This window comes from Alosa sapidissima, chromosome 1 (genome assembly GCF_018492685.1).
Source record: "Alosa sapidissima isolate fAloSap1 chromosome 1, fAloSap1.pri, whole genome shotgun sequence".
Lineage (NCBI taxonomy): Eukaryota > Metazoa > Chordata > Actinopteri > Clupeiformes > Clupeidae > Alosa > Alosa sapidissima.
This window is the reverse complement of record NC_055957.1, coordinates 9,989,163-10,129,936: the sequence shown is the minus strand read 5'-3', so window position 1 is coordinate 10,129,936 and position 140,774 is coordinate 9,989,163. Positions and strand designations below refer to the sequence as shown.

Below are 140,774 nucleotides of genomic sequence, written 5' to 3'. Positions count from 1 at the left end.
AAGCTGGCTCTGTAGTGGGAGCTGAACTGGAGTGCATCACTTCAATATCTGACAAAAGGACCCTGAACAAACTGATCAACATTTTGGACAATGAGTGTCATCCACTCCACAGCACTATTGTAAAGCAGAAGAGCCTGATCAGCTGGAGACTTCGCTCACTGCCTTGCACAACAGACAGACTGAGGAAGTCATTTGACCACAGGGCCATTGAACTGTTCAATGCTTCACTTAAGGGAAGAGGAGAGATAGACTTCTCTGCATAATCTGTCTGCCTCTCCACCCTCTCCATGTTTGGGTACTGTCTGTCCACTAGCCACTTTTTATCACTGTTTTACTGCCTCGCTGTTTGCGTGCTATATTAGCACATATGCATAACCCCTCCCTCCATCCCACAGCCGGATTGTGGCCACACTTATACCTTTTCTTAATATATATATATATATATATATATATTAAGAAAAGGTATAAGTGAAAATAGAACTATAGAAAAACTTTTCTATAGTTGTTTTTTTATATTTTTTATATTACCTTGCCTCTCTTATATGTCAATATTTATTTATTCTCTTATATGTCCATATTTATTTTATGCTGGTCTCTAGACTTTATTCTTGCACTATTGCACTGTTGGACTTTATACTCATTTGCACCATCACCATGACACTCACTCACACAGAGCACCTTACTTTATGCACACAGAATCACAATCATTTTGTGTTATTTAGTATAATTTGTATTTTAGCATATTCTTTATCTTCTACTGTCCTTATTGCTTAGCTGTGTTTATATACTTTTAATTACTTTTTTCTGCTGTTAGTGAATGTGTGTGTGATGTCTGTATGCTACTGAGACCTTGAATTTCCCCTTGGGGATCAATAAAGTATCTATCTATCTATCTATCTATCTCTATCTATCTAACCGCCCACTGCGGTCTTCTGATGAGCGTCTGTTGTGCCAACCAGTCAAAAACACTAGGTCTAATTCAAGACTCTATTCTTCAGTGGTTCAATGTTGGTGGAATGAGTTGCTCTCCGTTGCTGTGGTAGTTTTGGGTCGTTTAAGAGGGGTCTAAAAACATTCCTGTTCAACATGCACTTAGTTGTTTAAGCGCTTCTTATGCGTTATGGTTTGTATAATATTGTTTTATTTCCATTAGGCTGTTGATTAATTTCACATTATTGTTTTTTTATTGATATTCTCCTTAATGTAGTCTTACCATGTCATTGTTTTTATATTATTGATTGAATGGACATTATTGTTTATTATTGCTTTTTCCCTCATTTCCATTGCTTATTTTATTAGGCTATGAGTTGACATTGTTGTTAATTATTGCTATTCTCTTTATTATAGTTGGACCAACATTCTAATATGTTCCCTGTTCAATTTTAAATATTATGTTTTTGTATTTGTGTGTCGCTTTGGACTAAGGCGTCTGCCAAATCCCATAACCATAACCATACAAGGATATACAGGCACATTCCATCCAACTTTCTATCTATCTTCTTCAAACCATTCACTCATCCAGCCATTAAACTATCTATCAACATCCATTGAACTTTCTGTCTATCAACATCCATTACACTATCTACTCTGTCTCTGGCTTTAATCTGGCTCTCTTAAGATTACAGATCCTGTTCAACTGTTTCCTCTGCCCACAACTGTTTCAAAATAAAAGTTTTCATTACAATAATTCACTATTAAATAATTTAACTATTTAACAATTTAACTGTTCAGTCATTCCAACTGTCAGTTGTCATCAACTATGACTCCCACCAACTGTTTCCTCTGCTGAAAACTGTTTCCAAATAAAGTTTGTTTCGCATTTTATGTTAATATGTTTTGCATTTTCATGCACTGGTAATTCATCAGAATTAAATTTTCTAGTTATTATTATTATTATTATCATTGCACATATTATTGTAACAAGAGAACAAATGAAGCCTAAATTAAATGAAAATGTGATTTAGGGGCGATCAAACCATCCTTCCCGCTTAGGATTGATTCTAGCATTTGAGTCTATTTCACCCTTTCACACTTTGTGACTTCTGACTTATTCTGTCTTTCAACAGTTGGCTTCCAGGAGGCTCACATTTCAACATGAAAGAGCTGCATCCAAATAAGCACTCTGTCAAACCTGGCCATTCCCATAAGTCAGAGAAGTCAGGAAGGTTTAGTGGAAAAATTAGGTATGAATGAAATGGAGAAAATGTGTTTGTTTGTTTTATTGTAACACCACGGTAGGGAGAAATGCATCATGATTGTACATGATAAAAAATAAAACTTACCAGTTTACAGCAACAGAGTTAAACTGCTGTGGCCATGCTAATAATACAGGTTAGATAGCTGTATTAATGTGAGGTTTACATTCTTGTACACTGAGAAAAAACAGGCAATCTCCTCTTGGTCTTTATCCGGGGATCTAAACATGTTACTTATCATGACTATATTATCCAAAGAGGATATTCAATTTTGCATGTGGACTGCACATTTTGGAGAGGATTATACTATATATTGAACAGAAGTTAGCAATGCCTAACATTACTTACAGAATATTTAAATAGGCTATTTAAATGGCACAGAATGAAAACAGAAAAGGTGAAAATCAAAATAAGTGTTTTGCACTTAAGGCTTTAACCATTCCTGCAACTTTGACCACATTAACAAGCATACTGGCTACCTCTCTTACAATCACAGATTTCCAGTGTATCATCTACATCTATCTTCACCATAGTGTGAGGGCAACATCGTGAAGAGATGGGCATCCCAGTCAGAGAGAGCAGGCTGACTCAGCAGGCTGATGTCATCCTCACCGGGAGGGCTGATTGGCAGGTGCTTGGGGGAGTGAACACACTGGGGTCACTGATGCCCAGTGCCAGATCAAAGAATCTTGTGGACGTGGTCACACTGGTGTTACGTGTGTATGTCTCCTGCACAGGATAGCAATCTTTCACCGTGTACACACCCAGCCAGGCCTCATCTAAATGCCAGCAACCAAGACAAAGGGGAATAGTTAAACACAGAACACTTTACAAGGATACAAGGGGATACAAGGATAGAAGGAGGTTTATTTGTCACATACATAGAAATACTAATACAAAGCATGTAGTGAAATTCCGTTTGGTGTTCAGCTTTTTCTGTGAGAGTGAAGAAAGAAAGTCCATTTTTTTTATAAATAGCAAGAGAGTGTATAAAGTGCAGTGTGTGTACAGTCCATGTGCAAGTGTGTAAAAAGTGTAAGTGCAGTTTATAGTCTTGTGTGTGTTCAGCATACAAATGGCTTGAGGAAAGCCTCTCTGTTCTGGTCTTGTAGCAGCAGAGACGTTTGCCTGACCTCAGTGTTTGGAAAAGTCTATGCATGGTCAGGATGTGACTGCTTTACAATACTTTGGGCCCTGGACGCACTCTTTTCTTGTTTTTATAAAGTACACTAACCTTATGGGCAACTTTTTGGTTGGATTTATATGTTTATTCATTTGGCAAATGCATTTATCAAAAGCAACTTACAGAAAAAGAATCACATTTAAGCTACAGAGCTACAGCAATAGAATGACATTTAAGCTACAGTGCAGAGGAGACTATAGCTAGGAATTACCACTGCATCAGTCAATACTACTAGAGGATAGGAGTGCCTACATTTTAAGTGCTAGTCAAAGTATGGCAGGAGGAGAAGTGGTAAAAGAGGGGGTATAGTGAAGAGAAGGAAGTAAAGGAGGGAAAAGAGGAAAGAGCGTATCAGGTGTGTGAGGTTAGTATAAGTATATATACTCTTTTGATCCCGTGAATGTCTGCATTTATCCCAATCCGTGAATCACACTCAGCACACACTAATCCTGGTGCAGTGAGCTGCCTGCAACAACAGCGGCGCTCGGGGAGCAGTGAGGGGTTAGGTGCCTTGCTCAAAGGCACTTCAACCGTGCCTACTGGTCGGGGTTCGAATCGGCAACCCTCCAGTCACAAGTCCGAAGTGCTAACCAGTAGGCCACGGCTGCCCCCAGGTTGTCAGAAGTGCTAGAAGACGAGGTATTCTTGGAAGAGTAGTGTCTGCAAGAGTTTTTGAGGACCGAGAGGGACATAAAAAGACTAAAAAATGCATACTTTTTTTTTATTCTTGCAAAGATTTGGGCATTGGTGACAGCATGGAATTTCAAAACCCCTCTATCTCAAATCTGCTACTAAATTCCATGTTGGTAGAGTGTGGCACAACATATGGGTGCTCTACAATTGTGCCAATTATTATTGATCTTATCTATTAACCCTTTTCTAATCTGCACCATGTTTTCTGATTTGTTGGACACAGTCTCAAAGTTTTAGGTCTGCCCACTTTTTAAAAAGGACAGTGAAGAGTGACAGGATACGAATGAGAAAGAGAGATTGTGAGGAATCAGGAAATCACTGCGGGTCGAAATCAAACCTGGGTCACTGTGGGCACTTGGACCCAAATGTGGAATTGACGCTGCAGCTGCTTGTGCCACAGCACCCACTTTTTTCAAATTCTTGAGGTCTTAATAAAACATTGGTGTCATAATTTAGTCAAAATACTATGAGTAAGAAGCAACACAAAAGAGAAATGTTCTGAGCGACCCATTTGTGTACCTGTTCCTTTGCAAACATGAGGATACTACACAATGGCTTTGCTTCAACATTTTGGTAACAGGTAATGATTTGGTTAGTTAAACCAATGTTTACGTTAAATTTCAATGCTGGATATGTGCCTGGAAGTTTTGTTCTTCAATTGTGAGTGAATACTTGGTCCAGTCAAAGTCGTTTTAGGTAAGTCCCTCTACTCGGCGGCCATATTGCAAGGCTTTTTGGGCACTTATTGGGCATCTATTTCGGCAGAAATGCACCTGTGCAAGGCTTCACGACACCAACCTTGCTCCAGCTCCAACACATGATTGGCACAATGTATTCACATGTCGACATTTTTGCCGCGGAAGGGGCGGGATATGTGTAGACAACTGCATATTGGCATTACAAACTAACTCCATGCATTTCTATGGAGTTTTTTTGAGTGCTGTGTCTCCTCATTAGAAAGTCTCTGGTCCAGTTGGGACGTCATGATGGGAAGAGCTCTGAACAGCTCATTCTCATCTCACTGAATCCCATGGCTAGACAGCCCTATAGCAGCCCATAAACAAATTACTTGGTTTTGCTAGTGTTTTTAGATTAGATTAGATTCCACTTTATTGTCATTGTGCAGAGTGCAAGTACAAAGACAATGAAATGCAGTTTGCATCTAAGCAGAAGTGCAAAAAAGCAGAAAAGTACAATGTGATATATAAAGTATAGACAGGACAGGACAGAAATATAGTGCAGTAGACAGTAGTATACAGTTGGCTTACAGAAGGTGGTTTAGTAATATTTAAATTAAATATAAATATGTGCAGTGAATTAGCATTGGTAGCCATCCCAGCTATCCAAATGCATGTGTATATTATGTGACCATAAGAAACCCCCTTAACTCAGTTCTGCAACAAGGTTCCTTAATTTCTGTTCCCAATATGTCAAGTTATGTCTACTAAAGACTTCACACCAGTCATTTTCATGGAACCTCATTGCAGATTTGAGCTTTAGATTTAGTTTCATGTCTTGCCTGAATAGGCTAAAAATACATCTGCACTACTGCATATCTGCCTCAATAAATATTTGATCCAAGAGCACCCATGCTCTATCAAATTACACAAACAAACATAAGGTTGGAAACGGCATGATGCCACAAGTGCCTAAAACTTTGGGTGTGGTGTGGTCTATTTGGCAAGTGAGAGGTTATGAAAAAAAAAAAACTCTGATTAATATTCTTATTTCACCAACGGTTCATATCTTGACAAATGGGCTGATTTTGACATTGTGACTTTCCACCAGTGGGCCTCAAAAAAGGTTAGTTAGCCTAGCTTTTTAAGGTTTGTGCTTGTTATCCTATTGTTGATGTAATAAAATTCTGTTGATACGTGACACTACATCAGCACTTACTTTGGCGAGCTGGCTTTCTATCAGACCACTCCTGTACTTCAATCATGTCTCCTGGGCCTCCAATAAAGTACTGGTCCTCATAGGTGGAGTTCAAGGGGATGTCAAAGGGGTCCCAAGCCTGTGTCAGAGCTAACTTGGAGCACTGCTTGGTGACTTCTTCAATCTGGAACATTACTCCACTCTGGAATAAGTAGATGTACTCAAAGTACCTGAGAACGGATTGAAACAATGAGAAGCCTATTCGAACTCGTGAAAATAGCAACAATACGCCCGTTATGTTTACTTCTGCTTATTGCAAAGTGATCAGGCTATTGCAGATCTGAGCTAAATAAAAAAAATCACGATGCCATAGTGACAACCACCCACATTTAGTTTCAGCCTTATCTGCATTATTTCTCAACAAAAACAGGTTGTATTTATGGTGAAATATTCATACTAATTATTGAAGGTGAAATATCCAAAGTAAATAGGCCTATCCGCTGGAAACACGCCCATGGTGAAAGGGCATGCAAAACAATGACGCTGATGTTTTACCGCATGCATGCATAAGCTGTATAGAAACAGGTTATTGCGTATTATGTTGTAATGTATATGCTAACGTGTATGCTGTGAATATCAGGGTTAGCCTGTAAGTAAGACCTACGCACTTTTTACACGGTACATGTCCTCTCTTCTGTTCAAGTATCCGAATACGCTGGTTTTGTCCATCGTACGACATGGAAGCCCGCGTGTTGCGCCCTGTACTATGATCATATTCCACAATTCTTCCCTCCCATTGTAACGGAGCAAGGCAAGGTAGGGCCGGGTCCTGGGGCGCGACAGGGTTAGCTTGAGTAGATATTACCAGCGTCAAGCAAACACCAAGCCAAAGCACAATTGTCTGCATGTTCTCCATCAGAATTATTTTGTCGTGGTAGCCTATAATGAAGGTAGATTTAGGCTATGTAATAGCTCCTGCGTGCTGTCCAGCTGCGACAACAACGGATGATTGTATCGCACCGTCAGCGCGGTATGCGTGCATGCACGACAACCACTTACTGTTTGTACAGACAATCTTATTGGTTAGCATCAGCGGGTCGTTTAATGATGGGTGACGAGACGGGCAACATAGGTCTGCGCCTATAATAAATAAATTGCCTTTAATATCAAAAGGTTGTATGAATATCAGTTATTTGCCTAGTTTAGGCTACTCACTGTTTTGTGAATTTACTTTAAGACTGAAATTCATGGACAATGTCGTTTTGGTTATTCGTTTGGATATCATCTGGAGACTTGAGGGCAACAGCAAATCAACGCTCTTCTGCCGCTCGAAGTTTCTCCATTTCAGAACGCTCCGTTAAAACACCCACACGTCCAGGGGGCGATATTTTCTCCCACAAGTACTTGGGAAAAGGAAGGCTGTGCTGTGGTTGGCTGATCTAAAGTGACGAAACATTATTTTGGTACAGCATTTTTACCAACATGGCTGACACCGGTGAAAGACAACGTGGGTCAGGAAACGCACATAGTGAAAAGATGGCAGGAAACAATGATATTCAGTTTGATTCCAGTGATGATGAAGCTCCAGAAGAAGTAACATTTGATGATTCAAAAAAATCTGCTTTGCAGAGTGTAAAAGACGCGCTGGAGGCCAGCAGAAGGTAGCCCACTTAGCCAACGTTAGCATGCTATTCAACAGTGTCGAGGCGTAGTAGTATCACTCACGGAATTCTCTTTATTTACAGAGAGAAGGCGACATTGAAAGAAAAGCGAAGAAAAAAGCAAGAGCTGTTTTTGGAGCAAAAGGTTATTATAAATGCTAGCAGCTACGCTTTATTTACGTCTGTCAAGGGTTTCATAGGGTTGATACTCATTATTTAGTAGATTAATGTTACATTATTGTCTGTAGAAACGAAGACTTCTTCCTGATGACGTTCTGAATGAAATTGATGCACAACATATAACGTAGGTGATGCTTGCTTCTTGAGTCTTGCATGAAATTGCTCTTGCATTAAATTATTCTGTTAAAGTATTTTTAGCCTGTCGACCAACCCCCTTTACTTTGCATCTCGTTCTAGGAAAGATGCACTGCCCTGTAGTGAACGAAATGAAGGTATGAACTCTATCTGTTATCGATTTGTTGCTTTATTTTACGTTTGTGAACCTGTTTTTGAATTGTAACCGTGGTTGTCATTGGTGGTAAAACATTGGGTTACACTTGACTTGACAGTGTCGACATAAGAGTGACATGACACTATCATGAACGTGTCATAAACAAGTCATAAACGTTTGTGACATAACACTTCTGTTATTAAGTGACATTCTTATTTTTGTCATAAGAAGTTATGGTTAAGGTTAGGGTTGGGGTTAGGGTTAGGTTTCATGTGTCATGACAGTGTCATGTGTTCATGACTGTGTCATGTCACTCTTATGTCGATACTGTCAAGTAAAGTGTTACCAAACATTGTTTGCCTTAATGAAAAGATTGCTTCTGCTTTCAGAGGAAAAGGGAGTAGCAACCTCAAGTGACATTAAACCGATTCAAGGAAAAGCACGGAGGTAAAATTCCAATCATTACTGTTTGCTATTTTCTCAAAGTTATCATTGTTTAAGGATGTTATTGACCTCAACCACCATATAGTTTACAGGCAAACTGTAGTGTAACCAGAGTAAGGGACCAATTTGCAGCCAGTTCTCAACAGAAATTGGCTATGGACTTTGTCCAATCTCGGTTTTATGGACAAGGACATCGACGGACAACAAGTAAGAAACAAAGAAAGTTTGACCTTAACCTAATTACTTGATATTATACTCGACCAGGGGAACAATTTCCAATCTTAGGCCTCAATTAGAATTTGCGTAACTAGAATGTGTCATTGCTAGTTTAGGTTAATTTTGGAACTTTTAAAAACTGAAATCCTGTGCTAGTAATATGCAGTTTAAAGGTCTAAACGTATATTCTCACTACACAAGTTTTCTTTTGTTTTCTTCCTTAGACAGTGAACTTTTGTCACTGGACTGCAAGAAAGGGGCCAACAGAGGTGCTGCATTCCAGTTTGTTAATAAAAAACTGAGTAAGTTATTTTTTTATTGGTATCCTTGTATAATAGTAATTGACTGCAAAAACAATTTGCATGTCAGTGTTGTATCCCTGAATATGTGGTCCCTGCAACCAGTGACATCTGTGCCCCTTAAGATGATGTAAAAATTGAACTTAAATAACTGGTTCTGCAGGTACTGTGGAGAGAGCAAAGGCCAAGAAGGGCAACCAGAGGTGGATGCACAAGAAGAAGCTCACGAGAACAGTATGTTAACGGGAGTGAGAGACCAAACTCTGAGGAACAGAAAGGCAGTGTTCACCAAAGACCATCTCTTTGGTTTTGTGATGTAATCACACATGTCTAGCAAGAGACGGGTCAAAGGTCAGACATGTCTGCATTGACCCTCCAGTTGTTAGACAATTTGAACTTTTGAATCTGTGCAACAACTGCACATTTTTGTCTTCAAGCACAGTTGGTTGTCTACAGAGCCCCTAAGGGGACATGAGCAAAAAAAAATTCTAAAGTTTAGTTTCATGTGAGCACGTGAAAGTTTCATGTGAAAAGGTTTTGCGTGCGCACATGAAACTAAACTTTAGATTTTTTTTTTGCTCATGTCCCCTTAGGGGCTCCGTAGTTGTCCGATGTTGGTTTGTTGTTTGTATTGGTTGGCCCTTGAAGGCTTTATAAATACAGCTTGTTAAACTGATCGAGTTTGTGATTGACATTTCATTTCTGAAACTGTTTATAAATGGAAATGAATTTGATCCAGTGGATACCAAATATTTTTCTGATAAACACATTGTTTGATTTTTGTCAAGAACAAAAATGGGTGGACCAAAGGAATAATTAGAAGCACCTACATGATCATACATTTTAATTTCTTATGAAAGATTCAGGAGGGAAAGAATAGGAACGGTTAGTCCCATTACATTTATCAACTTGATGATATATTAGCATTGTACTTTAATAATCTTGAAAAGCACAACACTTTACTGCAGCACTGTGAAAACAGCCATGCATAAATTGTCTTACGATCAACATCTTTATACAAAAGTACATTTCTATCTCTATGCATTGGACCTGCACATTTTAATATAAATATTGTCAAAAAAAGAAATGCCGGCTCCCCTTATGTGGTAAAGCAATAGGCAAAGATGATAAATTCTTCTAAATGTTTGCAACAATGGAAACTAAAACTACTCCCCATTTGAATAAGAGTCTTACACAACTGTGACGCGGTCCTCCTAGGTGGGGTAATTTTATTGTAAATTTTAAGACAGTGCTGTTGACAATACTGAACCAGTCTCCCGTGTCGTCGTTACTTCTTAAAGCACAGCACTGAGGGCCATAGGGGGATGAGTAGGAAATAAAAATGGCTGAGGCTGGACATGATGTCTTTTTGTCAGATATACAGCCATACTGAGCAGCAACAAAGCGAAAGGTAATTTAAAGAGACTGGCTTGCAGGAGAAAGCAAAGTGAGAAAAATAAAAAGAATGAGGTGAAGGGAAAGGAAGGGGGCAAGTGTGGACATTACACAGTTAAAAATGAATCTGCGCCCCAAACATTGCATCAAACCTGCTGAGCTGTTGGCAAAGGGAGGTGGAGGTTTATGCACATAGGGATTTCCTTACTGGAGGAGCTCCTACAATCTCCTAACATACCTAATCCTGCAGTATTACACTTAATGGGTTGAAACTTATTTTCTTTATGCAAATCACTAAGTATTCCACACTTCTCATTAATACAATCTCACTCAGGATTTGTGAATAGTAACATGTACACAGGCTGACACTTGTAAGTAGCAAGGGTTTACTGTGATGGGACCTTTATTAGTCGGCCGTGCTGATTCTGCCAGCTTTCAACCAAGAACAAATATATATTTATGCAAGTTTAATAATATAATAATAACATTAATTATAATCATAATCATTTGCATCATGCCTTGTAAACTAGGAAACAATCAGAGCTTGCCTCCCCACCCCCCCCCCCCATCCATGTGCAACACATCCTCAACCCAAAAATTAAAATGTTTTAAAATAATAGGGATAATGAGCCAAAGGGGAAAAATGAACATCCAGGTAACGATTCAGGGATTTTTTTTTTTCTGGCTCAGGGACCTTCATCCTGATGTGCCATAAGTCTAACGTGACCTAGGAAGAGTGGATCCAGTCTTCAGGGTGGGCCAGGGCCCTGGGAGGTGCTGGGGGCCCGACTGAGGGGATGCACCCTGGCAGGCCCGGTGTGGACTCATGTGGGTGGTGATAATGAGGAGGGGGGAGCTGGAGGGGAGGGGAGGGGGGAGGGGAGGGGAGGGGGGAGGGGAGGGGGGGGGGGGGGGGGGGTCATCTTGCTGCATGGCGGTTGGGGGATGGGAGGGTCAGGTCTGGCTTCAGGATCAAATATGTGTGTGTGTGTGTGTGTGTGTGTGTGTGTGTGTGTGTGTGTGTGTGTGTGTGTGTGTGTGGGGGGAGGGGAGGGGGGGTTCTCTGAAGGTTAGTGCAGGTAGTCATCCACTGAAGCGAAGGCGCAGGAGCCAATGCCAGTGCGCGCCATGAGGGACAGACATTGCGCCGCCTGGCCAACCGCCTGGGCCAAGGGGGGCTGCTTGGGCAGGTTGTGAGTCTCTGTGAACAAATACACATTCAAATACACGCTCAGTATCAACTTCTATAAAATCAATAAAATCTTTTAGACTTAAAAAGCAATGGCAACCCCGTGGCCTCAAAAAACACCACCTGACAATGTCGACCTCTGTGAGTCTGTGTGACTTATCAGTCAACTTTAACTTAAAGTTTACAAAAGACAGCCGTCCTACCTAGTATTGCACTGTTGAGTGTGGAGCAGACCGGCTCTCTTTGGATTGAGTCCAGCTGATAGCCCACTGGACTACTCCAGGGATCGGAGTATGCGAGCAGACTGAAGGCATCCTACAGGGACAGGGACAGACTCCAGTTAAAGGTTGTAGACGAGTTCACATTACAGTTAAGACACCAAGCAATTAACAGCAGAACACCCATCAGCTGAGAACATGGGTCCTGGCATTTACAGTCACTGTACAGACAACAGAGTATGTAGAAAGTATGTCCGTTTCAAACAAGAAGCGGCATTCCTGAGAAAACCCTGACATTAACAAGCAGTGAAACAGGTGACGAATCAACAATTCTGGCTTTTCAAGTCTGTCTAGATGACTGATGTCAAAAGAATGTAGTTTCATTCTTCTCAGCCCAATTCTCTGGTCTGTCAAGTTACTCATAAAAGTGCTTAGCAAACACTGTTCCAAACTATTACAAATCCCTAAAATGCCACGTCTGCCAAAGTAACGGCAGTGAACTAAGGACCGAGTTAAGGACCTTCAGCATCTTCTTGTTGGTGGCGTTCTTGCCACGTTCCCGGCGGAGGTGCTCGCTCATGCTCTGCAGCTCCCGTCCGAAGTGGATCATCCTCTCTATGGCCGCCTGGCTGCCTCCACACAGCTGCCTCTTGAACTGAGCCAGTTCCACCTCTGAAGACAGACAGAGAGGCAGGAATCAGACGACCCATGGCCAATATGTCCTTTTTTGAGCCACAATCTACAGTACCCTGCCTCTACAGTAAACCTTTGGTGACTAAAAATAGGTATAAATAAAAAATCTTTTAGTGATTTATTGTAATCTCGTGAAAAAAAAAAAAATCCAACCTTGAAGGGAAGAAAATTTATTTTGAGAAAAAGGAAAATCTCAAAGAAATAAATATTTTTAAGAAAAACACACTGCCCACAATTATTGGAACCCATAGAAAATCTTATATACAAATGTAAGAGGCATTTTCCTATGTATATTCAACTTCTTTAAGTTAATCAGAATGTCTGAACTTTCAAAAATAGTTCATGACTTTTTTTCATTAAGGTATGAAAATAAAGTGACACAGGCTAAATCCCCTAGTCATTTTTCAACATGGGAAAGAATACACTAAATGTAAATGAAAAGAAAGTGTGTTACATTTGTAAGTCAGGGAATGGCTATAAAATACTAAGTACTAATGCCCATATTTAAATTTAAAACAATAATTAAAAGGTTCTAATCAACTGAAAATTGATTACTGTTGGGGAGTTAAAGAAAAAGGCATCATCTTAGGAACACCAAGTCCCCCAAAAAAATCTTAAAAAATTGTGACCTCACTGCTAATAGATTACTTAGAGGGCATGGCAGGTAAAGGCCTTTCCAGTGATTTAATTACAAATGTAAACAGCTGTTTGGCAAGAAACACTTTAGGTGGATTTGGCGTACATAGAAGTGTTTTTGTTAAGAATATTTATTTCTTTATGAGATTTTCCTTTTTCTCAGAATACATTAATTTCCATTAAAGGTTGTGTTTTTTCATTGTTTTCATTGTGAGATTACAATAAATCACCAAAAGATTATTTTGTATACCCGTTTTTAGTCAACTTTACCAAAAGTCCCAATAATTCTAGAGGGTACTGTACTTTGAGCCCACTCTATCAAAATGAGTGGGAAGCGAAGAGTGGATATGTTAAACCATACAGTATATCCAACAAGAACTCAAGAAATTACAAAAGTAACAATATGTTTTAAAAGTTTTTTTTTTTTTTAATTGGGATTAAATTATGTACTACAAAAGCAATTCTATAGTTTTCGTTATGTTTTGTTTACAGGGTTCCCACTCTCAGATGTAAAAATGACTTTTCCCTGAAAAAAAAAAAGAATTTCCATGACCTATAATGAATGGTATAATATAGGCTACTGACCAAAGATTTTAGAGCAGCTGCATAGCGTTCAAGAATCTTTGACTTGTTTTAAATCAGAAGAATAATAAATGGGCATTGAAAGGATAAACAAAGTTTATTCCACAACCACTCAAGCAAACCAGTAAAGCTAATAACCAGATATAGGCTATTTTTCCTAATTTTTTTAATGAAGGCATTTAGATTTCCAAAAGATTATTTTTTTTTTTATTCCTCTTTTTAGTCAACTTTAGCATGAGTGTATTCACTAATGCTTAGCACTGTAAATATACACATACCTACAGCACAGGAGGTAAGACCTCCTGTATTATGCTACAGGCTCTTACCCATATCTGCATCACAGTCATCTGGTTCCACGCCATGCACTGAGCTCCCATTGAGAAAGCCATTGGAGGACGATTCGGACACGCCATTGGTGAAGTGATCCACCTCCATCTCCACCTCACTGCTGAAGATTTATTAATGTGGTTAATATGAATTAAAAATCGAATTTGTTTAGATGTATGTGTCAATTGTTATAGGCTAATAATTAAGGGCTGTCTACACATCAAGGTCAGAAGAGCAGTGACATGAATGCCTTTTGTATACATCCTACCTCATTTATTATTAAATGTTTTCATTCATTATTAAACATTGTTTGAATATTCTATACCAGGATGTTGGAGCCCATGTGAGCCATTTACACCATATATAAACTAAAAGGCAAATCAACCTCAATGTTGCACTGAACTGTAACTTCTAAACACAAGTATTAAATCGTATTAAGTGTCTGCTAAATGTAATGTAATGTAATGTAAAATCTCATAAATACTGAGTGCTCCATGAAGGGGCTAGCCTCAGCAAGGTGTGGTGTACCTGGTGCTGGGCTGCTGCTGCTGGCTGCGTGTGCCGTTCATGCTGCCAGGGTCACCGCTGGCCACACCGGACGGGCAGGCTTTTGTACAGTGGGCTGAGGAAGAGGCTTTACTGGACGACATACCATTACAGCCGTTACTCTCGAATCCTGGGGACAGGAGGAGCGAGATCAGTGGGACAGGCAGGGTCCTTGGATTAGTTACACACACACGCGCTTTTTCAGACAGTACTCAGCATAATCAGGAAACACACTAAAGAAAAATATTACACTTTTGTTTTCGCTCCCATTTTTCATGAATATACAAAGTATAAGTTTTGTTCTGTTTCTGTAGATTTGCTCAAATCTGTGCTAGGTGGTGTATTATTTTTGTCAAACGTCATATGCCCACTGACAGGTGGACGCTGATATAAAAACTGTTGACAGATGTGCCTTGGACTGGTCACAATTAAAGGTGTCTCTAAAATGTGCAGTTTTATCACACAACACAAAGCCACTGATGTTCTAACAAATTTGGGGGAGCATGCAACTGACATGCTGACTGCAGGAATGTCCAAAAGAGCTGTTGCCATTGAGCTGAATGTAAAGGAGAAGTGCTCATGAATATGGATTTCTGAACAAAATTCAAGAGAATTTTTTTTGTTCAGTTTAGATAATACTGATGGTAGAACTAATGTGGCCATTCTACTACTAGTAGACCAGAATTTACCACTGTAAGGTTGTGCAGCTCCTCTCTACTACCATGTGTGACCAGGTATGCAAACACATGTGTGGTGAAAAAAAGAGTAACACGAAGTATAAAAATGCATCACTATCACCCATAATCTATCACTATAATCCATCACTATCACCCAACCACAAAAAAGAATAGGCCCAGAAATCATTATTGTTTTGCTATTGCTGTGCTATTGTTGTTGCAATGCACACTTCACACTAAAGCAGTCAGTGAAATCCTGCTTAATTTGAAGAGGCCTATCGTGAGTTTGTTTATGTGTCTGGATAGCAGAAGCGAAAGGCTACAGCGCTCGTAAAAAAGAAAGTTCAGTGCAATGTTTAGCAAGTATAACAGTTTAGGACCCATGAGGCTAGAAGCACTTACAGTGTTGTTTTTGCACATTTATTAAGACGCACTTACACTATACAATACTAAATGCTATGCAGGAATCCACTTTGTTCTATTAAACAAAAGCTCAGCCTACCAACGATATCATTGGAACTTTCAGTTTCAGTGGTGTGTGGAGTGCGAGTTGAGTGGTTTAATTTTTGCACACACATTGAATGAACGCTCATACCACTACCACTTAATAGCTGCTTTCAGACATGTCCTCCGCACTACATGCGGATCTTTGTCAAACGGATGTCCGACCCTTCAGGTGATTCAAATATGATACTTACATGTGAACATAAATGCGGTCATATGTCTGAACGACATCAATGCACAGAATCTCTGTGTGGTTGATCAGGTTGAACATGCACATGAACAGAATCTCCGCATGTTCTTCGCTTCGTTCAGACATGAGCTCATTTGCATAATGTCTGTCGGATATACTTGGAGGGGAGTAGTGTAAGCTGTCTAAGTTCGAAGTTCCAAATGTCCGGTTATGTTGTTCAGATATACGGCCCAACCGCTTAATATCCGCAGAACATGCGGACTTACACCTATGTCTGAAAGCAGCTAATGTTATGCCTCCATGTTTGAGGATAACAAATGATCAAGTATTTCCTAATTAGGGAAAAGTGAAGTCCAGGTGAAGTCTGCACCATACCTGTCAGGTAGGCCTGTGAGCCACTGGCTTTATGGGTGGGGCTGCTGAAGGGGCGAGGCGACCCTGGGTAGCTGTCCTGGGACTTGGGGCTTCGCCCTCCCAGGCACCGGACCTCACTGTCTGTGCCATTCACCATCTCGATGAACTGCCTGACTCTGGAGGGGGATAGAGGCCATTTAGAGAAGTCATGCTGGCACACCAAGGTCCGTCCAAACAGGCACATACGTGTGGAAATTAATACACATGTGCGTTGTCATGGGAGCCAGGGCTTACTTACTTCAACATGAATAAGAGGTCTGGGTTTCTCTCTAAGAGACTGGGATAAAGCTGCTGTGTCGTCTCTATAGCTTCTCCCATTCTTCCTGACAGGACCAACTTCTGGATTTCTGTAGGAATTTGTAATAAATCACTCAAACATTTTCATCGAACCATCATTAAAAATCCCACTCTGCAATTTGCATGTCATACACAAGCACAAACTAAATGCAGTTCATCAAAATAAATCACTTCCATTTGACATTTTTTTTTTTTTTTTACTTCCTTTTAAGGAACTATATTTTACACTGGCAAGAGCAATTAAACAAACAGAGCTGAAGATAGCTCCCTTGTTTGGCTCCTGAGCACAGAAGGCCAATGGTCATGTGACCTGTGGAGACTCACTCTGTCTGTTTTTGATGGAAGCCAGTTCCTCATGCACGGCCTGATCAGTGGATTTGGCAAAGGCCTCAGCAGTGGCACAGTAGCTGTGGTGAACTAGGTAGGAGGCCACCATCCTGAGAGAGAAGAGGAGGTCAAACTCAAGGTCTAATAGCAAGAGCCAATATTATGTCAATAGCATCAGCACTTCACAGCACACACCAGTAATCTGGTTCCAAATACAGCGGGACTACAAAAAAAAAAGTTTTAAAAAATCTCTAAAGTTTGTTTTTCTGTATTCGTCATTCTCCTGGACATGAAACTCACTTCTGGAGCATGGCCTGCCATTCGCCCTCTCGCTCCCCTATAGGGAAACGGTCGATCTGGGACTGGATCTTTGTCCTCCATTCCCGCATGTAGTCTTCAATGTCAAAGACGAAGGGGTGCTGCCCGAAGTTAGCATCCACCACCTCCCCTGGGGTCTGTAGACCCACTGTAGGGTACAGGTTGGGCTGTGCAGAGAGAGAAGGAAATGGTGGAGGAATGGTGATCCATCATTCACTCATCTGTGCTGACAAGTGACAAATATTTATGACAACAGGACACTATTTTTTTGCATTCCTCTGAATTCCACATTCCCTTTTCTCACAAAACGGAGATAGAAGCTCCACAAGAGAGCTTTCCATTTTTTCCATATTTGAATGAAAGGAACACTAAAAGCTGGTAAACCAACGCATTTCCTTCAAAACACCCAGAGAATGTTGGACTGCTGCCAATGCTGTTTTCTGCTCAATGGATTATTGTTTTATTTTTTTTCTGTACACAAGCAGCTATTCAGCTATTGTGGGTTCACTATGGAACGTCTTGGTAAAGTTAAAACCAAGAATCAACTAGCAAAAACCAGAGGTATGTATTGGTAAAGTTAAGGAATGGAATAAACCCACTAATTCAACTAACACATTAAAACACCTCACACCTAAGGTGAGGTACTGTATGAGACACAGAAACAAATGGTTGCTATACCAAATGACCACATCTGTTGACATGTATGATTACAGCACAAATACATAAAACATACAAATGTATACACCATATAAGATTGTAGCAGCTCTGCCAAACTGACTCATCAATAAAATAATAACCAAGAAAAGAAATCTCTCATACTGTTGCTGTGTGGCTCCTATTTACAACAACTCTTTGTGTCATTATTTTCTCCACTTTGTCAATGAAGATAACAGCAGCATTCTAGCTTATATAGAATGCCTACAAGAATATATGCATAAAAATCACCTTGCTGGTTATTATGGAAAGACGATTAACACCTACTCAAAGATAAACACTTAAAGACTATAATATCAAATGCGCACAAATCAGCATGTAAACCAAACAAGATGCTGGAACAACAAATAACTGATATTTGATCAGCTTATCCAATGCAAGGCAGCAGCACATTAAATCTGATCATAAAACAAAATAAGGGTTACATAATAACATAAGCTATAATCACCACAAGCCAGAATTATAACTGAACTTGCAAGTCATGCAAACATGGTCAATTTGGCACATAAAAACTCTTTGTAAAATATACAGTATCTGGTCACATTTCAACAAAATGTATACTCACCGGTAAATCTGTGAAAGCAATACCTATGGCAGAGGAGAATTTTATTAACACATTGTTTCACCAGTTTATCACAGATTACCCATAAAATGTCTCTGATAAGAGCAAAATTACACCGTTAGGCTTTTTTGCTAAGAGCTACATTAATGGAGTTTTATGTTCATTAGATTTGCAAATAATATCGTGCACGGCAAACGCATATACCTAGACTATGACCATTCTTTGTGTAGAAGCAGGTGTTGTTGATGAGGTTGACACAGCAGCCAATCACATCACCAGTGGTGAAAGTCGGCCCATATGGCTGCCCTGTACCCGAGGAGCAGAAGGAGTGGCCGTCGTCTCCATGGTAACCATAGGAGTGTTTGTCCCAACCTGAGCATAACAAAAAAGGACAAAAAAAAAAAAAAAAGAATGTTTGAGAACATTGTGAGGAACTGATGTGAGGAACAGCTAATGGACTCAGTTGGGGTTTTATCTCGTCAATGCTCTGCAGCACTACCGAGGGCCCACCCAGTGTCCTGTGACTTGTTAAAAAGGCACAGGGTGTCACCCAGCTCTGCCAGATATCCCTCACTGGCTGCATGTAAACATGTGACCCCAGCACCGTGGTGTCATTTCAGGCCAGAGTCTTCATCTACTCTCTAAAGCGACACACCCAAAGGAGACAACAACATACAACAGGCCCACTTATGCAGCAAGGCCACATCACACACAAACACAGTGCACGAGAAGAGCAAAGTAAAGAGCACCTACTGTCCTGACAGGATGTAATCTCTCAGCATTGCCTTACCTGGAAGTCTGTTCATGTTGACACCCTGTGCAGACAAGCCAATGCCCATGTAACTGAAAACCAAACAAAATATAAAGTTTAGGCTACCTCCTCTCTCACAGAGTGATGTGTAGTGTTGTGTGAAAATTATTTTCGCTTCCTTACCCATCTCGCCCTTTACTGATGATTTTCACCTCAAAGTAGTAAACGCCACAGGCTGCTGGGATAGGATGAGTTGCCCTCACAGAGGCAGCGTCTTTTGGGGTCTTTCCATGTCCTTAGTGTTTGAGGGAGACACACACACATTCTAGTAAGAACAAATGCTACTAGCACTGAAATGGGAGGCTGCCAGAGCAACCAAAAACAACAAAGCTAACCAAAAACCACCATCATAACTGTCTAACCTGCACCTGAATTTCCTGTCTATCCTGCACCTGAGTTCTTTTCACCTAATTCATAAACTCCAACCATTCACCTGTATAATGTACTATAGCTTTATGATCATATATTCTTTAAGCGCTTCTTATGCGTTATGGTTTGCATAATATTGTTTTATTTCCATTAGGCTGTTGATTAGTTTGACATTATTGTTTATTATTGATATTCTCCTTAATATAGTCTTACCATGTCATTGTTTTTTTTATTATTGATTGAATGGACATTATTGTTTATTATTGCTATTCTCCTTATTATAGTCTGACCAACATCCTAATCTGTTCCCTGTTATATTTTAAATATTATGTTGTTTTTGTATTTGTGTGTCGCTTTGGACAAAGGCGTCTGCAAAATCCCATAACCATAACCATATATAATGTGTCAGAATGTCAGATAGCAATGTAAAATGTAACAATGCAAAAATTGACTAGTGTTAACTAATGTGATGTTAAGAGTTAACTAGTGTAGCTACGTAGCCAAATAATCCATCTCATCTGAAAACTATAATATGACCGGGCATTATAGTTCATCAATTAAGTGTGGCCTTACGGTGAATATTGTAAAATATATAACTAGTTCCGGGAGAATATCATGGAGAAAATCAAGGAGCAGTGCATTGCTTGCTCTAGGTAGGAGATAACTGAAGATGGAGGCTTGACGTCATAACTTGGGTAAAATGTTTAGCAAGCTAACGACAGCAAGCTGATTATAGTTAGCTATAAAGCTTCAACATGGCGATATTGCACCACGACTACAACCAGTTATGAGTGCATCCTGCGCAATCCGCAACATAGACTTGTTCAAAGGATTCAACGACACAGTCATCTCTAATTCTAACCAATTCACTTAATCTTCAAGTTGACATCATGCTAGCTGTTATCTTGTTTACTCGTTAGCTCTGCACTTAAGCGATCATGTACCAAGTCAACATTTCCGGACCTGGCTGACCTGTTGGGTCTACAGCAACAATAGTTTTCCTCAAATGACATGCAAAGGACAGTCACTACTCGGGTCCCTGGCTAACTCTTCACATATATAATATCAGTTATTTAATCATACTGACAAAAAGAAAACTTAAGTTATGAAATAGCTGCCAACACACTAGCCACCAAAGTCATAGCTAGCACATTACAACTTGATGCGTACAGGGTAACGTTTAGCTTACTCATCAACTAACGTTAAGGTGAGGTGATGTTGGATTTCAGAAACTAAAATGAATGAGGCCCCTGTCGTCTAACGTCAACTCAGTCAACTAATAGTGAAGGCATCATAGATTCATAGAATCTATATTTAGACCCAGTCAAATGATCTCTGTTAGCTGAAGAGTTGGCCTTAAAAGCCAAGGCATGCTAGCATTCGCATGTAGCAATACAGACAGCGAACTACGATAAGGCTTATGTTGATGTTAATGTTCCGTCATAAAGTTAGCGACTTAGCTTGACAGCTAAAACAGGGTAGCTTGCTAACGAGTTTACACTGTAAACACATCTTAACTTGCACTGAAAACTGACTATATCAGTGTATATGACATTTTAGCCAGAAGTTAGCATGTCAACCAGCTTGACTGTTGGGGATTCCTAAGAGAAAGCAACACGGAGCTAACCAGACTGTTTAACCTTCCTTTGGTATGTCATAAATAAGCAAACTAACCAGCTAGTTAGCTAGCCAGCCACAGCAGCTAACACTGATTTAGTAATACTTTATAGTAAATGCGACGCAAGCTAAAGTTAGCAAATAAAGTTAGCATCAGTCGTTTTAGGGTGCTAGCCTGCCTAACACTGGTTTATTTCCGTCGTACCTTTGTAATGTACTCGTAGATTGTTCTGTGAAAGACCAATGTAACTGAACTTGTCCTTGGGACTCCATGATTTAGGCAGTGGAGTCTCTTGTTCATTTACAGCTGGATATAGCCTTCTAAGTCGCTGATTGAGCTCCTTTTCCTGCTCGTTAAGAGCAGAGTCTCCGTGAACAACAACCGACATCAGAAATCCACAGCCCGATGATGGTCCTGACATGACGATTAGTTCTGTTTCGTTTGTTTTAATAGCTAGCCAGCTTTTTTCAGCTGGACTGCTATTTAAGAGTGACAGATTTTAGTCGTTTATCTGACCACAAATGTCGTGGTCCTATGTTGTAACCAGCTAGCCAGCTAGCTTCAATGCTAGCAAAGATAAACTCGCGTTAGCTCCTCAGCTTGCTTGTGAAGTAAGCAATCGTAACAGCTAGCTAACATTAGCTGACATTCACAGCGCAAATGAAGTAAAGCTCTAGCCCACATTCGCCATCTAGAACATGTTAGAAAAGTTCGACGCGCTCACTTTATGAGACACAATAAATCCTATGTACTAAATTGAGACTGGACATCGACAGATAGCTCTGTAGGTAAACCCGATCTTTTGTTTGTTGTTAGTGAGGGATACAGAAATCTGATTGGCTAAGAGGAGGTCCAGTCACACTTCCTCGAGGACATCATACATGACCAGACATAACCACTTCTTTTCCCATTCTGCCACTGTTCAGGTGAAGTTTGTCACGGTTCGATTTAATTGCAATCTCAAAATTAATATGTTCACTGTAATATGAGTATTTTCAGATGAGTACTGATTTTCTTTAGCCATACCCTGACTTACAAAGGTCAACTACTTTCCCTTTATCCAAAGTGTGTGTTCTCTTGTCTTTCTCATGTTAAGAATGGTATTGACCTTTGTGGCTCATTATTTGTAGGCCTAATAGACCTTAGTGAATCTGAAAGTTATGGACTATAGCTTGGGAAAATGATCAATGAGAAAAACAAGTTTTAGTTCCATTTTGTTAAAGCTTAACTAAGGGTGTCACTAATGGTAAATACTTGTGGCACATGTGTTTTTGTTCTTTATGAGGATTTTTCCCCCCTGGATAAATTATTTTCCCCTCAAGGTTGGATTTTCCTCATTGTTTTCATTATGAGATAAATACATGGTTTGTTGATTGAAATGCTTTTTATAGGATACAAGATGACAATGCTTTCCCAATTAAAAATATCAGCACTCAACCTTTCAGAAAGAAATGTTTTTATCGTCTGCTTTTGAATGCACACTCATTCTTTGTCTCAAATTCAGGCTTGAATTTTCAGCATCACTGTCAACCAAATGTTGTGGGTAGTATTCTATAAAGCCCATCATACTACAAAGATCACACAAGTCAAATATTCCAAAAGTGTTTCTCCATTTAATTTCTTGTCACAAAAAGGATAGCTGACAAAATGACTATAAACGTCACAATAATTATACAACATAACATACTCAAGGCATTGATCTGTTTTGCATATACCATACATCACAGAGAAATCATACACTTGATCGTTAAATGATAATCACAGATCAGTTACTTTGCACAAGAGTGCATTTGGTGGCTCAGACTAACATACCTCAGATTTTTGCACAAAAACATTCCTCAATATATTTACTGTTAGGCAAACATACAGTCTCCATATTCAGTTGAGTGCTCTATAAATATGCAGAGAGTCTGTCATTGTAAAGTATTTTTTTTAAAAGTTAATAAATTACATATTTAAAGTTCTTAACACTGAGAAGTGTTTTCCGTCTCAGTGTTCGGTGGACCAAATGACAAATATTTCAAAGCAGCTGTTAGCAAAGCAGGGAGTTATAATGTTACTTTTGCTAGCTGAAAACTACTTTGTGTTCAGTTGTGTCCATTGCCCCATCATATATTATCCATTTTTGCTGGTTCCAAACTATCCAAAACTGGTGGAAAATAAAGGATATAATATGGTATCCATATAATTTTTTCTCTAATCACTCTGGAGCAACACGTCACTAAAGTCAGGCTGCTGATGTGAAAGGTTTCCCTTTGGTTGTTAGGGTGGCACGCAGTCCCAGAATTCGTGGCAAAGGCACTGGCAGAGCCCATATGCCATGATCATGAGCAGGCTAGCGGGCACCAAGCTGACCAGCAGCACGCCCAAGGTGGTTTTCTGCATTATGAGCAAGTAGACGCCCATCGGAAGAGAGCTGAAGTACAACAGCCCCAGGAGCCACACAAGGGCCCGGGCCGACGTCTGGCACAGCAGGGCTGCACAGTTCCATACTGTCCACCGCTGTGTGATAGAAGCCATGGAATCCAAGCTAGAGGAGCGGTAGTCCCTGCCGCGTGCTGCCAGGGGCCCAGTGTGAGGGTCATTGGACTCCGGCGGGGACTCCATGATGGTGATGACCACATAGTTGGAGCTGCGCAAAGAAGAGGGGGAGGCTGTGGCAGATGGGCCCACCAGAGAGCTCAGGTGCCTGGGACTGAGGAGGATCTCTCCAGGGCCCTCGTGAAGATTTCTGTGGTTGCGCACTTGGAGAGACAGTGCCGCCACCAAGTTGCAGTCATCGGGGAGGCTGCCCACTGCTTCCCCTGGCAAACCGGTGATGTACCGGCAGAATGGGCACACTACCGCATTTGGTGGCGACTCTCCCAAGTCCAGGATTTTGGCCAGGCACTTAGCGCACAGCCGATGGCAACACTCGAGCACCTTGGGCCGGCGGCTGGTGAGGCTGTAGGGGCAGTAGCAGATCTTGCATTCCAGCTCCTCGGTGGCAACGCCATCCTCCAGTGTCTGTCCCATCATCTCGCCCTCTTCTCAGCTCTGGCAGACTGGGCACTCAGCGGGCAGGGCCGGAAAACATAGCCGCGAGGCAGCTACTGCTACTACGCCACTTCTCGGGTCTGCAGGCTGTCCCATGCAGGCTGTGTGTAGCAAGGCAGGCTAAAGCGGACCGGAACATCCCCCTGTGCCGTGCCACACAACTCTGGGCTGATTCGTGCAGAGGAGCCTTTCATGCACTGTGTGGAAGGGTGGGGAGAGGCTGCCACAGAAAAGATAACTGTTAACACAGCAATAGAGAACAAACACAGCAGCAACAAAGCAGCCCCTGTAAAACCAGGGCTGGAATTTTCTAGCCGGGCCTTTTGTTGCCAGTGCAATTCAGTCCAATTAGTGTTGCAACACTTCTTTTCTGGTACACTGTTAATAATGACTGGGAGAAAGGTTATTCACTTGCACAGGGCTAGATTGTGATAAGAATCTTCCACTGATTGCCAGCCAAAAGGAAAAGGAGTCCTTGAAAAGCTACACATCAAACTACATTTTCAAGATGATTGTTGTGATTGTAATTACTCTACAGTATGTTACAGATTGTGATTTGGCTTTGGAAAAGTGTCCTTGTTTTTGAGGCAATTCTGTAGAGTTCAGTTCCTAAGAGAGTAAAATAGGTCAGGACTCTTAGTTTCATTCTTCTCTGACCCTGACAGACAGATATTCAGAACCGTCCATGTATGATAGATGTCAGGACAGCAGGGGAACATGCCAAATGTTTTCTTTTTCAATACAGCCCCTGTTCAGTCTGACCGTCAGGCTTTTTGACTTTTTCTACTGTAGCCTACTAAAACTCAACAGCTGAAGAATAATTTTGATTTATTAACTAACCATGTAAGCAACAGTAGGCTACATATTTTCTTTTTCATGACTTGCCCATCCATGATGACTCTCTCTCTCTCACACACACACACACACACACATAAATACTTGCTATTTGTATAGGTCTACATATAGTGTTGAAAATATTATGTTTATACATTTTGTTTAACAGTTGCAGCTATATGACAGAAAAAATATCTTTGTCTTTGGCGTTGCATTCACCTTGTCACTTTTCCACCTTATCCCGCATTTATAGTCGATAGTTCTATGGTATGATGACCAGTTAAATGCCCCCCCCCCCCCCCGCCCTCCCCTTACGGAGCGAAAATGGTGACGTCAGAACAACCCCAAAGCAACCCTGGCAGCCCTAGAAATTACGTCAACGACGGGGCAACAACAACATCCACAGCAGCTGTCAACGAACGGGGACCGTGACCAGACAGTATTATTTTTGTATGTCGTTTTAGGAGAGAAACGACTCTGTTGATACAAAAGAGGCGGGGCTCACGAGCACATACTCAGCAAAGAGATTCTCACTGGGACTCAGGTGGGGCGATGGCGGAATCAGGGAAAGAGCTGTCAGCCGGTTCCCGACATCCATCAGTCGGCTCGCCCTTTTGTCGCATCTCCGTCGTGATAAACTGGAGGAGACCGCTTTGGACTTCCTCAATCTTTGTTGTCACCAATTCAGTTTTCTGGTAAGAGATTCAAAATGCATTGTTTATATAACAAAATATCAAGGTCTTCCAAAATTGTCCTGGCTTTGGTCAAGGTAGCCAGTTGGTGGCCACGTGTCGATAATGCCACCCCATGCTTTAACATCAGCTGAATAGATCAGCATAACAGCATTTTATTGTCATTCACATATTATCCGTGAATAACTGACCATTCTGCAGTATGCAACAGGCCAAGATGACCTATGACTGTAGTTCACACAAAAATGCAGGTTGGTGCTGGGTTTGCAAATTAGGCATTCATTTTCCTGCTTTGCAGATGTAATCTGTGCCTGGCCTTGTGTTATTATGTTATTAAAGAGGAACACTTACAGTAAAAACAACATGGATGCTGTTTTCTTGTAGTAGCCTTGATGCAACTTCGTCAATGTAGGAGATATATGCTGGCACTAGAATGGTAAAAAGACATACACCTGAACTGGACAGGTGCATGTTCATGTGAAAAGTTTTTTTCTTGAATATCACCATCACTTCCTCCTATAGGCTATTTAAAAAACCCATTTGAAACCAGTCACTTCCCTCTTATGGTTCTTCGTTTCCCCCACAGGTTTGTGACCCTTAGTCCCTGCAAACTATTCAGCCTCATGTGCTTGAGTCTGGCTCTGATGGTCGTCCTACAGTTTATACGGGATCTGTACCTGATGAGATCCAAAGGTACAGTACATGCTGATGATGATCTTGCATAGATTCCCAATACTTCTGCTTTTAGTTTGTATAGTGGTTACGTCATCAACATCAGATCCATTTAAAGGAAAAGATGAGATCATCATCCTTCCTGTGTCAGATATTTTGCTCAGGTAACCATTAGCCTATCATATGTGCTCCATAACTAATGCATCAGGCCTGATAGACAGTAATTCATCTACACTGTTGATTTGTATCCATCTGGTAAGAGAGCAGAAAGGGGCTGTGGGTAAATAATCACATACTGTGGCTGTCACGCCATGCCTCAGCAGAGGAGGATTATCTCCTAATGATTCAGCAATAAGCCTTGTGCAACTGCAGGACACACTCTAGCACTCAGCTGAAGGCCCATCATGTTTGGGTTTGACATGCAGTGCTGTATGGATGGGGAGGTTAGCGTAGTGAGCTTAAAGTACTGTGAAGAATGCAGCAGCTTGTTTGTGCTAATGGATTTAACTTTTAACCATCAAAGTAGTTGTAATGGATAAGGGGTGAGAGATAGTACTTACACTATTTTCTTTTTCTTTTCCATAGGAACTCCTTTATGGCACAGTATGACTGAAAGGTATGTTTAGGAATTCTAATGTTATTAATAGCCTACAGCGCCATCAGTACATCATACAGTAAGCCTAAGGGTTCAATGAATCTTTTCTCTTTAGCAGAAATAAAGTTCTAAGTAATGCTTTTTTGAAAAGATACATGCCATTACATTAGTATTGCAATTACTAGAATATATTATGCACTCATAGAAAGAGTTGGATTATCATGAGATAAGCAGCCCCTAACAACTCAGTTATTAAAGAAGGAAACTCTCAGAGAGTTTTGTGTATGCAGACAACAATTAATAAATGTTGGTATACTCCTACAGTTACTAGCTCAAGACTTTCTAACATTGTTTACATCAGGTTTAATGCAAAGGTCACTCCAAACCAGACAACAGCCCTGTTTTGGACACTTTAACTTTTCTCCACTAGATGGAGCCAAGTGTTTTTTTCTCCATCTTTGGCAGTCTTCACAACAATACTTCAGACATTCACAATGCTTCACAACAGCCGACCGGTTGTCTGGCATCCAATGTACCCCTTCCTAACTGTCATATATACGCTGCTGTTGATGCAACTGTTGAGCGTAGATAGATCTAATGCCATTTTTCCTGGGGAAGGAATGGCAGTCTGTCACTGTGACCAGGGCAATGAGCAACTTTTACAGTGACAGCATGTCTACCTGATTACAAACACATTCAGACATGCTTTGAAATAACAACACATATATAGTGCATCCATTAGATAGCCAGTCATATGGCTATTTTGTGAAGCCCTGATGGTAGGTCATTGTCACAGTTTAATTTGTCTACCCAGCTGTCTGAGTTAAGCAAAAAACAAAACAAAAACATTTGTCAGTTTTCATAATTTTCTGTTATTCTTGACATATCTTGTAGTGAATAATTGTCCTCTCCTGTTGCCGTCTCTTGATACTGGTCAGAGGCCATCTTTATTTTTGAGAGCCAGTGTCACTTATGTCACTGGAGCAGACGGATTCCCCTGTGGGTGTTTATGTGAGGTGGACCTCACTAAAGAGGAGGTCTCCCAGAGAGCCACTTCCCTGGCCAGTCAGTTACGGAGGCCCATGTCAACATGGGTCATGGGGTTCATCATTTGTTTTTCCCCTCCTATGTGAACTCCAGTACCCTATTGTGCCTAATAAACAGTGTCCTTCAGATTTTACGGTGTGCTTCTCTGTGACATTCTCAGATTATTGACTGTTGAAAGAGTGCCTTGTTGTGGTGAAGTACAGTGTACACTATATGTTAATCTGATGCAACCGCAGGTATTTTCTTTACCTCTACTGCTGTGCTTCAGTGAAGGCCTCTAAATCAGAGGGCATGTCTAGTTAATGCACTTATCCACAAATTTTTGAAAAGCTGTGGCTAAGCTGTTGTCCAGCGCTGAAGCATTGTAGGCCTATTCCATGTGATGTGATACCATGGACTACTGGTGGTCAGACTGCTGTAATCATGGATATATACTGTATTTAACCATAAGCACATATAAAATCGCTCTGTACTCTGATATTACAACCGAAAATGTAGCTATGTCCTCAGACATATACAGTCACTGCCGCTCTTTCCCTCACTGCATTTCAGTTGGAGCAAATTATGTCCCAAGCACATGGGACCTCACATATCACAAAGCATGCCTGTTGGAAGGGCTTAGCCCTCTATATCAGGACAAATTACAGTCTTATTTATTTGATTACACAACATGAAACTATTCCAAAGACTTGAGGTCATTGTTTGGGTTTTAGTTTTTGCAGTGTTTTTTAGAGGCCTGCAGTGAGCGTGTTTCTTTTGCCGGATGTGGCTGATTTTGCCGGTGTTATTGCGAAAGGTGAGGAGTCGAGCTGCTTGTTGGGTTTACTGTGAGTGCTGTGTGTAATGGATAGGATGACACAGCCATTTCTGAGCTTCAGGAACTACTCACAGGTCATCCACCCTCATCACGTCGCCATCTGACTCTTGATGAACCCCATTGGATGGGATGCTGTTGGGTCCAGGAAATAACCAATCAGCAGTTATGTTTAGCAGCAGAGGGTGTGCTCTAAAATGCAGGCTACTATTGGTCAGTGAATGGTGTGTGTTCCACGCTAACTCTGGGAACGCTGTCAAGTCTGCTGTGGATACTTCATGACTGTCAAGTGATCTACTGTATCTATGTCAGTTTGTTAAGAAGTGAGAAAGGGAAAAGAGAACATGTTTCTCCATGATGTATCCAACTAATTTGGGAACTGACGGTTCGGTCAGTGGTTTGGTCATAAAATAATTACTTGACTTACTTACTTGACTTAATGGCTTCTACTATCTATGTATCTAATATCTACTATATCTAAGTCTGTGTAAGGACATTGTAATCAGAACAATATCTCAGTGTTTACTGTAGTATCACCACAGAAAGGTCCTGAAGTAGATGGAGTGGGATCCTATTAGAACTCAACTTTGATATGAAGTTATTTCTCTTCCTATGGCATCATCATTTTGAATATGATAGTAATTAGGTACAGTCATTTGTAATGGCCATCCTGATAATATCATTTTATCACGTCATAAACATCATTTTAATACATGTTCCTGTGCATTTTATACATGTTCCTGTGCATTTAATACATGTCCCTGTGCACCTGTGCTCTGTTTTCGTGTTGATATTTTCATGTTCCAATGATCCATGTGACACAAGACAAGCACACATTTATAGTTTGTGTTTAGTGAATGGTTTAGCATGACTGTGTCAAAACTTGCGCAATTTCTTAGGAGTGTGTGCATATGATACTGCAGCAACATCTGACAGATGCAGTGCCACCTGCTTATAAAGCCATTCAAAAGCTTTCATTACGATTTCGACTTATTTATTATTTATCTGTTTTGCTGTATTATTTTTTTTCCAGAGGAGATAGGAGGATATTTGGTGTGAAAGGAACATTAGGTGTGTGAAGAAAGAAGTGTGTGTGTGTGTGTGTGTGTGTGTGTGTGTGTGTGGGAGGGGGGGGTGCCCTCACTCAGCCCCCTCCCCTCCCCTCCCCCCCCCCCCACACACACACACACACACACACACACACACACACACACACCACCTCCCTCCTCTGGTCTGATGGAATGCTGTGTGACTGTGGTATTTTTAGACTGGGCCAGTTGAAATAGTGACACTCAGGCCTCATTCAACATAAACACAACTCACTCTCCTTCCATGTGGCACCTATGAACCAGTGAGCAAGATAGTGCTGGAAATCCGATTTGAGCCACAGTCTGCAGTGACCCCGTCATAACCCAGCCGCAGAGAAGACACCCACTCAAGCGGGCATACAGAGAGCCTTCAGGGGTCTCAATGTTAGAAAACAGAGCCTGTGAGATTTCTGAGGAGGACCGGGGAACAAGGAGAAGGTAACGAAGGTCCCATCACACAGTAATGCAAATGTGTGTATGTGTGAGGGAGGTAGCAGGAGAGAGGAGAGTTTGGTAGGAGATGAGGAAATAAGAGAGGTAAGTACATAAAATCAATGGTCTAGAAAGAGGTAAAATTGTTCCTTAGCAGCTCTATCTGTAGTGTGTTGTATGAATGTTGTTTCCATTATGTCAATGCCTTAATGGGTATGGTTTTGTAACAACCGATCACATTAGTAAAAAAATTACAATTGTCAATCTCTTGTATCTCCAATATCTCCATATATGCCAGTATTACAAGAACAACTGGTTTACAAGTGTACGTGCTGTGAGTCAAAATGTGCAATGTCATATCCCACTGTTGTTGGTGACTATATTTTGTCCATGAGCACTTTGTCATGGTATGCCCTACTTTTTGCCAGGGGACTGTACTGATTTCTGTGGCATGTGGCTGTATCAAGGTCATACATGCTTGGAGACTAGATGGCATTGGAATATGTGGCACCTTACCTCACAGGCTTTGCACTGGTCTGGCCCCCATGGCTATTGTCTTGAAGGGGGTCTGGGCTCAGGCAGGGGGAGGCCCTTTGAGAAGGCGCACACAGTTGAGAGTGTAAACAGTGCGATTGCCTTCGTCAGTGGGGCAGATGGAAGAGCTGCGTTTTGCAACCATTGTTGGCATTGTTTGACTGTTTGTCTTGGGTTATTTTTATGCCGCCTGTCGCAGGGCCTCGTTAGAGCCTCTGATGCATCGCTCTCTGTGTTGTTCTAATGATTAGCGGAGGAGCCAGTGCTGCAGCTGGCAGGCGGGCCTCGCTCGCCTTCTGGGTCTCCAGACGGAAGCATCACAGGATACACACTTGCTTCCCCCCAACATGCACTTTTGAGGTGCTTGTCTTTTTATTTTGTGCCATCAAACTAGTGAATCGCTGCGTAGCAGGCAGCTCTACACTCTTACTCTTTATATAACTTTTTTTTTCTAAACTCATAATTTGGTCTGGGCTGGTTGAGAGTTGAGTAACATTACTTTATTCCCATCTCTTCGGATTTGTTCAGTGACCTAGTTAAATGTATTCCTTGGCACTCGACCAGGCAGGATCTGTCGTTACAAACTTTATTTCACAACACGATAGAGGATTGCCAGGTTCTTAAAGGACATTATCTGGTCTGCGCTGGAGCGGTCAGAAGGGGAGCTGGCAGGGAGACGCACCAGCCCAAGAGAATCATGTGGGGATCACGCTCCTGTGAGGTCAGGCCTGTGAAATGTCACCCCCGCATGTCTGGGCGCGGGGGCCCGGGGGGAGCTGCGCTGTGACAGAAACAAACACTGTCTCCTGGCAGGAGCTCTGACGCAACCTCCCCCTTGCGTCCACTCTCACACGCGGGCGATGGTGAAACCCCCAGCATGGGTTGCTTCAGTCCTGCCAGCACCCCATGTCTGTGAGTGATGCTGTCTTGACCAGCTGCATGTACCCAGAATGTCCCCACAGTAAGATTAATGACTCTGAAGGCTTCACGAGGGGAGGACCACCAGGCTATTAACATGTGTGTTCCAAGTAACAACCACACATTCCTGGTAGTCCATATGTCCATATGTTGTTGATCTCAAATGAACCTTCGTGTCTGAGCGAGTCACTCTCGTTGGGCTCCGGAGTGGCTGACAATGGCATCCACAGGGAGTGTGGAAGATAAATTAGAATGGGAAATTAAAGGAAAGACATTTTAGAAGACGTCATAGACAAATATGTAATAGCAAGAATATGTTTGTTGTAATTCTTACAAAAATGCTTACAATGGAGTTATATGTGTAGTTATTGATGACAAGAAACATTGTAAATTTATGTGTTGTGTTATACTATATCACTTTGGTTATTAATTCCCTGTAAAGTCCTTGTTTTTACTTTAAGGCATACATATGATCCAATTGTCGGCCTTTTTTAATGGCCACATGGGGGAGTTTATTGCATTACGTGATCTAATTGTAATCTATGTCCCTTGACTGTTATTTGGATATGGCTGAAGGGGTGGAGAGTTGTGAAGGAGGAGTTGTGTTTCTTAAGCGCAGCTGTCATCACTGGAGGTGTTTAGTAGAGAGGAACTACAACTGCCTAATCACCCATTTTGAAGCCCAACAGCTTAACAATGGAACACAGACTAGATATCGATGCAAAGCATTTCCTGAGACTTGACTTTGGGAAGCATGTCACTAACAGTGCAAGATCATAGGTCCTAGGGGCAATACGCAGACCACCCCAACATTTGAAAATCTAATGCTTCTAAAACGGGGGAACGTGTTACATGGACTATGTTGTGGCAAGCTCCTTTTCCCCTTTTGACCTGAATGTGGTGTTAAGTAGGAAGAATCTCTCTGTACATCGCTGTAACCAGATCTGTACTAAGAATTCAAACCATTTCACACAAGCAGTCTTTCAGACAGCTGTGGGAGAGACAGTGTTGGCCTTCAGCTTGCTGGTTTAAATATAGCCATTGTTATTGAATTTGACTAACTTTGTCTTCCATTCCTCTCCTCACTCCATTCTACAGAATGGTAAATCAATGTATCAAGAGGTAATTCCATTTTACAATATTGCCAACATATGTTTAGTGTGTTAAAATGACCTTGGCCATCTGTATGTCATAACTTATAGCTGTTTTATATGGGGAGTATCGTCACAACAGCCAACACACTGCTTCAGCATCGCAAGCAAACAAATTGAGAGTAACCCAGGTGACCCTATTCTGACACTGTTTACAGTTGGTGTTTTGTGGTGGGTAGCCTAGCTACATTGTTGTTGGTTAAGCTTCTCAACATCGGGCGTAGCATAATCTAATTCCTCTGGAACAAGAGTGTTTTGTGGCCCCTGACAGAGAACAAATACGTGGCACTCAGTTCTCTTAGCTTCCAGTTTCCAAGCCAGTGCACTTCCTGTACTTGTTCATGTGACTGCAAGGAGTCTCAAGCATTTTGTCAGGGTAGCCGACGACATTCATGTCTCTGGTACAGGATCATAAATGGGCACAGGAAGGGCACAGGACAGATATTTTGGATGGTTTGACGTATACATCATTCTTCAGTGGAAATACATTCACTTTTTAGATAGATAGATAGATAGATAGATTGATCCCCAGGGGAAATTCAAGATTTTCAGTGTCTGTCTGTGTCAGTGTCTGTCTGACACTGTATAACTGGCTGTAGTCCACTGAAAAGGTTTGTTAGGTCATGCTCAAATGTTAGTGGCAACCCTAAACAAGAGGAAAGTCTGCAGGGACATATCTTTGATCATCTCCGATGACCTATGATGGCCTGACCTATAGACAAGGTGCATGTGATGCTTGCTTACGTCAGTGGAATGTAAAGGAGATATTTACAGATTAGGCTTCTAACCTCCACTTTACGACCATCTTCAGAGGAACTGAGTGGGATGGATAGATCTAGGAAGTCAGGCTTGTGTTAGGACTCAGAGAATGTCTTTAATGAAAAGGGCCCATTGGTCTGATATTCAACTCCTCAGTATGTGGTAGGGAAGGAAAAGTTATAAGATACAGATACAGAAAAAATGAACTACACACAGGAATTTCATTTTTTCACTGTTCACTGGTCTGGATGTGTTGCAGGACAAGAAGAGATGCAAGTTTATCAGAGTGTTTTATCAGTTAGGGTAGCATATGCTTATAGCAAGTATAATGTGTACAACAATGTAAACAAATCCAGCATCTCATTTCATGGAGAAAATATTCCTCATATCTGGTCTCCTTGCATCATAGTTGGGAGATGATTCACTCTAGGCATGGTGGGGAATTGGAACCGGCATCACAAATCACAGATTCCTGGACCAGCTTCAAACTGTTCTTGGAGGAGACGTCTTCTTTCAAGCAACAGAACCCTGGAAAGGTATATAAAATGGCGACCATATTTACACAGTTATATTGTTATTGTTTAGAGTTTGTTTACTCACTGACCGTATATTTCATATTGACATGAGACATCCATTTCCGTCCCCCTCCAGTTCTGCCTGCTTGTATGCAGCTTGTGCTCCTTCCTGGCGGTTCTTGGACGCTACATTCCTGGAATTGTCCTCTCATATATATTAGGTAAGTAATGTTTAAATGTTTAAAAACACTTACACATGATACACAATAAGTCCTATACCATGAATCATTTTATCTGTTGACATGTATGGCTGCGAAGGCCGAGTTGCCAAGTATAACATCTGTAACATAATTCCCATTCAAATGCTGTAGATGTATTTTGGTCGGAATCTGATGCTTAGACATTCACTCTCGAGTATTAAAGTGGGGTTGGAAAGGTAAGGCTCAATGGCCATACATGTCTGAATAATCTCTCCATTTCAGAATGACCAGCAGAAGGCTTCCAGGTAATTCAGAGGAATGTAACCATGACGACTTTGTCACGCTGTCTCTGGTTTCCTGAGTTCCCCTATAGTCAGCGCTTTGGGGTGAGCCCTCTGGCAGAGGTGTGCAAGGTGCTAATGGCTTCTCCTTCTGTTCCAGTGCTTGGCATCTTCCTCTGGCCCCTGGTGTCATCACATGACTTCGGACTGTGGTTCGAGCCAGTTCTGCAGAAACTGGACTTCGGACTAGGACAGTTCCTTCAGAAGATCAAAGAAAACCATGGTAGTACACTTAACACCTAAAATGCACACGCACACACACACACATACACAGAGAGAGAGAGAGAGAGAGAGAGACCACAGACAGACTTAAGGATAGATATGTTGATATGTTAAAGAAAAATATATTAACACCAAATGAAATGACAATAATAGCCTTAAAATGGGAATCGTTTCTGCTTGTGTTTCACTAGAGAAGAGAGTCCTCCAGGCCCAGGAAGAACATGAGAGCATCGAGGCTGACCTGTCTTCTCTTTTCCCCAAGGTTGGTTTGACCCAGTCTCCATCACATGACTCTGCATCTGACAGTCAACACGTGTTTGTGTGTTCAAATATCAGACTACTACTGTTACATTTACATTAACCTTGGCTGGTCCTCCATACTATAACTAGACTGTATTCTGAATGAACTTGGGAGTGGATTTTGATGTGTGGTTGTGTGTGAGGTTATGAAAATCTATATCTTATTTTATGGGAAAAGACAGGTGATTTAACAAAAGCAGTAAGCAGGCATTTAAGATTAAGGAATCATTTTAAGATTCAACAATACGTGTGGATCTTGACTAAATGTCCAGTTGTGCTTCTACTTTTAAGATTGCAATTTTAACTGCAATATTACAATCTTTCAGCCCAACACACAACAGCTTGCTCATGGCAATACTTTCATGCAGATTTATGTCTTGCCTCACCACTGACTCATGTCCCTTGTATTGTCCCCTACAGCTGGACTCAACTGTGTATAAGGAGCTGTCCCTATCAGACACAGAGCCCTCAGAAGTGACATGGACAGAAAATGGCACCTTCAACCTGTCCGAAGGGCACTCACCACAAACAGAGAACTCAGAAGGTGGGCTGGTCCATGTTTTCAGCTTCTTAAGCTCTTATTCCCTTAGTAATCTATTGATCATTAGCTTTTCTGCATCAATTGATAACTTGAAGTTACTATTGGGTAAAAATTAGAAAATTCATTGGTCATCAGCGTGGTCTTTTAGAACATTTGATACTCAGCCGTGACCTTGTCGCATCTCTTCCATCTGGCCTCAGACCTGGACCGACCCAGCGACCATGAGGAGCTGTTTGCTGGCGGCCTCCCAGACTTCCCATCGCTAGATAACGGTCTGGGGACCAACGGCGACGACGATGAAGACCTCAGCATCGGTCTGCCCTCCCCGGCGCCCCAGACAAAGCCCAAACACAAACAGCGTAGCGAGCAGGGCAGGGCGTCCCTGGCGGCCGAGCAGCGTCCAGACCCCACCCTGCAGCTGGTGGAGCGCATGGCCGGCGACGTCATCGCCGCCGCCGTCACCGCCGCCATCCAGGAGCGGCTGGAAGCGACCGTGGCCTCCGCCATGAGCCCAGCCTCCGCGGACGCCGCCTGCCCATCCTTCTCGTCGTCCTCGTCCGCCTCCACCCCGCCGGCCGCGCTGGCCCAGGCTCTGGCCGAAGACTCGGACAGCGAGGCGGAGGACTTTGAGCTGCTGGATCAGGCCGAGCTGGAGCAGCTGGAGGGGGAGCTGGGCCTGGAGAGGGCAGGGGGTCGGGCGGCCCAGGCCCAGCCCAGGGGCGGTAGCAGGCCCGCGGGCTTCTTCTCCAAACTGCTGGGCCGCCACTGACCAGGCAGATGGGGGTGTTTAGCCAGAGATTGTGAACGGTGGGTTGGGTGGGTGTGCAGGGACTCTGGTGGGTTGACAAGTGGCGATTTTCCTTGTTATTTACTTTAATTAGACATGGGGTTTGGCACGCTGTGAGGGAGGGAGAACACAGGGATGGTTGATCTAAGAGATTTCTGTCCATGTTGATTTCTTTTTTCCAAAATGATATTCATAGAAATATTTAAATATTTCAAGGAATATTTTAAGAAACTTTCCATTACAGGAGTGAAGGAATTGTCTATAAATGTATAGAAAAGTTATGGGAATGGGCAGACCGTTGCATTTTCCTTTTTTACAGATTATTTTTCAGTGCATGGTACTGTCATGCGGCCAAACAATCACAGATTTTCACAGATGCCCAAATCTGGTCATTAGACCCATTGTAGTGTCTAAACTCTTTGTACATTTATAGTCAAAGCCAAACTAGAATTTGCATCAACTGTGCTACAAACCCACCCAGAATGTATGGCAGGAAAGTCACCACTTTTGATTTTGCATTTTTGTTTTCTAATTTTGTATTTTGTTTTTTCATTAAGTTTTGACCTGTTGTCAGCCAGGGAAATGTTGCAGAAAGCATCAAATCTCAATGTTATATATATATATATATTTTTGCATGCATAGCTGTGTTTTCATGTAAACATGTAAACATTTTATGTGTACTTGCACCTTAATATGTGATTGATACAGCTAGGCACTTGAAGTCAAGGTATCATAAACTGGACCTTGTGCAATTATAATACCATTAAATATTTCTTGAATGTAATTTGTTGATCTTTTCTTTGACTATCTTTGTGCCTTTATTAAGAAACACTGTACTTCTTAAATTAGGGATGGTATAGTATTAGGATGGAATGAATTGGGAATAGGAAGATATTGTTATGTTAATTATATTTTTAACGAAATGTTCTAGTCTTTTAAAGAGAACCGTTGGGAATATAAGAAATCTCTCCTCCAACTGTGTATGAGGAACACTTTGCCTTTATGAATAATTACAATTCAAATACTGTGACTTTGCTTTCATTAAATGGTAGGTAGGGAAGGCTACATGGCCCAATCCATGTTGTTGCACTGATTAAATTACAGGACATTGATAAGTGGATCTTTTCTCGTATTTATGTTCTATTATGCCTAAATGTTATTACACCATATTTGTTATGTGCAATAGTTTCGGATTTCATATCTAAAACTAATCTGTGTGATAAGGCTGTAAAATGTAGCCAGAGCAAACAAGCAGAAAGTTAATTTCAGACATTAGTCAGACTCAATGCCATGTTTGTTCCATGCTGTGTTTAAGATGTACAGTGTGATGAATATTGTAAGCACCCATTATTAAGATGTACCTTAGTACTCACCACAGCTTTTATATGTTCAGTGTAGCCATAAATACATTTTACATTATCAAAGGATATCAGTTTTACTTTTTTACTTATTTTAAATATTGTGTGTGTTCATATTGGATAAATATATTTCTCAGAGTTGCCTATAGCAACAATTGCAGTCTTTGTCAACTTTATTTCAGCATTACAACAGGCGTATCTATTAGCTTTATTTTGAATTCATCTGTTACTTAGTCAGGCAGCGTAAAAGATGTTGCAGTTTAGACTGTATGTTTATCAAGAATATGATGAAATTCAGCTCAGACCTAGTCTTGTTCCACTGTGAAATGTGTAATGAAGTTTCCAATTTTGCTTTTCAGTCAATAATCAGAAATGTAACATCCTTCAAATGCTTAAGTTTGTTCTTGTATTAATCTCTTCTCTATATGCTCAGCTCCTATGGGCTCTCAGTGACAAATAATGTCGGTGTCGCCTTCACACCACTAGGTGGCAGCACTCAGTAACATAGTTAGCAGTAGGGGGTGGCCTAAACTGCTGAGGCACTTCCATGTAAGGTCCCTAGTAAAATACAATCAATGAAATGAATGAAAATGGCTCAAATTAATTTGGGATTGATTCAGGACAAAGAAGCCTCAATACCACTGGCATAGCAGCACAGATTTCTTATTTCACAAACGGAGAGCAGCAAAAGATCAACAGATAATGTAGCATCAAAACTTAAACTGCCAACTAATACTTATCTCAATATGATGGATCATTCAATATGCGTTAATTGCATTATGTGGCCTGTACTGAGACATAGGGAAGTGAATTCATTTATTTTCCCACCAATATAAAAATGTTGTAAAGATGTAACATTGCTGTCTGATATGCTGTAGGCCTATGTCATAATTTATCATGAATAACTGATATGCAGCAAGAATAATATCAGTTCATCAGGGACAAATAGACAGACTTTGAGTGACACTTAAATGATAACAACACTCTGGAGTTGAGCTCACGCTTATAGCTTCAGGACTGGCAAGCACCCGGAATCAATTAGAATTAGAGCGTGTTGGTTTGGCCTCCCACATGGTCTTCTGGTCTCTGGAGGGCCCCTGCAGTTGCAGGAAGTGCCTTTGCTAGCCTCAAACCATTCCCATTTTATAAAGTGGGTTTAATAATCTAGTGTGATAACTTACCTGAGGCCAGAAAAACATCACCATATGCCACACAGACGCACGGAAACCACTGAACTGGTGAGCTCCCATTTAGTTGTTTCTGGAGTCTGCTTTGGATTACTTTATTAATTTCATTTTTTTTTCCTCAAGCAATTTTCATGTAAAATACAATAAAAATGTTAGTAAAACATAAATCCTGAAAGAAAAGAAAATGCTTGACACTTGACATGTGGACAACTAATCTTTCTCATGGGCTGGTTGCATTTTAGGTCATTTCATATCATAGACCATATATTTCAGCATATACTAAATTTACACTTTTACAGTTTAACATTTAAGTTCTGCTCTGATCAAACATGCACAAACGCACATTTGTGCCTTGCCCACTGTAAATTAGACACTCAAGCACTTTTTCCCCATGTTTTTGGGAAGTGTTATTCATTTGTGTTTTGTGGTGTTTCATTATTAGACATTCAGACAGGAATGTTGATGGAAGGTACACTTTTAAAACTAGGTCCTGCTGACAGAATGTTGTTCACTACGTGTTCAGTACATCTGATGTTAGGGGGGAGAGGGGGAATGATGTGTGCTTATGTCAAACAAGCAGGTATGGTGCCGGAAGATGTTAGGTGCACAGCAGGGGCATGTCTCCACAGAAGCACCTAGTCCAACAGCAGACCCACACATGTTCTGTCTGCAGGAGAGGGAGCAGGGCACACACTGGGACTATAACCACCTTTATCACCAGGGTCTTGACCTGAGTTCACAAGCCTCTACTTTACGAGACAACCTTTACTCTGCAAGGTATACGGGATCTGGCTCTGACATTTAAATTCTGATTTATGAAGCCATTGAGAAGTTTCACCAGGCTAGGGTACGCTGAAGGGAGCTGATGTCCAAAAATAACCCTGCTTATAATACCAGTTGAAAATAATACAAATTATTGCAAGCTTCACTTTCATTGTATCAAAGACATGAAAGAAACTTCCATGAGAACTTGTACTGTTCATTTCATTTCTGCAAGTACGAACCCAGCATTTGTATTGTTCCCTTGTTTTGCATGGTCAGAATTCTTTCACAAAATCTTCCTGGTTTCCAGATGGTGTGACATTCTGAGAATCCGAAGAATTTCACAATATGTGGTTGGTTAAAATTATGAGCTTGTATCATGTTTGGCTTCTAACATGGATTGTAGGTTTTTGTCCACACCTGAACACCTGTTTGAAGAACATTTTTGACCTTAATTATATACGGCACCCCAACATGTCTGATCCAGTTGTACCTGAATGTATATCAGGTGACAAGTGATGAATGGTCTCAAAATGGAGACTGTCTTAAAAGATTTATAACCACATCAATAAAGGTCTACTGTAAATACAAATATTCCTTTGATTGTGCAATGGTTTCACTTTGATTTCTTTCTTACTTCACATCTTCACCTACTCCTAAAAAGCAAACTTCTGAACAAACTCGCACAGTCTGATGGAGTGTCTCCATCGATCAGAGAGCAAATAACAAATGATAATTCACGCCTGTGACAGATAAGATGTAAAACATAGTGAGGTCATGTTAAAATCGTTAACCTTTCCCTCGCCTTTCAGACTACACCTTTGGCCCTGTCTTTTGGCTTTGGTTATAGATCACTTTCAACATTTATTTTTCAGCTCTGATTTTGAGAGATAGAGAGAGAGAAGAGAGAGAGTTAATGCCTTTAAAAGCATTTTCAAAAGGTGCTGATGGGCTTGCATCTGGGAGACACATTTATGACTCAGGTCTGTTTTTTAATGGGCCTTATTTTTCATGTGTGAGACTCAGGCAAACCACTAGCTTATATTTAAAGAACAGAAATGTCAGTATTTCTGAGGATTGTAAAGAGTCTCGTGCTTGCTGTGAAAAACACAGTAGCACAGTATACCTTATACCAAGCAAACACTGCCATATTCACCTGACTCAGTTGGATCCAACACATTTTTGACTTGGGCTGAATTCCTGTCTCATTTGTTGTGTAGATTAATTGGGCAGGCCCACAATGCCCAATTGGAAGACGTAACAATTAACGTCCTGCTCCAGCTCTGCTCTGAACGTTTCTTGGTGTTTTATGCCCCCAATGTTAAGGTTAGGGTTATAGGGTTGGGGTTAGCTTTGGGATTAGGTGCCTTTAAGTCAGCGGTGGCATCGCTGTCTGGAAGACAATGTTGGGGGCATAAAAGACCATCCACTCTGAACCAATTGGATTTCTGGCATATCAGAAAATGTTGTTGGCTGTCTTGCAGTGTGAGCACTCAAATGTACAATGTGAGCACGCCCGATTGGAACATGCCATGTGGGTTACCATGTCTTGCAGCCAATCAGGATCGAAGACTGAACACAGACAAAGTTCAGGATTCTTACTGAGGCAGACTGGGCTTCAGCTATAGCCTACGGAGCTATTTTTCGAAGCTAAGGAAGGTAGCCTACATTGCTGAAGTTGCAGTGATCACAATCATCTACACTGAAGTTACAAAAACACCACTTTGTAAGCTATTGTCTCTTTGATCCGGATCAATAAGTAAAGCACCCACTTCCTTCATTTAGCGAATTCCCGATTGATGCACGTTACTGGTGCTGTTTACTAGTTAGCCCACAAACTCGGATGCTGCGCGTTGGGAGTTCTCTGCCTCCGCCTCGTTCTTTAATTGTGAATAACGGGACACCTCGGCGGACATACAGACAAATCCTAAATTATGCGATAGCGAACGTCAAAAAGTCTAATTGCTCCTTTTTGAAACGGACTGTCAGAAAAGACTACATGCACCCAGGGCCAACAGTAATTTAATCCGAGCTGAACAAAACCGCGTCATGAGCTGGCTATTAACGTGCCTTTTAGGCTCTCAAAAGTGTAGCTTATAGCCTACACATGGACACAAATTGCATGCTTAAATAGCCTAAGAACTATTTTAAAACTGTTTTATTAAACTATTTAACCGTAACACTTGCCATCACGCATGCACCTCTTCCTCTCCCTCTCTCGTGCACTCACACACACGATGGCAAAGCATCCTCTTTGTGACAGGTCCCTTAAACACAGCCCATTGTGCAGGCCTGCTCTATGAAAATAATTGCTATCACTCAGCTCTTGGATTAACATGATACACAGGATTTACACTTGCAAAGTGATGCAAGTTGATAGACAATTGTGTATCAAAAGAAGAAAGAAAAGTTTGCATAATTAAATGATTTTAATTACATTTTTGCAGCATATCTACCCCCCTTTTTGACAACTGACATATCGGTTTTACATATCGGTTATCGGCCTCCTGTTTTGGTAATAATTGATATCGGTATCGGCCTTGAAAAAAAAACATATCGGTCGATCCCTACTTTAGAACCCTAATAATCTCCCAGTCAAAAGGATTAATTATGAATCTAAGTATGTTTTCCATAAAGGTGCATAGTCCCTGTGAAAGCCTGTGCTACCGTCTAGGGTAGTAAAAACCTTTTGCTCATTGGAAAATGGAACAATGTTTTCTTTAATGTTTGAAAGGAAATTAAATATAAACACTTTTTCAAAGAATGCAGAAATATCACTTTCCTGTAGGCCTCAGATTATATGAACTGAAATGCCCCACACTGAAAATGATCACAGGGTCAACAGATAATACCATAACTACTGTCCAGGAAGCCATTCCATCACTCAGTTCAACATGGTCCCTTCTTTCCAATTTAAAAGATGCCAAATTTCTCCTACCACAAAATTCTAGGTCCAGTAAAACTTCAACATGCACAAGTAACAGCCCACTAATCAATCCTTCAAGTGCTGCCTCCACTATGATTTTAACACTCCCCAACCCCCGCGGCCATGTACCACCAAGTTCAGCCTTGCTTCTAACAGTTCCCTAATTAAAGGACCCCCATTGGTCAGTCTGCCGTGAGACAGGAGCCAATCCCTGCACTGCAAGCAGGGAGCCCTGGACATACGACACTCATTTTTGTTTTTTAATTATCAAGGCCTGACTTAAAAATGTTGGCACGCAGAGCTGGTCTGCACAGGGGAGCAGTGGTTGGGTGCACAGAGCACATGTGACTTTACCCATCAAGACATCCATCCACAGGGGAACCAACAACTGTCAACTGTTCAAGGTCGGACGATCACTGCTGGGAAAGGTGAGTCTTTCAAGTCATACCTGTATATTTCTGAGATGCAGAAATTCATATTGTATATGTTAATAATGTAACCCAGAATACTATATGGTAGATTGTTGCCTAAATTATGTATGGATTCTGTCAATTATAGAACACAATACAATTAATGGTGAATCATTTCCAATTTGTTTGCAATGAGCAAGGGAAACAGAAACTAGGAATTTTGATTATCAATTTCAGTGTAAACAATGCTTTGATAAACTTCACTGAACATCTAAATATATCTTCTGATATATATCGTAAGTCACAACAATACATCTTTTCCACATGGAGATTGCACTTTTACTAGTTCACCACATGCAGTAATACTAATTACAACATATGTGACAAGAGTCTAAACTGACATGAGACAAGACTGATTTAAGAGAGTGCGTGATATGTAACTGTCAGTAGGCTACAAGACATGAGATAAGAGATAATCATGAGTGTGTTAAACACTCTCTTGCAATTTGCTCTAGTAAATCTGTATGAACTGAGAACATTTCAAACCTTCACACACTTTTCAGTAATTTCATATTGATGGTTGATGGATATCCTCAGAATGTTGGGGGTATTTGTTTGAGTAAACAGACAGGCTTTAGTTGATGCAGAAAGGAAAACTGTTCAAACACTGCAAACATGTCCTTGTGGTAGCCTACCAGCAGCATCATAAAGTGATCATCAACAAACATACAGTATCATTGTCCACACACGTCTCACCACAGGAACGGACGCTTGTCTCCTCAGGGGCTGAGTGGACGCTAGGGAAATGGCAGCAGCCGGGAGGTTTTCTGCCATGTTTGCTGGAGTGCTCCTTGCAATCATTTTACTGCCAGGTGAGACTTCAACCGACTCAAAAACACATGGAGGCAAAGCAGATATAGTGAACAGTTTGAGTGTTGTCCTTAGAATCCATGTATTCTTCAGTTAGTCATTTGATATACATAAGAAATGTGATATTATTAAATGAAAGGACATGTATGCACTCCAACCCTCAATCAAGTGAGGCATCTCAATACATATCAATCCAACAGTGCCAAGTCCATAATATATTAAATCCTGAGAGGGTGCACTTGGCCTCTCCTGAGTCCTCCACTCTTGGGCCTCTCAGAATCAGCTGACTGCACTCACCCCCCCTACCCCCCCCCCCCCCCCAAGGCATTAACTTCTAAAGCAACCAACTGGTGGCACAGACGCGCGCCACACATTATGTTATATGTACAGGGCATTTTTCCCCTCTATTTTATTTTACAACCAAGCTGTAATGAGCACTGCCTTCGGGCACGTCGCCCAGTGCCCTTTGTAGTTTAACGGGTGCCACTTCCACATGGTCCCAAAATGTACATACCCCCCCCCCCCCCCCCCCCCAATCTGTTCAAAGGGCCTGAAAGGAGGCAGCCTGTACATTAATGTGCAGTGCAGAACGCGAGCAGGTCTGTTTGGGGGCTGGGGGCCAGAGGAAATGCCTGCTGAAGCTCCTAGGGGGCTTATTAGTGGGATCAGCGGTTCTGTGATGTCACATCTGGTCCTTGACAGTGCCCGTTCTTACTTTTCTTTTTTAATGCCCCATATGTGCACAGACTATCTGCAGGCAGGACCAGTGGCAATTAAAGAGAAGGAAGAGGGTAAGAATAATTTGATTCATTTTTTATTGATCTGCAGCTTGTGCTATGCTTTCAGCACCTCTAATGGGAGGCTTCTATGACACTTCTGTTTAACAGCGTGTGTAGAAGTAATGTCTGTTGTTAGTGGTGCCACATAAATCAGTAAAACGGACTTGAATGATCAAGAAACAAAGCATCTGTAAGGCTATCAGCACAACACTGCATAAGTGAAGAACACTTATTTCGATTCCTAATACATTCAAGTTTATTTAATCAATGTTTTTCTTGCAGATTCCTTACTGTATATCTGGCATCCATCCTGACTGTACTGTGCTTCTGTGTTGCAGGGCTAGCTGCTGAGGAGGCACAGGCCCGCCTCAGGAGGAGTGTGAGCCACTACAGAGCCCTGCCAGACTTCTGGGGCTGGTACAAGTACTATACAGAGACAAACAACCAGGAGGCAGTAAGTGGACTATAGGTGTATGCCATTCATAAACATAACCTGGGGATCTTCCATTTCAGCTCTAGCTTCTAGTCTGTTGTAATCATTCTCATGCTTTACATGACTCCACTAATGCCTTCCTACTCTGCCAGTTGTTCATGCAATGCATCTCTGTGGCTTTCTGCAGGTTGAGGACCTAGATCGGCTGTACTTGGCTTTCCTGCAGAACAAACACAGAAACGAGGAAGGCGCCTACAACCACTACCTGACCCACCTCAGCGAGATCTACAAGGCCTGTGCCAACTCTGACGACCCAGACTGCATCTCCGAGTCCACCAGCAAGCCCAAGGCCAAGTTCGTCATGCCCGTGCCCATCAGAGAGGCCAAGGTTCTGGTGTGCAACCCGTACATTGATCCCTACTGCCTCTTCCCGGCCGCACCCAAGGCCCCAGCGGCCGAGGCAGTGGCGGAGGAGGCCCCCGCCAAGGTTCCTGCCCCACTGCTGGCACCATTCCTGCCCCTGCCCTACAGGGCCCCGGTGGCGCCCGTGCCCGTGAAGACACCGCTGGGCATGTTCTACTACGCCCCTCCCGTGGAGCCCTTCCTGACGGCCGAGCAGAAGGCCGAGCTGCTGAAGATCTGCAACCCGGACGACACGGAGTGCCTGCAATACCACCTGCGCGCTGCCTACGGCTACAACCCCATGAACCCCGTGCCGTCCTACTCGGCACTCGGCTGCGACCCGGCCAAAAACCCCTACTGCAGGCCGCGCCTGGTGCACAAGGCCCCCTCCGGCTTCTTTCACCTCTACCCGACGTGCGACCCTGAGACCGATCCCTTCTGCGCCATGCCGGCCGCGCCACCTGCCGCCCTGACTGACGGGGACAACCCAGCCAGCGAGCAGGCCTGCCACCCGCTCTTCGACAAGGGCTGCAACCCGCTGACCGCCACCAAGCTGGCCAGCCTCACCAAGCCGGTCATGGAGTACATGCCTCAGGACGAGCCGGCCCCCGAGCCGCCCGTAGTGTGCAACCGCCGCCTTGACCCCTTCTGCATCCTGGCCGCTGCCGCTGCCCTTAAGAGGCCGCCACCACCACCCAGCCCACAGTTTCAGACCCGCCACCGCCTGGGCGTTCGCGGCAAGACCAAGGACGGACACGACTGCTTCATGTTCTACGACAAGGACTGCACCCCGCTGACCTCCGCCGACAAAGAGAAAGCCAAAGAGAAAGCGGCCAAGCCCAAAGACGACTGCCACCCCTTTGACCCCAGTTGTGGGAAGTTTGCCGGGCTGCCCTCCACCGGCAAAGCCCCCAGCGGCAAGGTCAAGAACGGCATCATCGAGCCTGACCCCGACTGTGACCCCGAGATGGACTTCAACTGCCGCCTGCGCCGTGCCGAGGAGCCCAATGATGCCCCTGCTCAGCCAGAGGAGGCCCCCGCCAACGCTCCCGCTGTGCCAGAGTACGCCATGCCACGGTTTGAAGACTTCCTGAAGGCACACATGAACCGCCATAACAAATAATGGGCTAGCAAAACAATAAAGCATACCAACCAGCTGGACAAAATTGAGAACAGTGAAAGCAGTTGCAATACAGGTCTCTCTTTCTTTTTCTTTATTTTCTTTTACACACACACACACACACACACACACACACACACACAGAGAGAGAGAGAGAGAGAGAGAGAGAGAGAGAGACAAACACACATACACTATAATAATAATAAATATAAACATATATTAATATAGTCAGAATTCAAAAGGAATTTGTATTGCATTGTATTACAATACAACTTTACTATTTGCTGTGAATGATACTGTAGGCTTCCTTTTGTAGGACAGCAATCTGACAATGTATGACAATGTGGATAAAATATTTCAGTGGTAAAAAGATATGTATTAAAGTATTTTCATTAGACTAGTGTGCTTGAGCATAGTTCCAGCTGTATTTGTCAATATACTTCCTGTGTTGTAAATTGTTGTATTTGTTAGATGTTTTTGTAGGCTTTTGTTCTTACACTAAAATCCCTTTATAGAATGAGGGATATTTAATTGCCCATGACCTTCCCAAGGGATGCATTGCTTTTATATCATATGGATTTTTTATGTATTGTACAACTATAGTGTTGGTTACATTTTCCTTTTATCCATTCTAATAAACACTGAGAAGATGTTATATTTCCGTTTTCCATCTTAATAATTTAAGTTTGCTAATCAACTGAAACATAAATCTTAACTCTCTGGAACAGTGCGCACACTAGTAAAACCACTGATGACGTACGACCAAGGCAGTCAGAACGCATGCCAGGCATCTTAAGATCCCCATATTGACATGCTGCCATCTTGTAATAAACACGACAGGAATGAGTATGTATGGCTATCCATAGCTGCCAGTATATATATCTATGCATAGCTGCTTCAAATAGGACCATTCACCCACAATGAGGTGAGGGCCCACAGCATTCCACCTTGTTAGGATACAGTAGTGTGAAGACAATTAATGGGTCCTCCTTTACTCAGTGCGTTAGTGAAATAAGTTGGCCTGTAAGCTATAGGCTACCTCACCTCTCATTTGATTTATTAGCTGCGCTATTAGCCTAGTTCCTGCATAACTGCAATTATGGTCCATTAGATGCAGCCAGCTAAAAAAAAACTATTCTCAGTACATTGGTCAGTGGTCAGCCTATACTTATGTTGTTCGTAGTTTTCAAAGTGTGCTCTGCGCTGCAGGATATAGTACATTCAAAAGCTGAAACCATACATACACGGCGCCAGGCGCCTATAGCAACTGGGTTGCACCGAAAATTAACAAAATCCACATTGTGGTCGCATATACATTTTTAACAAGGCCAAATAGGTCTACCTCCTAACGCGAGCACGTAACCTTGGGTTTCACGAGTACCAATTATAGCCGCTGGCAACATACGACCACTGGTTGCATTTTTTTAAGCGTCTAACACACGTGAAGGTTGCTTGAGTAGTGCAGACATGCGTGCCTATAGTGGTTTAGGAGAAGTATGCAATAATTGCAGGTGCTGCTGTCTTGTAAACCACGTATTCAATGTGTATCCAAGAGGAACAGAGCTGTGCTGACATGCGTTAAGTGCCTAATATTCAGAAATGGGCCACAGGTTTCTGCCATGGACAGAGGCGTATCAAGCTTTTTAAAAGTGTGGGGGTTGTGGGATAGGGAAGTGAAACAATCCGGCCAAATTATAAATAACTCCCTACAGGGACGTTGTAAGTATTTTCGGACAGGGGTGCGGACTATATTGGAGGGTGTCCGGGAGTTTCTCCCCCGAAAATGTTTTGAAATTCTGATTGCTAAATACACCATTTTAATGCAGTTTGGGAGGGACAGAACAAGCAGCGTCCCTCATCTGTGTGACTCACGTGACATGTAGGCCTACATGATCTACCTGCTATCACTTCACTATTTGGCACTACCCTACATGGAGACATAGGCCTGTCTCATGTTATAAATGAAGAAATCATTTCAGAAATTATGTTTTGTGCATATGGGTTAGCAGGCTACAATAAATTGCCTGGACTATAACTAATACCTATTAAAGGGACACCAGGCAAGCCTGGTGCTTTTTCTCTATGAAACTCCCCCTCGCTCGGTCTGAAGCTCTTTTCCTTTTCTTTGCGTCTTCTGTCAAGGGTTTTCGCTGCTTCTTCGCCGGCTCTGCCATTACACACACGTTTGCAACCATTTCTAGCGTTTCGTTAGCCTGCCTCTGTGCTGTAAACTGATCCTGCTTCGGTCAGAGGGTAGGATACACCGAACCTGCAAGTGGGATATTCTCCCTACAGGCAGTAGGGGCAGGCGAGAGAGCCTTAATTCGCCCCGTAATGAGCCATATACCAATTTACGAAGATGATTAATTAACACGAAAACGTTGCCTGGTGTCCCTTTAAATAAATGTAAAGGACACAGAATAATGACAGTAGCCTAGAAATCTAGACGCGCCCCAATTCCAACTCTTTACGGAATCGTTTATTTCCATATTTTACTTTCATTTTAATCTGACAAAAAGTGTGGGGGATAGAATCGTGTTCCAGCAAAAGTCTGTACGTTATAACACCACATCCCCCACGGTTGCTACGCCGAGAGCTGGAAGGCTCACTTCATGTCGGACTTGTAAGCATTTTGCCTTTTAAAATGTAAAAGTGTCTCAGCCCCTGCCTCAGAGGGTTTTAGAGCTAAACTGAGCTACTGTTAACTAGATGTACCGCATAGCGGTACAAAATATGACCGCCGCTCAGTCCTGTACATCCATTCCGCGAAAATAAATCACACTTCAATTTGTCTCCATCTTTTACTCCATCCCCCACTCTTGAAACTTTTGTGTATGCTTGTTTGGCATGCCTGAGTGTGTGTGTGCGGCTGCACAGAAAGTAGCCTATTTGTGCTGAAAAGGTGAATAGATTGTAGAATAGCCAAAGAAGATGTAGCATTGTTATAAAACCTTTAAAATCTCTAAACAATCACAAGTAGGGCAGGTCATCACAGTTCATCCATTGCAACTGGATTGATGAAAGGTCACTTACACCTGTAGGCTACATTGTATTTGGGAAAAGCAAAAGGTATCAGCATAATGTTATTTATTTATTTATTTATTTTTTATGTATTTATAAACAAAAACATCTCTGTCAGTTCCATGCCGTTTTCAACAGCTATCAAAAACAAAGGTCATTTTTGGATGGATGGATTTTTTGTGAATATTTCTTCTTCTACATAAGATTTTAGTCATCTTTAGTTCATGTAATACTTTATTGTCAATGCACAAATTAAGTAGTAGTCTGAAACGTTATTGTTAATGCACAAATTAAGTAACAGTAGTCTGAAACGAAATGCTGTTTTACATCTAACCAGTGGTGCAAATAACTGACATGTCCAAATGGGCCTTGATGAAATGCGTCGCTAGACTGTTCATACACATTTTAACGGGCCAAAGTTGAAGAGCTTTTGTCCGTTATTGTTCGTGCAAATATAGGCTGATTCATGTTCCCTTGCATTGTGTAACTGAGGTCCATGGCTAGTCTGGCTTTCATCAGACCAAGCTCAATCTTTTAAGAAATCAAAAACTAAATAGCGGGCAGATCTAGTCCATAGGCACCCGATATTGTTTAATTTTCAGATTGAGATATACACGCTCTGGCTATTCTAAATGCAAAAATGCATTAGGGAGTTATGACAAAACTGTAACTAACAAACTAGATCCTAATAGAAAGCTGTTAGCTTCCCTAAGCTACAGGTAGGATTATAAGATAGGCCTATTTACAACATAAATTGTCAATAGGCTATGCTGGCGACACAAATAAAATCTCCTTTGGAAACCAATGGCTTACGACTTACAGTATCAAGCGGACTTAAACTGCCATATCGTGGCGAAAAGTTGTAATAACATTCACGCAGTTCCATGAGTCAAGGAAAGCGCGACTGAAGTAGCCACTTCTAAATGGGACCCACTACACAGTAGCTTAAGGTGTGTTGCTAAAGCAGCCATAATGAAATGAAGGTGTCATTGTTTGGATACTTCACACACACGTGCTTTTTAATTTCACAGACTACAACTACCAAGCTGGAATCAAAGCACATCGATTCCCCTCTCACACCCTGCACGCACTTAAAACAAAATAAACAGGCGTCTCAGTCTCACGCATGTATAGGCAAAACTGTATCAGACCGGTGTAACGTTGGTAAATCTTCCATTGCACAGAATGATTTTGTAGCACGTGCAATAAATGACAGTCGAAAGATACAAACAGTGCTGCTATCAATTTGCTTGGTATAACCGCATTTATAGTTTTCTACAAATGCAATCAATCAAATGGGCCTCCATCACTCAACCAACGCTAACGGTAACATTACCTAGGTCCTTATTGATATTACAAGATTAACGTACCTGCAGTAAAAACCAAGCATGTCCGATAAACATCCTCACTTCATCCTCACTTACACTTCATGTGAACATCGTCCTGTCCTTATTAGATGTTCGCTGCGGTAAATTACAGTCCTTGTAGGAAGTGTCCATTATTTTTTCAACACACTTTTAACTTTCAAAAAAATTACATCTCACTGCAACGATGCGCCATCTAGTGGACAAACGACTACTTATCGCCAATACTGAAAATGCAGCCATGATGATGATGATGAATATTTTGGCTTTCTTTTGATCCTATTGAATTTGTAATTATGTATCGGCCGTTCTAATACCGATAGTATGTGGGTGCCTGTGTGTGTGCATGTTTATATGTGTGCACCGCCATTTACAGGCCAATGAGTGTACAGTCACTAAATGTACACATAACCTAATTTTTTTAGCCCCCCCCATGGATGAAATTCTACGAAACTTGGCATACCCCCAGAGAATGCCAGGTCAATCATACACATAAAATTTGGTGCAGTTCTGAACATCTTAACTGAAGATAGGGGCGATTAAAGCAGAATAATATTGCATTTTCATTTTTGACCGGGGCGGGGGGGGGGGGGGGGGGGGAGGAGGGCAAATCACAAATGAGTGATTATGAGCCAGGTTGATGTGGGCCCTTGAGACCAACATACCATAAAAGATTCACAGAGAACTGTGTCTGCCCTACCCTCCTTTCGGGGGGTCCAGTCCAGCGGGGGGGCTGCAGATGAAAACGAAAAATGACAGTTCCATGCTATCCATGTGGGGGTACATGCCCACCAAGTTTTGTGTACCCTGGTCTTTCAGTGTCCCGGGAATCCTTGTTGGTGTACGTCACTAAATGTACACATAAATTATTTTATTGTAAGGCCCCCCATGAACGAAAGTACACAAAACTTGGCATGCATTCAGAGGGTGTCATAATGATCCTACACTTTTAATTTCGTGCAGTTTTGACCTTGTCAGCCAGAGATATTGAGATGAAAACACCTAATTTTTTGCTTTTTAATTTTTAACTAGGTGGCGCTATACATTAAATAAGTGGTAATGGGATGGGTTGACATGCCCCCTTAAGACCAACATACAAAAAAAAGGTGGACCTCCTAGGCCCTACGGTTCTCGAGATATTCACAGAAAACTGTCTCCGGCCACCTACAGGCCAGTTGGTGTATAGTAACATAAATTAATTTATTGTGTGGCCCCCCATGAACGGAATTCCACAAAACTTGGCGTGCATACAGAGGGTGTCATAATGATCCTACACTTCCAATTTCGTGCAGTTTTGACTATGTTAGGTCACAGATACCTTCAATTACACCACCTCATTTTTACTTTTTTGTGTTTAACTAGGTGGCGCTATACATGAAATGAGTGGTTATGGAATGGGTTGACATGGCCCCTTGAGATCAACATACAAAAAAAAAATGGTCCTCCTAAACCCTACGGTTTTCGAGATATTCACAGAAAACTGTGTCTGCCCTACCCTCCTTTCGGGGGGTCCAATTCAGCGGGGGGGCTACAAATCAAAACGAAAAACGATGGTTCCATGCTATCCATGTGGGGTTACATGTCCACCAAGTTTCGTGTACCCCGGTCTTTCAGTGTCCCGGGAATCATTGACAGAAATTTGGGCATGCGAAAAAGAAAAAAACAAAAAAAAAGAAAAAAAAAAAAAAATCTGACTAAACCTATATGACCGCCGCTTCGCTGCGCGGCGGTCATAACAATCTTCCCTCACCCATAACCAATAAATGGTTCCATTGTAAACCCTCCAGCCAGACACCCCAGCAGGATTCAGTTTCATGAATATAGTGAACTTCATAGCAATAACTTGAGCTGATTGTGTTGGTGAGAGCATCATGGAATATATAACATTAATGAGGCAAACCATTGATTTCACCAAAAGTATCCAGTATAGGCTACTGGTAAAAATAATGATATTTGATATGATAGGTTATATGATATTTATTCTCATCACTTTACACTGTCAATGAATTACTCTATGCTCTCTTTTTTCAGATCATGCCACATATGGTTGTACTTTTTATAGGTGTCCTTGTCAAACTAGAACTTTGCTGAATTAAGAATAAAGTCAGGGTTAGATAATAGTGACACATGGAAATATGCATGTGCATGAAAATCACATAGTATTAATAATAACTTATGTGCATAAGGCCACAACTTAAGGCCACAAACTCTAGAGTGTAACATGTAAAACTATATGCTTAAAAATCTGAAAATGCTATACAAACAAAATCCTGTATAATGATGAAAGCATCTCTGTAACTGTACAGTAAAAGTATATATTGCTCATGGTCCTTTTAATACTGGACAATATTACTAGGTAATTGGGTCATAATTTCTCTCTTTGACCTGGTTATTGGGTTATAACGTTTTGGTAGTTCCCTTAATAATTCCTGGAGTCATTACCCATAATGCAAAATAGTTTCATGGTGGTAATAATGAAAGTATTTCTAAGTAATTGATTCCTAATTAATCTGTAGTTACCATCCTTTTACCTATGTTAGTTACCATGTAATTTATTGATATTACCATATTGTTATTGGGTAAATACCTAGTTATTAGGGGACTGTAAAAGAAAGCGTTACAAATTGAACATTTTGCAAGGAATTTTGAAGCTGGGCCTCGGGCCTATTTAGGGTGTGCAATTGCTCATGGTCCTTTTCATGTCAGTACTAAGGTCCCTTAATTGACTGCAACACTGTGGCGTAGAGACATCCACAGTGTTCTGATTCTGTGACTGAGTTGTAATTTACCATTTTACTGACTTTTGCTGTCAAGTAAGTGCATCTGAAAAGGTCTCTCTCTCTCTCTCTACAGCTGATAATAAAACATATGACTTTAGGCTTTACAGTACAAGTGACATCTAAAAATATGCACGACTGCTAAATGTTTGTCACAGATGACAGAGCTCATAATATCACCCTATTGAAGTGATCTCCACACTTGTCATAATGGGCTAAGAATAGTCGATCATTTGTGTAGGCATTAGGCAGTATGTATAGGCTGATGCAAATATACAGCACAGGGACAAATACAATACAGAACCGGAGGCCTAGTTATTTTAAAAGCTTGTCAAAGTTGCATTGTTCACGTGGCAGATGGCTTAGTGGGAACAATCTCAGATGTTGCCCACACTTAGAAACAGTTACGGGAAAATGTCAGCCATTGCTGAAAACGTGAAACGTTTTATCAGCATCATCACTCCCAATTAGTGTTGAATACTTTATCAGTGTGGCACCAAACGAGTGGTGTGTCTTTCTATGCCCGTTTCACTGCTGCTGATATAGACCACCCTACTGTCCCTGGCGGACTGTGGGGAGACTTGGCATTCAGTTTTAGTCAGCATTAAGAAAATTTTGTGCTGACTTTACCCCCCATGGTCTGGGCACCCTACGAGACCACTAGAATATCATTAGCTTGATCAAAAAGGGCTATGAATGCTAATGAGGGTAAACATATCGTCTGGATAAGCAAACTGAAATTAGCAATGTATATATTCATCAATTCAGCGTCGCTGCAAAGTAGTCTGTGGCAAGGAAATAGCAAATTTGCATCTGTTCTGTTTTATTTAAAATGTTACTGGCTTGTTTAAATACAAATGTTTTGGCTTTAAAATATGTATTTTTTCTTGTTTCTTTGTTTACCAGAGGAAGTTTTTGGTCAGCAGGTAATCAGCCTGAAACAAAGTAAATGTTTTCATGGTTCTGCTTGTCTGATTAGTCTGACGAGAGGTACAGTGATTCAGAAAGGAACAGAGCCCCTCCCTCTGTGCAAACACCCCCTCCACTCTTATGGCAATTTGCTCGGTTTAGAAATCCATACTGTATTGGCTGTTACTTGTCAAACATCCTCACGCTCCCAATGAGAAATGCAGGAGCATGTTCTCTCCAACTTTGAGGGCAATACTGTTTGAGTTATTGAGCAAACCACAGTCGATATACTGTGCCTTACAGTGCAAAGGCATACTGCACTGCTGTAGTGCCCTGGGAAGGGCAGGAGCTGAAAAGCTCATTAGAGGGGTGTCTCAAACCCCTCACTCTCTCTCTTTGTCTTTGTCATCCACGACTCACACTCGTTCTGTTCGGTTTCTTTTTCCTTGTTACTCTCTTACTGTACGAATGGTGTTCAGAGCTGAAGGGAACAGGGGCTCTGTGTGAACTTTCCTGTGCTATTTCGAGGCCTGAGATAACAGTGGCAGGAGCACAGGGGGGGCTCAGTGGAGGCGGCGCACTGTCATCTCGTCAGTCAAGGCAAGACAATGACATTTGCGGAGGATTTAAGTGTCTGGCTCAGGAGTGCCCAGAGGTCATGCCTTGGTTGCGGCAGTGGCAGCGAAGTCGAGGCGAGAAAGCTGTGAGGGGCCACAACACATGTGTGACACAACTGTGCAAGGTCACACCCTTCCAGCTCTTTCAGAAATAGCAACACAACAGCCTTCTCTCTCTCTCTCTCTCTCTCTCTCTCTCAGTGTGTGTGTGTGTGTGTGTGTGTGTGTGTGTGTGTGTGTGTGTGTGTGCGTCTTCAGCTTGAGTAGCGCTACACAGCACTCCTCCATCATCTGTCGGCTGAAATGTGTTTTCCTTGCCCTTTTTCCACATTCATTTTCCACACTAAGGAGCCTCAGTGGACGACTTAAGCCACAACGCCCTCACCTCATCAGGCAGCAGTATGCAGTGAACAGGGGGCCGTGTTGTGAAGTGTACTTAGACGGCATAAACACGGAAACCTGCATGGTTCTGCTGATCCTCGCTAGCGTGTGCACTGAACCCTCCCAACCTAAGTGGGCCCAGTGGGACTTAAATGCTGGAATAAGGCCTTGGAAGAGATGCTCTGTGCCACTCAAGAGATTCTCTCTTTTTTCCACATAAACACAGCCATGAGCTCCCATTGATTCGCTTCTATTTGGACAGGTGAGGCTGCTCAAAAAGATTGCAATACCATCTTAAACATCTTTTATCTGCCTCATGTCAATATGAAATGGTGTTGCTACATCATTGCTACATACTGAGAAGTGTTTTTTTATTCAGTGTTGTGTATCTTCTTACCTTAGATATTACTTTGCCAGAACCACATCACACAAGTGTTGAACATCATCGTTGATGTGTCTGTGGGGGGTCTTTGAAAACTGTCATCATCCAAAGTTAAGTATTTGACCAAGGAGCTCCAGCTGGGAGGTATAATCATGGAGAATCACTCTTTTGGAGTAGAATTAAAATCAGAAGATTAGGTTTGTCACTGAAGAAAAAAGCTTATGTTCTGCCTTCTCTGTATTTTCTATTGAGCTATTGGTGTGCAAATTAAATTTAGAGTGATGCACCAAAAGGAATGAAAGATGGAATCTGGGAAGGCTGACGTGTCATTAAACTGTATTATTTAGAGTAAACAAGACAGGAACAGATTCTTCCTATTTAACAAACATATAAAAAACACTCATACAGACATACTAAGAGTATTAAGCACATTCATTTCAAATATCAAAAAATATTGCTCACTTTGGGGCCTGGTGTGGTCTAAACATCAGCAGGGGATTCATTATTTCTGACTTGTTTTATAGCCCTAAGAGGTGTCGGATGAAAGACAAATGTGTAGACAGACTCAGACTGAGCTTGGCAGGCCTCATCACGGCGGGGGTATTTATTTAGTGAGCACTATCGCTTTGGGAGTGCAACGCCATCCGGAGTGAAAGACAAGTGTTGAGCATGACTCAATGCTCTCTGCGCTCGGGGTTGGGGGAGGGTCAGCCAAACTAAGCTCTCTCAATTATTCAGGGCAGTTGGCATGACGGGATTCTACCAATCACAGCATCACCGGCCTCAAAGCACCGAGTTCTTAGATGACTGTGTGCCAGATCTAACAGAAAAGCAAGTAGAGGGAAATTGTTTGAATACTGTGTTGAGCATGGCTGATGGGATGAAATACTGACATGGTTTAAATAACTGATATCTTCAATGGGCATTTACTTGTGTGGCACTGTAAATATGAGACAAAAATGTACAGTAAACTGTAATCATGTTTGACAGTATGCTTGCTCATATACACAATGTACATCTTCAAAGACACATGTAGATGTGGGAATGAAGATATCAGTAAAAGCCTCTTCCATGAAACTGTGTAGTGTTTATTGTGTATAATCTTGAAATAGTAATTCATTGTTATCCAAGTGGTGATTACCTTTAATCACTAGAGCCCAAGTGGCAAATGTTTTGATTTGATTCGTTTGGTCACTGGGTCATCCATCAGTGAAGGAGGGAATAATTGAGGTAAGAACAAAGTAAGCCATTAACACAAAAACACAATCTTCTCACAGGACTCTCTGAGGAGAGATTCCTGATGAAAGTGTCCCCATTTTGGTCTTGAATCCAAAACACATTCTGCAAGTTGCCACATTCTGAGATTGCCAAAATGAAAATATTCTCATGGGAGAAGGCCATGGGAGTGACTGTAAATTGTCTGTTGTGAGTGTGAAATAGACTGAACTCTAATATGAGAAAGATCTCGTCATTGTATTGTATGTGTTCCTTAGACTCCGTTTCATCAATTGGAATACACCTCCAGTCTTGTAGTGGTTATAAGGACAAATTAATTACAGCTGTGATAACAGAACACTTTTTTCAAATAAAAACCTTCCAAAGTTTCAAATGTTGTGCTTTGCAGTCACTTCACAGTGAAATCTGATGATACAATCTCCAAAAATGAGAATTTTTCTTGAGGCTTCGTTATGAGCATCCACCTACCTAGATAAACCAATAAGCACAGCAAGGCTAAATATTGATCTGATATTGAGAGTAGACACATTTATTCTCAGGTTAGCGAGAGGGCTTCGGCAAGTCTTTCAGCCAAAGTGCAGCACAACGTCTGCTTGATGAACCCTCAATAATTGAACACATTATTCCACCTGATTTTTGAAATCCCACCCACTTGTGAGAATTACATGCCATGCAGAACAGGCATTCAATTATAAGTAAGTATATAGTATAACTATATATACTCTTTTGATCCCGTGAGGGAAATTTGGTCTCTGTATTTATCCCAATCCGTGAATTAGTGAAACACACTCAGCACACACACAGTGAGGTGAAGCACACACTAATCCCGGCACAGTGAGCTGCCTGCATCAACAGCGGCGCTTGGGGAGCAGTGAGGGGTTAGGTGCAGTGCTCAAGGGCGCTTCAGCCGTTCCTACTGGTCGGGGTTCGAACCGGCAACCCTCTGGTTACAAGTCTGAAGTGCTAACCAGTAGGCCACAGCTGCCCAACAACCTGGTCCTTTCCCAAGGATTGAAATAGTCCAAATAAACAATCCTATATGCTTCATCTTTTAAGTGAGTAAGACCTACTGCTGCATGGTTCCCCGCTAAGAGCGACTATCTTCCCCACTAGCTGTGGCATAAAACATATTTGCAATGGAGACATTGATAAAGGGCTAAGCCCGAAACGTTTGTTTCCCAGTTTTTTGTCTGTAGACTTGTTGAAAATACCTCGGCTCTCGATACAAATTTGTATTAGAATCAAGCCCTTGAGTGCGCCTCTGCCTTTTTTTTTATACTATAAAACATATTTACAAGACAGGGACTCAAACACAGGAGGGAAAGCATGTGGAGAAATCATCTAGTGGGATCAGTTTTAGAATGTCAAATGTTTCGCCTCAAATGAGCATAACGTTACATTCTGGGAAATGTCAGACCAAACTCCCACACCCACACAGAGTAAATGTGTGAAAGAGCTCAAGCAGGTAAATTCATACCACCGACTGTTTTTTAAGCTAATTCACACAAATTACACATTCTTGATTCTTTTGAAAGACAAAATTGCCTTCTATGCCAGTTTCCGTGGAAACTGAAAGAGCCAGCAGAGGAAAGGATAGTGGATGAGAGAAATAGACTATGGAAGGAGGGAGAGAGATGGTTTGGCTGTGAGGCTACCCTGCACTATCTGGGTGGGGGTGTGAGCTACTTGAACTTGGCTTTACATGACTAAGGAAAGCATTATGTCATATCCTGTTAAAAAGAGCCATAACAATCAATGTGCAGAGATGTGGTATTGACTTGTCACCATAATCCTGATGATGAAAGTTAAAAGTAAAAGCAGTCATGATCATACAACACTGTCATAAAGCTGTCATAGCACATACAATTATGCCATATGTCATAACAATTTCCTGTAATGGTAACACCATTGTGACACTGTAAAACATGTTGGACATCAGCTGTTTATAACATGCCTTGAGAGGCTGGGTTCTCATGGGTTATCAAACATCTTATCCCACTTTCCTGTCCACACTTTGTTTCTTTGCATATGTTTTGCTGAATTGACATGCTTGTTCTTGTGGATGATGAGAGTGCCACAATCCATAGCCTACAACAACGTCGCATGAAAGACAAGGTAGCGCATTTGCTGTCTATTCGAAGTTTTAGGTTTGCTCAAAAGTATTTAGCCTACCGCGTGCATGCGAGGGTTCTTAAAACCTGAAATTTGCATTGAATAGAAAATGATTGTTTGTTCTTTAAGGTGGGAAAATTCGATCAGTCCGGTACAGTTCTGTAAGCGACATACAGTGGAGCATCCCAGCTGCACACGCATGCTTCAGCGTGGAGAACTTTAAAAGATCGGACAAATCTTCGGTCACATGATACGGTCAGTAGCAGCGTTTGCGGGAGAGAAAGTCGGCTCTTTCTATTCAATTCAGCACCGGTTTAGTCCACATTTCGTCCCCTTAGCTCTTTAAAACGGACATCCCTCATCCACACGGTGAGTACTGTCTGTGCCGTTGCATTTCTCTTGCGTTCCTCTTTTCCTGTTTTGTTTCCAGATTCCAAATGAAAATAGGCTCTGCTTTTTGATATTTGTCTTCAAATATGAGATGTAGGCTACCCTTAAGGCGGGTTTTGGAGACAGTCGTACATGTGCGCGCTATCGTAGGCTATTCCATTTTTGACAAACCTTACATTATGTTGTCGTTTTTGTTTTCTGCCTGCTTTTGGTTATCCCCTCTCGGCGGCGCTGACCAGTTGAAAAAGCTGACTTTTGTCCTCTTTAGTAGAATAAATCCCATAGTTGGATATTTTCTTATTTTACAGTCGAGGTATGCTATTTCCTGTTTTACAAGCCTTGATAGACCTTTCGTGTGCAACACCACTCAGTCTTATGAGTTTGAGTTATCGCATGTATTTTGGAGTTGGACAGATTAATGAGCCAGTATTTGATCCTTCCTGCAAGTTCGTCAGCTTCTTTAAAATCGATAAAATGAAACTAAATGGTAAGCAGTGAAAGGGGTTAACCATATGAATATCATAGAATCATATGAATGTATGGACAACAGCTGCCAAACACTACACCAGCATGTGCATGTGGGTTGTGTTGTTGTAGGAACCCTATGGCGAGAGTCAGAAAATATGTCAGTGAAAAGGACAACTCTTCAATACAGTTTTGCTTTTAGAACACCATGACCTGACGCTGACACTGACACATGTTGTGTTGGACATCCTGACCTGACACATCTTTTGTGCATTTGTGGAAAGATTCACCAACCACAGTCTCTCCCTTGAACAGACGCACACACACACACACACACACACACACACACACACACAGAGAGAGAGAGAGAGAGAGAGAGAGAGAGAGAGAGAGAGATACCTCAGCTACCATGTGGAGATCATTTCCCATCATACATACCTTGAGTGGGCTCTCACTCTCTGTCTGACAGTCTTTTTTGAGTGTTTGTTTTTGTGTGCGGGAATGTGTGAGGATGAATGTAAATAAGAAATATGTGCTCTACAGAATCACAGGAATGTCAGCAGGAGACAGAGAAAGCACCCAATTTCTCCATTTAGTTACAGGAACATTGCCAATTAGGCTTCACACCAAAAGCACTTTACGTTCGTGCAATCCTTCATGACTGGGCTCTATTGTGTTTTGATTACTATAGACCATGGAGAGAATCACTTTTAATGTAGACTGAAGAGGAGGCAAATGAGTGGAAATGGCACTTGCCGCCAGCCACTGTTCAGATGTGCCAGCAGTGTTCCTCAGACCCCACTAATGTATGAAGCCTGGGGGTCTCTGATTCGTACTATTACCTTCCATGATGAAGACATTGTATCCAATGGAGCCTTATAGCCTGCTCATCGTTCTGGAAGCATGCTTTATGTTTCTTGACAGGTTTGTGGCCTGCTTAGGTTATTGGTTTAAGTAACCTTGTAATAGCCTTACAATTGAAGTAATCAGAATTTGTTGGGGGTATTGGGATTTTGTAGTGCAGGAATTTGACCTCAGAACCTTGGACAGAGGCATTAGCCGCTGCATGGTCACAAAGGGAGGATTTATTTCAGGACCATGGACAAATGCCAGTGGTTCTAAACAACCTGGAAAAGCCTCCTTCCTACCTTTATTGATTCACCGTGGTCCGTGGGTCCATGCCTGGCATCACCATCAGTGTGTCTGTCCTTTGCCACCTATAAAGTCTGTTGCATGATGTTATCTGTTCCTCTCAGCTTGAGCAACCTGATTACTGGCTATTTTTGGTACAACTGTGTGCAGGGAAATGTCAGCTTGCTGCTATGTGCATTTGTGAAGTATGTTGTATGTTATGGGTTGGAAGTGTAGTTTTGAAGAGATACTACTGTCACAGAAGTAGTATTTCACTCACCGTAGGCTGTAGAAGCCTGATCATACTATATATCATAATTCTGCTGTTTTTCATCAGCATCTGGGGAATTGGTAGATAAATATGAATATGAAATAGTGTTTTCAAATTGGAAGAACATGTTCTGAGTTTGTTTTAACATGCTTGTTTTCATTATATATTTGTGTAGTATAGACTAACAATAGATCTGGCACAGGAGCTCAGACATGAAGTCAGACACAGGAGGCATAGGGCCCTTTTGGATTAGAGATAGAGTTTAATTTTCTGCTTTTATTTGTGTGGCTTGCGGTGTTAGACCAGAAGCAGATAAGCACCGGTTGAGCACATGTTAATATCTCAAACGCAACTCAATTAACTCCCCATTTATCACCCCTGTCAGGTTTGTTCGTTTGAAGCACCATCTGTGTGTTGTTTGGTAGATGACTGGTATTTGAAAGGCCTTATCTCTCCCCATTTTCTTTTATTTAACCAACTAATTAGTCTCTCTCTCTCTCTCTCTCTCTCACACACACACACACACACACACACACACACACACACACATACACACAGGGACGGATCATGGCTTGTGCCAAGTGTGCACGTACACAGGGGCCCTCAGCCAATGGGGGCCCTCGGATTTAAAAAAAAGAATTGCCATGAATTTAGGCTAGATTATGCCCGGTGCTTCTGTCTGTTAATTTGCGGCACATATGAATGGTGTTATGGAACCGCGGACCGAAAGAAAAATAGTGTGAAAGTGAAACTGACCCACTCGTGGGTAGGTGAATGAAGTGGATTCCTGCAATGTTCATGAAAACAGCATAGCGATTGGATAGCCTAATAAATCGTGACTTGTTGTAGGCCTAACAGTAGCTTATATCATAGCAAATAGCCTATGGCGATGTCGATGACAGATAGGCCTACACTTATTTCACTCGTCTTGCTGGAGTGAGCGCATAATGTGGGCTGTTGCGCAAAGAAATTAATTAGGGAGATGATCTGCATCTCCATTTACCAAACGCTATAGTTTTGCTAACATCTCCACTGTTAACGTGAAATATGTCTCCATGCAAGGTAGTGTCAAGCAGCAGTGAAGTGAAAACCTTATCATGCAGGTAGCCAATGTTCACGTCACCTGAGTCAGACAGAAAATGGGCCCTGCTTGCTCTGTTAAAGGGACACCAGGCAACGTTTTCGTGTTACTCATCTTCGTAAGTCGGTATATGGTTAAATGACTCATTACAGGGCGAATGAAGACTCTCTCGCCCGCCCCTACTGCCTGTAGAAAGAATATCCCGCTTGCAAGTTCAGTGTATCGTACCCGGCGACCGAAGCAGTTTCAGTTTCCATCCTGCATCCACAGCACAGAGGGAGGCTAACGAAACGCTAGCGATTGTTGCAAACGTGTGTATAATGGCAGAGCCGGCGAAGAAGCAGCGAAAACCCTTGACGAAGATGCAAAGAAAAGGAAAAGAGCTTCAGACCGAGCGAGGGGGAGTTTCGTAGAGAAAAAGCATCAGGCTTGCCTGGTGTCCCTTTAAAGTGTGTATGCCCCTTCCAAACTATGTTAAAAGGGTATATATAACAGCCAGAATTTCGAAAATTTCCCGGGGGAGACACCACCGAACCCCCCGTAATATGATCAGCACCACCTCTCACAAAATAGGCTACTATCAACGTCCCTGCTACCGTTTTTTTTTATATTGTGCACAGGGGCCCATATTTGTTTAATCCGTCACACACACTTCGGTACTGGTAACCAGGTTAGGTACAGATTAGAAACATCTGTTGTTACAGTGTGATCCTGTTATGGGTGGCAGAAGTGAGCAACAGAAGTAATGAAGTTCTCCAGAGGATTTATTTACCTGTAGGTGACTTATTAATTTAGCTGATTACAAGCTCTCTCAATATTTCAGCACGTGTTCCACGTCATGCTCTTAAGACGAGAATGGGCCAAGATAAGGAGGACTGAGGTTCTCATCATACCCAAGTGCGTGATGCTTCTTTCCTCATTACACACGGACACACCCACTATCAGCACACACAAGCAGGATCCCAGGCAAAGTCGGCGCTTTTGTCCCTGGAGTCACACGGTTTTGCAGAGTGGAGGATTGCGGTGTGAGATTCTGAGTCAAGACTGACATATGAGAATGTGCAAGGTCATTAGCCTCACACCGGTTTTGTGTTTCTGTGGGAAGTTTGCCATGTTACCTTGGATGTGCTCTGCAGTTTATTTCAAAGGAAGAGAGTAGACTAAAAACAACACTGAAATGGAGAAGAGAGTAAAAGATACTGATTGACTTGATTTTTTAGGCTAGCCACACTTATCTCATACCCTCACATAGCATACGTCTACAGCTAATCACTTTAAAAAGTGTTCTATGTGACAGTGTGTGTTCAAGAACATGCTGTACTGTATGTCTCTCACACCATGTCTGTCTTATGTATTTGTTTCACTATACAAGCTCTTGCACTAACTTGCTCAATCAAATGGTTTATGGAATTACCATCATGTCGTAATTACATTTGTTATTAACCCAGGTTGTTTGATAAACCTCTATGGTTTACTGATGTAAAGGTCTATCAAGGGATCTCTGTTTACTCATGTCCCCAGGCCCAGTTTCATCGACTCATTCTCACTTCTGGACACGACTGTCCAGATGTTATTCATATTCTCGCTGCCCGAGAGTAATTTCGGCTGTATTATTTTCAGCTTTGTCCTCCTCCTTACGAGTGGGGGTGTAGGTTTTCTGGGCTGTGGAGTAATGGGTGTATTAATATGATGTGGGAGCCCAGCGCGGTGGCTCTGCTGAGCTGGGCTGGTGATGTATAGGCGTTGGCACAGCTCTTCCTGTTTCGGAGCGGTCTCCAGCACAACCGTTATAAATTGAACCGCCCATCCTTAGCCGGCCATATTTATAGTTGCTGTCTGCAGCGCGTGTGTGAGCCTGTGTGCGAGAGAGAGAAAATGCTGGTATTGACGGCCTAGTGCAGTAGCTACAAACAAGAATTCCACAGTTCCACACTATACCTTTTGGTTTTACTGAGGCCATCCTTAAAAATATTTTTGTTTGCAGTAACAGCCAAAAACAATTAAAAATGGGTCGGTAGGTAGGTCAATATTTTTTTTTTTCAAGATTCAAAGTAAAAAAAAAAGTTCAATTTTGGTCATGGTGATTACGTAGGAATGAATTTACACAAATGTGCATATTGTGACGTAACTGACTGGGTCTTCAACCCGTGCCTTCAGGCGCACCATTGCAAACCTCATTCTGATGCAGGTTATATAGACCAGCCTTTCTCAAACTTCTTTGACCTGAGGCCCGGTCATGGCAGACTTTTGGGTCATAGGGCTCATCTACATGTACGCAGAAAGAAGGCTACAATAGCTCTTGGCCACGTTATATTGAAATTTGACTATACAATACTCAATGCTATACAGTGTATTTTACAGTCTCTGCTCTGTTTCTAAGGAAGTTCCAAAAAACAACGTCGTTCTATTAAGTTTCGTTAAATAAATAAATAGCCTTCCAACAGGTTGAAGCGGAGCTTTGATACCAACGTTATCGATTAGTTTCAGTTTCTCTCGCGCAGACGCACATTGAATGAATGCTCATACCACCACTTAATTGTAGGGCTCCATGTTTAATGACATCGATAGCAGAAACGTTTGTTTTCTTTTTTCGTCGATCCGCGGTTTCTTAATCAACTGCGCAGCAAATTATCAGATGAAGCACCGGGCCTAATTTCACTCCCCCCCAAACTATGGAACACCCTGCCTCTGTACATCAAGCAGGCGAGTTCAGTAAATATTTTTAAAAAAGATCTGAAAACATACCTGTACAGGAAAGCTTTTAGTTAACTCATCTTATCCTGTAGACTACATTTTCAGATTATTCTACATCTGCTACTATTGGAGGGCGCAGCCAGCCAGAAGCAGATGGGCTCCCCCTATTAAGTCAGGTTCTGCTCAAGGTTTCTTCCTGGAATATGGGAGTTTTTCCTTGCCACAGTTGCCATATGGCATGCTTGTGGGGGGTAAGAGGGTTAAGGCTGCCAGTCTTATGACGTCATTTTCTATATTTTTGATATGTTGCTGAGTATAACATAAACAGCAAAGAAAAGTGATTGATAATGACTGACTGACCACAACCAATTTCAATACTCCGACACGGTCACCGCTAGACTAGGGGGAGAAGGGATGAGAAAAGATCTGGCCACAGTTCTTCCAGAACTTCGTAACAGCGTTATCAGTTTGTGTGAATGAAACGAAGCGTAGGCCATAGTGTGACATGCGTAAAACCAATGGTGTAGAGATGACGCCACAGGTGTTTTTTTTTAAGTGAGCCACGTTTGCATGTAGGCAATTTATATTCACAATACTTGGGCCTACTAAAATAAATATTATTTTATTGCATTTGTATTGGTTGTTTAGAGTAAAAAAAACAATCGGTCGGTATTAACGCAAGTTTACAACCCGCAAGTCGGTCGGACTAAAAGGGGAAAAAAATAAATATTTGGGTCGGTTCTAAATTGACAGGGTCGGTCGGGTTACGGCAAACGAAAATATTTTTAAGGATGGCCTGAAACTGAAAAAAAATCAGTGTTACAGGAACACTGTAAAGGCCTCTTGCTCATGCAATAACGCTGTGTTGCCAGCCATGCCGAATGTGGGTTTTTAATATAAAAACCTCTATGGTTTACTGATGTAAAGGTCTAGGCATATCCCACGAGAGCCTCACCACGTCAGCTTTTCCCACACCCGCGTCAGCAGCGAGTCATGTCATGCAGCGAGTCATGTCATGCAGCTAGTCATGTTTATGGATGAACTCTCGTCAGGAGTGGAACCAGATGCGCAGATGGAGACAGGGATGATGTGAGGAGTTGAGTATACTGTATAGGGCAGCGGTGACAGGGATGATGTGAGGAGTTGAGTATAGGGCAGCGGTGACAGGGATGATGTGAGGAGTTGAGTATACTGTATAGGGCAGCGGTGACAGGGATGCTGTGAGGAGTTGAGTATACTGTATAGGGCACCGGTGACAGGGGTGATGTGAGGAGTTGAGTATACTGTATAGGGCAGCGGTGACAGGGATGATGTGAGGAGTTGAGTATACTGTATAGGGCAGCGGTGACAGGAATGATGTAAGGAGTTGAGTATAGGGCAGCGGTGACAGGGATGCTGTGAGGAGTTGAGTGTACTGTATAGGGCAGCTGTGACAGGGATGATGTGAGGAGTTGAGTATAGGGCAGCGGTGACAGGGATGATGTGAGGAGTTGAGTATACTGTATAGGGCAGTGGTGACAGGGATGATGTGAGGAGTTGAGTATACTGTATAGGGCAGCGGTGACAGGGATGATGTGAGGAGTTGAGTATAGGGCAGCGGTGACAGGGATGATGTGAGGAGTTGAGTATACTGTATAGGGCAGCGGTGACAGGTGTTTGGGAACTGCGCTCCATGTTAGAGCCTGAGCCAGTGGAATAGGCCTCAAGCCTAAAATACACTGTTGCTCATTAAGCATAGCTCTGTAAACTACGACTAAAATGTAATATTGGAGACGGGGGAAAAGCATTACTGCACTAAAAAAGCATTACTACTCTGAAATGTGATTGATTGAAAAAAGCATCAATACAGTGCGGATTGAGCATGTTATCTGAGCTCTTTTCATGATCCTTATTACACAGTGCCCAGGAGAAATGGAGGGATCTATGAAAACGCCCCCCTCACCACATCCTGCAGCATTACTTCAAATCATGTGTGGATACTGTTTTTTTAGAATTGATTTAGATTAAGTTTTATTTAGTATAATTTGTATTTTGAAATTACTTTTCTCTTGTATTTTGTATATTTAGTATATTCTTTATCTTCTACAGTCCTTATTGCTTAGTTGTGTTTTTTATACTTTTAATTACTTTTTCTGCAGTTATTGAATGTGTGTGTGTGTTGTCTATATGCTACTGTGACCTTGAATTTCCCCTAGGGATCAATAATCTATCTATCTATCTATCTATCTATCTATCTATCTAATCAACTAATCGTATGTCAAGGTGCACTTTAGGCAAGCGAAACCAGTGGACAAATTTCAGTGACACTCCAAAGAAGTCTTGTATGTATGTTGAAGTATGTAAAAGCCTCCTAACATTTACAGAGTATCTGACATTTAAGGTACTCTTGAACTTTGACCTGTACCCTGGCATGGCGAAGTCCGCTGCAGCAACTCTGGCCTCACCCTGTATCCAACCCTTATGGTTGCAGTGCCACGAACACTATGTCAAAGGCGCCTCGTGATGTTTTTTTTCTTCTTTTCTGCTGATCATGAAAGAAGAAGCCCAGCCTGGAGTGGAGGCTGCTCTAAAGTGCTTACTGTGCTCACTCCTCTGTGTACACAGTGCAAGGATACTGACAGTACAAGTACAAAGCTTCTGACAGCTGCTGAGACGGACGGCGCAGAAACGGACGGCACAGAAATGTGTGAACACCAATAGAACTCTTTTGTGTGATCCTGAGGAAAGAAAAAAGCAGCCTTAAGAAAGCAATAGCCCTGTGAGTGCTGGCTGAACACAAAGAAAAATATTGGACTTTTTCAAGACGTGCAAACACCCCCAACCCCCCCCCCCCCCCCCCCCTGCCCATGTGCAGAAGTGAAGTGAGTGTGAATGCACTGAACCTGAGGAACAGAATGCTTACATTCATGCTTTGCCTTGAGTCATGTCAGGCCGATGGAAACGGCTTTGAGGTTCACTAGCCTCATAAATATTGTACGGATCACTTTGAACTTTTGTTCTCCACTTTCTCCTCTGAGCTTTGGAAATCAAGCCTTAAGAAGACTGGTTCTGTCTCACTAAAGGCACGTTGCTTTCATTAGTGAAATACTGCTGAGCGCCACTTTGTTATCATCCTTAACTTTACAGTGGTGGAGGACCTCTCTCTCAGCTCCTGTGAAAGTGCCAAAGACTTAGGATTGTCAGATGAAAGCGCTTGTGGTCAGTTTTATTGGAGGGTACAATCACTTGATTTACATTGTAACACATAGTCCTTCATAGCGCTGCAGCTGCCGTATGTGGTAAAAACTCATTTATCATGACTATGAAGCCTGAATGGAAGTATGAGGGAGTGCATGCCAACCCCCTGCCTGATAAGAAATAGAGACAGCAAATCATGTTAGTAATTCCCATAGACCTCCACTGATGGACCTCACTGGGCTGCAGGCCAACTCATTGGTGGAATGGAGACTTGCACGAGAGCAATGGTCAAAGAGACTGTTTAATTGTGTCTTTGTAATAATAATGAAAACATACATTAACATTGTGAGGTATTAGGTCCAGGTATGGAGGTACTGTAGGGTGGAAAAATGCTAAATTACGTCTGTAAATGGGAAAATGCTCAACACTGGTAGTTTTATACTCAATCTATTGATGTCTCCACCGAAAATAGCCTATTTTAAAATATCTACTTGAAAACCTCTTGCGAAAACAGTCCATATTTGAAACGCATAGCAACTTATAATGGAATTAAATGGGTCAGCACAGAAAAAAAAAATTTGTAATGGAGGTAGTCATAATTCCTTTCAGCATATTAGGAACAGTTTGAGGTCCACACCTCATATAAATCATTTTACAGTGCTCCTGCTGGGTGTAATTCAGCAAATAATGAAAACCCTTGGAGTTGAAAGGAAGTTTTGATGAGGGTGAGTGAGTGTGTTCAAACCTTAATGTCTTACAGCAATGTGCTGCAGTAACACTATCACATCACATGAGGAAATAAAATGCATACAAGCTTAGGTGTGGGGAGTGGGTTTTGCCTAAATGTATATACAATATGATCATATGAGGAAAACGTGCATGATCTTCCTTTAGACAGATATCATTTGAGCACAAACACACATACACGCACACACACACACACACATATAGAGGGAGAGAGGGAGAAAGAGAGGGAGAGAGAGAGGGAGGGGGGCAGAGAGAGAGGGAGAGAAAGAGGGAGAGAGAGAGGGAGGGGGGGCAGAGAGAGAGGGAGAGAAAGAGGGAGAGAGAGGGATGGGAGAGAGGGAGAGAAAGAGGGAGAGAGAGAGGGAGGGGGGCAGAGAGAGAGGGAGAGAGGGAGGGGGGCAGAGAGAGAGGGAGAGAAAGAGGGAGAGAGAGAGGGATGGGGGGCAGAGAGAGGAAGGGGGGGCAGAGAGAAAGGTGGAGAAAGGGAGAGAGAAGAGATGTTCATGCAGTTGTGGAGATTGTGTTGAGGCTGTATAGATAGGTGAAGCAGGAGAAAAGAGGGAGAGAGTAGAGAGAATTGAAATGTCAGCATGGTGTTTGTTCTGTCACACTTGTCACAGCTCTACAAAGAGAGAGAAGGTTATTGCTGTTACCACATGGAAGAGCGAGGTCATTATGAGTCACTGACTTCATGGACGGAGAGGAGGCGGACTTCATAGCAACAGTGTGTGTGTGTGTGTGTGTGTGTGTGTGTGTGTGTGTGTGTATGTGTGTGTGTGTGTGTGTGCATGTGCAAGTGTTTGTTTGTGTGTATGCATACTGTACATGTGTGTGCACTGTGTGTGTGTGTGTGTGTGCATGAAGGAGAGAGAGAGAGAGTGAGAAATTAGTTGTTAGTGTCTTGGAAATGCACATCTAAAATAAGGGAAACATTTCCTTGCTTGTGATTATGTGCAAGTCAGTTTCCATTTTTTTTTAAATTCAGTTACTTATAATCTTACTGTAATTTTCTACAGACTCATTTGAGCAGGTTAACGTCTTGTATTTCCTCCATGTATACCAATATTCAGGGTTCCCATGGTCATGTAATGCCCATTTTTCAGGCCTGGAAAAGTTTTAAAAATCAGTAAATTCATTGAAAGTTTTGGAGAACTTATATATTTACATTTGTCTAATGAAATCAATGTTAGCATTGTAGTCTTCCATGGAGGATGTTTTGTGAACAGGTCATTTGAACAAGAGCACCTGTCAAATGCTCTGCTATTCTTTTCATTCTATTGATTGGCCACTCAACTCACAAATTATTGATTGGTGGTGAGCCACACCTGTTTTAATTTTTTTTAATGATTTCTGTTGTGGCTATTTTGTACATTTCACTATAACTATTGCCTACTATTTCTTTTGTTGTATTATTGTTACTGAATTTTGGCATTACTAAAAATGAGGACTACCCTTAATGAACTTACAAGAATAAATAACGGTGGAATGAATGAATGGACTTTAGTCCAACATCAGTACACTCTCTGGAGAGTTTTCTAGATGTGTAAGTAAAGATTAAAGAAGTGGACAATGAAGTGGCTTAGTCCAAGAGGTCGGGTTTGGAAATCCACTTGTTACAGCAAGCTCTCAATCCTCACAGCGATTGTACCTGCGTCATGGAAACAGTTAGAAACATCTTTTTTCAGTGTCTACAGTATGTGAAGTGTGTTCAGATTGGTGAGGCCATTTTTACAGAAGTCCTCATTGTGGCAAACAATAATACAAGTTACATTTTAGTTCCATATACAGCCACTTGGGGTTTGCATGTTGTGAAGAAAGGGAAATGTTTTTATTATCAATATGGTTTTTTGTCTATTATGGAGGCAATGTTCAGAAATGAGGATCTCAGTTTAGCTCAATGAAGTCTACTCATGTGTTTCTATGTGTGTGTGGACTCTTACTTAATACCTTTTTTTGACTGTGTGTTTGTTTATTTGTGTGTGCATGACCATTAGGCCGGCAGGCTGAGGAGGATGACCGGTAAAACTCAGACCAGCAACGTGACCAACAAGACTGACCCGCGCTCACTCAACTCCAGAGTCTTCATCGGCAACCTCAACACAGCAGTGGTCAAGAAGACAGACATTGAGGTCATCTTTGCCAAATATGGCAAGATCATCGGCTGCTCAGTGCACAAGGGCTATGCTTTTGTTCAGTATGCCAATGAGAGAAATGCCCGTTCTGCAGTTGCTGGGGAGAATTCTAGGGTCATCGCTGGACAGCCTCTGGGTAAAGTTCACTTTGGTGTTACTTCTGACCAAATGTATACATCTTTCTGTATTTGATTTGATTCTCTATTTACCTGATGCACTCCCAAAGTAGATGATTGTCACCAGAGTTCACTTGCGGCTCTAAATATCTAAACAACTTAATGTTAATGTAAACTTGCCATGTAAAGGGCTGTGTGAATGCATTTATGAGTATAAGTATAAGTATATACTCTTTTGATTCCCTGAGGGAAATTTGGTCTCTGTATTTATCCCAATCCGTGAATTAGTGAAACACACACAGCACACAGTGAACACACAGCACACACTAATCCCGACACAGTGAGCTGCCTGCTACAGCGGCGCTCGGGAAGCAGTGAGGGGTTGGGTGCCTTGCTCAAGGGCACTTCAGCCGTTCCTACCGGTCGGGGTTCGAGCTGGCAACTCTCCAGTTATAAGTCCGAAGCGCTAACCAGTAGGCCACGGCTGCCACCCTTTATGAGGTATTATGAAGTGTGACTGCCCCTGTTCTGCGTATGCAACACTCTGCCATTGGCTGAAAATATGAGTTCAACAGGTGGAGATTTATGACTTTGTGAAAGTATAGTAAGTATAAGTATATATACTTTTTTGATCCCGTGAGGGAAATTTGGTCTCTGCATTTAACCCAATCGGTGAATTAGTGAAACACAAACAGCACACAGTGAACACACAGTGAGGTGAAGCACACACTAATCCCGGCGCAGTGAGCTGCCTGCTACAACGGCGGCGCTCGGGGAGCAGTGAGGGGTTAGGTGCCTTGCTCAAGGGCACTTCAGCCGTGGCCCACTGGTCGGGGCTCGAACCGGCAACCCTCCGGTTACAAGTCTAGAGTGCCACGGCTGCCCACAAGATGACCTGTTGAACAGTGCCCATGTAACCATCACACCTGCCTGCTGTCAGTGCCCCCCACTGTAATAGTCTGCTTGCTGTCTGCCCTACTTTGCTTAGGTAAGTAGGGGGTAGATTTGCAGCATGGAGTAGGCGTTGAGTAGCCTTGAGTAGTCTTGAGTAGGCGTTTTCCTTCCCGGCTCGCATACAGTATATGGTGTGTATTCTAGGGGTACAATTAGTGACTCAATTGTTTATTCACTGATATAATCCACAAACACCACTGCCTGTAGAGAAGGGAGAGAGCAGTGACCCCACCCGGTCATGAACCCGGGTCTCCAGGACGCTAATCCTGCAGCTTGACCGCAACGCCAAATCGCTACACTGCCCATTTGGACCTCTGTTCAGCCAAAGTCATAGAAAAACCCTTGTTATCAAATGCTTTCAAATGACCTACCATATGAATGTACCTGAAGAGAAGTTGTACTGAATGAAAACAAATGAATGAAATCTAATAGCACTGAGCCCACCTGTATGTTAGGTATGGCGCTCTATGGGGATGTATCTCCACTACATGAGTGGACACTAAGGGAGGCGGGGGATGGAAGGGTTGGTGAGATGATGCATTCAAGGTGCATCACATTCAGGCTGCCATAAGCTTCTCAGCAAATCCCCACTATTATTTATTGATCAGATTTGCCCCTCCTTTACGGAAAATAAAAAGCCTCTCACTCAGCTCTGTAACCCTGTTGAAATATGGAGTAGAGATCGGGGGGGGGGGGGGCATTTTTTTTGTCCAGCTTTCTTTCCATTAGGAATATGTTTTGGCCTCTAATTTCTGGCATGAGTCAAGTAGAACACTTTTCTGAGCACTGATAGCTTTAGGTGAGTCATCTGTAGATGGTGGGAGTGCAAATATTAAGCATAGCCTCAAGCCACAAGCCACACAATCAAATGCAGCAGAGCTTTTAGCTGTGAAGGGGCTACTACAACCTGTGGGTCTATGTGGGTGCGCCATCATGTTGATGTTGTAGGTGCCAGGTGGATAGCGGCTTTACTGCTTCAGTGCATTTTCATTTCTCCAGGACAGACTCAGGCAGTCGGTTTTGCTTCAGTCAGTTTGATAGTGGCAGGCAGGGTCAGAGCATCATTCTGCATCCACATGTGTCAGATTGACCAGGAGCCTCCACACTGAGAATGAATTGCATGAAGAGATAAAACAAAGTGCATGAAACATTCGGGAGCAACTCCTTAAGCGGGGTTCACATTCAACATGCTAACGGCAGCGCTGCGCTATGAAACCCATGGCTTGCGCGCGCAAGAACTGGTCTGCCACTGCGGCGAGCAAAGCGCAGCGCAAGCCACATTTTGCCGCTAAGCCACTCTTGCGTGTGCCACAGTCGAAGTTCAACCATGTTGATAGGTGTTTTGCGCTGAGCCTGGTGGCAAGCACAACAAAAATCTTTGGGACATTACCTCAACCAAGAGCAGGCGATCGAAGCGCATGCCACGTGTAATGTGAAGTCCCCTTTAGGATACCAGGACAATGCAAAGTCTTCATATTTTTTGTCCATGTCTTTGTCCAATATGTCTTTCAGATGCTCTGTGGTTTGCGGAAAGAATTACAGTGGCAGGTCAGTCTAAACAGAACCACAGGTTGCATCCCGGCAAATACTCAAGCTTCCCCCCTCCTCTCAAATAAATAAATACATAAGTTAATACATATACACAGTACATACATACATACATATATACATGCATACATACATAAATAAAGAAGGAATTTAGCAAGCTAAACACTGAATCTTAACACAAATCATACATTAATACAAATGGTTGGCTGGCATCAATTCATGATGAGCACAGTTCAGAAAAGGAGCTTGAAATTCACCACTTGTGGTGTTTTAGCACCAGGCTGTGTCTGTAGTTGGTATTGCATGTGCACTGCATTGTTGTGGAGTGACGTGCAGCTTTCACTCAAGGCCACTCAAGGCAGAACATTCAAAATATAATACATACAGCACATTTTTGAGTGGCCTTTTAGTGTAACCAGTCCAATGGGCATCCGTGCAATAATCATGTTGTTTTTAATCATCAGCATCCTCTGATATATCAAACATGTCTGGTGAATGGGTTACCTAAAATAGTGGTGCTCATTGCATATGAATCCAGTTTTCTGGTCAGATATAGGCGCTGCATTGCTTTAAAAAAAATGTGTTCTGTGTTAGCAGAGAAACTTAAAGCACAATCAAAGAAGATTCCTAAATATTGAAATTCCTCTACATCCTCTACAGGCTGATCATGACTCACAGCAGGGGGTAAATCCTGACAGGCATTGTGATGGACCGGTTCCAGGTCTTCTTTTCATCTATAAAAAGGGCACTGCCATCACACAATTTAGCAAGCTCTCCAGTAGAGTGAAAATATGTAGACTGATTGACTGTATCAGTCAACATAAGACCAACCAGCACCATGTCATCAGTGTATTTGTACAAGTGGCAGGTAGCTCATCATTTGGATTTTGTTTGCGTATAAAGAGAACAGGTGAGAGCACACAGCCTAGAGGTGCTCCTGTATTCAGGAGAACAGTTTTAGAGATAATGCCATTCCACCCCTCTGTGGATGGTCTGTGAGGAATTCATTGATCCACTGTTGAATAACTGTTGATATTAATATCATAGTCTTTTAATTAAGATATGTTTCTGCATGCAATTTAAAAGCTGAGGTAAAATCGACAAAGAAGAGTCTGGCATAACTCTTAGGCTGCTGCAGGTGTTATAACCGTGTTCATTAGTGTCAGTGTTGCGTCGCCAGTACCCCGGCCCTTCTTATACGCAAACTGAAGTGGGTCAAGCCATTCACTGAGAGATGTTGAAAGATGATTGACCATGACTCTCCATACATTTGCATGGGATATTGTTCAGCACAACTGGTCTAAAATCATTGAGCTTTGTTGGTCTGGGCTTCTTAGGGACAGAAATGGAATTATTTGGAATTAGTTTCCATAATTTGGAACAGAATGATTATTTATTAGAAGCTGAGACAATTTTGTGAAACACTGCTTTGAGCTCAGACCTGTTTAAAATGTTGCTCTTTATATATTGGAGCTCATTGTGGGACAATGGCGCTCCTCACGGTGCGACAACGTGGCTCTCTCTCAGTCACAGTTGACTTTGTTTGGTATGTGTGTGTGTTTACTCGACTTTTTCCCGGATTGAATGCGGTTAGACACACATATGACAGGGAAACACTTCTGCATTTGAGACAAGTCAGCTATGGGGTGGATTTCAACCAACTTCAAATCCTTGCATTCCCGGAACTGCGGCCCAATACAGAGAGGATGCCGGCAGCGCACTATCCTGGAGTTCAGCGCCCGAGGAGGAAACGCGGAAGGCGAGGAGGTACAGAGCGGAGATTACGGTGCCTGGCTCGCCGCGGTAGGCTACAGCGCTCAACAACAGCACTGACCATCAGCACCGGGACCCCTCAGGGCTGCTGCCCAAGACTGTTTACACTATATACCCATGACTGTCTATCTTCACATAAACTCCCAGATATACAAATTTGCAGATGACACATCCATCCTGGGGCCTCATTAGGAGAGGTGATGAAATGCAGTACAGACAGCAGGTGGATAAAATACTAGCCTATGGGGAGGAAAACTGCATTGTCCTAAACACAGATAAGACTAAGGAACTAGTTATTGATTTCTGGAAGAAAGCTACCCCCCACAACCCCTGGTAATTAAAGGTGCTGTGGTGGAGAGTGTTCACAACTTCAAGTTCCTGGGCCTGCATATCACCAACACTCAGCTGGTCAGAGAACACCACGGCCATTGTGAAAAAGGCTCAGCAGAGGATGTATTTGATCAGGTCCCTGAAAAAGGCTGGCTGTCAGCCGCTCACCCAGGCCTACAGGGGGTTGGTAGAAAGTGTCCTCACAAGGGACATTACTGTGTGGTATGGCAACACTACAGTAAAGGAGAAGAAGGCCCTCCAGAGGATTATTAAAACAGCAACGAGGATCACAGGGACAGAGCTCCCCTCCATAGACTCCCTGTACACAGACCACTGCAGGAACAAAATTAAATTAATTCTCCAGGACCCACATCACCCCAGTCACTCTCTGTTTAGGTGGAGAAACTCGGATCGTGTGCTGAGACATCATAGACCAGAGAGCATAAGGGCAAATACACCACATTTTCAAAATAGCTTATACCCAGCAGCCACCAGACTGCTGGCTAAGGAAGGGTTTACCCCACCTCAGACGCGGACTTGACACATTTTGACATGTGCGGACACGCTCGCACGCGCACACACACACACACACTCACATACCACTTCATCTTGCTGTGTAATCCTAGGGGGACAAAGCTGGCACTAGTGCACTTTTATTGCTTTTTAGTAGTGGATTTTTAATTGAGTGAATGATTAATGAGTGTTTTTGTCTCTTTATATATGAGTGATCTGCACAAGCATTCCAATGCACCTGAGCAAATGGCAAAAATAAAGACTTGACAATGAAAGAAAGATAGAGAGAGAGAGAGAGAGAGAGAGAGATTTTCAGAGGTTAACTATCAAGGAAGAGAGGAGAAATATAGGCTAAAATTCAGCTGTGGGATAGACTGTTCATTGTTAATAATTTATAAGAATGAAATAGATATTATTATTTGTAGAGGCGAAGGATGTACAGTTTGGAGAACTACAAATCTTTGTGCCATTTAGTCGTGGAATAAGTATGGCACATATTTAGCATGTGTATCTCTATTATATGTGCTAAATTAATTTCCAAAAAACAGGATATGATTATATAAACAAATGACTGTAATATGCAACTGTGCACCTGTGAATTACTCATTCAAACACTAGATGGCACTCAATACCCTGCCATGGGTAAAGTAAAAATTATGCAGCAATTTAACACATTCTGAGGTCTGTATTTATAGTCAAAATGTTCAAATCATCTTCAGATTAATATTTGATATTAAATAGTTATGTGAATGATACATACTGGTCAGTCCAATAAGCCATCCTGGCTGTTTAGCCTAGCTCTGTGGTATGGGACAAAGCACCCAGTAAAAATGTAAAAACCTTCATAGCACATCAATATTCCTGAAATACATTGTATGATAGTAGTCTACTATGCAGAAACAGCTGTACTGCTATTGGTGTTAGCAAGGTTTTTGGTAGTTAGGTCACTACTTCTAATCGAAACTATTTTCTGTTGCCCCCCCATTAATGACACAAATGTGGTCATGAAGAAATTGAATTAATGTCAAGTAAATGACAATTGTTCATACATATATCAGTTAGTTTAATGCAGCCTGGAGGAGTCCAAAACACGATTCTACGCCTGTGGGTTTAAAACAGCATCCCCCTGAATGGGACCAAAGTGGTATGGCCTGGAGTGTCTTACCTTAAGAGCTGAGCGCAAAGACTTTATTCAAAAGGGAAGGAAGAGGTCCGTTCCGACGAAACGCATGAAACTGGACAAGTACCATAGCACCATGTATAAAGGCAAGCGTCGAAATCAGCGACGTGAGTATTGTGATGTCAAATAAAGCCTAATTGAATGATGATGCCAAGCTTCCAGTAAATTAATGATTTTTTTCTTTCTTTTTTGTGTAAAAAGTAGGCTACGTTATGAATACAAAAAGACAATTCATATTTTTAGTAGATAGTTAATTCGGTTGCTGCGGTTACTAAGTCATTGTTGATAAAGTTTTTGAATTATTTAAATGTGCTTTGAATGTTTAGAAAACAATATTAGTTTAGAGTTGTTTAAAGCTTTATAATGTTGAAATGACATTCGTGGGTGTGGACACAATTTATTTAGTTTTTTCCTTCTCTTTGCCCAAATTACGCATTGGTGTCTGTTCAGTAGATCCTCGACAATCTGACCAGTAGCCTATAGGCTGGCTAGAATTAACCTATAATAATGCACTGTCAATTGCAATGTAGTTGCATACTGTATTTTACCTGCAGGTGTTTCTGTTTGTGAAGTCTCAGGACAGGAGTTAGAGTCTAGGCTAGAATTCAGCCGGCTCACAATTTATTAGCCTTTTTTTTTATTACATATAGGGCATTATAAGACATTTCAGAAGCTTGAACTTATCGAACCTCTCCCAAACGGCATAGCGCGAATTGATGGTCACCGTTAGTGGGTATGACAGACCTCCCTCAGGACTTTGTTTCAGGCTGTTGCATGCTCTGATGTCTTGGTTACATCATGATCAAAGAGATATGACTGGAGGAGATATCAACTGGATATAAATTAGGCATATGGGATGGGATATTATGGACAGTGTTCTTTGCTCCCTCAGATCCAGAGGAAACTGTCGTTTTCCATAACTGCTAGAAGTTTGTTTGCCAGGTGCAACAGACTGATACAGACAGATTATAGATTTAATCAACTTGGCCAGCAACTGTGCCATTTATGCAGTTAGTCTATCAGACAGACATGGTTTACAATTGAGAAAATGTTCCATAAGCCATGCTTGCATACTGCATTCTATCAAAATTATACTGTACTTATACTGTGCAGTACAGTGCAATTGCATAGAGTTTTAGAGTGATGTTTTTAGTACTCATTGAATATTCTCCTCAAAATACCAGTTCTTTGTCTTTGGCTCTGGGTAAAGAAGTTGCATTGATCACTTTGTCAATGCAGAATCTGGCAGTATCATTCTGCAGTCTCTTTTCATTTTAGCTACTCAGCAAAACAATTCTGAATGTCTGCATATGGTATTTATGGTATAATTTCATATGTAATGCATGGGTAAAACATTAAAACCTCACAATGTGTGTTTTTTTTAAAAATGTGACCTAATTTGCAATGCTATACCCTATATGCGTCAAAATAGCCAATAGATATATGGTTTTGAGGGTCACTAGGTGCCTATAAGTCCATGTAGACTAGAGTCTCCTTCATCAGAAAAGGTCCAGATAGTCTTTGTACCCAATATGACCTTGGGTAGGAGAGCACAATGTTGTACTGGATTGTCACACTACTCCTTATATGGTTTGCTTCCGAATAAGTTCTGTGTGCAACTGTTTAGTGGTATTATTCAGGGCTCATTCAGGGGCACCAGAGACAAAGGACATCACAGGGCCACCCACAAAGACATCTGGAAGCAATGAGCCGAAGCATCTTGAGATACAGTACAGACTTCCCAACAAGTACTGTATATACTGGTTACATGATGCCCAAGAAGACCTCACACTCTTGCTCATAGTCTCTATGTAGCAACTGGTTATACTCCAGTGTCATATATAAAGTCATTTGCTCAAGGGAAAAAGTTTATTTGGAATGGTTGTTGGTGGAGAACCCATCATGAGGGTGGAGGAAGGGTGGGTCTGGGACGCCAGACACTAGGCTTCTGGTGGTGTTGTGGGCCTTATTCAATGAAACACTGATGAAAGAAAGAGCCTACTTGATATCCTCTGTTGGTGATTCTGTTTGTTGCGCATGGAGCTTTGGTAGGGCATTTAGGCTATTGGCATTGCATGTGGGGCACCATTTTGGGGCGGTGGTAGTGTAGTGGTTAAGGAGCTGGGCTAGCGTGCAGTAGCCTGAAAGTTGTCGGTTCAATTCCCAGCTTCCACCGTTGTGCCCTTGAGCAAGGCACTTAACCCCAAGTTGCTCCGGGGACAATGTGATCCCTTGTAATATAGCTGACATATGTAAGTCACTTTGGTCAAGAAGTGTCTGCTAAATGTAATGTAATGTAATGTAATGTTTTGGATCCTGGGTATAACAAGCAGCCCATTTACGACTGCCGTCAGCCAACTGTGCATGTAATGTTAAATGGGCTTGTAGTTTATTGGCCACTCTCGGAAATCCCCTTTACAGCACAATGGATTTAACACCTCTTCAGTGTATCGGAAATGAGCTCAGATACAATGCAAATCAAAAACACCAGCATCTCTTTGTGCCATCACATAACCTTGTAATTTCAGACCTGTATATAGTGAATCTTACCAGTGGTTTTGCCCCCCTTTACCCATTTACTGTTTATTGCACCTGAGGCAACACCAAAGAGTTTTTTGTACCTTAATATAATATTTCCAAAATTGTTTCAGTGGTTCATCAACTCGTAACAGGGTGGATGCATTCGCTTCGCGGCCCTCATATCGGCTATAACCGCACTATGTAAGTTTCCCAGATCGTGGAGCAGATCTGTAGTTCAAATGGAATGAGACATAAGAAACTACAAATGTGACTTGCTTATGATGTCGCAATACATCATACTTTCATTAAATCATGCAACATACTCTGCCGTGTCTGTGGACATGTTATTTGCAAAGCCAGTGCTAAATAAAGAAATAGTATGCGTGCGACAGAGGAAAAGTGCTAGTGTTGCTTTAAACAAGCAATATGGAGTTTATGTCCAAGCTACTGGAATTGAATTGACATGAATTTAATTCCACTTTCTGTCATTCCAATTCCAATTGAACTTCCTGTGGGGTGGAAATAATTCAAATCAAATTCCAATTCATGAATTGAATAGAGGCCAATTGTAAAATTCTGAATTTTGCACAAGCCAGGTTGGGGGAAGTGCTGTGAATGCAAATTCTTGAATCTTTTGTAGGATTTTCCGACCTAAACCACAGAACTACAGCACACTGTGCTTAGTATGAATACATACAGGTGTGAACAAGAGGTAGTTTCAAGAAGATACCAAATTTGTCAAATGCAGTGCCAATTTTTTATTAACGTAGGGTTTGACTGATTATTGGTAGTTCACATGTAAACAGATTTTACCTCAAAGTAAATGTTGTTTCTAGGCTAGTTCTCACTACACCATGTGTAACCTCTGAGAATCAGGGAACAAGATTTCCAAGACATTTTTTCAACATTTTGAAATGTTGTCCCCTCACAGCCTGTGGCTCAGTCACAGAAGCGATGACTCTGGGAACATGAAAGGTGGTTGTGCTGCTGTCAAAAAACTGTCAATGGTGCCCTTGCCATTAACTTTTCAATCTTTGTTGGCATGAATAGGGCTCAGTGGAAAGACACAGAGCGACAAGTCCCGCTGAGATTTGGCCAGTCGTGCTGACAGTTACACCGCTTTAACCCTCTCTGGTTATACTTTCTTAATTTACTTTGTCAGAGGCTATCAGGGGATGGAATTATTTTTATTTTCAGGGTTTGTCATTCCCATCTTACTTGTTTACTTGTAATGTGCATGTGTGCACCTTTCACATTTACATATGAGTCTATGTACAGGTATGCCACATACACATGCAGAAACACACACACACACACACACACACACACACACACATACATAATACAGAGAGCTTGTGGGTAATGAGTGCTTTGGCTTTGGGACTCTCAGTGTTGCAGTCCCTCTGAATATGCTTTGATAATTTACAAGCATCGTGTCAAGAGGAGCTGCTATGCAGAGACCCCTCATGTGCTTTCACCTGCTCTGAAATAATCATCAATCCCTAATTTTACACCAACTGATCACAAGGCCCCTTAGAGAGGGTTGAGGCTGTAATTCAATTGCTGGTATTTTTTGCTGTTTGCCAGTTGCATTACCCCACAATGAATGGATCCCACAGATTTAATATGAACAGAAGAGTTCTTGTGGAGATTGTAGGGCAGTCAGTTTTGTCAGTGTTGATGAGCATAGACTCCTAATTTGTAGATAGCATGTAGCCCATCTGTGTCAACTAATGAGCTGTTGGTATGAAACTTTTGAATCAAAGGCTTTTTCATTATGCAGACAGAACAATTCACCATATGAGGCAATGACCTCAAGCCATTGCTGAGGAGAACATTTAAAGTTTGTTTGATTTCAGCACTGAGGAGCATATTTGGTAAACCAAAGTATTTCATACAGGAATGAGATTTTATAGATGTACTGATGGGCTAATTAAGGCAGATGACACACACAGTATATCCCTTGATGGTTGAATGAGTCAGTGGAAATTTCCATGCAGAAACAGTCTGACTAGCGGCCTCATCTCTCCCATTGTTTCTCTGTCACACTATACTCATCAGATCATCAGATCACTATCTGTCTTCATCTCTGTCTGTGGATAGTTCCTAAAGCACGGCATCACGTGAGTGTCCTTGCCCAGTCCTCGTGACAAGACCTTCAGTGTGATTGAGTTCATATTTAGAACAGTGTTAATGGGCCAGAGAGGAAATGGCAGCACTGTGTGCTGCGTAGTTGTCGCACTTAGGGGAGTTAAGTGTCCTGTTCTGCCAAAGGTGCCTAATCCTTTCTTCCATTTCTCAACTCCATCATTTGTTTCCTCCTGTAGTGAGCAGAGTGCAGCCTGAAAGGGCCAGTAATTGTTGTAAAGCATCCACTTTCAATTCTGCTGTCTGTCAAACTCTCTCTCTCTCTTTCTTTCTCTCCCTCTCTCTCTCTTATCATTGACCTTCAAAAATACCCTGGCTTGCATGGTTGCAACTTGCCACCCTGGTTTGCACTGTTTATTGTGTGTCTCTGTGTGTGTGTATGTGTGTGCTGTGTGTGTGTGTGTGTGTGTGTGTTGAGCCAGGCAGAAGGGTGGAAAAGTCTAGCACTGATACAAACGCTGCATACAAAATGTGAGACTCCTGGAAGCTGAAGAATGATGCTGATATCTGCCCATATGTTTTTGTGTTGGTGGTAAAAACTTTGCTCATTGGAACAGAATAAAATATGAAACAGACTGTAGGGACATGGTGCACAGTGAGATACTTCTTCCATGAATATGAATTTGTGGTACACATTGAGGACACATAGAGGAACTGGAATTACTGTTATTTTGTTTGTTGTTGTAGCTTAATACATGTGCGTGACTTAACGTGACTAATTTGTTAGGTTGTTTTTTTACTTTTGGTTCAAAAGTTCATTCATGGTTCATGAATAAAATGTAGCTTTACATGTACAACTACCTACAGTACATTCATTCCTGGTGAGTTGTTTTCTTTAATTATAGATTTTTACCACTTTCTTTGTTCATTTCAGTTAAAACATTAAAATGTAATTTGTTTCTCAATTCATAATAAGGAAATCTGAATGGTTTTCGTTATCAGTGTGATTTTGTGAAATTGTATAGACATTCTGTTCCTTGTCTGTTCCTAGTAAGAGCTAGGCAATAAACTGACCAATGTACCAAAGATAGTTATGAAAACCTTTATTTGAAATATTATCAGTTTACAATGACACAAGCTACTTAAATGCTCTCATAAATTCTTATGCTAGCCTTCGTCTGCTGCGTTCCTCCGACGAATGTCATCTAGCACTGCCACCTACACACAAGCCAGTCCAGACTATTTTCATTTGTAGTTCCCTGATGATGGAATGACCTACCAAGTGCTACCTGAGCAGGGGCATCCCTTTGTATCTCCAAGACCTAACTCTTCTGAGATTACCTCTTCTCCTGGCACACCTAATATACACTTACCATGCACTTCCCTCTACCTCCTTGGCCTTCCACCACCTTCCACCTCAAGTACTAGTCCACTATACTTTGACTAGTACTTGAACATCTGCACTCTCATTCTCTGGTAGTCTAGTGTTTGTGTAAATTAGTTTTTATTATCCCCTGGGTCTTTAATGTTGTTTTAATTTTAATCCTCATTTTGTACGTTTCTTTTGATAAAATCATCTGCCAAGTCAGCGGATAAATTGTTGCCCAGTCTGTATGTCTGGATTCCTTTTGTGCATCCTGACTTAGTCAGTACACTAAATTCCTATGTTTGTACTGAGCTGCTGTCTCCAGCTACTCTCTCCCAACACCATCACCTCCTTATCTAGTGGTCCTCCTCCCTACAAATGGGGTGTGTCGTATCAGATATTCAAACTCGGGCCAGAAATTAAGTCAAAATATCTTGTCTACAACGTAACAAAAATACACCATTATAAGTGCTGAAGTCAAAAACTTATCACAAAAAGAAGGAGCAAAAGGCAGTACACTGAGTTCCGTGCAAAATTCCTTTAAAGAAGCACTATGCAACAATTTTAGCAAAAATGACCTTAATTATGCAGGTTGAGAGTCGTTCTGATGGTTCTATAACACTTTCTGGGTCATTCCGTTCTCCGGGAAAAAAACGAATATGCAACTTTCAGGACCCGGTCCGGGTAAATCCGGATGTGAAAGTATCCAATCGTGCCTTGAAAATGTAGTCAGATTGTAGTTTCGAGTGAACATAAGGCGAGCTTTAGCGTCAAGTGAGAGACTCTGAAGACTGCAAAATGGACGCCAACTTGGCTTTGTTGCTGTTGAAATTGTAAGTAGCCTACCCTTGGGTGAACTACGTCTTAATGTGGTTTGATTGTCTCTTTTTTATTGTGAGCCCTGTATGTGTTTAGGTTGGTTTCTTGATGGCTAGCTCGCTAGCTAGTGGGGGTTTAGCGTACAGTAGCAGTCACTTTCTACCGAAGCTGCAGAGAGAGCTGTGTAGTGAAAAATGCGAGCCCAAATCCGGCGAAAACCCAGAAAACAGCGAAGGAATAACCAGACCTGCATAGTGCTTCTTTAATGACTACATAGCGCAAAGCCTGAGTGGATTGCACGATTGCACTCCCGAACAATTGTTGAACACCAATATTTACCCCTCCTTAGATGCTGACACAACATTTGGCAACTTCGAACCCACAGGTGGCGTTATGAAAGGATCGTTGTTCGGTCTTATCTTTGCAAGTCAGCACTGTTGCTGCCAAGGGTACGAACTTTTCACCGTAGTTCAGAGGTTTATACAAAGTTCAGGGGTTTATACAGTGAACACAGGTCACACATCGTTCATGGGTTACATATCGTTCACTCGTTTGCTCTCTTACTAGCTGTTTTGAGTAGAGCCCGCCTCTGATGACGTCTCTATCTCCGCAGCTGCAAGGCCAAGCATGCTTTTTTTCAAACAGGCTTCGCCCATCCACAGTGAGACACAGAGCGACACAGACAGACATTGGGATACAGAGCGCACAAGGTAGCCTGGCTAGCGCCACCACTTCTCAATGAGACGTGGTCTGGGAACCAAACGTTCATTTTCTCGTATTTGAAAAAAATGCCCAGATCCGTTTATTGGGTGCCACGGATGTCTATCAAATGCGTCTGTGCATAGCTCATCATCGTCTTGCTTTCCCCCCTGTTCTGTGATTGGTTCCCTATCTCAGGCGAAAATTTGCTCCATGGTCTCCAGGCTGCCTTAGCAGCGTGAATCAAATCCCGCGCAAGGCAGCATGGGAACATCCAGGCTACGCACAAGGGGGAATTCTGGTAGAATAGCTTCAGTATTTTAATAGTATTAGTTAAATTTGTTATTTAAAATGTTATAAAAGTATGTTAGATAGGAGTAGTATATTGCTTGATTATTTGTTTATAAGTTGAGGTTATATTAATACATGTTTTACAGTTTCAAACTCGTTCTCTCATCATGATGTCTACAAACCATAGTGATAATTTTAGGTGGCCATCTCAGTCCCTCACAGACACATTCAAAAGTTCCTCTCTGTGAATGTTGATGTTTGCTCCACTCAAGCTTGGGTACTATGAGCTGCTCCGTGTTGAGGCACTTTGGAAGGGGATCTTTTTAGAACAGCCTTTTTAGGCTGTTTCTGTGTGGTCTTAAAGCAGCCCTGTGATCTGACGCAACTATTTTGTTTGATACTTAACTTGCTCTATATTACAGTGAATAAAATGAGTTTGATGGCGTGTTATGAACCCTGGCTTGCAGTAAGTGGGATGGCAGCCAGGATCATTTACATCTGACCGATAAAGTGATTACAGTCAGCCAGTACTGACAACCATATTGTCAATATAGCCTATATGAGGCTGTTTAACCAATCATCGCTTATTAGATTTTTATGTACACACAACAGCCTTCACAGCTATTTTGGGTGAAAGCAGATGCTGGATAAATATTTCATTAGTTGAGAAAGTAAAGTTGCCATATTTTTCCCCCCCTGACAGACATTAACATGGCTGGAGAGCCCAGACCTTATAGGGCCAAGATAGGGTCCAAACGACCACTACCCTCTTTGTACAGGTGAGATAAAGCATGACTCATCCTTATGGAAGGCAGGTTTGAATGCATTTTCTTGACCATTTATTTAGCTTTGTTTTGTCTTCACAGTGGGTATGACTTTGACTATGACTACTACACAGATGACTTCTACAACAGGTGTGTAATCCATGTGTAAGATTTCTTGGTTATATTCTAGGTCCATGAAAATTTGATTAATTTTTCCAAGGTTGGGTTTGGTGATAAACAAATATGATAGTGTTTCTTAAATGTTCCTAATTATTTCACAACACGTTCATTCTTAAATCCTTACACTGGCTACCAGTATTTTACCGGTAGTAAGCCGGTAGACTTAAGTTTCTGTTAGCCTACTAATTTATAAATAATTTAAGGTTTATGCCCAGAGTAGGCCCTATATCTGATATAATGCAGTCTTATGTACTGAGCGGATCTCTTGAATCATTAGGAAAGAGTTAGTCCTGCCTAAGCCTAAGGTAATGATGAGGTAATGATGTCTGATTGTCTGTAGCTAGTGCGGCTGTCATAATAAGTTGTCAGAGGGCATTAGAAGGGCCTCCACAAAATCCAGGCTCGAAACCTTTTCTATTTGACCAAGCGTTCAGCTCAATTTAAGACACAGCTTTACTGCTTTTATTTTCTGTATCCTATTATTTATTTGCTTTTGATGTTTTTATTATTCTTTCATTTTTATGTTATTTTGAACGGTCTTTCCTTTTGATAATTTCTAATGCACTTTGTCTGTAGTGCTAAAGGTCCTATATAAATACAAGGTGGTATGTAAATAAAGTTGCTTTGCCAGAGTTGTGAATTATGTATGCCATGTACTCTCCTTTTATGTCTATAACCTCTATGAGGTTCTTTTTTCACTGTCTCTTCCTGGGAAGGAACATTTAAATGGCACACGGTAAAAGGACTAAAGCACCTTCATCACACAGCCATGGCTATTCATTTTATAGCACTGTTACCCTTCAGCATTATTAATATGCACCCGGGGTGGCTTGTTAAGGGTATGAATAATCTTGTAAGAGTAGAAAGCAATTTTAAAAGCAGTGGCCCCATGCCGAAATAAGTTATTAGTTCCAGTAATACAATTTCATGAATGAATCAAGGCAATTAGTACAGCTTCAGCCATTCCCTATTTTTCATTTGGACTAGGTGTACATATTTGCCATAAATGGTTATGCTGACTCCTCCCTGGTCAGAAATCTTGCGAGGAGATCCTTTGCATGGTCGATTGATGATGCAGTGATGTTCCTTCAACTTGCAGATAATGGCCCCAATGCTTACTGGAAGATTCTGAAGTCTTGAAATCTGTAACCAGTTCCATTGATATGTTTTGCAATAATAAGGTTGCGAAGGTCTTGGGAGCTCTTTGCTTTTATCCATCATGCTTCTTGTGTGACACCTTGGTAACAAAAAAACTTTTTATAGCCCATCAATATGTACAAACTCAGCTTATATTAATTTGCACAGATAGGAGGGATAATTACTCTCTAACTACTAATAGATTCCAGCTCGTTCCTTGCCTTGGTGTACTGCCTTTTCTTAACGTGTTCAATTTGTTCCTGTGTCATTCCACTTTATTACACATAACTCTACTTATGGACTTTAATGTTTAGGTTTTTTTTATAAGGGTGGATTACCTGGCACTGTGATAAGCAGTTAGCCTACTTATTATTTTACTCTACTGATCAGCTACCACCTGTTATGGTCATTTGAATGGCACTTTTAATATTGTGGTCAGTAATTATGATGCTAATTTTTTCATCAAGTCCTGTATTTTTTCTGCATTTTACACATAACTGTAACAAAGTGGCTCTTGACAGCTGGACCGTTCTCAGGCTGACGTAGCCTAGCCGACTACATTTGTACCTCCTGCCACAGTCCTCCCTCTGCCCTGGCTAATGACACAATGCCCCAGAGTGGTAATAGACCAGGCAAGAAAAAAAGACATCCATCTTCCATTTGGCACTTTCATGCGTTTGTTTTCTCGCTTCTTATTTAAAGTGGCCTTTCATGCAGCTCCCAGGAAACTAAATCTGTCGTCGGTCTGTGAATGCTGATGCCACAGGGTCAGTTGTGTAACAACTTTTGAAAGCGGAAAGAAATAGCATTTTAGTCATTCCCTTTCTTGGAATTTCACCGTATTGTCAAATACGTAGGTAGATCATGATGATGGTCACTGCAGTGCATCACAGCAAGCTCATATTTCAATGTATCTGTGGTCACTCTTAAGCTGATTTGTTCTGTATTAAACAAAGAGGGCTCTGACTTGTTCTGCCTGTGGCAGGGTTATTTATGAGGTAATTAAATAGCCCCTCCTCACTTGTGTCAAATGCCATCAAGTGTTGAAGTGAACTGCCTGTGTCTAACTGCCTTAATAATATTTTCAGCTATTGGCCAAACCAAAAGGCAGAATATTTCTACATTCGCAGTGGCGATGTTTGAAATCTCTTCTCCCTGAATGTGAATGTGACGGCTCTGTTTTTTGTATGCTTGTCCATCCCACCAAGGCGCTGTCTCCCACCCCCATTCCTCTCTCTACCTCCGACAGATTATTTGACTTCCACAGGCGGCTGGCGCTCCACCCTCGGGCAGTGATCCCCGTCAAGCGCACTCGTTTGGTGGCTCCCTCTGTGCGGCGGGTGAAAACATCTCTCCCTTCCAGGACTTCTTCCTCCTCCTCATCCTCTTCCTCTGCCTCCTCTCCTTTGAAACAGTTGAGCTGTGGCTCCACAGACGTGCCCCCCAGGCGTAGGTCTAGTACTGTGTGCCAGATGTGAATCACCCAGCCAGTCCCCTCATCTCTCTGTTTTTACCCATCGCTGCTGCACTGGTGGCCTGCTGCTTCGCCATAAGCAACTGGCAATAAGATACAAGTTGTGGTAGTAAACCGTTTCTTTCATGCTGTAAACATTCTGTTTTTTAGTCGTCTGGTTCAGTCCTGCCATTCTTTCTTTGATCATGTCATTCCCAAATCCCAACAAACACCGTTCCAGTTCATTATGCCTCAAACTTTTCACCTTGCCCGCTCTCATTGCACATCAGAATTGCACCATCAGAGAATGAATATGTGGGTTATTATTATACCAACAAAGGTGAAATGTCAACCCTGATTCCCATTCTGTTGTCTTTTTTTTTTGGTGCTCACAGTGAAGATGGACCAGCTCCTGAGCATCAAGCGGGAGCTCTCTCAGATCAAGACCAAGGTGGACTCTTTGCTGGGCCGCCTGGAGAAGATGGAGCGACAGCACTGTACCGATGCAGGTGAGCTAGACAGAGATGGAGCGGCCATTAGGACTGTAGGCTGGAACTCGGAGGCTGAGATGGAGAAACAGGAAGCAGAGGGGCACTCTGTTCCAGGCGCTGCAGGTTTTTTGTCGTCGGGCTCTGCAGTTGTTGCTTCTGTAATTGCACTCCCATCTACTTTCTCGCCATCTCGGCTTTCTGACAGTTGGCCACATAATTTGGTGTCTGATTATAGAGCTTAAGCTGCCCACACACTCCCACACATATTTTTTACCTTTTTGGATTTTTAACTCCTTTCTTTCATTCTCTGCTTTACTTTCTATCTCTCTCTCACACACACACACACAGACACACACTCTATCTCTGTCTCTACCTGCCTCTTTCAGACACACATCACCATTTTGTTCTCTGGACTTTTCACAATGTTTGATTTGGTTCTGTTCCACCTCTCTCAGAGTCACAGAGGAAGCGTGATGATGCCTACCAGTCACTCCATAAGCAGCACATCTCCGACTCAGCCGAACATTCAGGAGATGACATGGAGCCGGGGCACCTGGAGGGAGAGACAGAGGAAATGGCCGATGCTTGTAGGGACTATGATTATGAAGGCAGCAGTGATATGGTAATTGTTGTTTTTCTTCGCACCTCAGTGCCCCAGTTGTTTCATGCTGTGAGAATGCATTAGTTTAATGGGATTATCAGTGTAAAGGGCCACAGTGCAACCGTCCGCAGTGAATCCATCCCAGCCCAACAAATTCATTTTGGCTTCTCAGAATTAAACTCAAGGATGGTGTGCATCATGAACATGTTAAGAGTCCTTTGCAGGAATTTGCAATGTTTTGCAGTGTTCTGAGAGAAAACATAAATGCTGTATTTTTCTATTATTTACAGGTGGAGAACCACATATCGGACATAGACATTTGAAAAAGGTTAGGTTATTGGATTTGTATGCATAAAAGTTTAATCTTTGTTATTGTACCACACAACACATATCAGTTATATTGAGTCATACGAAGCAAAACATATGATTGCAAGGAGATAAAATGGTTTTGGAGTCCAGCACTCTTTCTCGATGCAGTTTACCCTGCACTGTATTTGTTACTAAATAGACAGATAGATACTTTATTGATCCCCAGGGGAAATTCAAGGTCTCGGCAGCATACAGACAACACATACACATTCTTTAACAGCAGAAAAAGTAATTAAAGTATATAATATAAAAACACAACTAAGCAATAAGGACAGTAGAAGATAAAGAATATACTAAATATACTAAAATACAAATTATACTAACTAACACTTACCCTAAATCGATTCTAAAAACAGTATCCACATAGGGTGATTAATCAATCAGAGGCGCTTGCAATGACTGAGGCAGGGACTGAGCCTGTGATTCTCTGTGCATAGTAAGGTAAGGTAAGGTGCTCTGTGTGAATGAGTGTCATGGTGATAGTGCAATGGTGATAGTGGTCATGGTGATAGTGCAAATGAGTAAGTCCAACAGTGCAACAATGCAGAAATAAAGTCTATATATCTATATATTTAACTATTTTAAGAAAAGGTATAAGTGTGGCCACAGTTCGGCTGTGGCATGGAGGGAGGGGTTATGCATATGTGCTAATGTGCTAATATAGCACGCAAACAGTGAGGCAGAAATACAGTGGTAAAAGTGGCTAGTGGACAGACAGTATCCAAACATGGAGGGGGTGAAGAGGCAGACAGACTATGCAGAGAAGTCTATCTCTCCTCTTCCCTTAAGTGAAGCATTGAACAGTTCAATGGCCCTGGGGACAAATGACTTTCTCAGTCTGTCTGTTGTGCAAGGCAGTGAGCGAAGTCTCCAACTGATCAGGCTCTTCTGCATAACAATAGTGCTGTGGAGTGGGTGACACTCATTGTCCAAGATGTTGATCAGTTTGTTCAGGGTCCTCATGCACTCCAGTTCAGCTCCCACTACAGAGCCAGCTTTCCTTACAAGCCTGTCAATTCGCCCCGCATCCTTCTTCCTTGTGCTTCCTCCCCAGCATACTACTGTATAGAAGAGGACGCTGGCAACAACAGACTGGTAGAACATCCTGAGGAGCTTGCTGCACACATTGAAGGACCGCAGCCTCCTCAGGAAGTACAGCCTGCTCTGCCCTTTCTTGTAGAGTGCATCAGTGTTGGCTGACCAGTCCAGTTTATTGTCCAGGTGGAGACCCAGAGAGACCCAGATACTAGCATGTCACTCACCTGCAGAACTCAGACAGAATGGCTTATTTGAAAAACCACCCATCAATAAACACCCACAGACCAAAATAAGGCCAGAAACATTTCTTGTGAGCTGTATTATCATAGTGTTAACATTCCCTTTGTGATCTGTACCTGTTCACTTTGCTTTTTAGATCATAGAAAATCATGAAGGCATTAAGGGACAGGTTATGTCTGCATGCACGGCTGGCTCTTTGGCATTAAGGGACAGGTTACGTCTGCATGCACGGCTGGCTCTTTGGCATTGACAGGAGTGTGAGGAATAGAGGAAGAATTGAGGGGAAATCATCTTTTTTTCACCTAGCCAGACATTCCAAAGTGAGGTAACATGCTATTCTACAGGATTAAATCTTAAAACCTCATGACAGCAGATGATGTGTTTTTCTGTGACTGTGTGCTCAACTACTATTATAGTTTTGCTTACCCTATAAAATGAAAGACCATGTTTTTATGCTGAAGTTTTAATGTTTTTTTTTTCTGCTCTTGTGTCTTTTTTCCTATTCTTGGGTTTTCAAGGAGAAATATTATCTGAAGAAAATAATCTGTTACTCTTAATGATTAAAAAGTCAAACCTCATAACTGAGTGTGAGTACTCTTTCCAGTAGCTATTTTGTTATGAACCTCATTTTATTTTTTATCTTATAGAATGTTCCCTATAGCCATTGTTTCTGCCACAGGTGATTTGAATAAGCGTGTGGTATTTCCCAGAATATTGCATTTTCCATCATTAATAAACATACTTCTCATACTTGGAGGTCTCAAATAGTTGTACAACAAATTGCAGACAAGCCTGACACCAAGTTAAATGCCATCAATCAAAGGAAATAATTACCATGCTATAATCCAGTTCCCACTGGAAAGCAACCAGGGCAGATGTCAACATGAACACAATGCTACTTACCTAATGCTACTTTTTATATGATCAAGATGAACTTCGGTGTCCTGTAAAGGTGTTGTGTATTGAAGACTCTTATATGCTCAAGGCTTGACCTCTATGCTGGCTACTTTTACTTTGCATAACAGAATCAGTAATGGCAAGCAAGCTGTAGGACTTGACAATCATCTGCAGTCAGTCTATCAAGAGTAATAAAAACAAAAAGTCTTATCATTACAGTTAGTAACAAACAGTTCTCATGAAATGCAAGGTAATCAGGATTAGCCTAAAATATAGAAAAACAAGGCATGCCTGCTAAATTATTGATGGCCTTTATTTTATACCAAGATACAAAAAGCATTGCTATGTTCAGGGGGATCACCCTCAAAGTGTTTTCTTCTATTCATTAAGTACAGTGTTTCCTTGAGGGTCAGAAGAATGTCAGAAAGGAAGGGTGGCTGTATTGTCACAAGTGATGGAGATGGCCTGTTTTAGTCACCTAAAGACAGTCTCATTCTGAGGTCGTAGGTAGGTGGTAGGGCTTCTCAAAAAAATAAATGATTACATTAGGTGACCCTGCTAAAGCAGTTTCCTTACTGTTCTTTGGAAGCTAACACACAAATCACAATCTGCTTTCCTTTTCAGACAGTAGAGTGTTTTGCGTTAATGAATGTGACCAGTGCGCGTCCATCATTTAACGATAACTGATGATGCTTTCTCAGAGCCTGACAAAGGTGGAAAGCAACAGACATTAGGCCAACATTTTATCCTGTCACAGTTGCAGTTTCAGTTAAACATAATTGGATTCCTGTATCAAAATGAATCATGGGGATGCTCTTCTATCGTAAAACATGTGTAGACCTTAAAAATTGCTTATAGCCTTCATCAGGTTACTAAAATGTTGACTTGCATTTGCAGGTCATCTGCATCTTTAACAAAATGGTGTAAAGGCCAAAATTAGACTAGACTCGATTATATGTGGAAAAACATCTGGAAAAAGTTCTGGGGGCAAATTCAAAGAAACCCTAATCAGGCTATTTTCCATAATTGTGCTGTAGGCCTACTTAATATTTTGTTTACCAAGTATGATTTTGCATTTTAAGCATACTAATTAGATAACATATTTCCATATGCAAAATACTACAGGTGAATAGAGTAGGCCTAGAATAGATTTAATTTCACCATGACCTAACTTACCCAGCTGATTCCCCAGACAATAGGCTAGTACAAGTTTTCTAAAAAAAATGTTCAGTACGTTTCAAAATTACTGAAATCTGAACATCATAAAATTAGGTTAAAAATTCTATTTTAATTTTGTTGAAACGTTTTTTTACTAGAAGGATTTTGGAAATCTGCACAACTGCTCAAATCATAGACTGTATAAATCAATGCACAGCAGGAACCAGTTGAGTCCAAAACACAGGAAGTTATGAACAGCTGAGGGAAACGTCACTACCAACAACAGGAAGTACGTATGGTAACTAACACTGAGCGGCCAGTTTAAGAAACCCAGCAACAACGAACATGCCAAGAACACAGAAGAAGTTTCAATGGGTCAGTCAGTTGTGGTTGATAAAAATGTGGTTGATAAAAAATTAGTTTGACGCGGAATCCTGTAAACAAATACAATCGATGCCCTTATGGAAAACTAGATATTAATTGTTTGTTACGAACGCTACCCTATTAGTTCTAGGTAGCCTAACTGTTTGTTAGCATATAGGAAACTACTCTAAATCTATGACTGATTGTCATCGATGTGATAATTGTTCTGCACCGATAGAAAATGTATCATAACTTTTTAAATTATGGCCATCAGATATTATGACGTTAAACTTAGGCTACTGTGGCAAATGGTAACGATACGTCAACAAATTGCATGCACGTTAGCTTACATGTTCATACAGTAGTTTCTAACATAAAAATAAACTCGTCCATATTAATCATTTGATTGCGTGACCAACGCTGTAACTTTAGTCTGAATCACTGTTTGATACTATTGACCTGTAGGTGCAATTCTGTCTATCTGTCATAAAGTGTTGACGTTATTTCTCTTCTAACCTTCCTGTCTGCCGTTAACATTACAACTGGCTTAGTCTGATCCATAGCTCGACCGATTGCAACCTCTAACAGCTAACACATCTTTTATTTTTGATGTCAGAATTGGGCTACCCTGGTTTTCTGACGTTAATTAGATATGGCTGATAAAGAGCTTTGCCTTATCGACAAGAACATATCCAGGTAAACATTTATATTTTTAAGACACATCTGGTCTTGTCCATCTCTACTTGACATGTGGCCTATCATGTTCAGTTGTCCACTCTTCCCTTGTGTTTTCAATGTTTGGCTAGCTACATTTGTCTAATTCAGTTTACTTCTTGTATGAGATTTGCATGTGGTTTTGAAGTTGTGAAAGTAGAGATGCTGGAATCATTTACTGAAACTCATGGTAATAGCTTTCCTGTATCTTACTTGTCTAATTAGATTAACATAATCTTAATAATGTGTATTCTTTTATGTGTTTAGCTTATTAGATGTTCCACTGAATCCCAACGTTACAATATTGAATCTTCACTGTAACTGTATACCAAAAATTGAGGGTTTGATTGAAGCTTGGCAGCTGCGACATCTCGACCTGTCATCGAACCGCATCACAGAAATCAGTGGTTTAGACAATCTCTCCTCCTTACGCACCCTAAACATATCTTGCAATTTAATCACAAAAGTTGAAGGTGAGCCCTTGGTACTGTTGAAAGAATACTGCTTTTCCAGAGCTTTCCAATTGTCCTCCAGATATTTGCTCAAAGTACATGTATAACTGCCAACATCACTGCAAGATACACTTTTTGAAATTTGCTTTCAAACAAGAATGTACCCTGTCCCTGACATGTTCTTCCCATCTTTTAAGGTCTAGAAGTGTTAATAAATCTCACCAGACTGAACTTGTCTTATAATCGCATTTGTGACCTTACAGGTAAGATTCAACCAGACTAAATAAACTAGTATTAACAGCAAAAAGTCTTATTTGTTTTTTGTCTCCCATTGCAAAACTGTGTAAATTGGCCACATAGTGCCATTTGTAGACCCCTGATGAGTAAAATAAACACAGAGATTAAGTGAAGCCAGGTGCTGTAACCAGCATATTTTATTTTTGTGCATGTTTTAACCTATAATATTGCTTTGTATCTTTGACTAAAATGTGATAAAATAATGAATGTGCAGGCTTCAGCAAGACTCCCTTTAAAGAAGGTATCTGTTGCCCACAGGGCTGTTGTGTCTCCATGGGTCAGGGTATCAACTGAAGCGCCTCCAGCTTCAGGGCAACCACTTGGACAACATTAATCATGTACTGCAGTGCCTGGTGGGACTGCAGAATCTTAAAGATATTACTCTCAGGGATGACTGTGTTCAAAATCCTCAAAACCCAATCTGTGCTCTCTCAGGTATGCCAATACTTTTTTTAACCTGGGTAGTAGTGGCTAGATTATGTGTATTATGTGTGTTCATGTGAGGTGTTGTTTCCCTGCAGGGTACAGGGATACGGTCTTAGAATCCCTGCCTCAAGTGTTCACCCTAGATGGTGTCGACCGATTTGGAAATCCCGGAGAGGATAGCCCCACTGACATCCCTGGCCTTGAGGACTTCCTTCAGTACCTGTTACACACAGATGCCGATGTTGGTGTAAGAAGTGCAAAGGTCTGATCTGCTATTTTCATCTTCCTATTTTTTTTGTCAGCTTAACAGTGTTGGCCAGTTAAATACATCAGATTTCCGATACCTGAATTCCAATAATGGACTCCATAACTTATTTGTTTATTTCCTCTCCAAAGACAAACAGGCAGGCTGGCGGATCCCTTAGTGTGGCCCAGACCGATGAGGTCCCGGCCCAGTTTGGAGAGAGGAATGAGCCTGCCAGAGGACCCAGAGCTCCAGCAGCTGTCAAGTCTGGCCCAGTCACTCCAAGTTCTGCCTCCAGAAACCATGGCAACGAGCAACGCATTAAGAAACTGGAGCAGCAGGTGTCCCAGCTCTTGCAGAAGGTAGGTCATTGAGTTTGAAATGAGGAGAAATGTATGATTTTTTATTGTGAGTAGTTTTATGTCCCTCTGTTTGTTGAAGTTAGAAATATGGCTGAAATAGAATGATCGAGATTTGAGAATAAGTCAGGTCTCTCCCATTTCCAATAAATCCTTGTTCTATTATCAAAAATCTGTTTCTTTCTACCATGACCGTCAGGGTCTTCATTTATTTATAATATCAAAATCATCATATACGAGAGAGATTTTTTTCCCTTTGAAAACTGTGTATTTGATCATGTCTTCTGATTTAACTTTGGCTGGATCAGTCTATTACACTGAAGACTTGTCAACCAGTAAGCCAATAAAGTGAATGCAAATAAATCCGATCTTACTGTTATGTAAGGTGCCTGAGAGAGGTGTGTCCATCTCCAGCCCTCCTGTGGTCCTGAGAGCAAAGAGGGACACGGATCTGACTTCTGAGAGCGACTGTGACAGCGTGAAAGAGAACCGACGAAACTCAAAGATCCCGAAGCAGACCAGGAGCTCTCCAGGGAAAAAAGGCCACAAAGCCACGGGAGCCAAACCCTCACACAGGTACCCAGGCCATCGTTTCTGCTGACACATAGAATGACTAGTTTGAGGGTGATAATGTATCTCTAAGGTATTATATGATTATTGCTGCACTTAGCGATAATGAAATGTTTATACACACAACCAGCATCAGCATGTTACATCCACATCCCCTCTTCAAAGACTAGGCCTGCATGGTCTCTTTTTTTTCATTGAGCACACCTCCTGCCATGCTCACCACTGATATACGAGTTTACAGCAAGCTACAGTTGTTCATTTTGCGGACAAACAGCCATGTTCGTCAGCTTAGTTTGTGTACAAAGTTATTGTTGTGCAGTATTTGTTACACAGTGGCTCTTAGTGTATAAATGAAAACCTGACACAAATGTGCAAGGAATGGTGATTCTCTTTTGTGACCTGATCTACTTATTGAACTTGACCTGTTTATGCAGTTTGTGGAGATTCAGTAAATAGAAACAGATGGTGCTCTCTTTCCCCAGCCTGAGCCTGCTGCACAGGGAGAGTATACTGTATATATCCTTTGTGCCTGCAGCCTGACTAGATGAAGTCGCCAGGCACCTGACTCCCCTCACTCATGAAAAATGACTGTCATTACACTCAACCCCACTGTCTGGTGTACCGGAGAGGATAATTCTTTTTTAATGAAGATACATCGCTTGAACCCTCCAGTAGAGGATGAAATAGATTGACATTTGTTATTATATTAATGGTCACCTAAATTAAATAAAGCACATCTGACTAATTTCACAGCGGGCTGGCTGCCTGTGTCCGCTATCTGATTAAAGAAATCAATTCGTCTCATTCTCCGGAGTCAGAGAAACAGCCACTCTGACTCATCTGGCTTATCTGACAAGATGCACCCTAATTCAGTGTCACATTACCAATGCACATATAAACAATACATGGCATTATCTGTGTATTCATTCTGATGTATAACTACTGGATCTTGTGGTTAGAGACACCAGTTTTTAAAAGGTTTGGGTACCAATATCCTGAGCACTCCCTTTCCTTTGGTTTCTTTGCCAAAGAATTTTGACACTTAAAATCCCAGAAATATGGGCTGTGCTGAAGATTATGTCAGTAAATCACCATTGTCTGCTTTGTGTGAAGCTTTCATTTGTGACCTCAGAATTGATTTATGTTGGGGTATTGCCTTGGCAAAAAAAAAAAAAAAAAACGTCACACACATTCGCACCATCGCCAACAGCTGTTAAAATGTCAGCTCTTTATGTCGCTGTGTTCCATAGTGATTCAGATACGCATAAATCCAGCTCCTCAAAGTTTCCCGTGGGTCAGAAGAAGAGGCAAGAGGTCCATTCATCATCCCCTGGGATGACCAGGAAGGGCCTGAAAAGTACAGCACCCAGGGAGGCAGCTGAGAGGAAATCAAGCAAAGCCGAGGAAGAGACCTACAGGGTATGCAGGCAACTTATGACATGGGATCGGGTGGAAGAGCATCTTCGATTTTCTAATTTTCCTATCACCAGAGAATACCCTGGATACAAAGTATGAATCGTTCACTGTGTGTGTGTGTGTCTGTGTGTGTGTCTGTGTGTGTGTCTGTGTGTCTGTGTGTGCGTGTAGGCTATCGTGGAGGAACGTGACCAGGAGAGGGAGCGGCGTTGGAAGGCAGAGCAGGCGGTGAGAAAGCTGACAGAGCAGCTGAAGAGCCTGCAGACTCGCGCCAGTGAGGAGAAGGACCTGCAGAGCATGGCTCTCCACACCACAGACAGGTACACACACACACACACACACACAGACAAGGCAACAGTCACTCTGCAAATACATGCACACACACACACATACATATGGCTGCAAGTTTATGATGGATGCATAGTTTAAGACTAGAACTAGTTAAGCACAGCAAAGACATTCAAAAGTAAAAAGAAAAAGGAAAAATGCTTAATGACCCTGAAAGGATGAAGCTCAACCTTGCCCTCCTCCTCCTTCTGCCTCTCCATGGAGACACAGACAGACAGACAGACAGACAGACAGACAGTCTCCTCCTCAGGCTTCTTTGCTGTTAGAAAAGTCTTTCAATCCTTGACCTCACTACCCCCATGCTTGCAATGAGAGGTTCTGGCAGTGGGCACTAAAAAATGCCAGTTGTTAATAGTGCAATGTTAATGAATTGAATTGAATGCTCTATAAAGTGAAAGGCAGTGGTTTTCTAAGCCAGTTTGACATAAATTAGCAGTTGCGCTCCAATTTTTCTTGCAATGTCAAAAGATGGAATATTTTCTTTAGACTGTATTGAAAGCCACTGAAATCTATTTCAAAACTGTTTCGACCTCACAGATACCCCTCTCCTGCTATTATGTTTTGTTCTCTTCTCTTGTCACACACTTTTTCTCCTCTCTATCTCTTTGTGGTCGTTTACCATGTTCCGTGTGCTCTCATTACTCACATCATTTTGCTCTCTGTACAGCTTTGTCAGATGTTGTAAACATCTTGGTAATTATTTCCATTTATGTGAAACACAAGCTCGATCATAAGCTGTAAATCCAGCCCCGCTGGAACCTCTTTGCAGTAAATAAGAAGAAAGAGCTTCCTTGGCAGCCTTGTTCTACCTCTAAGAGTTCTTTTGCCGTCTGTAGTCGTCGGTTATTATTATGTCTGAGTTTTAATTGGCACAGGTCTGGATAGACCACGGATGGAATACTTATGGGTATAATTATCCATAATCAACCTCTCCCAGTGTCCCAATCACCCGGTGTGGAGATGACGGGGGCTGAAGCGCCTTGTGCAAATGGATGCCTGTTTCTTATTAGACGAGATAGGGGACAGCGGGGCCGTCTCGGTGTTCTGCAGAGCATCACCCCCCCAGCAACCCGACACCCCCACCGCCCACCCCCAAATGGCGATAAATCGTAATTATGATGGAAATTAAATCTGTGGTGACAGGCATATGTCCTCAGCGACGCATGAATCTGCCGTAATTGCCACCATCACCTTGGCTGCATCCCCCTGCTAATGACTTTGTGCCCTGACAGTCAGTAGGGTCAGTGCTTTTAACAGTTTCCAGGCCTGACAAAATGAGATTTTTAAGAAGTCTGCATTACTACTTTTGAATAAAGTATTTCCATTTCACATCAGGTCTGCATTTCACCCACACTCAGTCTCAGTTTCAGACTTTATGTAAATGTTGAATTTGGAAGTTTTGAAAATGTTTGAAAATGAAATTTTTCTGTCAGGCCTTCCCACGTTTGGGAAAACAAGGGCAATGCAGATTTGTACCTCTCTTCTGTATTTATGAAAAATGATCTCACTCCAGTCTTTAAATAAACTACACTTCATTAATTATCCCACCGACATCAAGTCTTATTTAATCAAAACTAATCCTCACAAGCCCATAATTAGTGTTTTAATTAAGACAGTTTTAGAACGCAGACTTCAGTCATCACTCAAAATTAATAAGTAGCAGTTAATCAACGTAGAAGTGTACTGTGTAAAAAGATGGGTGATCACTGACATCTCGGCATCACTCTCTCTCTCTCTCTCTCTTCCCCCCCCCCCTCTCTCTCCCTCCCCTGCCCTGCCCTGACCCTCTCTCTGGCTGCGTCTCCTCCGGCAGGCTAAAGGAGTCGCTGCTGAAGGAGCGCTCGGAGCGCTCGACCCTGCAGGCCAGGGTGGAGGATCTGGAGGAGCGGCGGCGCGACTGGGCAGCACAGCTGGACTTGGCGCGGGGCCGAGAGGACCAGCTAAAGAGGGCGCTACGCAGCCTGGAGGACCAGGTGTCCCAGGCCGAGGCTCTCCGGGCCCAGCAGCAGGCCGATGAGGTACCGGAGCCCTTGGTCCCATAGCTAGCCTAACAACAGACCCTTTTTTGCTTCTGACCTAATGATAAAGGGGAACTTTCATAGTCTATCTTAAAGTTCCAAGTTGGTCTGTTGAACTAGCCCATACAGTACTCCTAGTTCCTGTGTATAAAATATGGGAACAAAATAATTCAAACCAGCGCACAATTTTACTAAAATGAGAACATGATTTGATCAGTCTCTCAATATGAAAAAAAAATCTTGCATTGACCACTCCCAGGCTCCGTAGAATCCAGTAATATCAGCTGTGATGGATATGGGACAATTCATGATTCAGAGATAGTTTAGTCCATATTCAGTCGAACTAACTTCAGTAACTAACTGACGATACAATGTCAATTTTAAATGTGTTTGTAAATGCATACATACATCTTACAGTACAATAGGTATACCATTGTGGCTACCTCATATAGCTGTGAACTTTGTGAACTCCTTCTTTTTCAGATGAGGCGTAGTAAAGAGCTAGAGAACAGGGCTGCTGCTCTTAAGAGGGAGGTGGAGATCCTTAGGGCATCACTACGTCAACAAAAGGACAAAGTGCAACAGCTGCATGAACTTCTGGTATCCAGAGAACAGGTCCACAGGTACATGATGGTTTGAATAGCTGTGAATGACCACTGTCTTTCTTGCTGGCGGCCAGGACACTCAAAAGCACCTCAGGGGGTCCCAGAGCCTTTCCTGTGTCATTCCTGATCAGATAAAATCAGCAAACATTTGACCTGTCCTTTAAAGAGATAAGATAAGCATTATACAGTGAAGTCAAATAAAGCTGACAGAGACAATCTAATACAATAGAGGATTAGTTATACCAATTACATTCTGGTTGCCCAGTCGTCCTGAAGATTTACACCTCCAAAGCACTCTGTTGCTTCCCTTATTCCATAATAGTTGTGACCCTAGTATCTCCTAATTAGAATAAATCAGGTTGAAGATAATCAAGACTTTCTGCCTCATCACATCTTTATTACCGCCTCCCCTCTCCTGCCCTTCCCCCGCTCTCTCTCCCATTGATGTCATAACCATGCAGGAAGGAACTGGAGTCGCGGCTGCTCCCTGACAGCGCTCAGTTTCGAGAGGCGGTGGGAAAGGAGGTGGCTCTCACAGAGCAGAGGCACGAGCACACGCAGGCTGCCCTCGTGGGCAAACTGGAGGAGGCTCGAAAGCAGTATGCCGCCCTGGAGGACGAGTTTCGCATGGCCCTGACAATTGAAGCAGGGCGCTTCAACGAGGTAATGCTCTCCATGACTTGCTTCTCTAGATCATGCGCCATCACAACAACATCATACCACAATCAGTGGTGAAAGACCAAGGCCAGATAAAGCTGCTCAAGATTTCCTACCTGTCTCCTGTCTGCCAGGTAAAGACTGCGTTCGACCACGCCAGCAGGGAACTGTCCGATCTAAAGGCATCACTGATTCAGACCCAGCAGAAGGAACAGAAGTCTGTGGCTCTGGTACAGGAGCTCACCACCATGGTGAGGGAGCAGAAGGAGCGCATTGCGGAGCTCACCAAGTCCCGAAAAGAGGCCGTCACTGAACTCAAGGTAAGGAACATGAAGACATGGAGCACCTCTCAGTCCCACTCTTGTCCCTGTGTCCTTAATTTATATCCAGTCAGTCTCGAGAGGTTACTGTCTGTTACATAAGATTTTATGAATGTAGGAAGGTTTGTGTTTGTTATTCAGCAACAACATGCAATGCATCTCCTGAAGGTTTTGGGTCTCCCTGAGAAATTACCCTTGTGATAGTGTTGAGATGTTTGCTGTTGCATCATGGTGACTGACAGTGTGGTTACTGGTGTCTGTTGTAGTCTCGCATCCAGTCTCTGGAGGAGGCAGCAGAGGGTGACCGGCGTCTCGGCTTGCAGGTGGAGCTTCTAAAGAAGGACAAGGCCAAGCTGGTCGCCCAGGTCTCCGCACAGGAGTCTGTTATCGATGGTCTCCGATCTGAGAGGAAGCTCTGGGGACAGGAGCTGGCGCAACAGGGTATGATGTTCCAGTTTTGAATATTGGTCATATTTGCAGCTAAAAACACTTTACAAGTATCTCAAGGACTTGTTTATGATGGTGAAGCTTGAAAATGTGGTTGCTTCATTTGCTTCAAGCTTACCAAAGGCCTGTAATCAGATGTGTTTCTTTTGTTTGTAACCTCCCACACACTTACAGGGGCATCTTTAGCCCAAGACAGAGGCCGTCTGGAGGCAAAAATTGAGGTTCTCTCCAGTGAGTTGGAGACGCAGAAGAAACAGAATGAGCGAGACAGTGACGCACTGAAGATTAAGGCCAAGATTGTGGACGATCAGACAGAAACTATCCGCAAGCTCAAAGAGGTAAAAATGTGGCCTCAGCTTGGTTCTTTGTTTTGTTTTTGTGTTTTTTAGTGTGTGGCAGTCTCCCATTCCTTACTGTAGTCAATTGCCATGACTGAAGGGAACAGATAAATTGTCTTTTCAACTCAATTGTCGGTTTTCCTTGCTACTCCATATTGCCTCGGTAGACTCCATATATCAAATGACTTTCACCAACATTTTTCCTTTCCTTTCCTCTGCTCTCTGTCTCTCCTCCAGGCACTGCAGGAGCGTGATGAGCAGCTGCGTCAGCAGCGCGAAGACCGGGCCCAGGCGGAGCGGCGCTTCCAGCAGAGGCTGCAGGAGGAAACGGCGCCGCTAGTGCAGCTCCGAGACCGTCTGGAGCAGCTCAGCCTCCGCAAGGAGGAGCTCAAGCAACAGCTGGAGGATAAGGAGGCTGAGCTGGACGAAGTCAAAGAGGCTTACAGGTATCTGCCTTCATGGTCATCATAGTGACTTCAGATAAGGGTCGGATAATATACAGATACCAGCTGTAATAATTTCTCACCAAACTTTTTTGCAGCATGCAATTTTATAGACCCTTTCAAGAGAGTTCCATTATCAGCATCATATTTGGCCCGTCTTGTGGGGCCAACTATGATGCTGATAATGGAACTCTCTTGAAAGGGTCCATAGAACATTAGGCAATACTATGTGTGTGCTACTAATGATGACTAGGTATTTTAAAGACAGTTTGCATTGAATATTTACTGTACATCCTTTTTACCCTGGCAGGGCTTCTAATAACAAATGGAAAGAAAAGGCTGGCTTACTCACCAGGCTTGAGACTCAGGTGAAACGCATGAAGGAGAATTTTGACTCCAAAGAGAAAACCCTGCTTGAGGACAGAGACAAAGCTTTGCAGGCTCACAAGTAAGATCTGAGGGTGTTACAGAGTCACCATAGTTGCACTAGTGCATCATTTTCAGCATGAGTATAATATTCTATATGAGGATAGTACATTGTAATCAGTCTGGCCTTCTGTTTTGTTTAACAGAGGTGTTTTAGAGAAATTGCGAAATGCAGATGATGCCTTTCGGAGACAGCTGGAGACTCTTCAGGCCTCCCATCAGACTGAGCTCCTGCACCTCATCAGTGACAAACAGAAACAGATTGAGGTGGCCAATCACAAGGTGAATTAATGCTTCAAATAACTATAAAATGTGGCATTTATTTCCAGTAAAGCAATTGCACATATGACTTGACTTTTAAAAAGGTACTGCAACGTTTTCTTAAGGTGTTTGGTGTTTTGCAGGTGATTGAAGTGGAGGAGGAAATGAGACAGCTATTGGAGGAGACCGAGATTAACAAACGGTTAATGGAAGAGAAAATGAAACGTCTCACCAGCGTATTGAAGGAATTCTGACCTCAAATATTACAATATCAAATTTGTGATGCTTCTGTTTTGCACTATGTAATTGTTATGTTATGAGGTGTAGTAGTGTTGTATCGTAGATGTGGTGTCAGTTAATTTAATCATGTCTTGGATGTGTATTGTCTACTGTAACCTGTTCTGATGAGTGATTGTGTACATATATTGCGTATTGAATGTCTTTTACATTTCTCATGAAAACACCAGCAACCAGTTTTGTTTGTCTAGGAAAATGGGGACTACATCTTGCATGAAATAAAGTATATGGCCTGTCAAAAACTCGCAAGACCTTGGCAATCATTCACCGCTAACATGGCTGGTTGACTGGGACCATAGGCTGGGACAGGTGGTCAGGAGGGTTCTTGGTTGCCATGGTAATTGTAATCTAACGTCACTTCCTTTTATTTAAAACGCCTCGAGCCGCAAAGATTGCGGGTGTCTTCAAAGCCCTGAGGTAAATGCCTGGAGAGAGCTGAGGGGGTGCGTCTTCTTTCGAGTCAAAAATAAGTATACAATAAAAGACAATGTCCGAGGTAAATACCTCGACACGTCCGAAGTCAACGCCGAATGGATCAAGTCGGCATGAGAAAAGTTTGGGTCTCCTCACAATGAAGTTTGTGACATTACTGCAAGAAGCAAAGGACGGAATACTCGATTTGAAAGTGGTTAGTAATCTTAAAAATCCAATTGGATAATGTAACAGATGTAATTATTTCTTATCACATTTGGATTATTTTTGTCGTGAAAACCAAATGAATGTGTAGTGTTAATGTAACGTGACCAACATTTTGACATTCTCACAATGAAAGCACTGGCAGGACACAAAGGAGTTGGCATTGAGTGAACTCAAATCAACGTTGCGTTAATGTCAAATGTCCATACACATGTCTTCAAAAGGCCGAAGTGTCAGTATTACAGTGTAGTGATTATTGGTAACCTTCCTTCCAACTTTTCCATGAGAAGTGAAATACGTTATGTTTGTTTTGGGTCTTTGGAGTGCTGTGCTGTCTTGCTGATTACAAGCAGGTGCACTGATTTTGCTCCCACAGCCTCGACCTGCTGGCGCACCTTGCTATGCGAACGTTGTTAGCCTCGTTTTAATCATAGCGCTCGTTTGTTCATTAGCGTTTAGACTTTGTCTTTCGCTATTCATCGTTTACGTTGATGTTTCATTTATCTGACCTTTTTTGCCAATTGAGTGGCTGGCACTGTTTCACATAACCTTCAATATGCACCATGCACTTCGATATGGTTCCCCATAAAGTTAACGTTGGTTTAGTTAGCTCTGGTGGATCAGTTAACGTTGCTGATTGTTCCCAAGGAAGTTACCTTTAGTTGTCAGAAGATGTTCTCAGGTGGAATGGTTCATACATAAATTAATTTGTGAAAACTCGTGAGATTCGTCCTCTTCTGATAAACTAGGAAAACGTCAAATAAACTGTAAAGACAGTGGTGGAAGATTCGCTCTAAAAGTAACGTTAGTTACCTACTACAGTATATTCCAGTAATTCCTGCATTAACATTAAATAAAAGTAGAAATAAAATCTACTAAAAGTAAAAAAACAAAAACACGTGGGAGTTTCAGAGTTATATTATCCTTTGCGTAGGTTAACGTTAGATCACATCACACATGTAAAAATAACTACAAAGAAACGTGCAAACCTCTATAATGTGTAATAGCATAACAATTAAATATGTTAATATATGGTTGTGCAATTTGGGGTAAAACCGTGTTCACTGTTTAACACATTTTGACATATTTAGTCTTAAAAGTGTTTAATAACTACAGCTGTCAAACGAGTGTTTGGGACTGAAAAGTACAATGCCCTCTGAGTGGAGTCCACCACATTTGCTAAAAATCCCTATTCCTTGCAGAGGCTATTTTTCTTTGGGCGATTTATTCATGTAACCTAGAATGGTTTAAATATGTTGCTGTGAAATGGTGATAATTTTGTATGTGGTGACAGGCAGCAGACACACTGGCAGTCAGGCAGAAAAGAAGGATCTATGACATTACAAATGTACTGGAAGGAGTGGGGCTCATTGAGAAGAGGACCAAAAACACCATTCAGTGGAAGTGAGTGGCATTCATAAAGGCACTGTGAAGTCGGATGCATATTACATACTGTACACTGCTCAAAAAAGTTAAGGGAACTCTTACAGTTTTCCACAATTGTTAAAACACATTTTTTGAAACCTTCCACCCTTTTCTCCATTCTCAAACTACATTCACAGAATGTCTGACAGTTCTTGCAAAATGAAACACTCGCCTCAAAAGTTTTACTTGTGCTCAGAGCCAAACAGTGTCAGAGTACCGATCCAGTGTATGATTGAAGTGTGTCCTCAATTTTTTTGAGCAGTATAGTTACATAACTGACAGATATTACTTATTCTTTAACAGTCTGTACTTCATTATGTAGTCTAACATTACTATTTTTGCACCGTATAGATATAGAACAAAAGACATGCAGAATCCCTTGCCATGACGTATACGATTTTATGCTTCCTTCTTCTCAGTAGCTAATGATGTTGCCTGACCACTGTGTAATTTTTTGGTCTTCATCCTGACCAGAGGTGAGAAATCAGGATGTCAAACTCAAGAGATGCTTGATCAGGTGGATCAGCTGAAAGCCCAGATCCTAGAGCTGGAGATGAAGGAGTGTGAACTTGACCAGCAAGAGGCCTTAGTCCAGGAGTGCCTCAAAAATCTAAGCGAAGACCCCATAAACAGGAGATATCCTTTGCTAGACAGGAAAAGTTATAGTTGGGTATTTAACAGACTGTGGAAAAAGGCACAGCCCTGATGCTACCCACTGAAACTTTATACTCTTGCATAATGCCTAGAAACTGCTGCCACTTTCTTGTTGTTTTTTTTTTGTTATTAGGAGTCATATTTCCATTTCAGAATATCATGTTTCAAAGCTGCAGTGTGCAGGAAACAGGATTCTATGTGAAACAAAAGTAAGGGTTAAAAGGACTTTTAAACGACCCTGTGCAAAGTAGAAATGCAGGTCCTTCAGTCCATTGTTTCACAAATTATATGTTTAATATTTCATTCCACTTAGCTTGTCTGTCTTAACAGCTTGCTAACGTATGCATTTACCGGTCATACTAGTACACCCCCCCCCCCCCCCCCCCCCCCTGTTTTTCCAGTTTTTAACAGCAATTAATGCATGTTTTCACTGAAAGCTAAATTGTTTATCCTTTTTCTTGCATACCCCTTAACCTGCCACACTTATAAATATGTGACCCATGAGGACATATGCGATTCATTCAGTGGAGACACCCTCCTGGCTGTTATGGCCCCCTCAGGAACAGAGCTAGCGGTTGCTGGACCGGTATGGAACTTCCATCTTCCATTTTTAAGAAATCTTCTGAGGGATCATTTTGTCTCTTGTTTGTGTGTGTGGCAAAAGTCAGCTGTGACACTTCATTGTTCATGCTCCTATGACCTGCTTCTTCTTTTTTTTTTTTAAAAATGTGTTGCATGAATCCTACCTCCAACCCAGGCTCAGACTGGCAAGAAGAGGTACCAGGTGAAGTTGCGGAGTCAGCTGGCTCCCATCCAGGTCCTTCTGATCAACAGGGAGTCCAGCGGGGCCAAGCCTGTGGTGTTCGCTGTCCCTCCCCCTGAGGACATCTCGGTGATGCCCACTCCCCCCAGCACCCCGGCAGGGCTCCAGAGGTGCTCGCTGGCACAGGCCGCCAGTCTGGAGCAGAGCCAGCTCAAGCCGAGGACCCACATCACGCCTTCCTCCTCTCCTCCAGACACGCATATGGGTAGAGTTCTCATCTCAGCACTACTTAAAGGTGCCATGTGTAAGAATTGAGGTAAAAATATCCAAAAAATTAGCTACACCAGTGGTTCTCAAACTGTGGTACGCGAACTCTCACTAGTGGTACTCAGGGAGTCTCCAAGGTGTCTTTTCATAAAGACTTGACAACGCAAAACATGTACTTGAATTGGCCTATGCACCTATATTTTCATACCGGTTATAATGGTGGTACTTGGAGAGCCAATTGTTTTTGTGGGTGGTACTCATTGTGAAAAGTTTGAGAACCACTGAGCTACACGCATCAAAAGAATGAGAAGAAATAAGGGTGATGTCATTAAAAAAATGACAAGGTATAGTGCTGCATAGATATCAACCTGAATTAGCATACTAAATTAATAGCCACAGCCCGACAGGTGTCATAATACCAGTTTCGGCCATGGGAGGCGGTATGCGGGCAACATAACCGCCAGCCAAACTGCAATACATGTTGATTGTTACTCTAGGGTAGACCAACTCACTTTCTGGAGGTATACTGCCCCCATTTTATGGAATGTGGAGTATGAATAGATTTTTTGGCATTGGCATTTTGCCATTTTCATGTGGCATTTTGACATTACACATGGCACCTTTTAAGTCTTTGTTGTGTACTGAAGCGTATTGCTTATAATTTTGTCATGGCTGCAGTGGTCAGTATGAAAACTTAATATTTAGGTGAGTTTCAATTCAAAGCTAAACAAAAGATGATCAGGGATTGAATGAAAGCTGCCCCCTTGCCCCATTAAGATGTATTGTCCTGCACTCAGGAGCAGCTAATCCCCCCCATTAATGCACAAATAGGCTGACACCAGACATAATTTCACTGCATTTCTTACTTCCAGTAACTATATGCATGTGACAATAAACTTCCTTGTATCCTTGTATCAGTCTGTTATCTCTTGTTGAAGATTGTCACCCTGAGACTCCTGAGAGCCTAAGTCTCCTGGTGCAGGACTCCCTGGCTGGCTCGGACGGCCAGGTGCCCATGGAGGGGCCGGACCTGCAGTCAATCCTGGAGCAGATGAAGGAGGAGCGAGAGGGTGAGGGGCATTACACATCAGCTCAGCTCTGGAGCTTAGTAGCCTAGAAATCTAGACGCACCCTAGCGGCAGCAAATTACATTTGCTTCCAGGGCTAGTCTAGCAACTCTCCGTTGGCTTGAGAGCTCGAAAAATTAAACTTCTATCAGGCCAATCGAATCGTGTATAGAGTCGTTAGGCGGGCTTAACATAATGATTGATGGCAGAGTTGCAACGGTTTGGCTTGAATTCCCTGCTACTTGAAAACAGAGAAGATGGATGTTGCTGTTGGCGAACAGTGTGACACAAGTTAAGCTTTTATTAAGTTGGCAAAAGTTTGAACTAGCCAACTAGCTCCGCTGGTGGAAAACGCATGACTCATAGCGCTGTCCTATTGCGTGCAGAGGGAATTTAAAAAGACAACCGATTATCCCGCCCCTCGGACTGGGCACTGCGAACGGTGAGTGCCCAGTCCCTACATTTTAATGTGGGTCTGGCTCGTCAGGCTACTCTGGAGCAGTTCCTTCGTCACATTCCTTCAGACATGACCCCCCCCTCCTTTTTTAAATGGTGTTACAGTCAACGTTTCCTTTTGTCTCCAGGTGTTGCTGATCTCATAGATGAACTGATGTCATCTGATGGTAGGCTCTTTTTTTTTCTTAAAATAAATATTGATAGCACCTGGTTGTTTTCATTTGTATGCTGGGGAAAAGGGAACCAAATGCATTTTTGGAAATATACAGTAATCCATCAAATCCTGGTAAAATAAGTTAACACGAGTAAGTCACTGTTTGATAAGGGTAACCTACATTTATTTGAATGTTTTGGTTTTGCTGGCTTTGCTGATAGCTTTTGGGTGCACTTGTCTTTTATTTTCTTTTTTAACCCAAGCCTTGTGTGGTGGCCTAGATTTAATTTGAACTCAAACTGCTGTTTCTGCCTATAATCTGAGCATGTTTGTTGTGGTAGGTCTATCCAAATCCAAATTCACTTTACATCTATAACTAGCCAGGTTTCTTGACCCTTTATTCATACGTCAATTTGCCAAATTCTGACAGGCTTCATTAGGTTATTGACACTTCTATATCTGAAACTGATTGAAATACTGTAGTATTCCAACAGACATTATGGGTTCTTGAACGGCCAAAATCTGAACCAGACTATGACTTTGACCCACATTTAACTCGGTTATTAACCGTAATGTTCATCATGCTGTTTTTATGAGAGGTAGAGACTACATTGAGACAATTGCATGAAGTCTAAAGATCCTGTTTGCGTAGGGAGTGATTTCAGTGCTGCAGGATGAGTCTCAGGTGCACTAGAGAGTGAATGCCCTCTGATGATTGTTTCAGAATTAATGAATATCTGCTTTTCTATGTATCTACTTTTTCAGACTTGAATTCAAATGAATGAATTCAGGATTTATTTGAGTAGTTTTCTTTGCTTGATATGCTGAATAGTCTAACTACTCAGTGTCTAGCCACAGTTGACATGTTATCTGTCAAGGTCGATAATACAGTACGATTGTTTACGCTTTGGTGAAAGCCTTCCAGCGTTATGAGTAAAACAAAAAAACAGGAAACACAACCATAAAAGATGCCAAGATGATGGTAGCAATTTGATGTAAAGTAACAGTGTTTGATGAACAATGATTTGACTCCTTTCTCCTCCTCTTCTGCAGTGTTCCCTCTGCTGCGCCTCTCGCCCAACCCAGGAGTGGATTACAGCTTCAGCCTAGATGACAGCGAGGCCGCCTGTGATCTGTTTGATGTGCACATCCTTAATTATTGATTAAGTGCGTCTCTCTGCATCTTTAGGCTGCTCAATCAACACAGTGTCTGTGTACCTTCTGGTGAGCCAAGGTAATTATTTAAGCCCATTGTGAATGTCTCCCTATACACTGTACATTGAGTTGATGAACACTGGCAACACCGAGACAGTGGTAAATTTTACCTGCCACACGCCTCCCGCAATCCTCTGCTCCTTATGATCATTACTATTATTATTACTGTAAGGTTGAAAATGTGCACGTTCTCAGACAGCCACCTAGTGGCATAACAAGCTCTTAATGTCTTGGTGCTGACATGATATCATGAGGACAGCAGGCATGGTTTTATGTTACCCAGACAGTTTGCACAGTGCTCAGGGATGACTGATTGACAAGGTGTTTTTTTATTTTATTTTATTATTATTATTATTATTATTATTATTATTATTATTATTATTATTGAGGGCTTGAGCTGAGTGCTGAGTGGGTTGGAGTCGGATATCTTTATGATTCTGTAGATATCTAGCCAGTGGTTGGGTGTTGCCATGTTATTCTTCCCTATAGAGTATATGGCAGAATACTTATTATTACTTATTACTACACTATTTTTGCCAGGGACAATGAAGCTTGAGATAATTTATGGTGCCTGAAGTCAGGTGTTGCTCCTTAATTATTGTTATCTAGTGTTTTCTCATGGAAGAGCACCCCCCCCCCCCCCTAAAAAAATAGTAATCACAAAGGTAGCTTGGTGAGCAAAATTCTGAAGCATACAGTATGATTGCCCAGATTGTGGTAAGTGAATATACTGATATATTCACACTGGATTAATATTAATAGGGAATACTATTAAATGTGCCAATTTCAGAAATTCATATAGTATGAAAGGAAAGCCAGACATTGGTATTTATGTTTTTGACCGCAGTTCCGGAACTAATGTGACACTGCCATTTTTGTGAAGACGTTTTTGTTGTTCTCTAATTATTTATAGTTATTTGTAAGTTTGTGTTTCTTAACATACAGATTGCTATTTTGTACCTAAAAATATATAGTTCTCCTTTGAAGGATGACTAAAACGGTAACTGCCTTTGATAATCTGCCTTGATTAGTAAAAGAGTGCCTTTTGTATACTTCTTAGTTTGTCACATATCTGTTCTTTAAAACAAATCAGTACAGTTATCTATTTTTGTTCAGTTTATTTTTTACATACCTGTAAAGCCAAAGTTTGGTATTAAAAGAAAACTACTGCCTTCATTTCTGCTTCATTATTGGTTAAATGAGTATGAATATCAATCACTAAGTGTATAATCATAGCATCACTCAGGCACTTGTGTTTCAAATAGCCATTTAGTTTTCCTATCAATGTTGACAGTTCCGTTTGTTGCAAAAACTGCATTTCTGTGTTCAAACACTAGAGGGAGGCCATGTGTTGTGTATATAGATTGACGAATAGGATTATCTGGAGCAAATTTGATATTATTCGTATACACCATGTCCATATATTAAGCAAAAAATATGTGCACAATAGAAGTTAAGCCTTCCATGTGCAGCAGCTCAACTGGGTCCTAGGGTCAGACACAGACAGTTAGAATGTATGGTTCTACTGTGCCATGCCCATGAGGGGGGGTTGTGTACAAGTGCACTGAACCAGTTATTCCAGTAAATCTCAGCAATTACCCCACCAGATGCTGCCTGTTTGAAGATAAGGCTGAAAAGAGTGCTGGAAAAGAGGAAACAAACAAGAGTGCTGGAAAAGGGGAAACTAAATAACTTTGATGCCTGAAGACCTTATGAAATGGGTTATACAAAATCAAAGGTGCACAACAGTGTAAGAATTTTAGTTAGAATGTTTTGCAGTTTGTCTAAAGATGGTTTCTGTTCTGATATTTTGTTCACCTACATTTTTGAATGTTTTGTATAATATTTGAGGATGTAACACATCAGATCAGTTCCTTACTAAGTTGAAGTTTTCTCTGAAAAGTAGCAGATATCCTCCTCTCTTCCCTCTCTTACCATTTGATATTATAAACCAGATGTGTAATTGCAGTGTGTACCAAGTTTTGTAGCTGACTGTCCCCCTAAAAGCCTAAATATTTAGGCTGTGCTTTGAGATGAGTGTGCTGATTGCTGGGCGGTAATGTCTTTGCACAAACCATAAGGTTTAAGGGGGATGATGTGATGAGACCATTAGTTGATTTCTGACCTCTGAATTGTTATCTCAACACATGGATGTTGACCTGAAGTTTTAAGAGTGGAATTGCAAAAATAGTTTTGAACCACAGTAACTTCATCTTACTGATCCTGGATGTTACTCATTCCATCAAAAAGCTAAGCAACAGTAAAAAAAATGCTCCTATCTGACTCATCAGTTGCATGTGTGCCCACAGCACAGCATGGATTTGTTTTGCTTCAAAACTTAACAGCATTCCTGGGGTAAAATTTCTGCATCGTGGGGTGTTGGAATTCAATATGCATATTGGTGTAGGAATTCAATATGCATATGAATACAGCAAAATGGATGTAACCTAGGCAGAAATTCATGGACTGATTTTTGCCCTGGCCCTTTTCCCAAGATACATGTAAGCAATGCCAGGACACAGCTATTTCTTGCAACCTTTATTCCATGAGGTGCATATAAAATGAAGCCTGTTGTAGTAAAGGAAGGCAACCAGTTATGTTTTGTCACACTTTGTCATGAAGATTCCTATTAATATTAAAGAAACACTATATGCAACGGTTTGCTAGTTTTGAGATATAACTACTTTTTATCAGGAAATTAGATGTGATACTTTCAAATTTGGTGTGACATTATATGGTCATGTTCGTGATCACTGGTAAAAACATGTTGTTCTCAACAGCTATTTAGCATGTGCAGGAAGAAGTCCTGTCTTCCGGGCCAAAATGTGGAAGTGTGAAAGATAAGCTGTCTCGGCACATTTCCAGTTCTGTCCATTCTCTAGGCCTTTGGATTTCTGAGAGAAAAGAGGGGTGGGGTGAAGCACAACATGGAACTGGTGGGTTTCAGATGACCGCAACAAAACCAGTTAGGCCAAATCCCTTATCACAGCCAGGCTGCTGCATATGACTGCAAAGCTTACCTTCAAACTCCCAAACATCAACTGAACCAGTAAGACATTACTTAAAACATTCATTATGACTTCAGCAGAAAACCATCCGTGACAACAATATAAACAATAAGATTAAGTCCAGCAGGCATCTCCGTCACATCTGGGTTTTACCGATAAATAGCACTGAATGATATGTTTGAACAGATGTTCATGATTCAGTTTTTCCTCAAACGATACACATGAAGTTCTGTCATATTTAGTGCACATGTAACATGCAGATTATAGGTCTTATTTAGAATATCAGTGTTCATATACAGTATATTAACTTAAGTAGTTTCACCAGTAATGCATCAAATGCAGTGCTTATAACACATGCATGAGATTGAATAAGCCCTATAAAATGTGGATAGATTGTGAACACATACATTTTTATCTCCAAGTCGTTCAATGTATGTAACATTTTTTAAAACTCTTATCAGTGACCTCCACAACATTGTCCCTCAATTTTCCCTTAGGTGGAACCTTTATCAGCTCTCTTTCTCTCTGACTCACTCTTCCTCACCAAGCACTAATGCTCTCCTACATGCGTACGATCTTCTCAGTCATTCCCTTACATCATCCATTCCCTCCCACTGTTCAGATAGAGAATGTGCTGGTGTCCTGGGACCCTGCCTGGGAATTTAAGTCCATGTCCACTCCCTGCTCCTCAGTCTCGCCAGAGCCTCTCCTCCTCCTCCTCCTCCTCCTGCTCCTCTCTCCGAAGCCCTTGGCAAGCTTTAGCACGCGCTGTCGGAAGGATGACCCAATGAAGGCGTACAGGACTGGGTTGAGGCAGCAGTGGGTCAGAGCCAGGCTCTCTGTGATCTGTGCGGTTCGATCCAGGGCTTTGCTCATGCCGCAGTCGGTCACCAGCGCGTATGCAGTGTCCATGGCCCGAACGAGCTTCACCACGTTGTAGGGCAGCTGTGTGACGACAAACACCCCCACGACAGCCAGCAGCACTCGGATGACCTTCCACTTGCGACTCCTTCTCTCCAGAGGCAGTCCCCCCATGGTGCACAGCACACGCGAGTAGCAGAACAGCATCACGGTCAGGGGGAGAAGGAAGCCCAGCAGCACCTCGGCCACCTCCAGACTTGCCCGGGCCACGGGGGCCATTTCGTTGGAGTAGACGGCCAGGCAGGCCTTCCTTCCGCTGACCGTGACGATCACGGTGGAGAACACCAAGTCCGGCACGCCAAGCATGAAGGCGGTGGCCCAGCAAAGCAGGCACACTCTGCTGGAGTAGTTGGGCTTGAAGACCCGGCCCATGCCCCGGTCCCGGCCCACGGGCGTGATGGCCAGGTAGCGGTCAACACTGATGCAGGCAAGCAGCAGCATGCTGCAGGTGAAGTTGATGGTGTAGAGAGCCGAGACCATCTTGCAAAGTTCCGGCCCCACTTGCCAGCCCCGGACGGCGTCCACGGCCCAAAAGGGCAGTGTGAACAGCAGCAGCAGGTCAGCCACAGCCAGGTGCACCACGAACGCATCGGTCATGGTCCTCAGGCGCTTGTGGTATGCGTACACAGCCACCACCATCGCGTTGCCTGCCACCCCGACCACGAGCGAAAGGGAGTAGACCACCGGCAGGAAGACCCCGCCAAAGGAGCGCACGTCATCCTTCTCGCACACGGTGTGGTAGTCGTCGTAGTCGACGCTGTAGTTGTCGCTAACGTTCTCATGGTCGTAGTCGTAATCGTCCGCCATTATTTTGCCCAATTGATCAGGGTTCTGCAGTGCAAGAGCAAGTCAAGTCAAGGTCAGCAGCTCAGACCACGCATCCTGAGTGTAAACATTTCAAATTCCTGAGAGGGACCACAAGCCTACAAGTCTACTTAATGAGTATGTGGGGGTCTGGACCTTGTAAACAGGAATTTATGAGGTGAACCATTAAATAAACATAGAAGATGAACAACTGATTAAACAAGTGCTGTTCATGGCTGTTTACTGCTGTTTCTGGGTCATTTTGTCTTCAGAAAGCTATGAGTAACATTTCCTTATGTTGAGCAATGCAAACCTTACAGTTTAAATAAATAAATAACTAAATTACAGTTACTAATCAGAATATATTATACAGATTTGATCTGAGTTGTTTCTTTTCAGATAAACATGTCAAAATGTTGTTAGCCGTATTTTTGCCAGTTACACAATTACATTTTTAGGTAGCTAGTAATCTGTAATATATAACCTACTTCATTTCAAAAGTAACCTTCATCACCCTGCAAATAGCACATAAGGCAAAAGATATGAGTGAAGAAATAGGAAAATCTAGGAATGCTGTGATGCTGTGTAGTTCAGAGTATCAACAGTTAAAATAATGTTTTTTCCAGTTGCACAAGTAAATCTGCAAAGTAAATAACCATAACCAAAAATTGTGATTGAAACCTTCCTAGCAACCAGAACTTGTAAATGGACAAATTAGTCTGGTATTGTTTCTGTGATTTCTAGCAGACATTTGGCTCTACAGATTCATGCGCACATGTGGCTTCCAGAGTGTTATGAGCCAACAGCATGGAAAGAGCTTTTTATCATTGCCAGCATTCCCACCCAGCAGAAATCAGAAACAGAGCCGTGTTTCCCCAAGCGAATCACGGCACCACTTCCACCTCCACCGACCAAAAGGAACATCAGTTCCACAGATGTAGATGTCGGCTTTGCTTAACTTCAGCTATACAGTCCCTGAGTAGTCAGTGTCCTTTACCGTGAGCACATAACTCTGTGTTAAATATCTTGGCAGTTTATAACTTGTATATCTCCCAGATACTGGCCCCTGATGGGCTTATTGAGCGGACATGCTGAAAGGGCTGACAGATGTGAATACTAGAGACACAGCGCTTCTGTTTGTAAGTGCTTGCAACAGATTACTGTTAATTATTACTTTAGATGGATTTATGTGATGCGCGCCAACATTTATTTTTCTGATTTGGAATAAAACCATTACCTCGATACCCTGACTCGACTTTTTTTTTTTTTTAACGTCTTAAATTCCAAGCTTTCAAAATTTCTGCTGTTGAAGTAAGTATATGGCAAGTTTGTGTACTGTAAGTGTGTGCTGGATGCAATCTCCTACCTTTTTGACTTCTGCTGGTCCTGGTATGTTATCTTCTCAGACTGTCATTCCTGCACCTTTTAATACTGATGTCCAGGAGATGGTGGATGTGTGTGTGTGTGTGTGTGTGTGTGCACGCACGTATCTGAGCGAGAGAGAGAGAGAGAGAGAGGCATTGGGTGGAGTTTAGTTTGTGGTGACAACCCAGAATGCACATGCATTAAACAAAATAAGACATTCAAAAGCACATGTCCGGATTCCAATTTAAGGCCTTTAGGGGAAGGTGGTTCACTGGTTGTTTTTATGTAATCGTGGGTACTTACATAACTTTAACAGCAGGTGATCATAAAATAACGACCGAGCGTAACAAAGTTCTCATTTATGACAGGAAAAACATGAAGTCATCAAATATAAAAGGGTGTGACACATTCATTATATCTGCCCCCACTCACCCTTTATATTTCCATTTGTCTAACTCTCGTCTACTCTCTGTCTCAACTCCATTTTTACACATACTTAAAAAACAAACAAACAAACAGGCTCTTTGGATAAACTAAGAACATATGGACACAGAGCACATGGTGTTTTTCTTTTTTCCCTCAAATGATCAAAGGACCAAGAACAAAACTTTTCCACCAAGGTCTTTCTAACCATGAGAAGAAATTAATTATACACTTAAGTCATCTGTTTTAATTTATTTTCTCACTCTGTCATTTAAAAAAAAACAGTTGGTGTCTTATCCAGGTGACTGTAACAGGATACAGATCAGTTTCAGGTCAGTTCATGTTGGAAAGGGGCATGTACCATTCCTTGATCATATCAGCTTTATGGGAACTTAATCTTTTTAATCTTTCTACTGAAAACTTTGCTGCATCAAGTGGTGAATTTTCCTGCTGAGTGTTTTTTTCCATTTTACATGGCGCAGGATTTGCAGTGGCTTTGTAAATATTTCCAGTTGTGTTCTTTTCAAAATATCAAGCATGTTGCTCCACCCAAAACACATGGTACACGAGCACGAGGAGGAATTGTGCTTGCATTTTTTTCGAGACCTCAACATTTAGCAGGCTAAACAACCGCTCAGGCTCATCTCAAAAACATATTTGAAGCATGAGTCACATATGGGTTTATCACAGTGTACTTAGACCTACCCAAGTTTTTTTTTTTTTAACATACCTTGAAACTGCTCATGGTAAGTTATCTAAATGTAAGCGTCAAAAATATTACTGATTACATTAATTCAATATATCTACAAACCATTTGCCTTCTGAGAGGACCATAATCATTTATTTTCACCCTTTCTGGATCTCTCTTCACCTAAACATAGTGTATACTGCCACCAAGTGGTAGCCATTCTGGTCATTCATGAAAACAACTGCAAAGTTTCTCCGTTTTCTGTTTGAACCTGACCACAACATTCTGTTTTCTCTTTGAATCTCTTCACCTTTTGTGTTTCAGTTTTCACATCCAGTGAAAAACAAACTCAAACTTGTGGGAGGTTCCTTTATTTATGTATATTTTTATTAAGTGCAGTTCTGAATTAATTCTGAATAACGAGGCACGTGTCTTTGTTTACAATCTTTTTAATCATTAAACATTTATTGTTTCACTGTATGTCTTGCATCTAAGGTTACAGTTTATGAATCTGTGCCACCATTGCCTCTAGTTGACTTGTGATTAAAGAAGAGAACAGCAACAAAATACAAACAGTTGATGTATGTCATTTCTGATATGCTGAAATTGTGATATTATGATATTTAACCTGTGGTGTGGACAACTTGGGAAAAATAGTTTTACATAAAGTCAAAGAATGGCAAACTATACTTAAGCCTTTTACAAGTGAAGAGTCCAGCTTGTGATTAAATGGCAGCAGTACCATAATGCTGACAGTTTTCATCTGTCCATCAGTCTATGAATACAAAGCAAGATGTGCATGGATGCTACATGGTCCAACATGTTGTAGACTCCTTTTATTGACCTTCTCAATCAAATTGACCCTTCAGCTGTGTCCAGGATTCACAGTTAACGGTTAGGCCTGAAAAAAGAAGACATTTACATCTCTTACTCAGTCTATTATTCATTGGTACAGTAATGTGCTACTATCCAACTTGCCGATGTATCTTGTTTGGTGGTATGTTTATCAAATGTCAAGTTTTATATTCATAGTTGTCAAAGATATTACTTATAGAGTCATGGAATGACATACACTAGACAACACATCCTAGATCATTCTGTCTCAGACAGTCTGTTATATAATGTTACCATTATCATTTTTAGAGAGGAATGAAACAATAACATTCCTCAAAATCCTTCTTTTTACCACTAATCTTCTGTTTCTCCAGTGACTTCTGTTTTTCCAGCCATCTCCCTGGATCTGATATATGACTTATCTTCCAATGTGGAAGAAACCGGACTGAGAGAATATAAAGTATCTGCCAGTTGTGAATTCCTTCTTTTGTGTGTAGGCTTTATACAAGAAGCACCAACTCGCTTTCAATGACTAATGACGATTCTTTTTTGTGTGTGTGGTCATCAAACACTTCGTAATGTTGGTCTGTCTGTATATTTAGTGTGAATCTGAGGGAAGTGAATCTGAGGGAAGTTCATTACCTGCTATGGAGCATTTGGCATCAGCATGAAAGCAGCCCTCTCAGTGTTCCTTTTGGTTCTGGAACTCTAGCCACAGGAAGAACACAGGTTGGTAAGATGACTGGGCTGTTTATTACCACGTTGACAAACAAGACATTCATTTTAGGATATCAAATATTAGTCCCTACCGAGGGTACTTTCACCCCATCCACAGACACCTGGGAGGCAAATTGGGATTAAAGTCTGCTTTGATCATCATTGCAACATGTAATCCTTTTAACTGATGTTGTATAGCCAATTAGTCATGTAGCTATAAATATAAAATGGGTACTCACGCTTAGCACAGAGAAAGATCCTGCGTTGGGCCTTTTCTTCTTCTTTTTATTGTTATTGCTCTGCCGTCTGATCCTGAGGCTCTGGAAGAAATAAACACAATATCAGGGAAATGGAATATAAAATAGATACTGAATCAAAATGCCATGACTGGGAGGGTATTACAAATGCTATTGATTGCATCCTCACTGCATCCAAGCGTTATATTTTCCAAACAAATTATTGAAAAGTGGACTGTTCTAAGTTCCAATTTGTTATGTGGGATCAGTAGTGGAGGAGTGCAGTATGATACCGTATGAGTGATGACTGGCTTCCATGGGGAGCTCTTCTGTCTCCGCTGACCCTCTGGAAGCTGGGAAAATGAGGAAGAGAATGCAGTCCATTCTAAAGCTCAGAAAGTCCTCTAAAGCTCAGTGTGTCCTCTTTTCTGATGACGGTATGCCAACTATGTGTCAGTAACCAGTCCATAGTCGAAGGCATTTGAGAAATTTTACTGGAATGTTATAATGTATACATGTAAAGTGGTTTTCCACTTAAACCTGCCATACTTGTCTTCTACTTTCTAAAATACCTGTGCATGCAATCAAATAAAGTTTGTAATGTTTTCAAAGATTTTTAAAACTTAATTTACTATATGTTACATTATAACAACACCTAAATACTGTATGTAATGTATGTATTTACCAGTAATTTAATTCTTTTGAATAATCCCCCCAAAAAAACAACAACAAAATAAAGAAACACATCAGGGGGGTATTCCAAGTACGAGGTTTAGTGACAAACCTGGGTTAGTTAACTCAGAGTAAGTGGTAAACCTCCTAATAGAAGAGCTGTATGGCTTCAATCTCCTAACAAAACAATACCATAGGGCTTTTGTTGTAGGAGGTTTACCACTCTGAGTTAAGTTACCCAGGTTTATCACTAAACCACGTACTTGGAATACCCCCCAGGTCTTTCACATATCCAAACTCAAAAATGAAAATATTTTTTTAAAAGGCACACACATCTGCATCCCTTACCGCATCTGTGCTTACATCTGCAGTCTCCCAGCCGTGGCCCTGCCTGTCTGTGGTCAGAGGGGAGTCTGGTGCTGGGCCTCCAGAGGCCGATGCCACCAGGCAGAGCAGCAGACAAAGCAGTCCGCAGACCAGTGGCCGGTCCATGCTGAAGAGGAGCAGTATGAAGCCACAGGCTGACAGAGCCCTGGGTTTTATTCCTCACACTGTCATCGCTCTTATTTCAGAAGGGGGGTGGGGGGTCAGGCTATAAAGACTGGGGTGGTATTTCAACATCTCTCCCCCAAATACATCAGTTCCAGTCAGTTAGAAAAATGTCTTGACGTCTCCTGAGCAGACAGCTTGAAGGACAGGAATTATGGCATTTAACCGTCTGATAGCACACAAGCTGCAGGAGTGCACAAAATTGGTTAATGTATTAAACGGATGGGAGCTCTGAAGACTCTTGTCCATGGAAAAGCCAGTGGAAAATGTTCTTCATCTGCCTTGGCAAGGCCTGGCTTGTCAAAGTTAAATTTATCTATCTGTTTATTGGGGAGAGAAACAGGGAGCTGATACTTAGGCTTGAGTGGGATTATGAACACTGCAGATGAGCAATTTCAGATGTTAGTTTGACAATTACTTTATACAACAGCTGAGCTGAGATGGAGCTTGCATTCTTTTGCAGTGTGTTTAATCTGTAAAAACTCCTAAACTTACTCAACATCTCACTAGGTAGAGGGGAAAAAATCCTGATGTGTACAAGATGAAGCAGAGAGTTCAAATAAACATTCTGACTGGGTGGGAGAGAAGTGTGAATGCCAAGTGTGAATGCCATTGCAAGGTATTAGATTGTGTGTGGCACACATAAAACAGGGGTTTTAGGATTCCAACTAGCTCTGCAAAAATAAAATAATTAAGTTGTTGCGGCAATCACTTGAAAGCCCATACTTAGTCCGACCAGTAGGCATGGCGGAAGTGCCCTTGAGCAAGGCACCTAACCCCTCACTGCTCCCCGAGCGCCGCTGTTGATGCAGGCAGCTCACTGCGCCGGGATTAGTGTGTGCTTCACCTCACTGTGTGCTGTGTTTCACTAATTCACGGATTGGGATAAATGCAGAGACCAAATTTCCCTCACGGGATCAAAAGAGTATATATACTTATACTTATATAGTCAGTCTCTAGTCAGTCTCCTATCACCTATAGCCATAGCTGCTGCGTAGCAGAAGAACACATGGGAAATGTGTTATACCTCTGCTAAAGTGCAGTCAGTGGTGAACACGTGAAGCCCTACATATGTGGGGCCCTCTTCACCCCTCTACCCAGCACCCACCTCTTTTAAAGTGTATAGCCCCTCTACCCAGCACCCACCTCTTTTAAAGTGTATAGCCTATGTCAGGTTAAAAAACATTTGTGACAAATGAAGGGACATGAAGCAAGATAGTAGTGAGTAGTGATTTTTCTTGAAAATTCAACTTTAAATACAATAGAACAATATTTACAGTTATTTTTATAACTGAATTTATGAACATTCCAGGAAACATTCCAGACACAATGATGACCTCATAAGAGGGAGTCCAGCAAAGTTGGTCAATTAAAACACATGGGATTAGGGATCATACAGTAAGTTTTTTTACATTGATGAGGCCAAAAATATGACTTCATTCCAGTATGTCATGCTAGAGTCTTCTACCTGCCTGACATAAAAATATCCTGATATTTGTTCTTTACTGGCAACCATTATTGATCTTAAAATGTGATGAAGAGGATATGGGTAAGTAGCAATGCTTTAAATGCCAGTTGTGTCACTTGCCATCACATATAGACCATTATATAGCCTAAACTAAGTAGAATCAGTAAGCAACTCATTAGTCTGTGTTCAGTCAACCATGGGAATACTGTATATGCTTCCTGCTTTAGAGACCTGACTACAAAACCATCAGTGTATATGGGCTACCACACATTTGCTCTTTATATATCCATCTGCTTATCAACAAATGTTAGCTATAGACAGACTATTAATTTGCTTACTGATTCTACTTAACTTGTTGTGAAAGCCTATGTGATGGAAAATGACACAACTGCCATTTTGAAGCCATGATACTAATAGTGATCCGATCCTACTCACACCCCTAATCAATTTCTCTCTGATGGCCATGAGTTACCTAAATTTTGTAGCCTATTCGTCTTTACTTTGTCCCTGCCAGTCAGGCTCATCCTTATGAACCACTGGTCATGGAGATATCTGAATTCAACATGGAATTTTAGAACGTTACATTGTTGCGGAACAGAATCTTTTGTTAGAATGTTTAAAACTCCCCTGCTGAATGATTAACCTTACTAAATCCCACTCACAGTCAGTGAGTTTGCTCACTGGCACATTTGTGGGAACAGTTAGTCATTAGGCTGAGAGCTTTCTTCATTACAATGGCAGCCAGAGTCTGCACTTGTGGTGTACACAGGCTCCAACGGCCTTCAAACAGCCACAGTAATCCACTAACCTCAGCCTCAAGCGCCTGAAGCACAGTGCAGAAGGAATGTGTGGTACGTGTGACTGGCACCACCGTGTGTGGAGGAGATTGTGTGGAGCTGTGCTGAGAGTGAGGCTGAGTGCACTTTGGCCTCCAACCTCTGCCATTGTTCTGGGCAGCTGACTGGGCTTAAGACGTGAGCAGGCTTGTAGAGCATCACTCATGCCTTTATTCACCAACCCATTTGACTGGACAGATCACTCTGCTCCGTTGAGTGTAGAATTTCTTGAAGAGGTCCATGGGTGTTTTCCATATACACACGTGGACCACCGCTGTTAAACCATGAGGCTTAGAATCTGTTAAACATCATAGCATTGTAGCCAATGGAACATTTGTTTTTTGACATTAAGCCTTTCAGGTGGATATCCAATCCTCTGTTGTGGTTATTGCAGTTCCAAGTGGCATCATTCTTAAAAACATGAATAATGCTTGTGAAAAACATGAATGATGCTCGGGGGGGGGGGGGGGGGAAGGCACTGTTGTGTTGTGATAACAATTACAGTACATTAACCTAGTCGGCCTGTAAGCACCTACAATACAGTAGCCATATTTGTTCAGCCTCACCTCTGACATCAACTATAGTCATGTCATGTGCTAGGTCCTTTCATTACAAAAGCGTCTTTGGATTGTTGACCTCTGTCACAAAGACTGTATTTTTCTGGAGAGTGTGATTTCTCACAGGGTAGATTACTATGCATGTAAGTGGGTCAAGGAAGCTTAGGGAAAGAGGAACAGGAGCTTACCTTTGCCAAGAAAAATACTGTGGCCATATATATACTTTCATGTTTGCATAGCCTACACAGAAAATAAACCTCATTTGAATCAGACCATGTCAGCCAAGAGGCTGAAATACTTTTGAGGAGAGATCAGGTTTTTACTAATGTCAGGTGTTGGGAGTGTAGGTGTCTCAAGGTTTTCATGAAATCATGTTCAGTTTACAAACGAATTATCTTATGTCTCAAAAGATGATATTCTGGAATATGACTGACTTATTTTAGAAAAAGTCATTTAAGACTCATTTTAGAGTGTCAGCGGGAATTGGTAATGGTACAACATGGTGAACTATGGTGAAGTAGGGAAAGTAGAGGAAATTACTCTTGGTCATTGCATTTAAACCCAAAAAATCTGTGTGGCCATATATTTAGTTCTTCAAATGAAACTTAATATGGGTTTAAACTAGAATAAGGATAAGTCAAGCTTTTTATTCTATATTACTGAGTCTCAATTCAAATATTGCTTGCGCTTCCTACAAGGGCCGATTCTAGCCTACTACATTTGGATGGGCTCCTAGAAATTTTGGGTGGGCAACATTGCAAAGCTGTCGAATTGGATCAAAATTTACGCAAAATACAAACACAAAAAAAAAGGTACTACCTAGCTGGAGTTGCCAAGGCAGTATTTCTGACATACATATTTAAAATACTTAGGTGTGGATTTTTGTAGTTTAAAAATGCTGCCAATTATTTTTGGTAAAACCAATAGCCTTCTTTTGGTGATGTCATCATAAACGTGCAAAACAATACATGTAGCCTCTGACTCATGCTGACTTATAATTTGCCTAGACTTGTTGTGATCATAATTGAGATTCAGGAGGATCCAGTGCAAGATGACTAACTTGTAGGTTGCTCAAACACACAATACACTCCCTCTTATACCAACTTCAAATTTCTTGAGGACTTTAATCATCAACCGGTTATGTGGTTGCTCTGCAACATTGCTCAATCTGGGCATGCATTGACGATGTCAGAGACTTGGCTCCACTTTGTAACACTTGACAAGTTCAGTTCAAGACTTTTTGAGTGTGTCTCTGATACAGTATTTAGGCTATGAGATGTAACTGGCAGGTCAGAATAGTTCATCTGTTGACTATTTGCAGGTTATGGCATGTCTCCTATAGGCAGAGAAAAGCTGTTGCTCTCAAACACTGTCCACTTAATCAACAGTGTCAGTGTACTGTTGAAGGAATATATTAAATAGTAAATACATATGGAAGGCTTGCAAAGTGATATCATGCTCTCTTTAAAAAGTATGTTTAGTACTTTCAAAATACATTTCAAAACTATAGCCTATTTTATTTTGATACATGGTGTGGATAATGTGTATTTTGATACACTTAAAATAGACAAGGCCTATTTGATATTTTATTTAAAATATATTTTGATGTATTTTGCCCATCTCTGCCAACAGCTAGAGTAACCAGGCGGCTACAGTGTAACTCGAGCTAGGTAGGCTATCACGATTGATTTTTCCGTACTGACAACTCAGTGACTTTGAGAAACAGAGATCTATGTGAAAAATCAGTTTTCCTTAAAGGCATCATCAGATAGATGCGCAACTTCAAAAAAAAAAAAAAAAAACCTTGACTTTGTTTGGGTGGGCAAAACTGCTTGGATGGCCCCTGAGTCGGCCCTGCTTCCTACCTCCCCACTGCCTATAGAGGTAAGCTATTATAGCCTTATTCAGCCCCTTGCCTGAATAGGCTATAGGGTTTCAGATTCGGACTGCTAAAGCAGAACAGATGTTAAATTCGACCATTACCTCGTTCAACCATAAATGACACCTAAATTACAAAACAAAATATTTATAAGAAAGAAATCTGGAATTGTAGTGGGCCACAAAAAAGGAGAACTTTCAATTGAGTTATTAACAGGTTCTCTGCGCTTTCCGCTACACCGCCTTCCACTCTTTAAATTCTCAGCCATCCTTTCACATGACCCCCGTGTTCAGTTCACGGGAAGTCGGTCGGGCAAGCAGATGTGGTCCCCCAAGGGTAACGTGGTACCATTGAAGTCTAGGTCGGCTGCAGTGCTAGTTGGTCAGGTGCGCTGACTAATCTACTAAACTGACCAGGCAAGGACCACGCTTGGGGTTGAGCTGTAACTGTCCAGGTAGTCAATGCGAAAACGGAACATACAGTATGGGTTTGTAAGGACTGGAGGGACCGTGGATTTAACCGAATAGACGACCAATAGCCTATAATCGTGGCTTTTTGTGGGTCGTTAACGCACAACTGTCCATTGACAGAACACACGGATCACATTTATCACGGGTCGATTTGCAAGCGGCTAAGGAAGGCGTCAGGTAAGGTTTGACTACCAACATTATTTACAATTTAACTAGTCGTCTACACAAAACTCCGTGGTTGCCACCTGAACGTCTCTCTTGTCATTGAGGGAAGTGTAATAATGGTCTCCCTCGCTTGCTACATTAAAATACACTAATACGTGCGAGGGCTGTATGTTTTTGATCATATCGCGTTGAAGAAGATTTTGTGCTAGCCTAAATTTCGACATAAGGATTTGTTGAATGTATGGTAATGTTCTCTCGGTCATCACCTTCAGCGACAACCTAGGAACTGCAGTACGCGCGTGTCTGTGTGTGTGTGTGTGTGAGAAAGAGACAGAGGCAGAGAAGAATGAATCATGATGCTGAGGCTGTTTGTATTGACTGCCACGGTGAGGCATTGGCAAGCTATGTTGGAGCTTTTCTGCCTTGGGAGACATTTGGGGCGTCTTTTAAAAACAGAGACAGCTGTTCTTTTTCTTTTCATGTCTACAGACAGTGGCAGAAGCTACAAGAGTGGATACCATTTGTAGTTACTGTATGCTCCGGGGATGAACGATATTTGCTCTCTGCTGGCGGTGTTGGCTCAACAGATTCTGAGCATTTCACTGAACAGGCTGCCAATTTTTCCGTGAAAGTGACAATACAGTTGCTGCTTGTAATCCACTTGCTGCATTCTGATTAGCACCCTTATGTAAGTGGCTTTTTTGCACTTGCACAATGTTTTTTTGTGGGGACAAAATTAATTGGTTTGGGGGAGAAATTACATCTTTTAATATGCTGAAACCATATTTGTTACACCTGCAGGTTCAAGCTGAAAAATATGATTCAATCATAGCCTATCTTATTTACTGTGCATTCTAAAACAGAAATATTTGACTTCAGAAAAGTATGTAGGCCATTACTATCTGTTTCTAGTCTGGATTCTGACATGTCCCAACAACAATAACACTTGGTGACCCATTTTGGCTCCATTGTTGAAAACATTTGTCTACTTCATTATATGCTTTGAACATCATGTGCATTTTTTCTACAAACACACACACACACACACACACACACACACACACACTTAATGAACAGCAGCAGGGTCATTGCAGACAGTGACTTTGTTCTCTCATGCATCATATTGTATTCAGTGTAATTTATTATAAGCTTATTGTCTTCCTTAGTACTACCAGCCCTGTTTAGTTTCTACAAGAGTAGGGCACAACGCTATGGTTACCACTCAAAAGCCTTCCTATTAGTCTTTTCACATGATCTCAGTAATCATTTTGGCATCCAAGGCCTTCCATGTTTTGTGAATGAGCTTAAACTAACTGGCTTTGTGTTTCTGACCACTTTTCTCCACCCCACTCCACTCGACCCCCCTCGGTCGAGCCAGGTCGGAGGCCGGAGAGATGGGCCGCAAGCTGGACTTGTCGGGGCTGTCGGAGGCGGAGGCTCAGCACGTGCTGCAGGTGGTGCAGAGGGACATGAAGCTGAGGGAGAAGGAGGAGGCGCGCCTCAGGTGAGTCATCCTCTCCGGACGCACTTGTGTCCCGCTGTCACATGCTGCGTGTGGGAGGGAAGAAGACACTGTGTTTGGGCCTTTCTCTATGATCACTGTCATTCTTGCTCTCAGTGTGGTGCCTAATCTAATCACTGGGATGTTTGGAAATGACTCATTCATTCAGTGTTGCTGCAGCATCGTGTCTGTGATGCTGTCATGATGACAGAATCGTCTATACCTGTCTCTATTCCCCATCCACTGCATCGGTGTCTGGCATTTCAAGTATTTCTAGAGTGCAGCAAAGGGGATATTTCCCAGGCCTCCCCTTTCTTAATATGTATTCCAAAACAAGGGACAGGAAGACCTTCCCTTTCCTGTTAGGCATTGGGTCATTTCCCATAATCTCTCAACAAATTGCTTCAAGAACAGCCATTGTTAATACGGAATGCATATTGTGTCAGCAGCCTGTGAAGTAACAATGCAGAGAGGTGTACATCACTGTGCATTCACCGTGAACACTGGACGCAACACTGACCAGTGAGACTAGGGGTGTGGTTTTGCAACGAGGTAGTTCTCCAGGGGCACACATAATTGCAGGAAATGGAAACTTGTTTAGGTGACTCAGACAGAAATAGAACTTGCTGTAGTGACAATATTTCTGAGGATCACTTGTGTAAGGAGGACAAAAGAGTGATACAGATGGTCTGATTCCCTAATAAATAGTTGTCTGAATACAGCACAATATCCCGCTCCTTTATTGACCAGTGACTGGTGTATGTGAGCACTGAGCTAATCTCATTGTTCTCCCCCCTCTTATGAAATGGGTTTATTTTGTGAAATTTGGATTTTTGGTAGGGTGTTAGTCTTGTTGTTAAACCTAGGCGAGACAAAGGAAAGCAGACAAGTAAACAAGCCGAGGCCAGCTGTAAATAGCACCTCCAGAGAAGCCCAGGTGCCGAAATCCATAATCCGCCGGGAACAAGAGCCTTTATAAAAAGGAGTTAGTCTTGCATTTGACCGATGCTGTTGTTTGCGTCTCAGTAAGCCATCTCTTTCATTTTCAGACTCAGACCTTGTGACGTTGGCTTTTACCTCAAAATCAAATGTGTGTCGCAGTGGGGCATAATTACACTTCTGCGCACACTTAATGGAAACTTTATTTAGTGGAGTAATTCAGTCAGTGACACAGTCTCAGTCACTCTGTTGCGTGAACAGCCCAGGACTGATTTTGTTAACAGTTAAATAGATTTAGTCCTGCAGTAGTAGGTAGCAGACTGTGGGCAAGAGTTGGGCAAATTGAAATCGCTTTGGTTAGAAAGCTCTTAAGCAGTGCACAAATAATGCTGTACATTTGGAGAGGACATTACTCAAATGTCCTCAAACAAAAAAAAAAACATAACCCAGGGTCAATCCCTGGGAAAACACTATGGGTAATTCTCCACAGAAAAGGATTCCAAGTTACTGTAAGTAAGTCCTTAATGACGCTGTTGACCATGTTACCCAGGGATCTCTGAGAGCAAGCGGAGGCTAACTGACTGGCCATAGCTTGTTGATCTTCCTGCTCAGTTCCCGTTAACTGTGTGTATAAGGTCATCTGAGCCGCTGCCAGAATTGTAAAGCGAGTCCTGGGTACTTAGTGGTTTTGTCTTTGCTGCACTGATATCAAGCAAGCTGTCAGCACTGGCACGGAAAACCCTTTTAACACTCAGAGGGGAGCGTGGCTTCTCAGAAGTGCATTTTTCAGGATGCCAAACATCAATGTTTTTTTTTCTCTGCTGTTCACTCAAGCCCTTTTCATCACTGGCTTTATCTGCCTCAAAACACACTCTGTTCCGGTCTTAGCACAGTATCTACTGATGTCTGCATGTCTGATACGGCCATTGAACTGATCAGCATAACATAACACTATTTGAAATGCTCTCACATTTTGACTGTGAAGCCATATAGTTTCCTTCTAGTTATGTTGAATATTGCTTTATGGGCTTACACATCCAGACTGTGAGAGAAGGCTGGTTATATTTGACCCTTACAGACAGCAGCAGTTTGGCAGGTCTAAAGGAGCTCATCTGAGACGCTGTGTGTTTGGGATCTCACCCGGCTCGCTCTCCTCGATTTCCCAAGTGTGTGTCAGCGGCATGCATCCAGCTTTTCAATTTCCTGTCTGACACTTTCGGAGTGGCACAGAATATAAAACAGGGATGAGAGCGATGTGTCTGATTAAGGGGAAAAATACAAGGAAGCTCCTTGAGCTCTGACTGGACGACGGATATATTTGAAGAGGTACTCAGCTCTGATGAACGCCTGATATGATATCTATGCTAGAAAGAACAGCTTTGTCACCGATAATGACCCATCCTCTGCACATTATCAGGGTCTCTGCCTTCTATATTTGTTACTGTAGTGGTCCATGTTTTGTGCTGCCAAAACATATTGCTCTTCGAACAAACTCAGAAGTTTTGGCAGACAGACCCAGGGCCCCTCCAGGCATCAATACCAATGTGCAAATGCACACAGCAGTGGAAGTCATGTGCAATAAACCATGGGTGGAGTTGGTCAGAAATTGTGTTTGTGTCGTAGGTATGCGTGGGGTGACCGCTCCAAGCTGTGTCTAAGGCTGTGTGGGTGTGCAAGTACATTTAGCGGTTTCCCAGTTTGCACAGATGGTGGAGCGTGGCGTGGCGTGGCAGGCACGGGTCCAGTCGTCCATTGTGAATGCTGCCGAGCTAAGCTGCATCTCTTTTATGGGCACACACAAAACCGAGCGCTCACACATGGCCGTAGTAAATTGGCGGAACTTGTTTGGCTTTTACCAAGCGGTGGGGATTACTATCTCGGCGTGACTCAGCAGTGTTTTTAGATGAGGCAGAAGGGAGAGTGTCCATATCATCATATGCCTATGGCTTGGTGCACAAATAAGACTTAAGTTAGCTCAGTAGTCACCGATGGCATAGATAGTGACCTAAAGCAGTCAAAGGAGTAGGGTCACGACGAAGGACAGCATTTCCAGAATGATATCCAGCCGCCACTCTGAAAGGCTTTTAACAGAACTGGCTGGAGTGAAATGCTCACTGTTTTTAAATGAGTTTTATGCAAAACTGTAGCCATTATGCAGACTCTACAGAGCCACAGAGGGCAATGCTGAACAGATTCTAATGCCCCCCCCTTATCATCAGCCTGGGCAGGGCCTCTCTGCTGGGGAGAAATTAGTCTCTCACACGGCGCTGAGCAAGAGGGCCAGTAGTCTGCCCAGGCACAGACTCTACTGAAAAACCTCTTTTAGCACAGGCACTGATAACAATGCCTTTCTTCAGAGCGGTTGATTGATTGATTCCTTTTAATGATTGGGGTTACTAAGTTTCCCAAAAGCATTCCGAGTTATCATCAGTCACAGCAAATGGAATCAGCCTTGCGGGTTCCTAATGAACTTAATTCCACAATGCTTTCGGGACTGGAGCTAATCTCTCTGTTGTGCAGCAGTAAATACACATGCCCAGATGTGTTGCATAGGCATGGGCACATGTGTGGTTGTGATCTCAATCAAGCCACTGTGTGTGTGTGTGTGTGTGTGTGTGTGTGTGTGTGTGTGTGTGTGTGTGTGTGTGTGTGTGTGTGTGTGTGTCTGTGAATAGACTTGGCTCTTGTTGTAGTGTTCACATCCAAACAAGCCACTTTGTGTGTGTGTGTATGTGTGTGTGTGTGTGTGTGTGTGTGTGTGTGTGTGTGTGTGTGTGTGTGTGTGTGTGTGTGTGTGTTGGCTCTTGCTGGAGTGTTCACATCCAAACAAGCCAGACAGACACGTGAGGCTCCATTCTCTGCTTGTGTCGTCGTAAATCCATCAACTCTGACTGCAGTTTTCAGGATGCACTGACTGTACTCACTATGTGACAGAGATAGGTGTATGTGTGAAAAGCCTCAGTGTGTGTGTGTGTATGTGTGTGTGTGTGTGTGTGTGTGGGTGTGTGTGTGTGGGTGTGTGTGTTTGGAGAAAGTGAGAGTTAAGAGTCAGAAGAAGCAGTGACAACTTTAGGCTGCCATAAAAGTGGGAGTGGCTAGACAGTCTCTTGAGCTCTCCAATAATAAATGTGACCCTTCAAGCGAAAAGAACAATTGTTTTTTTTTTCAGTCTCCAACATCTCATCCTCAGGCCTGTGAACACTAGCCTATACACCTCGATTGTTTTGCTGGGTATCCATGCATGGACAAAGGCTTCTCTACTTTGTTTTTATTAAAAAGGACCCATGAGGATTAAAGCCTCTGGACTTTCCTGTGTAATCCAGACATGCTTGCATGTTTCAAATATAATTGACTCAAATAGTCAGGCAGATGGCGTGTTTTATAATTGCTCTACTGTTTGCATGAGCTGTGCCAAACTGTGAAGCAGTTACGCTGTCTGTTGGAGTTCCCATACAATGGCACTCAAGGGGTCACACACATGATGTACAGCAGTAATGATGAATCGCCCAAACTTAGTCCGAAACGGACTTTTGGTTTGGAGTTTGCACAAGCATGACATCCGTGTGTAATTGGCTTTGCCACTCGAGTCAATTTAACAGAAAGTGCAGACAGTGCCAAGACGGATCAGCACAGTGCACTCTTGTGTCCGCCGCGATGTGTTGGTTTGGTGATGCTACAACAGCTCAACGGAAGCAGTGTGCCACGCAAGCAAAGCCCACACCCACAGGTTCAATTTCTGGAGGGCGCGTGCCTTGGTGAATTTCCCAAGTTCATTGTTATATCTGTCACTTTTCTTGGCCGATGAAGTCTGAATTCAGATGTGTCCACAATCTCGCTCTGCAGTTCCTCTAACAGCCCTTTGTGCGTACTATCGATGTTGTGAGTCATTCAACCTTTTACGGGGTCGGAGGGGGCCGTGTCTCAGTGGGTCAGCGCGTATCCTCAAAGTCAAAGTCGAGAGAATATGCCCGCTGCTGTTCGTGCCGAATGATGTGTAAATGTTATTAGCCGTAAAATTAGACCCAGAGCGCTCTCTCATGGGCCACTGTCCGCGCAATTACACAGCCTGCTCACCAGCCAGACGCACACTCCTTGTAACTCAATTCACATCCTGCTCTCAGTGGACGAACGAACTGGTGCCTGCTATAAAGGTCGACACAGGCAGTGACATCTCCTGAGTCGTTTCTATTCCAATGTAACACTGTATTCAGTCACCCGCACCGGTTCAGTTCAGTTTCACCAAATCATTTGGTTGATAGTAAAAAGTGGGAAAAAACCATTTGCAATAGTAGTGGATGAGGGTAGGGAAGGGAGGGGAGGGGACAGAGGCCTCATTGTGAGATTAAGATTACTCGCTATTGTGACCTTCTCTATGGGCTATTTGTGCACTGTTTGAAACCAGATTTTAATAGCCGAATGGTACGGGCAGCAGTGGGAGATTAAAATCCCTGTGTGCAGAGGCACTTTACAGTGCGGCTCCTCTCTTGCAGCGGCTTGCTGGTTTGTTCGCAACCTCATTATTCCTTCCCTCTCTTTGAAATGGCCACAAGTGACAGGCTCGCGAGTTTTAATACTTCTCCACCCCAACTCTGGGCCCACAGTTGCACCAAACGTGCTTGGTGGCAGGGGAATATGAATTGTAATGCTGCTGCAATGTTGCAAAAGTCTTTGAAATATAGCAGTATAACATTAGGGTTGGCACATGAGCATTAATCACGGTGACAGGCTCACAGTGCATCGGGAGTTGCTATGGGAAGAACATTGGTGGACAAAATAAGACAGAGACCCACATCGACAAAACCGCAGGGATTTAATTTTCACTCTACTACCAATTGAAGCAAATCTTGCATTTATGATGGTATAGCATTTTGGAATTGTTTGTTGCATGAATTGGTATGCCTTAATATGCCGAAATATTGAGTTTTACATACCAATAAAATGTATATTTGATAATAAATGCATTATAGCATACAGCATTAAATTTGCAGTTACACGTTAAACAATTTGGTTTGATATTCCCACTATATTACTGTAGAATGTACTGTATATCATCCAATAGTGTATAGATAGATAGATAGATACTTTATTTAATCCTAAGGGAAATTTTAGGGAATAGTGTAGCATTTCATAGCTGTATTTGTCTCATATTTAGTTGGTGGGTGTCGTAACTTTGAACAGAGATATTTTGCGTTGGTCTGTTTCCTGCCCAGGGCCCTTGAACCAGGCCTTTAGCTCTGCTTATTTGCCTGCTCTGCTCCCCTCACCTGCACAGGCTCCTGCGGTGTGGCATGTGTTTCACTGCGGCCTGCCCAGCAGACACACACACGACCTGGCACAGACGCCCTGCGCTGGCCTAGAATCATGCCCAAGACTTGAGCTGATCTCTCCTATGCAGAAATATTGAGCTGAGGAGGATATCAATAGGAGCAGGGCAGGCACACGTGTGTGTGTGTGTGTGTGTGTGTGTGTGTGTGTGTGTGTGTGTGTGTGTGTTTGAATGCGTGCAAGTTTGTGAAACAGACATCGACCTCACATACATTACACAGATCATGTATATTGATTAGAAACATTACATAGAGCACAAGTAATTGCATGTGTATTATTCGTATTGGTACATTGTCATATTATCCAGGGTTGAGTATGAGCTATTCCTGGTGTTGTGTCTTGGGTGTTTGTGTAATCTGCATTCACTCATGTCTATTTCCCCTATCTTTCCCTGTAATCTGGTGAGATTAGCCTATGCCCTTCTACATCCTGCAGTGCTCAGCGAACCCAATCAGTCAATGCTCACTGTAATCACCATTAAGGACTTCAGTGATGCAAGCACACCTTACCCAGGTCTCTCTCTCTCTCTCTCTCTCTCTCTCTCTCTCTCTCTCTCTCTCTCTCTCTCTCTCTCTCTCTCCTCTCTCTCTCCCTCTCTCCCTCTCTCTCTCTCTCTCTCTCTCCCTCTCTCCCTTCCCTGTTTTACCTTAATGAGAGCGCTGTTATAGCATGCAGAGTAAACATAGCTCTAGCAGTGTCTAAGTGACTGCAGAGGGGAGCATGCAATGCATTATTTACTGTATCCACAGACCTCTGCTGAACCTTTCATTGGAACGGAATAATCATATATTCTTTCACTCCTTCCCTCTCTCTTTCTCTCCCTCTCTCCCTCTATCCCTCTTTCTTTCTCTCACTGTCATATAATTCCCGTACAATTGGTCAGCCATTAAAACACTAATTATGTAATTCGATCTTGCCGGCAATTAAGTAATTAATGAACAGTGGCAGGTGGGTTTGTTGTGTTGTGTTGTGATTATAGAAGATTGTGTTTGTCCACCCTGGTGGACAAACACACTAGGCTGCACTAGGCTCTCTGCTGCGGTTCCCCTAGTTAATCTGACTCAGAACATGGGTGAGTGGTGCGGTTCCTCTAGTTAACCTGACTCAGAACATGGGTGAGTGGTGGTGCGGTTCCTCTAGTTAATCTGACTCAGAACATGGGTGAGTGGTGCGGTTCCCCTAGTTAACCTGACTCAGAACATGGGTGAGTGGTGCGGTTCCTCTAGTTAACCTGACTCAGAACATGGGTGAGTGGTGCGGTTCCTCTAGTTAACCTGACTCAGAACATGGGTGAGTGGTGGTGCGGTTCCTCTAGTTAATCTGACTCAGAACATGGGTGAGTGGTGCGGTTCCTCTAGTTAATCTGACTCAGAACATGGGTGAGTGGTGCGGTTCCTCTAGTTAACCTGACTCAGAACATGGGTGAGTGGTGCGGTTCCTCTAGTTAATCTGACTCAGAACATGGGTGAGTGGTGCGGTTCCTCTAGTTAACCTGACTCAGAACATGGGTGAGTGGTGCGGTTCCTCTAGTTAATCTGACTCAGAACATGGGTGAGTGGTGCGGTTCCTCTAGTTAACCTGACTCAGAACATGGGTGAGTGGTGCGGTTCCTCTAGTTAACCTGACTCAGAACATGGGTGAGTGGTGGTGCGGTTCCTCTAGTTAATCTGACTCAGAACATGGGTGAGTGGTGCGGTTCCTCTAGTTAATCTGACTCAGAACATGGGTGAGTGGTGGTGCGGTTCCTCTAGTTAACCTGACTCAGAACATGGGTGAGTGGTGCGGTTCCTCTAGTTAACCTGACTCAGAACATGGGTGAGTGGTGCGGTTCCTCTAGTTAACCTGACTCAGAACATGGGTGAGTGGTGCGGTTCCTCTAGTTAATCTGACTCAGAACATGGGTGAGTGGTGGTGCGGTTCCTCTAGTTAATCTGACTCAGAACATGGGTGAGTGGTGGTGCGGTTCCTCTAGTTAACCTGACTCAGAACATGGGTGAGTGGTGCGGTTCCTCTAGTTCAGTGTTTCTCAAACTTTTTCAGACCAAGGACCACTTAATCAATAAAAAAAAGCCTCACGGACCACCTAGCTAAAACAAATAAAGTAGACCTACTTCAACAGTAAATTACACAATAAGCCTCCTACTCACTGAACCACTTTGATTGTATTTGCACCTTGCTTATTGTGTCAGAGAATTCATATGTTTAATATGAATATATTTCAACTGGCATGGCTTACATAGGCAGTGTTGCAGAAATGTTTGGATTTACATACAAGTTAGTTCAGTATTGCAAACAACTCATCTATATTATATTTTACCACGTCTGCTCACGGACCACTTGGGCTAGCTTGCGGACCACACTTTGAGAAACACTGCTCTAGTTAACCTGACTCAGAACATGGGTGAGTGGTGTGTCCCTCGGCGTTGGTGCACCAGTGGAGCAGCACAGGCATCTCAGTGTCTGCGGGGCTCTGCCAGTGGCCGTAGCAACTCACCATTAAGAGAATCTCCAGATTTGTTTAGAGATGATTTTTTTTTTTTGCGTGTCTCCTGAGAGATGGAATTTTAATGGTATCCTGGTGTAGCCCTGGTCATTGGGTCGCTACTCTAATGCAACGCACAGCTGTTCAAGTGTATGCTGTCAGAATACATTAGATGGTTCCTTGCTCAGAGGAGCTCCCAATTACAGCAGAACATGAGGGGGGGTTTTAAACATGCCGTTTATGACGTCATCACTCACTACCTTGTCACCTTTTGTGCTTTCTCTCTCTCTCTCTCTCTCTCTCTTCCTCTCCTTTCCATTCTTCTCATTCTCTCCTCTTGTGTACTCTGCCCTCTCTCTCTCTTTCCCTCTGTCTGTCTCTCTTCTCCTTTCTACATCCCGACCTCTTTCTTTCCCTCCCTCCCTCCCTCTCTTTCTCCCTCCCTCCCTCTCTCTCTCCTCCCCCTTTCTCTTCTCTCCTCTCTTCTCCACCCCCTCCCCCTCTCCTGCTCCCACTCCTCTCCTCCCTGGGCTGTGTCAGTGAGATGAAGCAGGAGCTGGACGCGGAGGGCAGCCGGTGCACGCTGCTGTCTCGGCAGCACAGGTTTAACGAGCGCTGCTGCATCCGCTGCTGTGCGCCCTTCACCTTCCTGCTCAACCCCAAGCGGCCCTGCCTGGACTGCCAGTACAACGTGTGCAAGTGCTGCTGCACCTACAGCCGGAGGGACAAAGCCTGGCTCTGCTCCGCCTGCCAGAAGAGCAGGTTAGTGCCGACGACGCCGCTCTTCTGTGTGTGTGTGTGTGTGTGTGTGTGTGTGTGTGTGTGTGTGTGTGTGTGTGTGCAAGCATGTCCGTGAGAGCATATTCGGCGGTGTGAGAGTGAGAGTGATTGAGATTGAGTGAGAGAGAGAGATTAGGAGAGGGAGTGTTTGAGAGAGAGAGAGAGAGAGAGAGAGGGGGAGAGCATGCGTGTGCAGGTATGGAGAGTATTGTGTGTGCAATACACGTGTCTGCCAAGGTGAATGTGTGTTTGCACGGATGTGTGCATGCATAGAGTTGCGAGTGCGTGTGCATGCAAATTGTGTGAGTACATTTGTATATGTGTGTGCAAGGTAGAGACAGTGGGTGTGTAATGTGTCTGTTTCTCTCTCTGTGTGTGTGTGTGTGTGTGTGTGTGTGTGTTTGTATGAGTGTGTCAGTTTGTTGACGTATGTATTCCTAACATGATTGAGGAGTGTGTCCACTCCACACACACTCTCCGCTCCCCTCCGTGTTTGTGGATGTGCGTGTGTATTCCAATCTTTCTATTCTTCCTGTGTGTGTGTGTGTGTGTGTGTGTGTGTGTGTGTGTGTGAACAGCGGAAGTGTGTATATATGTGGACTTCCATTTGTCCCCATGTGTGTACATGTGTGCAGCAGTCTTCCGAGAGGCTAGAGAGAGACAGAGAGAGAGTGAGGAAGAGAGAGAGAGAGAGAGAGAGAGAGAGAGAGAGAGAGAGTGTGACTGATCGCCTCTGCTGCCGGCGATAGGCAGTGCTAATGCTACAGTACAGCTGCCAGTCATGTTGTTCTGAATGAGCAGATTAGGCAGAGAGTGCGAGGACTCAGACAGGGAGAGAGTCCAGGCGCGAGCTGTCAGCGGGGCTCTCTCTTGCTAAAGGCTAATGAGGCTGCTGCTGAGGCTGCTGCTGAGGCTGCACGTCACACAGAGCAGGTCAAGCCTACAGGCTGCACTCAAGACAGGGCTGCGTCCTTAGATAGATGCTTTGAAGAGGCAGCCCGAAGGATGGAGCAAAATAGACTAGGAGGAGGTAAGAGCTATGTGTGTGTGTGTGTGTGTGTTTGTTTGTTTGTTTGTGTGTGTGTGAGTGTGTGTGTGAAAGAGAGAGGTAGAGAGTGTGTCCCTGTCTGTTTTTGTGCACGGGTGTGTATAAGAGAGAGAGAGATGGAGAGAAAGAAAGAGTGTGTTTGTGTGGTTTCTCTTGTGTATGTGGGTGGGCAATGTGTGTTAGACTGAATGTGTCTGAACAGTGACTGTAGGCATCTTTGCTTTTAAGTCTCTTATGTATTGAATTTTGTTCCTGTGGTCATCTGCCTGGGTTGCGTAAAAGTGTGTGTGTGTGTGTGTGTGTGTGTGTGTGTGTGTGTGTGTGTGTGTTGGGGGGAAGGGGAGTATGTGTGCTTTTATGTGTTTATGCACAGATTTTCACCCATTTCTGTATGGTCAAGTCATGAATGTTGTCTGCATTGCCTAGTGTTTACATGGATATATGGCATATATACATTTATGCGTGTGTGTGTGTGTGTGTGTTTACTCATATCAGTGTGTGTGTGCATGTGTGTGTGTGTGTGTGTGTGTGTGTGCGTGCGTGCGTGCGTGTGTGTGAATGACGGCTCACATCTTTGGATTTATGTGGATCTCTCTGGTGTTTTGTATTTCATTCTTGTGGTCATCTGGGCTGGGCTGCATTAATGTGCATGAGCTTGTGTTTGCTGAGGTGAGCTGCCCAGCTTTGACGGCTCCTGCTGAATAATGAGAAGCTGATTTAAGGCTTGTTTTGGACTCGCCCGGACCCGCGCTGGAGACAGATACGCTTACAACTCAGATATAGCCATGCACAAGACAGAAGGGCTGAGCCAGGACTTTTTTTGATGAAATAGCTTTTTCATCTCAGTTTTGATGTGCAGCAGTTCGCAATTACTGGACTGATAACCATTTCTCATGCAGCGTGTGTGTCTCTTTCTGTGTGTATGTGT

At 42.2% G+C, this 140,774-nt stretch overlaps 11 protein-coding genes across 23 annotated transcripts in view; 7 read left to right on the top strand and 4 right to left on the bottom strand.

Annotated features, from left to right (window-relative positions):
• Window positions 1-2,204: 2,204 nt before the first annotated feature.
• On the bottom strand, window positions 2,205-7,027 carry epdr1 (ependymin related 1). The gene is made up of 3 exons (XM_042089508.1): window positions 6,615-7,027; window positions 5,968-6,176; window positions 2,205-2,974 (listed from the first exon to the last, which is right to left on the bottom strand). Exons 1-3 carry the CDS (start codon window positions 6,860-6,862, stop codon window positions 2,784-2,786), a joined length of 648 nt encoding a protein of 215 aa, XP_041945442.1. The 5' UTR covers window positions 6,863-7,027; the 3' UTR covers window positions 2,205-2,783.
• Window positions 7,028-7,393: 366 nt separating this feature from the next.
• nol7 (nucleolar protein 7) lies at window positions 7,394-9,693 on the top strand. The gene is made up of 8 exons (XM_042089495.1): window positions 7,394-7,607; window positions 7,692-7,752; window positions 7,856-7,911; window positions 8,025-8,059; window positions 8,448-8,505; window positions 8,588-8,709; window positions 8,943-9,020; window positions 9,181-9,693. The coding sequence occupies exons 1-8, from the start codon at window positions 7,429-7,431 to the stop codon at window positions 9,258-9,260; spliced, it is 669 nt and encodes a 222-aa protein (XP_041945429.1). The 5' UTR covers window positions 7,394-7,428; the 3' UTR covers window positions 9,261-9,693.
• Window positions 9,694-9,846: 153 nt separating this feature from the next.
• ranbp9 (RAN binding protein 9) lies at window positions 9,847-22,224 on the bottom strand. 2 transcript variants are annotated; one of them, XM_042089231.1, is made up of 14 exons: window positions 21,609-22,224; window positions 19,541-19,652; window positions 19,397-19,449; window positions 18,811-18,978; window positions 18,610-18,632; window positions 17,313-17,497; window positions 17,010-17,122; window positions 16,627-16,735; window positions 16,350-16,504; window positions 14,586-14,733; window positions 14,057-14,178; window positions 12,340-12,491; window positions 11,805-11,916; window positions 9,847-11,613 (listed from the first exon to the last, which is right to left on the bottom strand). In XM_042089231.1, the coding sequence occupies exons 1-14, from the start codon at window positions 21,823-21,825 to the stop codon at window positions 11,483-11,485; spliced, it is 1,800 nt and encodes a 599-aa protein (XP_041945165.1). In that variant the 5' UTR covers window positions 21,826-22,224; the 3' UTR covers window positions 9,847-11,482. The 2 variants fall into 2 exon arrangements, with proteins under 2 accessions (XP_041945165.1, XP_041945173.1); XM_042089239.1 differs by having other exon boundaries at window positions 14,057-14,175.
• Window positions 22,225-23,593: 1,369 nt separating this feature from the next.
• On the bottom strand, window positions 23,594-24,582 carry rnf182 (ring finger protein 182). Its single transcript, XM_042089462.1, has one exon. It carries the CDS (start codon window positions 24,420-24,422, stop codon window positions 23,667-23,669), a length of 756 nt encoding a protein of 251 aa, XP_041945396.1. The 5' UTR covers window positions 24,423-24,582; the 3' UTR covers window positions 23,594-23,666.
• Window positions 24,583-25,642: 1,060 nt separating this feature from the next.
• retreg1 (reticulophagy regulator 1) lies at window positions 25,643-37,666 on the top strand. 4 transcript variants are annotated; one of them, XM_042089353.1, is made up of 9 exons: window positions 25,643-25,969; window positions 26,553-26,659; window positions 27,224-27,254; window positions 34,386-34,512; window positions 34,628-34,712; window positions 35,133-35,255; window positions 35,446-35,516; window positions 35,975-36,098; window positions 36,296-37,666. In XM_042089353.1, the coding sequence occupies exons 1-9, from the start codon at window positions 25,827-25,829 to the stop codon at window positions 36,862-36,864; spliced, it is 1,380 nt and encodes a 459-aa protein (XP_041945287.1). In that variant the 5' UTR covers window positions 25,643-25,826; the 3' UTR covers window positions 36,865-37,666. The 4 variants fall into 4 exon arrangements, with proteins under 4 accessions (XP_041945287.1, XP_041945317.1, XP_041945308.1 ...); XM_042089383.1 differs by lacking the exons at window positions 25,643-25,969; window positions 26,553-26,659; window positions 27,224-27,254 and adding an exon at window positions 30,280-30,629; XM_042089374.1 differs by lacking the exons at window positions 25,643-25,969; window positions 26,553-26,659; window positions 27,224-27,254 and adding an exon at window positions 30,280-30,719.
• A 5,724-nt stretch (window positions 37,667-43,390) lies between these two features.
• On the top strand, window positions 43,391-47,786 carry and2 (actinodin2). Of its 2 annotated transcripts, none has more exons than XM_042089321.1 (5): window positions 43,391-43,543; window positions 44,309-44,397; window positions 45,142-45,186; window positions 45,513-45,628; window positions 45,795-47,786. In XM_042089321.1, exons 2-5 carry the CDS (start codon window positions 44,331-44,333, stop codon window positions 47,130-47,132), a joined length of 1,566 nt encoding a protein of 521 aa, XP_041945255.1. In that variant the 5' UTR covers window positions 43,391-43,543; window positions 44,309-44,330; the 3' UTR covers window positions 47,133-47,786. The 2 variants fall into 2 exon arrangements, with proteins under 2 accessions (XP_041945255.1, XP_041945259.1); XM_042089325.1 differs by having other exon boundaries at window positions 44,287-44,397.
• A 12,013-nt stretch (window positions 47,787-59,799) lies between these two features.
• On the top strand, window positions 59,800-93,048 carry LOC121707117 (RNA-binding Raly-like protein). 2 transcript variants are annotated; one of them, XM_042089429.1, is made up of 10 exons: window positions 59,800-59,931; window positions 71,879-72,152; window positions 74,599-74,634; window positions 86,917-86,992; window positions 87,080-87,127; window positions 89,544-89,743; window positions 90,143-90,256; window positions 90,694-90,860; window positions 91,130-91,167; window positions 92,623-93,048. In XM_042089429.1, exons 1-9 carry the CDS (start codon window positions 59,863-59,865, stop codon window positions 91,160-91,162), a joined length of 1,017 nt encoding a protein of 338 aa, XP_041945363.1. In that variant the 5' UTR covers window positions 59,800-59,862; the 3' UTR covers window positions 91,163-91,167; window positions 92,623-93,048. The 2 variants fall into 2 exon arrangements, with proteins under 2 accessions (XP_041945363.1, XP_041945371.1); XM_042089437.1 differs by lacking the exons at window positions 59,800-59,931; window positions 92,623-93,048 and adding an exon at window positions 59,963-60,297 and having other exon boundaries at window positions 91,130-91,420.
• Window positions 93,049-94,805: 1,757 nt separating this feature from the next.
• Window positions 94,806-105,784, top strand: lrrcc1 (leucine rich repeat and coiled-coil centrosomal protein 1). Its single transcript, XM_042089118.1, has 20 exons — window positions 94,806-94,916; window positions 95,521-95,600; window positions 95,886-96,091; window positions 96,268-96,333; window positions 96,626-96,802; window positions 96,889-97,055; window positions 97,190-97,399; window positions 97,782-97,972; window positions 99,217-99,385; window positions 99,554-99,702; window positions 101,544-101,748; window positions 102,232-102,371; window positions 102,815-103,016; window positions 103,145-103,330; window positions 103,597-103,771; window positions 103,952-104,115; window positions 104,353-104,561; window positions 104,869-105,006; window positions 105,131-105,266; window positions 105,389-105,784. The coding sequence occupies exons 2-20, from the start codon at window positions 95,557-95,559 to the stop codon at window positions 105,497-105,499; spliced, it is 3,045 nt and encodes a 1,014-aa protein (XP_041945052.1). The 5' UTR covers window positions 94,806-94,916; window positions 95,521-95,556; the 3' UTR covers window positions 105,500-105,784.
• A 110-nt stretch (window positions 105,785-105,894) lies between these two features.
• e2f5 (E2F transcription factor 5) lies at window positions 105,895-112,820 on the top strand. Its single transcript, XM_042089417.1, has 8 exons — window positions 105,895-106,170; window positions 107,473-107,582; window positions 108,078-108,239; window positions 108,741-108,843; window positions 109,015-109,285; window positions 110,226-110,357; window positions 110,939-110,977; window positions 112,018-112,820. Exons 1-8 carry the CDS (start codon window positions 106,030-106,032, stop codon window positions 112,125-112,127), a joined length of 1,068 nt encoding a protein of 355 aa, XP_041945351.1. The 5' UTR covers window positions 105,895-106,029; the 3' UTR covers window positions 112,128-112,820.
• A 1,880-nt stretch (window positions 112,821-114,700) lies between these two features.
• Window positions 114,701-118,416, bottom strand: ackr4a (atypical chemokine receptor 4a). Its single transcript, XM_042089405.1, has 2 exons — window positions 118,279-118,416; window positions 114,701-116,939 (listed from the first exon to the last, which is right to left on the bottom strand). Exon 2 carries the CDS (start codon window positions 116,913-116,915, stop codon window positions 115,806-115,808), a length of 1,110 nt encoding a protein of 369 aa, XP_041945339.1. The 5' UTR covers window positions 116,916-116,939; window positions 118,279-118,416; the 3' UTR covers window positions 114,701-115,805.
• A 9,025-nt stretch (window positions 118,417-127,441) lies between these two features.
• Window positions 127,442-140,774, top strand: part of myripa (myosin VIIA and Rab interacting protein a) — a 37,114-nt gene continuing 23,781 nt past the window's right edge. For 5 of the 7 annotated variants that reach the window (XM_042089066.1, XM_042089092.1, XM_042089109.1 and 2 more), the window contains exons 1-4: window positions 127,443-127,783; window positions 128,261-128,459; window positions 129,150-129,275; window positions 138,559-138,780. In XM_042089066.1, coding sequence (XP_041945000.1) covers window positions 128,458-128,459; window positions 129,150-129,275; window positions 138,559-138,780 — 350 coding nt within the window. In that variant the 5' untranslated portion in view covers window positions 127,443-127,783; window positions 128,261-128,457. Of the gene's footprint in view, window positions 127,784-128,260; window positions 128,460-129,149; window positions 129,276-138,558; window positions 138,781-140,774 lie in introns of all 7 variants that reach the window. The other 2 variants (XM_042089083.1, XM_042089075.1) reach the window with 2 other exon arrangements.

Excerpts from the sequence above, each read along its gene's own strand:
- epdr1 (XM_042089508.1), bottom strand. The coding sequence starts at position 6,862 with ATGGAGAACATGCAGACAATTGTGCTTTGGCTTGGTGTTTGCTTGACG. Across the intron at positions 6,177-6,614 it reads GGACATGTACCGTGTAAAAA|GTACTTTGAGTACATCTACT; the intron begins GTGCGTAGGTCT and ends ATCCGTTCTCAG. Across the intron at positions 2,975-5,967 it reads TAGAAAGCCAGCTCGCCAAA|ATGAGGCCTGGCTGGGTGTG; the intron begins GTAAGTGCTGAT and ends GCTGGCATTTAG.
- nol7 (XM_042089495.1), top strand. The coding sequence starts at position 7,429 with ATGGCTGACACCGGTGAAAGACAACGTGGGTCAGGAAACGCACATAGT. Across the intron at positions 7,753-7,855 it reads AGCTGTTTTTGGAGCAAAAG|AAACGAAGACTTCTTCCTGA; the intron begins GTTATTATAAAT and ends TATTGTCTGTAG. Across the intron at positions 9,021-9,180 it reads GTTTGTTAATAAAAAACTGA|GTACTGTGGAGAGAGCAAAG; the intron begins GTAAGTTATTTT and ends CTGGTTCTGCAG.
- ranbp9 (XM_042089231.1), bottom strand. The coding sequence starts at position 21,825 with ATGTCAGGACCATCATCGGGCTGTGGATTTCTGATGTCGGTTGTTGTT. Across the intron at positions 19,653-21,608 it reads TCTACGAGTACATTACAAAG|GACATGGAAAGACCCCAAAA; the intron begins GTACGACGGAAA and ends TCAAACACTAAG. Across the intron at positions 14,179-14,585 it reads CAGCAGCAGCCCAGCACCAG|CAGTGAGGTGGAGATGGAGG; the intron begins GTACACCACACC and ends ATAAATCTTCAG.
- rnf182 (XM_042089462.1), bottom strand. The coding sequence starts at position 24,422 with ATGATGGGACAGACACTGGAGGATGGCGTTGCCACCGAGGAGCTGGAA.
- retreg1 (XM_042089353.1), top strand. The coding sequence starts at position 25,827 with ATGGCGGAATCAGGGAAAGAGCTGTCAGCCGGTTCCCGACATCCATCA. Across the intron at positions 27,255-34,385 it reads TGGCACAGTATGACTGAAAG|TTGGGAGATGATTCACTCTA; the intron begins GTATGTTTAGGA and ends CTTGCATCATAG. Across the intron at positions 34,513-34,627 it reads AGCAACAGAACCCTGGAAAG|TTCTGCCTGCTTGTATGCAG; the intron begins GTATATAAAATG and ends GTCCCCCTCCAG.
- and2 (XM_042089321.1), top strand. The coding sequence starts at position 44,331 with ATGGCAGCAGCCGGGAGGTTTTCTGCCATGTTTGCTGGAGTGCTCCTT. Across the intron at positions 44,398-45,141 it reads TGCAATCATTTTACTGCCAG|ACTATCTGCAGGCAGGACCA; the intron begins GTGAGACTTCAA and ends ATATGTGCACAG. Across the intron at positions 45,187-45,512 it reads AATTAAAGAGAAGGAAGAGG|GGCTAGCTGCTGAGGAGGCA; the intron begins GTAAGAATAATT and ends TCTGTGTTGCAG.
- LOC121707117 (XM_042089429.1), top strand. The coding sequence starts at position 59,863 with ATGCTTGTTCTTGTGGATGATGAGAGTGCCACAATCCATAGCCTACAA. Across the intron at positions 86,993-87,079 it reads CCACTACCCTCTTTGTACAG|TGGGTATGACTTTGACTATG; the intron begins GTGAGATAAAGC and ends TTGTCTTCACAG. Across the intron at positions 89,744-90,142 it reads CACAGACGTGCCCCCCAGGC|TGAAGATGGACCAGCTCCTG; the intron begins GTAGGTCTAGTA and ends TGGTGCTCACAG.
- lrrcc1 (XM_042089118.1), top strand. The coding sequence starts at position 95,557 with ATGGCTGATAAAGAGCTTTGCCTTATCGACAAGAACATATCCAG. Across the intron at positions 95,601-95,885 it reads ATCGACAAGAACATATCCAG|CTTATTAGATGTTCCACTGA; the intron begins GTAAACATTTAT and ends TTATGTGTTTAG. Across the intron at positions 99,703-101,543 it reads GCTCTCCACACCACAGACAG|GCTAAAGGAGTCGCTGCTGA; the intron begins GTACACACACAC and ends CTCCTCCGGCAG.
- e2f5 (XM_042089417.1), top strand. The coding sequence starts at position 106,030 with ATGTCCGAGGTAAATACCTCGACACGTCCGAAGTCAACGCCGAATGGA. Across the intron at positions 108,844-109,014 it reads AGCTAGCGGTTGCTGGACCG|GCTCAGACTGGCAAGAAGAG; the intron begins GTATGGAACTTC and ends CCTCCAACCCAG. Across the intron at positions 110,978-112,017 it reads TGAACTGATGTCATCTGATG|TGTTCCCTCTGCTGCGCCTC; the intron begins GTAGGCTCTTTT and ends CCTCTTCTGCAG.
- ackr4a (XM_042089405.1), bottom strand. The coding sequence starts at position 116,915 with ATGGCGGACGATTACGACTACGACCATGAGAACGTTAGCGACAACTAC.